This window comes from Phoenix dactylifera, chromosome 2 (genome assembly GCF_051530095.1).
Source record: "Phoenix dactylifera cultivar Ajwa chromosome 2, Ajwa_hap1_PhDact_Kaust_v1.1, whole genome shotgun sequence".
Lineage (NCBI taxonomy): Eukaryota > Viridiplantae > Streptophyta > Magnoliopsida > Arecales > Arecaceae > Phoenix > Phoenix dactylifera.
Window position 1 is genome coordinate 52,423,372 of NC_143191.1, and position 122,934 is coordinate 52,546,305.

Below are 122,934 nucleotides of genomic sequence, written 5' to 3' on the forward strand. Positions count from 1 at the left end.
AGAGTTCATAAATAATGCTCCGTATAAGTAGTACCTCATAGATGCTACGGCGAATTCATTAATGGTCACTGGCGGGGCCTGCTCAGTTATTAGTCGGCCACTGGCGGGGCTGGCTCAGTCATTATCGGCCACTGGCAAGGCCGGCTCAGTTGCATTCGGCCCGTAGCATTAGTAGTTCTTAGGTACCCCCTTACAAGCAATATGCAGCTAGAGCAAATCATCATCATTCTTTACACTCATGCTAAGAAAAATCATAACATGGAACTCCATTCATTTTGCATGTATCACAAGAGCTATGAAAACATAATATGTGCACAACTATGAATTATGTGACTGACATGTACCACTCATGTTCATATTTCATAACTCATATCTTAGCATGTAACGTAATCCCAGTATTTTGTAGGCATAACGGAATATAAAACATATATCATCATATCTTGTGTAACTAGAGCATGTCGGATACACATATCATTCTTAGCCTATAGTACATGCATAACATGTTAAATTTCATGTATGATCCATAAAAATTAGGGCAGGCTACTTACATACATGATTCACAACAAGATTAAAACAAGTTACTTACATTCTTCACTAATCATGCATACAATTCAAATTGTATAAAAAATACTGGTTCATCTTATAAAACGTAATACAAGATCTACGATAGGATTAAGACAGATTACTTACCTCAATTCGCTTTCCAAATTGCTCAAGTCCAGGTGACAAATCCTTAATCACCTAAAACAACATCATAGGGTTTACATTATTCTCCATTTATTTATTATAAAATCTCTTAGTTCATCATACTATGAACTTACTTGCTTGGATCCCATCCAAGGATCTAGCCAAGTCCAATTTAAAGCCTTTGGAGTTCGATTTAACACCAGATTGGGCCTCGTTTATAATTGGGTCCAACCTTTTCTAGCCAATTGGGTCCTCTGTCAATTTACTGGGCCTAATTTAGTATTAATTAGGCCTGCTGGGATTAACTCCACTCAACTGGGTTCGGACCCAAATCAATTTGGGCCTAATTTGGTTCGGATTTGACCCAATTTGTAGTTTGGGCTCGTCCAGACTTAGCACAATCTGATTGAGCTCGGATTTAGACTTGCCCAGTCTAATTGGGCTTAGGTTAGTCAGATTTGGCTAAACCCCCCTTTTTATATATATATATTTTTTTTTCTTTCTTTCTTTTTCTTTTTCTTTCCCTTTTTCTTCTCTTCTCCTTCTTCTTTTCTTCTCCTTCCCGAAGCTTCCTCTCCTCCCTTCTCTTTCATCCCGATCTCCCCCTTCCTCTCTTCTCCGACGATGGGAGCACGACGAGCGGAAAGGGAGGACGGCGAGCGGAAGAAGGCCGGGCCACAACCGGCGGCGTCCACGGCTAGGCCCCGCGGCGTCCTCGGCCGAGCCTGTGATGACGGTGCTCGCGGCCGAAGCCGGCGGCCGCCGCACACGACGAGGAGGATGAGTCCCCTCTTCCTCTCTTCTTTTCCCTCTTCCTTTCTTTCTTTCATTCTTCTTCTTTTCTTCAACCTCCCTTCACCAACCCCATATTCTCTCTCTCGCTCCCAAACCCTCTCTCTTCCTCTCTCTATCCTTCTCCTGTGAAGGAAGAAGGGGAGTTTGGGAGGGCCGGATTGAGGTCGACCGGCGGCTCCTGTAGCACCTGCAGCAGCCGCGGCCCGTGGTCGCCGACCCTCTCTCCTTCCCGTGGAGAAGAGAGATCTCGAGGGAGGAACAGCCCGTGGCGGGGACCAACGGCGCCGACGACGCTCGCGGCCGCACACGGGAGTCCCCTCTTCCCTCTCTCATCTTTCTTCTTCTTTTCTTTCCTCCCTTCTTTTCTTCACCGAGACTCCCTATCCCACTGAAGAAGAAGAAGGGAATGGGGCTCCGGCCGACTGCAACCCCCCCCGGCCGAGAGCCGGCAGAGGATGCAGTCGAGAACCGTGTACGGAGTCCCTCCTCTATTTTATTTTGGAAACATGAGCTTACCATTTCCGGGGATGACCTGCGGTGCCTCCTCTCCAACACCTCTTTTGCTAGTTACCGTTGGGCAGTTCTTCCCCCTGGTAGTCCCTCCTTCCTCTTGGAGCTTTAGGGCTCCTTCGCCTTCGGCTCCAGGGCTTCGGCTCTCTCTCTCGTTCAGTGTTCTTGGGGGTATGTGACTTGGGGTTGCCGGCAGAGGCTTAATAATTGTTTAGAGGATGAGACCCCCCTCTGAGAGGTCCCATCCGCTCCATTCCTCCCCTCTCCGGGACTGGCCGCCGCCGCCCCCCTGTCTCCGGTGCGCCGGCATCGGCTGCCAGCAGGGGTGAGGGTCACCCTTCCCTGTCGGTCTTATCCCTTCGTTTTTTTTTTTTCTGATAATTATTATAATTATACTGGCTACAGTGAAATTTGGGCCCAAACCCTTAACTGGGCCCATTTCTTATTGGGCCTAGTAGGTTGTGGGCCCGGACATTACATCCTACCCCCCTTAAAATAAATTTCGTCCTCGAAATTAGTCATACCTTAAGGTTCAGGCTTTAAAAGTATTCAACCATTGAGTCATCCTCGAGATCTCAGTTAGTCTCTCTCTCGGAGTACCTACTGATAAGATTTTGACATACAAAGTCATGGCATCTCAAAACTTGAACCTTTCCATCTATGACACATAGGAGTTCTTTGATCTCTTTCAAAAGAGGACTAATCTTCCAACCTTAGATTTTAAATGCTATGATTCTTGGCCCAAGAAATTAATTGCTCTCGATTAAGTCCACACAACGGTCGTAATCGGGTTAATAGAAATAGGTGAGAGCATTAGCATCAAATACTTTTCATAATCTATAATCCTCTTTCTTCTCTTAACTTTGCCTACAATTTAATGATCAACCTTTATCCTAGCAAAACCTCAAACCCCTTTCGAAGAGAAAGATTGAAAATGTTATAGCTAGGTGTAGGGGCCATTCCAGGTCTAAGCCCTAAGGAACCATCAATCCGTTAATACTAAATTTAAGATGCTCAAAATCTTTCAGGAATTGCCACAATAGAAAAACTCACTGGTGAAATTATATAGCTGTCTCCAGATTATTCAGAGAATCAACAACACTTTTCTCCATTAGAATTCTAATTCAAATTTTTCAATAATTCTATTCATCAATACAGTTTCATTATTAGATCTTAACAAAAGAATAAGGTCTAACATTTTCAGATTTGATTCTTTTGGTAGGTGATCTAAATCAAACTTTTCTCTTATACACAAAAATCTACATCTCAATTCTGAATAAGAACTTCGAGTTTCTTTGTCAAAGTATCAACTGCTCTCGATTACCCGATCTATCACAAGATTAGATCATAAACAACTTCAATCCACCCTTGATAGATATTCATCAAAGTCAATTGACAACCTTAATTTCTTTCAATCGAATAAAGGATGGATATTAATTAAAAAAAATTCAAGCTTCAAATTTAGGAGGACGGAGGTTTATATCAGCATATTCTAGATCCAAGATCAAAATCGATGATCTATTAATTCATGTCAAAAGATGCTAAGAAGTTTCTTAGCATGACATAAAACTGGAGAATCTAGGATAGCACAGTGCTATCCAGAAATCAGAACATTCTCCTTTTATTTATCCAGAAAAATCTTACTACACAAGAAAACAGATCAAATCTTTTGTTATTAAAACTTTCCGTGACACATGCCAGGTAAGCCGTACACCCCTTTCTGAGTGCTCTAATGGCTTGCAAGGAAGAAATGAAATGCAGTGTCGGCTTACATTGAGGGGGCGTATCGTCATTCTGAAAGAAGAATTCTGGTTCTCCTGGCATTCGGAATACCACTTTCTTATGGTAACAATCAATGTGGGCATAATACTGGGACATCTAGTCCATCCCCAAGATGATGTCAAAATCATGCATGTCCAGCTGTAGAAGATTTGCTTCTAATTCTTTTCCTCCCAACTGAATTATGCAGTTCTTGTATTTAGTGTCAACTATCACTGTCTCTTGAAGAGGTGTGGCAACATGCAATGGTTCTATTTTCTCAGATGTGCAGTGCAACTGTTTGGAAAAACTAACTGACACAAAGGAATGTGTGGAACCAGAATCGAATAGAATAGAGGCATCAATCAAATTAACTGGCAGTGTACCTGTCACCACTTGGTCGCTCGCACTAGCATCCTGGCGAGTCAGTGCGAATACTCGGGGGGTGTTCGTTGGCTTCTGGCCCTCAGTTGCAGGAGGTCTGGGTGCCCTCTTTGGGCAGTCACGTGCCATATGTCCGAGCTGCCCGCATGTAAAACAAGCCCCAATTTTCTTCAGACAAGGCCCACTGTGATGCTTGCCGCAGCTAGGGCAACCTCGGTTCTGCCTCTTCTTAATCATAGACCCCTTGATGCCCTTGGGCCTACTGCTCTGTCCTCCTGCTGACCTGGCCTTCGTCAGATCACTTCTTTCTAAGTCCGGCCTCATCAAGTCGGCCTCAACCTTCAAGGCCCGGTCCAGCACGTCTCTGTAGCAGGTGAATAGGTGAGAAGATATCCGAGATCTGATCCTGTACCTCAGCCCCCGCTCAAACCGGCTTGCCTTACTCCTTTCATTTTCCATGAACTGGGGGCAGAACTGGCCCAGTTCGTTGAATTTGCTGGCATACTGCAGGACAGACATATGCTCGGACTGCGTCAGTGTCAAAAATTCATCTTGTTTCATCTGGTTCACCGAGTCCGGGAAATACTCTGCATAGAACAGCCTCGTGAAGTCCCTCCAAGTAATCCTGCTGGCGGGGTATGCGGTCTCCATGGTCGTCCACCAAAACTCGGCGCTCCCCTTCAGCTGGGGGATGGCTAATCGGACCTTCGTTTCTTCGGGGAACTGGAGTGCTTGGAACATCTTCTCCATATCCCGAATCCATGTCTCGGCCGCTATCGGGTCCGGTCCGCCATCAAATACTGGTGGGTTCAGTCGTCGGAACCTCTCATAATAAGAGCTGGTTGGTTGTAGGGTAGCTAACTGTATCTGCTGCTGCTGCTGGAGGAGCTGCACTATCAGCTGGTACACTCCAGCTAGATCCGCGCTACCTGCCCCAGAGCGTGGTGTATCCGGGGACTCGGAGCGGTAGCTAGGATCTGGGGACGGTGGCCTCCTATCATCCTCCATATCTTATAGTGTTTACTGCAACCAAAATTCAAAGTAAGGTCAATATACCCTAATAAGTCTCAACTCCCTTAACTACCCGTTAACCCCAAATTTTATTGTTATGTTCTTGTTAGTCCTAAAGCTCTGATACCATGAAATGTCACGCCCCGGACCCGGATCCGTGACACGGCCGTGCTATTGCCGACTACCGCCCATAATAGCACGCAGCCTCATACCTGGGTAACAGGGTAGTCAAACCAACCGAATCTTTTCATGTGAAAGCATTCTTAGTACAACCTGCTGGTCAGTACCCAAATACAGAGCTTCTATGTAGTTTATGTACATAATAGTATACTTGCTTTACCCCAAAAGAAAGAAGCCCTGATACCAAATTAACGTGTCTCTGGCAGCTATCAGTGGTAAGGATCTGAAAGAAAAAGTAAATGAACGGATATGAGCTACACGGCTCAATAAGTAATCATACATAATCTTACCGGATCGAACATAACGGTAACCATATTTATGCAGGGTTTGAGAAGCTGACATGCATATTTATCTAATCATCATCATGGCATAATATGTATGCAATTTAAAGGAGATAGCTGTTATAGCAAAATACAACATTGCATAAGGATATATTCAAAAAACCCGTTGTAAAACAATGTATGCTTTGGCCATGCACGTTCATAGATGTCACGGCCCGCCTGCGCAGGGCACGTGACTATCGGGCCCACATGAGGGGGAAACACGGGGCTCCCCTGCCAGATGTTGGCCGGTTCCGGGGCTTCACGCAAGCGTCCTTCACCCCTCACCGATTATGCTTCTCCCCAAAAACACATCTGCAGGATTTGGAAGCACCCGCCTCATATACCCAGGCTCTGAAATGAGCCTCATGATCATGCTTCAAATATCATTTTCATAAAGTATGCATATGAAACCGTGCCCCCGGCATGCCGTGGTCGTGCTCTCAAATGCTACTGCGAAGTCATTCTTGGCCACTGGCGGGACCGGCTCAGTTATTAGGCGGCCACTGGCGGGGCTGGCTCAGTCATTCTCGGCCACTGGCAAGGCCGGCTCAGTTACATTGGGTCAGTAGCTCTTAAGAGTTCATAAATAATGCTCCGTATAGGTAGTACCTCATAGATGCTACGGCGAATTCATTAATGGTCACTGGCGGGGCCTGCTCAGTTATTAGTCGGCCACTGGCGGGGCTGGCTCAGTCATTATCGGCCACTGGCAAGGCCGGCTCAGTTGCATTCGGCCCGTAGCATTAGTAGTTCTTAGGTACCCCCTTACAAGCAATATGCAGCTAGAGCAAATCATCATCATTCTTTACACTCATGCTAAGAAAAATCATAACATGGAACTCCATTCATTTTGCATGTATCACAAGAGCTATGAAAACATAATATGTGCACAACTATGAATTATGTGACTGACATGTACCACTCATGTTCATATTTCATAACTCATATCTTAGCATGTAACGTAATCCCAGTATTTTGTAGGCATAACGGAATATAAAACATATATCATCATATCTTGTGTAACTAGAGCATGTCGGATACACATATCATTCTTAGCCTATAGTACATGCATAACATGTTAAATTTCATGTATGATCCATAAAAATTAGGGCAGGCTACTTACATACATGATTCACAACAAGATTAAAACAAGTTACTTACATTCTTCACTAATCATGCATACAATTCAAATTGTATAAAAAACACTGGTTCATCTTATAAAACGTAATACAAGATCTACGATAGGATTAAGACAGATTACTTACCTCAATTCGCTTTCCAAATTGCTCAAGTCCAGGTGACAAATCCTTAATCACCTAAAACAACATCATAGGGTTTACATTATTCTCCATTTATTTATTATAAAATCTCTTAGTTCATCATACTATGAACTTACTTGCTTGGATCCCATCCAAGGATCTAGCCAAGTCCAATTTAAAGCCTTTGGAGTTCGATTTAACACCAGATTGGGCCTCGTTTATAATTGGCTCCAACCTTTTCTAGCCAATTGGGTCCTCTGTCAATTTACTGGGCCTAATTTAGTATTAATTGGGCCTGCTGGGATTAACTCCACTCAACTGGGTTCGGACCCAAATCAATTTGGGCCTAATTTGGTTCGGATTTGACCCAATTTGCAGTTTGGGCTCGTCCAGACTTAACACAATCTGATTGAGCTCGGATTTAGACTTGCCCAGTCTAATTGGGCTTAGGTTAGTCAGATTTGGCTAAACCCCCCTTTTTATATATATATATATTTTTTTTTCTTTCTTTCTTTTTCTTTTTCTTTCCCTTTTTCTTCTCTTCTCCTTCTTCTTTTCTTCTCCTTCCCGAAGCTTCCTCTCCTCCCTTCTCTTTCATCCCGATCTCCCCCTTCCTCTCTTCTCCGACGATGGGAGCACGACGAGCGGAAAGGGAGGACGGCGAGCGGAAGAAGGCCGGGCCACAACCGGCGGCGTCCACGGCTAGGCCCCGCGGCGTCCTCGGCCGAGCCTGTGACGACGGTGCTCGCGGCCGAAGCCGGCGGCCGCCGCACACGACGAGGAGGATGAGTCCCCTCTTCCTCTCTTCTTTTCCCTCTTCCTTTCTTTCTTTCATTCTTCTTCTTTTCTTCAACCTCCCTTCACCAACCCCATATTCTCTCTCTCGCTCCCAAACCCTCTCTCTTCCTCTCTCTATCCTTCTCCTGTGAAGGAAGAAGGGGAGTTTGGGAGGGCCGGATTGAGGTCGACCGGCGGCTCCCGTAGCACCTGCAGCAGCCGCGGCCCGTGGTCGCCGACCCTCTCTCCTTCCCGTGGAGAAGAGAGATCTCGAGGGAGGAACAGCCCGCGGCGGGGACCAACGGCGCCGACGACGCTCGCGGCCGCACACGGGAGTCCCCTCTTCCCTCTCTCATCTTTCTTCTTCTTTTCTTTCCTCCCTTCTTTTCTTCACCGAGACTCCCTATCCCACTGAAGAAGAAGAAGGGAATGGGGCTCCGGCCGACTGCAACCCCCTCCGGCCGAGAGCCGGCAGAGGCTGCAGTCGAGAACCGTGTACGGAGTCCCTCCTCTATTTTATTTTGGAAACAGGAGCTTACCATTTCCGGGGATGACCTGCGGTGCCTCCTCTCCAACACCTCTTTTGCTAGTTACCGTTGGGCAGTTCTTCCCCCTGGTAGTCCCTCCTTCCTCTTGGAGCTTCAGGGCTCCTTCGCCTTCGGCTCCAGGGCTTCGGCTCTCTCTCTCGTTCAGTGTTCTTGGGGGTCTGTGACTTGGGGTTGCCGGCAGAGGCTTAATAATTGTTTAGAGGATGAGACCCCCCTCTGAGAGGTCCCATCCGCTCCATTCCTCCCCTCTCCGGGACTGGCCGCCGCCGCCCCCCTGTCTCCGGTGCACCGGCATCGGCTGCCAGCAGGGGTGAGGGTCACCCTTCCCTGTCGGTCTTATCCCTTCGTTTTTTTTTTTTCCTGATAATTATTATAATTATACTGGCTACAGTGAAATTTGGGCCCAAACCCTTAACTGGGCCCATTTCTTATTGGGCCTAGTAGGTTGTGGGCCCGGACATTACAATATCTAGATGCGTCATTAAAGAAAGTGTATTTTTTTAATATGTGAGAGGGATTGATAAGGTAAGAAAACTGTGTAATCTTAATACGGATTTATACAGAGCAAAGAATCTCACAACTCAGCACCAACCGGCATGCATAAGAAAGTCTAGCTCCTAGCCATCAAAAAATTTCTTTTCTTAAAAAATCAATCCTTTAGCAAACTATATCTAGACCAGAGAAACAAAGGATGAAATAGTCCAATTGGTCCTATAATTTGATTCCTTTTTCATTTAGTAAACTTTAATTTATTTATATATCATGATCTTTATATTTTATATTGTCAACAGAAGGTAAAAATCCATTACATAATAAATGAGAAATAATATGAATGTCTCAAAGTAACAATCAAAACCAATTCCCTTCGAAATACAATTTAAAATTGTGGTCATAGCACAAGATGTTTTATCGAATAAATATCTTTAACGGCCAAAAACATCTATTTGCATATGAAGAACTACGAATATCTTAAATATTCGTTGCGTGTAATGTGAAAATTTTCTCAAAATGCCACCACAAGGACACCAAAGAAAGGTAAAAAAGAAGGCAGGCAATGAGGCCATGCATTATTTGATTCTAGTTAGAGTTGGCCTTCGAGAGGTGGGATAAATATAAGATAAAAGATAAAGACTAACCGCTACTAATATGTAAGAGAAAGAGAGCCAAATCCTTTAAAATCTGGTATAGGAAAAATTATAATATATAGTACTTCCTTGAATATTGGATTATTGTCATACATTAGCCATCCATTCACTATTCCATTCATCAGTCTGATGTGGCAATTTGAAGCCACTGTAATTCATGAAAGGTAAGTGGTGTGAGTTATGGCCTGATTACCATTTTGCTAATCAACAACTTCCCCATAGAATCAGTGAATTGTGTGATGATACAATAGATGAGTTTTAGCATTATCTTAATTAATCATCGACACAAAATTTGACACTACAAAAGTAGAAATGAAATATGAGATAGTCATCTTAACTAGACTCAAGCCATGAGATTCCACATATTGATCAATGTGACATCTAGGATCAAGCAAGCATGATCCATGGTGTGTTTAGAAAAACATGGAGTATATTGTTGGGTCCATCGATCCTTTCCATACATCCATATAAGAAGTAAAGCATGGAGTATATTGAACGAATATAATATTTTAAGTTTTGGGAATTACTAAATTCATGGCTGGCCACCATTTTGGCCAGGGCGCCTGCCCTTATATAGAAGAGGCTTAACTTCATAATCTACGATTAAGCTAAAATAATATATTTGGGACTCTCAGTTAAAGCCTCTTGCAGAAATTACAAGATAGTTAATATATAAAAAATATTGAATATTATGAAAAGGAAAAGCTATAAGAGCCGTCCATCAGGTAGAGTTTTGCTTGGGTTGATAAAGACAAGCTAATGTCCTCTGCAAGACTTCATGGTATCATTTCCCTTAATTGTATGATCCCCTTAACCATTTTGATGCAAGGGACTTGCCCTAAGCAAGGTTTAATTAACATTGTAATCCTTTTATAACAACCTCAAACTCTTTGTGACCATTATGGAATAGAATAATAGTGTTATAAAAGCCATTATTTGTGGTTACAATGAAGAACAGGGAGTGAACAAAAAGCAAATAAACTCTTTTTTCAGAGTGCAATATTCTCTATTGGGTTAATGCATTGAGGGATTTTTTATTACAAAGCATAATTTTTTTAAATTAAGAGATCAAACTATGTCCTTTTTTTTTTAGTAAAGGATCAAATAATGTCCATTACCCTTAATGTAATGTTCGCGATAGCAGAATAATGATATTGTACCAAAAAAAAAAAAGCAGAATAATGACAAAATAGTGGCTATTAATCCAATTCCAATTATACAAATCTGTAACATAATGGGAGGTGATATAAGAGTCATTAATTAAACCAGGCTGATCCTCCTATCACCTCCAAGTGGACCCATAGAGATGGGCAGGATTGATTTCCAAAGGATGGGGCCATTTACCAAATCCTTTTATTGCGGGCTTAGATCCTATGATTCCTTGGGGAACACTTCCTCTCCATCAAACAGGTTCCTTGGGCTTAGATCCTATGATTCTTTGGTGGAAAGCATGTAGGTTGAGACTCCATTATATGCTTTGGGAGTCCAATCAAAGCTTCCTCAATAGAAGGAGGTTGCAGATCCCTGTTAGCTCTTGTCCTTTCACCATAATATGATCCCAAATGATAGAGTAATAAACCTTTATTCACTGGAAACTTATTAGTCTTACCGCACCTTCATTATTATTTTCCACTCGAATCATTCTTTTTGTTCTGTCTTATGGATTCAATGAGCTGCTGTAGTCTCTCCCAGATAAAAATGTAATGTAGAACATTTCAGAATAGTTCCTTCTTGTAGTCTTCTATGACTCACATTTCATGATCTGTTCCCATCTTTTTCTCAAAAAGAAGAAGAAGAAGAAGAAGAAGAAGTATGCATGAAATAAAAGCTGTGGACAGCAAAGCATTCATTTCATTAAATTTAGAAGGGCTAGTAATGGTTTAAGTACATGCCATACCACCATCTTTGCAGAACCTGTCTCTTGGGTGTTTCTATTTACTCAAAAGAACTGTTTCTGGTAGCCTTTGATCTCATTCATCAACACCTTTATTGATCACTTATTAATCTTTATGTGATAGAGATTCTAGGGAGGATTTTCAGCTATCATAAGATCAAATATATGAAAAATTTTCCTTCCTCTCCTAATTCCTTTTAGGTTTTATTCTCTTTCAGGAATGGCCTAATGATCAATTAACTTTGTGATAGAGGCTGCAGGGAAGATTTTGGATCATCATATGATCAAAATATTTTTTCTTATTATAATAGTTTTTATTTAAGAAGGGGAGACTTTGAATGAGGAAATGTCTCTAATTGAGAACTCTTAGATTTTAATTTGTTCAAATCTTTTTTTCTTTTTAATTTAAGGAATCCTTTTTTTTCCTTCTCATTTTACTTAAGTTTTAAAAAAGAGGGGGAACAAGACCCAACAAGCCACACAAAATTCATTATGTTTTAGTTTCCTAAAAGGTGAACACAATAATCCTGACATTTTTTTTATATAATTCTTCTCAGAAAAACAAATTTTCACAATTTTATCCCAAAAAATGGGGATTCATGGATTGGATAGCAAAGTTTACACCAAGATCCAGGCATGCATCTGTCCTGTTGGGCAGTTTAGTTCAAAGAAAATTTTGGACTCCAGTTCATTTCCAAGAGATCTTAATCATAGATTAGTTGGTGAGGCACGCCAATAGAACCACTAACACACATCAATCAAGTACTTAGTGCAGAAAGGTTTCAACAATAAATTATCAGGCTAGTGAGTCACAGTTTGAATGCAAAGCATGAAAACCAATGTAAATGATGTTCAGTAATAGATCAAGTTGGGGGCAAGTTATATAGCATGATAGTTTGCAAATTGGCAACAAAGAATGATTGTTTAAAATATTATGACCACCTGTTCATTGTTTATGAATGATTCAATGAAAGAGTATCTAACGCAAACCTGAAATGAATGCGAAACATACCAAAATACACCACAACAAAGAGATTGTTTCCATTTCCAGTTCAGAGAAGCAATTTGGAGTTTACAAATATGCAATTTGCAACCTCTATAAAGAAGAAGGATTGGCATATTTCGCACCTCTGAAAGAACTTCAAATACTCATGGAATCATGGGATGCCACCTGGTAATTATGCAATTCAATATGACAATTCCTTCATTCACAGCAAAGTGCATAGCATGACATGTCACAACATACAGAAGAGCAAGAGCTCAAGTAGAATGAAATACAAACATCGAGCTGACTTCCACTCAGACTCCCATGAATGCCCGGCACTGGGACTCCCAATGCTCCTTGGCCTGCCGAACGCGCTCCACTCTTTCAGTTTGAAGCCTCTGCGCCCAGTAGCCGGGGCAGCTGTGAAAAAACCAAATTAGCAGCAGTTCTTCTAACTAAGAAAATCTAATGCAATGCAGAGTAAATAGAAATATACCTACGGCTTAACAAAATTTTCAGCTCATCCAAGTGCACTGCACCCTCATATACTCCTTCCTGGAATGACATGTCAAGATTACATTGCGTCTTAAAGGAAAAATATCATTTTGTTACAGCAACTGTAAAATGATATTATGGGAAGTGAACATAGATAAGCACAACAGGAGGTTGTGGGGTTGAGAGAGAGTACCCTCCGACACAATGGGCATTTTGCTTTTGAATCTGCACTCTTTAGCCCATCGACTATGGTAACAGATGCAGCAGAGCAGCAACACATATAGCAGAAGATGTGGCCACATGTAAGAGAAACAGGATCAAACACAGTTTCCTAGAGCATGCCAATTGAAACAGCAATTAGAAGGAGAACTGACTTCCAAAACATCTGATATATTCACTTCCCAAGAATAACTTTAGAAGCAAGTCGAGAAGTTTTAGCTCTACCTAAAATTCTAGGCCGAGTAGTGTTACTAAAAAGCAACCAAGCTTGCAACCATACTCTAGATACCAATTACAATATACTTGGACAAAAAACCATGAGTGAGCCAAGGGGGCTTGGCAGCAATTTTCAATAAAATTACTTTGTGTTTGGAGCACTGGATATGAAATTCTAGGAATTGAAAACTCTTTTTTTTGCTTGCAACTAGAATTGAAAATTCTGTAACCAAAAAAAAAAAGAACTAGAAATGTAAACTCACCAAGCAAATAGAACAAGTCAGGTCAATGTCAAGATTCACTGAATCGAAAAGGCCACAAGAAAGCATGGGTTTGCCATTTTCAAATGTGAGAGAGAAATCACCAAACAGCCCTGGCATCACGTTCTCGTCAGGCTTATTTTCTTTCAAGTTAATGTAAAATGCCATTAGCTCGCAGAGCCATGGAGACTGAAGGATATCAATATGCATACTTCGAGCATTTGATCTAAAAGTCCGACCTTGCTTAGAGTCATGGATCTGTACCAGAAAATTCCATGATATCAGATGTTAGACGTTATTGCATCAAGCCATAATTGTTGACCATTTGAGATTGAACCCATTAAACATTAGCCAAGAAGTGAGATCATAGAGTCAAGTTGTATACCTTATCATATTTCTTCAAAATTTTTCTCATGGCGATGGAGTTAATGATAGCATAGGAAACAAGATCTTTGCCCTCTTGTATTAATGCTTCATGATTACTACTCACCTTGCTTCCAAGCCATATAACAAACTTCCGAAAGCCTGATGCTAAATGCAACTCAAGCAATTGCTGAGCTCGTTGATTAAAACAACCAACAACTTCTGACATCTCCTCAAGAAGGGAGGGGAAGAAAGTCCCATCGCATACTACAATTGACTCATCAAAAGAAGTCAACAAAAACACTAGAAATAGGGCATTATTTTATGAACCAATGTATTGACTAAAATCAATTTGTATATAGATAACAGAACTAAGCAAATTATATTAGAGAAAAAGAACTCAAGATAAGATGAAGAAGAAGAATTCGAGATTTTTACTCTAATTAAGAAAAGGGGAAAGGAAGAATAAAGAGGTCACTTTCCATTCCAAAGGCTCATAAAAAGACCTAGAACACAACAAACCATCCCAGTAACTTACAAAGAAATGCATAATTTTCCAACGGTTTTCGTGTTTAATTCCCAGATGCAGCATACCTGGGCATGTGAATGTATCATAAGAAAAACAAGAAAAAAAGGAGGCAACTTTCTGTATCAAAAAAAAAAAAAAAAAAAAAAAAGCATACCTGGGTGATCAATGGTAAGAATATCATGCACACTTTATAGCACAAACTGTTAAAATTTACACTTGTAATCCCAAAAAAGGTGAAAAATAAGCCAAATGAGGCAACTTTCTTAATTCCAGCAGGAAAAGCTAAAAAGCCTAGAAGAAAACTCAAAGCAAAGCAAACAATCCATGCGCCGAGAAACGGATAAAAAGAGTTTTTAGCTGGTGGTGTGAAGTTCCAAAAGGAAAAAAAAAAGGGAACAATATAAAGAAAGGAGACAGCTTTTTCTTCATCCATTCACCTATAAACAGATAATTTTTTTTTTTTCAGGTAGTGGCATGCGATTCGATTCCCACTTGCATACCTGTGCAATGGTCAGGGCATTGATGAAGCGAAGAATTCTCACCCCCGAACCAAACTGGCTTCTCATTCTCTTCTTCTCCTCCTTCCTTCTTTTGGTGCTGGTATTGAGAACAGAATTCCCTTGGGCACCTCTTCAGTATCTGCTTAAACCCCTTCAATCCAACTTTTTTCAGCCCATTCTTCTCCCTCCCCCTCATATACTCCTCATACTCCTTAGTAAACTTCATCTCCAACTCTACACCCACAAGAGAAGATCAAATCCAGACAAGCACAAAAAGAAATCTAACCAAACCGAAGAATTTATAACAAACATGAAGGTAATTTCGAGAAGAGGAGGAAGAGAGCTTTGTTGATACCGCCGGCAACATAGAAACGAAATCTATGAGAGAATATACTCCTAATCCTGCTTTTTAGCAGACGAATCTCTCCAAATTCGAATTTTTCTTGAATATTCCATTTGGTTGACAGTGATTCTAACACCCTCAGGGGAAGAAAGAGGATGGGAGCCGGGAGATGAATCCGAGATCCCGGAGCAGAGCCTCACAGGGCATATCACCATTAATTTATTTGAGAGCTCGAGTGGAAACCAATGGAGGGCAGGCCCATTTGCCACCTCAAAAAGCATTAATTTCCGCACCCAGTCATCATTCTGATATAGGTCCCACCTTCGCTTACCATGCAATCTGATTAATGATGTGGTAAATATAGTGCTAGTTTGAGTTCTTTTTTTTTTCCCCTAGGCTCTGCTTAGTTATTTAGAAAGCTTGAAAAAGTATCTTTATTTCTAATAAAAGCAGAAAAGAAGGATAACAGAGAAAATGAGGATTCTTACTGTTTGATTGTATCAAAAAAGTGGAGGAAGAGATCTCAGAGAGAATTTTATTGTTTTTTTTAATTTTTTCAGATCTTCATAGAAAAATGTTATCATTATTCTTCTTTTAATGCTGCTTTTTAGCAAGGAAAATCTTAGATCGGTAGGTATGTATATACATACTTATATACACACTTTATTTTGGTAAACCGGATTCATCAAATCATTCTAGAATAGATATACATGCATATGTATATATATACATAGATATAGACACATCATTCTTCTCTTTAATTTTTTTCATTTTTAGACAATCTGAAACTTTTTTCATTTCAAAACATTGAAAAAGGGTGATTATATAACAAACTTTTTTCTTTCTTAACTTTCTTAAGTATAACTATCTTACAAATGTATTAGGAGTAGAGATGTGCAGAGTTCAGACTGGTTAAATTTCTGGGCCAACGAGTTTGCGTTGCCAAAGAACAAACAAAATATACCTTCTACTCATTATTTCGATTAAGTTTATAATGCAAGTCATCCATCTTTTATTCACTCTATATAAAGGTCTATACTCTAAGTGGATGAGGAAAAACTGAATGGTAAATAGGTGGCTCTAAATAGGAGCCAGGTTAAAGAAGAAACCTCTCTTTAACTTAGAGGGTCAGTTTGTCCCATGCTCAGCAATATTCTGAAAATTATGGAAAGCTATGCTAGTCTCAGAATCCATTGTATATTATAGAGATCTTTATCAGATTCTTGAACAGGATTATTATCCCAGCCAAGACATCAACTTATATCAGCATCAAGCCACCCCAACACAATATATATAAATCTTGATCTTATTATCTTGACTGATATAAACTGATAAAATGTGAGATAGCAGCTGCTACAACATATTCATATTGATTAATATTTATTCACTTATTTAAATAAACATTTATAACTAAGTAATATTAAAAACAATGTTTAAAAATAATTTTTAGTTCATCTCATCTGTTGAGATTTCAATATTGCAATCCGGTAGAGATCTTGGAAGATCTCAGTTCATTCCAAATTTTTCCAACATGCCATCGAGATAAACCAAGATGTTGGTTTATCTTAGTCTTAGTCTTTCAACCCTAAAGTTTCGCTTCGCAGTAGATCAAAACTACATTTGCCTGATGAGAACATGTTCGAAGGCTTCAACAAATTTGAGAATGGGGGAATATGAACTGAAAAGGTCCCTTACAAACATAACATACAACCTAGAGTGGCTTGTTTTGTATCATCATCAACGTCTCGAGGCTCATATGTCAGTGAAATTAGGTGACAATGAATGTTCTCAGAGATCAATGGGTTATCTTTCTTGGAACAAGGGACTGGTGCATCAGCTAAGCTGGTTAATAAGACAACATATACAGGTGTGCCCTTTCTTTTACCAACAGAGGTTGGCACCACAACTCTCATGTATCAAGAAGGTTGGGAATTGAAATCCTTACAGATATAAGTGGATAAGCTTTGCTCAAAACCAGGGTCCTCAAATCCCCCATGGTTTAAGTACCAACCAGAGTTCTTAAACAATGATGTACTTGTACAAAAGCCTACCTTTTAGATAAGTAGGATAGCCTAATTGCAAATCATCATTTGTATATCTGTCAAAGGGCACAGCCACATTGTTTATTAATGGATGTGGACTCATTCAATTGTTTTCTCTTCCACCGCAGGTTAAATGTCAAGAAGGGCCCTGTTCTTTCTTTCTGAATCTGTAATGCACACAACCATACGAAGGAATCTTTCTTTAATCAACATGTACAGATTGATTGCTGCTATCCAACAAATAGTTCAAGAAAAATGCTTTGGTGTGCTCATCATGTGCACATGAAAAATTCTCTAGAACTAATAAAACCACAATGGCAACATACTACGCAACTATATCCCATTTATTGCACCAGTTTATAGAGTTAAACAAATGGCATCCTACCACTTGTTAGAGAAAACTTCTCGACTGCACATAATGAGAGCAGCATGACATTAGCCATGGTATGTTCTATTGTCTATGATTCAAATCCATACCTATTTTAACTACAAAAGATAACCCTACTGATGAGAAAAGGAAAGAAAGAAAGAAAAGGAAGACAAGAATGACACCTCAGAACACTTGTTATTGACTTGGTCCTTGTAGGCTTTGTCTGGGCATTCATAAATTGATAATTACAAACAAGAACTTCCACAAAATGGCTAATATACAATATTATACTAGTGGAGAAATAGCCCCTTCATTATTTTAAAAGTCCTATCTAACTGTACTCTTAGGATTTAACCTCTTCATTATTTGTAGACAGACCTACCTTATGGTCCTTTTCATGCTGTCAATGACAAGCCATTTGACATTTTGATGGGAGGAATTTTTCCTGTTGAAACAATTTTCTATGTGCCCAAAATTTGGTGGGTAGTTCCTGATGGCTTCTTTCTTCTTCCTTTTTTTTTTTTTTTTGCTTTCCTCATGATGGGAGAGGTAAAATCTTTAACTCTCCACTCTTGTTTGCCTGCCAACTCCCATCATGTCATCAATTACCAATCCACAACATTTGCCGGCTCTGCGACCTATTGTAAGAATGAGGAGAGAATTAAACTATGCTTCAGTATTTAGCCTGCTTATAATAGTGTAATGATGTACTCTTGTTTTGTGCTACATGCTGTGGAATTTGAGGCCACTGTAAAAACTAGACCTACTCAAATTTCAAAACCAGGAGGCAAACTGAGTCACATCCAATGGCATTGTGCTTTCACTTTCCAATGCAGTTCCTGTTGTGCATGCACCCAAATAGAAATGCGGATGAGGAAAGTTTTTCCCTTTTGACAATTGTTAGACATTTCTCAAGTTCAATGAATCACATGGAAAAACTGCTAGTGCTAGACAAAAGTCATCACAATTATCATCTTTCAAATGAGGCCACCATATGATGTCAGGCTTTCTTGCTCTGTTGGGATCCTAGTAAGGAAATTTCTTGATTTAATTTCAAAGAAATTTATCTTTTTTTTTAAAAAAAAGAAGCATTCATCTGGCAAAATTACTCGAATCGGAATTAGATATTAACTATTTTTCATTAAATATGTTTTCTGAGAGAATGAGCTGAGATCTGAAAGGGTTGATAAGAAAAAGAAAGATATATCATGCATCCTCTCAAAAGAGAGATCTCGTAGGATTTGTTTAAATATAAGTAAAAATATGATTTTTCCAAAAAATGTTATCATTCTATCTGTTCCTATTATAATTTGAAATCGACATGATTGAAGGTGTTTGCACCGTAGTTTTAAGCAATATTACACGTTCAAGTCGTTGTGGCATCAATATTCTGCAAGTATATATATTCAGAAAGTGACTTGGTATCTTCCACCATCTTAATAAAATGGAGTTCGTTTATGTTTTTAATGAGTCTGTAGGAGTCAAGCCATGCACATTATACTCCTGAAAGGGTGGTCTTTGGGATAAAGACTTAAAAACGAAAAGGCATATGATAGCAAGAACAAGGACATGCTCAATGAGAGCTATCCTACCAGCTTTGTAAAGCTGGCCAGCTACTGGGTTGAGCTTGGAGATGGTTCAGCATGGCCTTGTTGAAATCTATCGACTTGCCTAAGTAATAGTTCGGTCTTTCCTTTCTTTCAACTCTCCAAGAAATCATCTTCAGAAGTTTTTCTTAAAAACATCAGTGCTGATTTAAAAGTTCAATTCGATGGTTTTATGCCTGATGTAAACAAATATTGATAGCATCCAAGCTACTGGGTTGAGCTTGGAGATGGTTCAGCATGGCCTTGTTGAAATCTATCGACTTGCCTAAGTAATAGTTCGGTCTTTCCTTTCTTTCAACTCTCCAAGAAATCATCTTCAGAAGTTTTTCTTAAAAACATCGCTGCTGATTTAAAAGTTCAATTCGATGGTTTTATGCCTGATGTAAACAAATATTGATAGCATCCAAGTGGAACAAGCACGAAGCATGGCTTATGGTACACCACACTGCAATCATCTACAAGTTAGGTAAAAGAATCCCCAGGTTAAGAAGGTGATCTTTGAGCATGGAGACATGCTACTAAAAGTGACTAAAAGTATACCTTACAAGAATGAGGTGACGAAAGGTGAGAGGAGTGTTGATCTAGCAAGATGCTTTGTTAAATATCTAAATAACATTAAAAGAAAATCTAACAATTATAATAAAATAGTGATAAGAAAATATTTGGCCTGTGAGGTGTGAGAGGCACGCCAAGAGACGCACTGTCCTAAAGCCATTGTTGCCTCCCCACGTGCAGGTATTGGCGGTCAGCGACGGCTCCAAGATACAACCTAAACGGCTCACAGCGGGCCTAATCTACAGTGCACGTCTGTAGTAGGCAGATTACCTAGTCTATATCGGTTGCCCAAAATATAAAATAAAATAGAAAATTGTAAAAGAGAGAATGGTGGTAGAGAGAAACAATGAGAGCAAGAAGAAGACTCTTGTATATATTTTTGTTAGATGCAAGGAATGGCTTCTTTATAGGCCTTGTGTAATCCAACCATAACGGTTGAATACTTATGGCCTCATTAAGGCCATAATGAAAGATAATGGGAAGTTTTGAAACTTCCAAATGGAATTTGAAATACTTAAAAGGTTATAACAACTCTTTTAAAAAATTTGGGGGTTACAAATCTTTTTATTTACACCACTTTAAAACTTTTCAAAATTCATTCAAGTTCCAACAAGGAGAACACATTGTCTCAACCCACGGATTATGGTAAACCATAGACCTTGTTGCAGAGTCTGAAGGGAGTGACACACTTCATGTAGTCCAACAGATCTCAACTCTATACCTTCTCTTTTAACACATTGATTTTCCCAATTTTACCAATTCTAAGGGTTAATTCTTGTGGAATGTTCTACAGAACTAAAGAAGTTTTTCTTAGTTCTTAAGCCATATGGCATTGCCATGTCCTCTGCTATTGGTTGTGCTGGCTTTCCTTGAATTGCATTTCAGTAGTGATGATGCCATGTGTATGACTCTAATATATCAGGACCAAATGATGCACTTTTGTTACTAAAACCTAATTGAACCTTGCTATGTGACTGTATGAAGAAATATTATTCTTTTGGCAGAATTCTTAAAGAATGAAAATGCCCTCCAAATTTGTGCATGATTCCTTTTCTGTTGCTAATATGAACTGCACATTAATCTATTTCTTGATCTTTCTTTCAGAAAATGCTGTTGCCCTGTGAACTTCCTACGGAGAGAGAAGAAGTTTGGAGTACTTTCAAAGCAAACACTGCAGCAAATTCTCTTCTTTTTGAAAGAAGGGGAGAAAGCATTATTCTATCCGTATTGAACACCATGACTTTGTCTTTCTATGCGGACCCTGGATTTAGATGAGGGATTTGGACTTTAGACAGCCTGTACTTGTCAAGGCTGCATTTTTTTGGTTTTGCCTCTGTTAAGATTGGTGTTGAACCTGTTTTACTGAGATAGTTCAATTTCTTTTGCTCTAAATGTTAAATCTAATTTACACGCTGCAATGTAAAAATTTTTGACTTTTTGTTGTGCGATACATGTTTGGATTTGCATTTGTTGGACCAGTTCCCCACTACTGGTAAGTTTCCTTAGATGGTGATATTTGCATAGATTTTTTACATTCCAAAGTGGTTTATATTGTATCTTTGTGGCTTGAATGGGGAATTTTTCTGATAGAAGTTGTCACTGAAATTCCTAAGCTGAATGCAGCTTTGATTTTTTTTTTTTTCACAATTTCTCAGCCTATTAATTTTTCAGGATCTGTTTTCTGGTTTCTGCATAATTTTTTTGGAATAATAATAATAATAAATAACATTTTTTGGAATATACTAGATATGCCCCGACCTATTCTTTCCAATTCTTCAATGTTTTTTTATGTATCGGTAAGAATAAATATAAGCAAATTCTCCTAATTACCAAATGCCTGCTACCAACAAGCAAATTATAATGTGAACTCCTTGATAGAAGCCTTCAGCCTCCAATTTTCAATTAATTAATCCAATAATTTGATGATGTTTCCATGCAAGTCAAGAAACAAATGTATATTACAAAACTGAGTATGCATCAGTTCATGCTGGTCGGAAAGCATGAAGCTAAGGTTTGTCGTTTTGATATTGGTGTACCGGTACCACTCTATTACTATATCGGTACACTTAGTATGGGCACCAAAATGTTGGTACACTATATATTGTGTAGCGGTACCGTATAAGTATGGCATAATATGGCGTACTATAAGTGAAGCGAGGTTAAGAAGCACACCCTTTACCACGCACCTCTGATCCCATCGTAAAAATAAAAATAAAAAGTTTGTTAACTGAATATGAGCTATATTTTCTTGTAAGGTTCTTTCTTAAGTTTCCTTCTTTGAACATAAGTTTTATACGGCTAAAACTAGTTCTAATAAAAATAATCTACTTAATATATGTGAAGTCACAACATATATACACATCCCCATGAAAAAGAATTAAAAAATATTTACACCTCTATGCCTGATTTATTATTTTTTTTCGAAAAAAATATACAGACAATGAGTGGATAAAGAGATTCTTCTCTCTTTTTATTGAAAGTTTTAAGAAGATTGAGAATAGAGAAGATGTTCACTAGGAATTTAATGTTTATATAAAACTATAAAAAATTTTGTAGTTCTTATAACATTTTCTATTACTCACATTGTATAATTTTTTATCAACCTCTTTGAATTTTGAAGTAAAGCCTACCCCCTTTCCTTGCACCATGAAAATCCATCATCTCTGGAAAGCCAGATTTTAAGCAACATCTAACAAACGTAGCACCTGTATTGATCTTACATTGCAAAGAGAACTGCAAACTTATCCAAACTCCTTCAGTCTTCTTTTAAATATCTCCATATATTTTAGGTAGCATTTACCATGATAGCTAGTTTTCATTTTTTTTTTTAAAAAAAAATTGAAACTACCAAAAACTTATTGTTTGATGGTGAAAATGATGATTGTTTGATGGCTAAGCGGTGGCCAACAATGGTGGCGGGCGGCGATGATGGCCAGCAGCAGGTGCTTGCCAGTGGCAATGGCTGCCAGCGACAGTTTATTCCTCAATAACCCAGTACTTAATATCTCATTACAAACTCATTAAAACACACTTAAGCAAAGCTCGAACAAGTATTTACTTAACTGGTTAAATTAAAAGACAAAAAAGAACAATTAACCCAGCGTAACATAATAGGACTTCTAGCAGAAAGATAAAGGCAGTACTATTTGACTGAACTACAGCATCCCCTTTGCGAGCGGCATCATCATCCTTAGCACTTGACCTCCTTCAATCCATAAGCAAAGTACAGAAATGTTGGATCAGTGGCACCCTCCTTGTAGTATGCAAAGACCATGCTGCTATCATCATGCATGCTCTCGCCCACGAAACTGCCAAAGAACATCAGATTGTTTGAGTCTCAAAAGTTTGACAACGAATAAATCTTGCATCCGACAGTTTGGCAGGATAAAATCCTAGAAGAGAAATGGTTTTGCCTTTCACAACTGAAAAGATCAAAGTTAACAAAAGCATGAGACATGCCTTCAGGCTGGTCCTTCATTTACCAGGAGGTCAGTACCTCGCCCTTAAAAAGGCTAGCATGTTTAATGATTTAGATGACTGTTTATAGCATACTCATTACAGAAATATGCATGCATAAATTTCTAATTGCAGCAAACATAGCTCGTTCCATACATCTGATAAAAATTCACATGCTCATGGCTTTGAAGATTCAAAGTGTGCTAGGGACTTGGCCGTGAGATGTACAAGAGGGGTCTAGGCAATTGATAAATCTTATGGAAATATATAAAAAGAGGCACAAAGTTTTGGGTTTGTAATTACTGTTCTCTATTTTGTCCATTTAAGCCAGAAAAGTAGTTGTCTTCACCATAGGATTTGGCAACATTGTCATCCATACAAGAGATGATATAAAATTACAAACTACATCAAACATAGATAAATGGAAACTTGAGACTTACAATTGTAGGTCACTGAGCTTCGAGATTAAGTACTTGGTAGCTCCCTCAATGTGCTTCTTGAAGAGCTCTTGCTTCTCGGCATCCAGCTTGGGTGTCAATTGCTTGATATAACGCTTCATAAAGGTCACAAATTGCTTCTTGTCGAAGGCAGGTTGTTCCTGTTAATAATTGATATTACAAAGGTAAACCAAAAACCCTTCTTTAGAGCTTTGACCTATAGATTCCAGAATAAAGCTAAATGAATGATATTGACCAAAGGCAATAACCTGAAGGCGGAAGGTGTCGACAATATCAACCACCTTCTCAGCCTGATCATCAAGCCCTTCATCTTCTTCACCACCTTCAGCAGAAGGGTTTGCGCCAATGTCTACATTTACAGCTCCTTTAACAACCCACTGTTCATCAATCAACAATACTATATATTTAAGCTTGTAGGGATATTTCATATCCCACCAATAACAGTATCGAAGTTCAGAATTTCATCTAGCTATCGAATACCAAAAGTTCATAATCAAACAATCTAGGCATGACATGCTTATCCAAATGTATCACAAAAGTGCAAAAAAACCTACAGAAGAAGAACAGAGGCTATTCCACAAACAAACAAGAATGTGTATAAATGGACATACAGACACTTAAAAGGGGTAATTGAGAGGAGCTGGAAAAATTGACCTTCCCCTCAACTTCCCACAGCATTCCATTTTCGATTTCTTTGTAGGGGAATGAGTCTGAGAGGAGCTCGTCACCTAAAAAAAAAACATTAAATTGATCAATTATTTGTTGGCATCAAATCATTAAAAATATCAGTTCAGGAAAGCATATGTTAAGTGCTAATATCATGGACATGGTAAAGAATAAAAGCCATGTAATTGATAAATGCAATGTTTAAAGGACTGCATCAATAAAGAATCAACAGAGAGAGTCAAAATTTGGACCTACTATCATAATTTTTTTTAAATAATAACATAGTTGACAGCATACATGGACCTCAACATCAGTACCAATGCCAATTGCAAGCCCAGATGAAAAAAGTAGAAAGGTCGACATTTGGTTGACAGGCAGTCATAAAAAGCATGTCAAACTATGAAATTGATCCAAATTGGATATATTCATAAATGCTAGGTTGCAATGAACAACTTATTGATATCCCAAAATAGTTGGTAGAAGGCTTAATAAATATGGTTATGGGACAGCAAATCAAGAACTTGTTCATCCTTTAAACATGCTGAAGAGCCAAATGGGCAGATCTGAACTCCAAGTCAAGTTTTCTTACTCATATAATCGAAACCAAACTTACACTAAGAACTTGTGCAGAAAAGGTGTGTCATGGACATTGAATACTGACAAAAAAGAAATAGATTTCTACCGTCTGCATTCTTTATACAGATTACTAGTTCAAGAGAGAAGAACATATAAACAAACAAGGTTCACACGACTGATACACGAGACAATGTTCAACCACTACACCATTCTGACACATCTTCTCCTTCAAAGACAAAGAAAATGCAATAAATGTATACCAGGAAGTCCTAATGGTTTCTTTAGAACAAAGTAAACTTATAGCTGACAAGGGAAACAATTGCAGAGTGACTAAATTAAACTGGATCATATATATAAAGATAAAATATCCTCATGACTCATTAGAGCATTTACATCCACCTGTAATCCTGTACAAAAAACAGAGATGAATTTTTGCATTTTAAATTCCAGTTAATCGCATGGTTGTTAAAAGCATCACATTATAATGCAAAATGGATCAGGTTCAAGATAGCTTATCCCACCTACTTAAAGGCCTAAGTAGTGCTACATCAGAGCCAAGACAGCCAAAATATAAAATATCTACCTTCATTCATATTTCTGGTTTTCTCTGCTAACATGCTATCCTTTAATAGGCATTTACATCCACCTGTAATCCTGTCCAAGTCGACTCACTAACAAACCCTGTAACGCTGACTAGAAACACAAGCTCAACCATTTTTGTCACCTTCTCTAACATAATGTTCAGCCATCTCATCGATGCCTGCTTCTCCAAAACACACAATGGCTTTATCTTAGATGACCTTCATGTTTCAAACCTATACTGACTATAGTCAAAGATTGCTTGCAATGCCATATAATTGACTAGATTTTCTTTGCTAGGGATATTATCAGTCACCACCAAAGATTGTAAATTCTTTTAATCACTTTACAGGCAAAACTTGCCCACATATGATGCCATCTGCACTTCCATGCTAATATTCTGATTAAATATAAAATCTAAAATTATTTTACATGTTGAGGCTCGCTTTTACGTACTCAAGTCCTTGAATTTCAGATTTATATATAACACATAATTTGGGTGATTGAACACATAGAAAAACAATTTATGGCCTTGACGTAATCCAATTTTCAACCACTCTAGAAGCCCAAGTTTGCATGAGGCCACCTGATCAGGTTTTGTTACCGTCTATTTTAAGTATAAAGCATCAGGTTGTGGCACAATTTTATATTTTCCTAACACCATTTTCCAGCCCAAAACACATGAAGGTGTCTAAGCGCAGCAGTGGATACAAGGGCTCATAATCATTCAGATATCAGGCACAAGAATGCCATGCATGCTTCAAGAGCAAGGCAAGGAGGGAAAAAGGAATAATAACATATCCGCTTTAGACCCCAAGAATTCTTACTCTATTTTGAGAATCACAACTGTGAACAAACACGATCTCACATAGTTCACTTCCTAAGAATTAGCCAAGTGATGGTGCAGCACTAACCCTACGCAGTCTAGTCTAATTCAGACCTGTCTTAATCATTTTAATAATATATTTTTCTGTGGACCTGTATCTTATACATGCTGACACCCGTCCCTAGTTCTGTGCACCGACCAATAATTCTTTGGGTAATTGACTTTCCCATCCCTCTAAAGACTCCACTATAACAAAAAGTCCTTGTTAATTAAATCTAAAACAACCGGTCCAGAAACTTTCCAAACTGTAATTCCCGGTCCCTGAGCCCCTTTTATTTTGAAATAAGATACCGAAAATGCCCCTTCCCTCATGATCTCCCATCCTTCCGAAGAAGAAGAATTTCAGAGACTTTCCAAACTGTAATCTCCCAGCCGCGGCTGCTGCCGACCGCGGCCTGCCCCCTCCTGCGGCCGCCGCCGGCCCGGCTCGCCTCCTCCCGAGCCCCCTCCCGCGGCCGCGCCGCCGGGAATGCCTCCGCCCCTGCCCCCATGGTGGGAAGGTGCCGAAGAAGAGGAAGAAGGGCGCCGTCCCACGTCCTGCGGCTGTCGCCGGCCACGGCCCGCCCTCCTCCAGCGTCCGCCGTGGCCCAGCCCCTTTCCGGCGCCGCCGGCCTCGCGGGAAGAGAAGAAAGAAGAAGAAGGGAAGAAGAGAAGAAAAAAAAGAAAAAGAAAAGAAAAAGTTTGAACTGGGGTCGACTCCTGCTCTGCTGGGGTCGACTTGTGAAAATCTTGGGTCGACTCGCTCACTTCTACAACAATTTTCTAAGAACACTTAACTGTGTGCACAGTCCTGTTAACTGTGTTCGCAGACAACTTAACTGTGTGCCGCCAGCTCGCGGAAGGAGAAAAAAGAAGAAAGAAGAAGAAGGGAAGAAGAGAAGAAAAAAAAAAGAAAAAAAAAAGAAAAAAAGGAAAAAATAAAAATAAAGTTAAATAAGCTTGGAACAATTAAATAAGTTTGGAACACACTTAATCTAACATGACACACGGTTAAATAAGCTTGGAACATATTTAAATCATCCCGGAACACACTTATTCTACCCCAGAACACAGTTATTTCGACTGTGCACACAGTTAAGTGTTATTAGAAAATTATTGTAGACTTATGCTGAGCTGGGGTCGACCCCTGGGGTCGACCCCTAAAGAGCTGGAGTCGACCCCTGAAATCAGGCAAAAAACAGCTCTCTGAAAAGCCTGAGAGAGTCGACTCCAGGTGAGCAGGGGTCGACCCCAGGTCTGTGAACACAGTTAAGTTGTCTGTGAACACAGTTAACTTGTCTAGGAATACAGTTAAGTTGTCTGTGAACACAGTTAAGTTGTCTAGGAACACAGTTGTTTAGGAACACAGTTAAGTTGTTTGGGAATACAGTTAACTTGTTTGGGAACACAGTTAAGTTATCTAGGAACACAGTTAATTTGTCTAGGAACACAGTTAACTTGTCTAGGAACACAGTTGTTTAGGAACACAGTTAAATTGTTTAGGAACACAGTTAACTTGTCTAGGAACACAGTTAAGTTGTCTGTGAACACAGTTAACTTGTTTAGGAACACAGTTATCTAAGAATACAGTTAAGTTGTTTGGGAACACAGTTAACTTGTCTAGGAACACAGTTAATTTGTCTAGGAACACAGTTGTCTAGGAACACAGTTAAGTTGTTTGGAAACACAGTTAACTTGTCTGGGAACACAGTTGTCTAGGAACACAGTTAAGTTGTCTGTGAACACAGTTAAGTTGTTTAGGAACACAGTTATCTAAGAATACAGTTAAGTTGTTTGGGAACACAGTTAACTTGTCTAGGAACACAGTTAATTTGTCTAGGAACACAGTTGTCTAGGAACACAGTTAAGTTGTTTGGGAACACAATTAACTTGTCTGGGAACACAGTTAAGTTGTCTAGGAACACAGTTAACTTGTCTGGAAACACAGTTAAGTTGTCTAGGAACACAGTTAACTTGTCTAGGAACACAGTTGTTTAGGAATACAGTTAAATTGTTTGGGAACACAGTTAACTTGTCTAGGAACACAGTTGTCTAGGAACACAGTTAAGTTGTCTGTGAACACAGTTAAGTTGTTTAGGAACACAGTTATCTAAGAATACAGTTAAGTTGTTTGGGAACACAGTTAACTTGTCTAGGAACACAGTTAATTTGTCTAGGAACACAGTTGTCTAGGAACACAGTTAAGTTGTTTGGGAACACAGTTAACTTGTCTGGGAACACAGTTAAGTTGTCTAGGAAAGCCTGAGAGTCGACTCCAGGTGAGCAGGGGTCGACTCGTGCTGTTAAGGGGTCGACTCCAGGTCTGTGAACACAGTTAAGTTGTCTGTGAACACAGTTAACTTGTCTAGGAACACAGTTAATTTTATTTTTATTTTTATTTTATTTTATTTTCTTCTTTTTCTTTCATTTTCTTTTTTTTCTTTTCTTTTTCTTTTTTTTTTTCTTCTCTTCTTCCCTTCTCCTTCTTTCTTCTTCCTTCTCCTCTCGCGAGGCCGGCAGCTACGGAAGGGGGTCGGACGGTGGCGGCCGCAGGATGGGGCCACCGGGGGGGGCAGCGGCTCCTCTTCTTTGGCACCTCCCCACCGTGGGGGCGGAGGTAATTCCGGCGGCGCGGAAGGGGGCAGCGGGTGCGGGAGGGGGCGGGCTGTGGCCGGCGGCAGGCGCGGGAGGGGGTGGGCCGTGGCCGGCGGCAGGCGCGGGAGGGGGTGGGCCATGGCCGGCGGCTGCCTTTTTCTTCTCCTTCTTCGGTGGGAATGGGAGAGGCGGGGGCATTTTTGTCCCATAAAGCAATGTTAAAATATATATGGACCGGTTGTTAAACAACCGGTCAACAGGGATTTAATGTTAAAGTTCGGTCAATAAATGGACCGCTGAGCAAGTTCCCCTAATTCTTTTTCAAGGGCTTAATGCCTTTTATCTATTTAATTATTATCATATTCAATTGAAAACAATGATGTTATGAATCATGCAAATGCACAATAATGATTTTATGCACACAAACCCGTTCTCAACAACAAAAGATGAAAACAAATTAAATAACAAACTAAAATTATCAATCCCAAGAAAGCAAGACACGGGAAACATCGCACCAATAACAAGCAACATAAAGTCACGAACTATCTCACCAGGTTATTTTCAGGAATAAATCAAATAAATATAATCATAAAATCATAATCTTCAACTCTCCATTAACTCCAATATTTCATCTCAGAAGGTGAATTCCATGACAATTACCACCAACCAAACAAAAAAAAGTAAAAAATTCCAACAATCGAAGCTTAAAAACCACAGAAATTAATCAAACGAGACAACTAAACAGCAGAATTGCACATCACCCGACCAATAACTACAAAAAAAAGGGAAAAAAACTAACTCTCGTGCTCTGCCTCCAAGATCCGAACTTTCCTAAGCAATCCAAAACCAAAATTTGAGCGGAAAGACAATATAAGAAGATGGCTGCTATACCTGTGAGCAGATCCTGGTAGACGATCATGGTTCCTTCCTCCCCAAAAAGATTCGAGCGACAAATCCTAACCCCGGAGCAGCGAACGAGAAGCGGAGACAGAGGCGAGAGCGACACGGGCTATTTATAGGCGAGGATCGGGCATCCTTGGCGGTGTAGGATTTCCCCGGCTAATGATAGCCGGAATTGAATTAGATTCCGTTTCGAACTAATATTGAATATTCACCGTCCGATTGGTGTTTTTACGGTTATTCACCAGATGGACGGCTGTCCGTGGTTTCCGTGGAGACGAGGTCTTCTGGGTCCAGGAGTAATAGCGGACCGGTATGATAACTCGGGGCGGAGTTTTAGCGGAGGCGAGCAGGTATTACGTGAAAGATCCGACGGTTGCAATGTCTAAATGTTTCAAACAAGAATCTTCGGATTTTAGATCTCGTGTTCCGCGTGAACAAATTTATAATCTTGTATTGTTGGATCTTGGAGGGTAGACTTGGATTTGGAGCAAGACTAGACTATAGTACAATCTTACTTGATGTGTTGGTTACTGCAGTTTGAGTCCGAGTTTGGGTTAGACCAGGTTTAGTTGAATTGGAATGAGTTTTTCATAATTCTAGCCAAGTTAGCATTGTGATCTTATGGTTTTGGATTTCCACTGATCCAATAAATCCAAGGCTTGATCAAGAGATTTGTTCAAATCAATCTTGCTATTAGGTTGTCTCAAAGTATATGTCAAGGCTTGATTGGTAAATGAACCAAGCTTGAATAATGATTGGGCTGATAAATAAATTGAAACTTAGGTTAAACTTGTTGATATCTTCATTTAAGCGGCTCATGAGTGGAGCACGATCAAAGTTTGGACATGTTGGACCGGAACGGTCCAAAATAATATAGGATATTGTCTTACAATTTTATGCTAGAATCGGCTAAACTTGGGATTGGACATATGTAGTTTAATATTCAAAGTAAATTAATATTAGGAATAAATTACATTCACATCTAATAATTTAAAAAATCTATAATTACTCTTCTCGAGGTTTATTTTTATTCATCATTTTCACCCATAACTTAACATGATATCGGTCAAAGCACTAACCTAAAATAGGACTCAAACACCATATCAAAAAAAAATAAAAATAAAAATAAACAAAATAACCTTAAGTAACATAACAACCATCCAAGGATAAAAAAAAAATGTATGCATCCTTCTCTCCATCCAAAGACAATTTTGACTTTTCACATGAGGTAAACAATTTCACTAATATTATTAATTTAATTGGATGTAAGTATGGATTTTACGAATTATTGGATGTAAGTATAATAAATATAAAACTTAAAAAAAAAAATATAATTTACTCTAATATTTAATTAAACCAAGATTAATCTTCGAATGGAAAGTAAAGTAGCCTATGGTTGATATTATATATTTGGGTGGAACGGAGAGAAGCGGTCAAAGAGGTGCATGCCACGGCCTGAAAGAAAATTATCTCCCCTCTTCAAAAGTTGTATGGGTGGAGAAGAACAAACTTGAGGCTATGGGCAAAATCAAAACATTGTGTGGCGGAAGTTCACTACTTGATCTGCATGGTTTTTTAGAGACGGATAAAAAATGGCTGTAAGTGGACTTCAATGTCTCTGTGATCCTGGATTGTAGAGGAATCAAGCTAGATCTGAATGTTTAGTATCTCAAACCTAGTGTGCAACTATCTTCATGTCTAGGATGTTGATTCAACCCAATTTGTGTGCACAATATATTGTTAGCAATATAATATCTAAATAAACAAATGACTCTAAAATTACAATTAATGGAAAATCTTTATAGGGAATAATATATATATATATATATTATTCGACATCAAAATAATTCTATTTTAACACAAAAGAAATCTATTCTAGCACAAAATAAATCTATTCTAGCACAAAATAAATCTATTCATTTAATAAAATTAAATCACAAAATTGCAAATTCTACATATCTACTAATATTAAATTAAAAATATAAGTTAGAGGAAATAGCCTAATGAAGGCAGGTCGAAGCACGTGACGCTGTCCCAAAGAAATGTTTGCCCCTATGTACGGGTCTTTTGACAATCCTCCTTTAAGATACGATGACCCTACAACTTTTTCTTCGATACGTCTCGAAAGAAGTCAAAACGAACCTGATCGGACTTGCAGATCCAGCGAAGAACAAAATAAATAAAATAAAATATAATGTAAAAGAGCAAAAATAAAAATCATAAGTGGCTAAGAAAGGAAGAACTTTTCTGTAAAATTTTTTCAGTATTTTTTTCTATTTTTTTCGTGTCCCGAATAGGATGAAATCAAGGGATATTTATAGGAGTTTTAAGTAGAGTCAATTTGGTCTTTAGCGGATCCGTCCGCGCCTTCCGTGGATTTCGCAAACGCCCCCTTTTATTCCCAAAGCGAACGTCCCAACGGACGTTTCGCGATTAGCCCACATCATTCCCAGCAAAATGCCCAACGGGTTTTCCAATTTCAAACGCGCACGCGGCCAAGTCTCGGGTCGCGTGCACATTTAAATTTTTCCATCAATCCTCTGCAAAAATTTAAATAATTTTAAAATCAAAATAAAATACTGAATATCTTATATTATGTAATAGGTGTAGGTACCTTTCGATTTAAACCTTCACTTAGTAACAATTGACTGCATCTGTGGAGCCAAGGTGGTCTTAACCTTTAACCTCGGTCCATGGCTTAGAATAAATCAACATTACACATAATATAGACCAATTTGCATTCTAAACGGGTTGCGCTAATATGGCCATACGCAGGTATCTATCATGTGCTTTTTAGGGAATCGCTCATTTTTCATAATTGCGGCCTCACGACTGCACATATAGGTGAGTCCTAATAAGAAAATTAGAAAGGAAGCTCCTGCCTCTTGAGTCTCTAACTCATTAAGAGTTATAAAAACAAACTCATCCTACCACTTGCTTTTATAAGCACTACTGCCATAGGAATGAGGAAAGCATAAAACAGTGCTCCTTTTAGTCACACTCCGATTTGGTTCTACCCATTGAACCTTTTAAGGTTGGGTTCCCACAATGGTGATCTATCTTTATGGGCTAAGCCCAATCCCCTCGACGACTCTAAAACTACTATTCTAGATAAACCTTTTGTAAGCTGATCAGCCAAATAATTTTTTAGATTTTACAAAATTCAAAGCAATAACATTATTTTTCAATTTATATCTTAATTTATGACGCACTTTTAAGTACCTGTTCATTTTTACATTTACACTTATGTATTGCAGATTTACAATCATAATGTAAGGAGATAGGTGGTAAAGGTGACTCATCTATAGGAAGGTCTATAAGTAGATCTTTAAGCCACTCAGCCTCAGTGCTAGTGGTGCTAAAGCTATCAGTTCAGACTCCATGGTACTCCTAGATATCAAGGTTTGTTTGATGGATTTCCAAGACACAACAGTACCTCCTAGGATAAAGACATATCCTGTGGTAGATTTAACATCTAAGGTATCACTGATCTAGTTGGCATCACTATAGCAGGAAACCCACTAAAGTGCAAGCAATAGGACTTGGTACCCTTAAGATACCTAAGGATCCTCTCTAATACTGTCCAGTGATCTTTATTTGGATTAACAGTATATCTACTAAGTCTATTTACAGCATATAATATATCTGACCTGGTGTAGTTTGCTAGGAATCCTAGTGAGCCTATAATTTGAGCATATAGGCTTTGAAAGATAGGAATTCCTAAGTTCTTCTTAAAGTGTGTAGAAGGATCAAAGGGAGTAAAGACAGGCTGACAATCAGAATAATTAAATTTATTGAGTATCTTGTCAACATAATGACTTTGGGATAACTCAATTCTATTTGCACTTCTAATTATTTTGGTATTTAAAATTAAGTCAGCTTGTCCCAAGTCTTTCATATCAAACTTATGACTTAAGAATTGTTTTACTTCATCAACTATCTGAAGATCTGTCCCAAAGATCAGTATATCATCTACATAGAGGCACAAGATCACAAATTTGTATCCAACTCTCTTATGATATATACATTCGTCTGTGCTATTGATTTCAAATTCAAATGTCATTATGGTTTCATTAAATTTTAAGTGTCATTGCTTGGGTGCTTGTTTAAGACCATAAAGAGATCTACTAGTCTGCAAACTTTATTTTCTTGGCTTGGGATTACAAATTTCTCTGACTGATCCATATAGATTTCTTCATTTAAGTCTCCATTTAGAAAAGATGTCTTGATATCCATCTGATGAATCCTTATAAATAGATTTAAAAGGCTTCTTAGGGAGTTTGGCTTTTATACAAATTTGACATTTCTAATGGTTCTTAAGATCACTTTTTGGTATTAGATTTAGGTTCATAAGTTGCTTAATTGAATTATAATTTACATGACCTAATCTATCATGCCAAATAGAAGGAGGTTCTATATTCATAATTAAAGGATTTTCATTCATTGAATGAGCTATTACATTCAACTTAAACAATTCTTCACCTAGAAACCCTTTTTCTACAAATATTACACCATAAGAAATTACAACTTTATTGTACTCAAAAATAAGGCGATAGCCTTGCTGGATAAGCAAGGAACGACTATTGAGGTTTCTCCTAACAATTGGAACATATTGGACGCCGTGTAGGGACAGGACTTTTTCAGAGGCGAGCTTTAAGTCCACTCGTCCCACTCATAGCATACGCACCTCCGAGCTGTTTGCCATGATCACAGCTCCTCCACTTAAGACCTGATAAGAAGAAAATCAGGAGCGATCCGAACAAATATGAGTACCAGCTCCGGTATCAATCCACCAATCAAGTGCTTGCAAAGTCATGTTAACTTCAGGAGTGAAGGAAACAAACTTGAAAGCTGTCTCAAAAGAGCCAGTGCCAGAAGTCACCATGTTGACTTGAGCACTGATTGTGTGTGGACAATTTTTCTTGGATTGAAGAGGTGCAGTCTTCTTATAGAAGCACCGGAGAGATAAATGGTTGGTCCGACCACACACATAACAGAAACGGACACGATCATTCTCTTTCTTCTTCTTCTGCTCCTGTGATTGGATAGGTTTTCCATTATGGTGGTTAGGGTTTCTAGGGTTGTAAGGTTTCTTTTTGTAATGCTTATTTTTGAAGGGTCGGTTTTGATTTTTTCTAGGTGGGACCTCTATATTATAAGCATTATTCTTGTGGCTAGTAGAGGTTTTACTCTTGAGCCTATGCTGCTCTTCTATTCAAATGGAGTTCAAAACTTGGGTTAGGTGAGACCTCCTTGGGTATGGCTCAGAGTCTTAGCAAAATCAGACCAGAAATTAGGTAGTTTATCTATCAGACAGGCTACCTGAAATGATTCATCCAAATTGGTTCCATTAGCACTAAGCTGGCAGATCAGGATTTCAAAATCATAGATTTGGTCATTCATAAGCTTTGAGTCCACCATCCTAAAGTTATTGAAATCGGAGGCCTTGAACCTCTTCACCCCAGCATCATCAAGACCATATTTGCTTGCTAGGATTTTTCGGAGTTCTTTGGCACTCTTGGCTGTGTAATAGATATCATACAGCCTCTCAGAAAGGACACCTAGAATTTTATGGATGCAATAATAGTCTATCTCATCAGGTGTCCTAGAGGGTGTGCTGGTGGAGGCAGAAGGTTCAGTGTTGGAGGAGGTTGAGTTCCTGTTTGAGTTTTGGCGAGTAGCATATCGTGAAGTAGTTGGGTTGGACCCATTATCAACTTCAATGGTGCTCTCACCTATGGCTGAGATTAACCCTAATGTGGTAAGCCAGAACCGCATTTGGTTCTGCCATCTCCTAAAGTTATGGCCAACAAATTTTTCAGATTTGGCACTAAGGTGGTCACTAGTATTTGAGGCCATAGGTTCAACATTATAGAAAAATGACAGAAACCTGAATAAAGGCAAAAAGTCTATGTCAAAAGATTGCATTAAATTTGTATTGAATTTTGAATGTCTAGTTGATATATCCAAAAAATAATAGCCAAATCAGCTCCAGATCGGTGGTAGAGCACTAGACTCACTTAAGTACCAGCCTTTCTTAGGCACGTATGCCTTTTTGACAAGCTTTTCTTTGACACTATTAGTTAGTGGATATAATCACTAGAAATCACACAAATTTAATTTTTACAAAAGTCTAAGTGCAAACTTAAATTTGTTGTTACGAATTAACCAATTTTCAAAATTTTCATTTGAATTTTTCGAATTAGTAATAATTGATTACTAATTTTGTGCCAGCAAATCAAATATTATAATTGAGATCTAAAATGTCAATTCAATAAATTATAAGATTTATTATCTTATTAGAATAATTGATTACTAAATTTATCCTAGCAAATCATTATTGTAATTGAGATCTAAAATGTCAATTCAATGAATTATAAGATTTATTACCTTATTAGAAGAATTGATTCTAATTTTGTGCTAGCAAATCAATTATTGTAATTGAGATTTAAAATGTCAATTCAATGAATTATAAGATTTATTACCTTATTAGAATAATCGATTAAGATCTAATAAGTCAATTCAATAAATTAATTATTATGTATTAAATAATTTTCAAATTTTTTGTTTGAATAGGATATGGAAATTACTCCTTGAGGAGTCCAAATGGAGATATGATAAATCTCCTGGAGGTTAAACAAATTATTACCTTTTTAAAATGATTTACTGGATTATATATTACTAACATAAAAATAAACAAACACTTCTTTGGATTGTTAGCAATATAATATCTAAATAAATAAATGAATCTAAAATTACAATTAATGGAAAGTCTTTATAGGGAATAATATATATATATATATATTATATTCGACATCAAAATAATTCTATTTTAATACAAAAGAAATATATTCTAGCACAAAATAGATCTATTCATTTAATAAAATTAAATCACAAAATTGCAAATCCTATAGATCTACTAATATTAAATTAAAAATATAAGTTAGAGAAAATAGCCTAATTGAAGGCATGTCGAAGTGCGTAGACGCTGTCCCAAATAAGTATTTACCCCCACGTACGGATCTTCCAACAATCCTCTTCTGAGATACGACAATTCTACAACTTCTTCTTCGGTACGTCTCGGAAGAAGTCAAAACGAACCCGATCGGACTTGCAGATCCAGCGAAGAACAAAATAAAAGAAATAAAATAAAATATAAAAGAGCAAAAATAAAAATCATAAGTGACTAAGAGGAGGAAAAATTTTTCTCCATAATTTTTTTCAGTATTTTTCTCTATTTTTTTCGTAGGATGAAATCAAGGGGCATTTATAGGAGTTTTGAGCAGGAGCAATTTGGTCTTTTAGTGGATGCGTCCGCGCCATCCACGGATGTACCCACGATGATTTCGCAAACGCTTGCTTTTATTCCCAAAGCGAACATCCCAGCGGATATTTCGCGATTGACCCACGTCATTCCCAGCAAAAACGCCCAACGGGCATTTCCAATTTCAAATGCGCACCGACCAAGTCTCGGGCCACGTGTGCATTTAAATTTTTCCATCATATATTTGACTTGAAGTTTTGATTGATGTCTAAATTTTATGGCCTTGTGATTGTAAGCTACTACTCTTGTTGAAATTAATTTTGCTAAACTCTTTAGGTATTGAGTCCCTTTTTGAGATGGTCAACATTTGCGGGTAGGGATTTAATACTACAAAATAGATTAAGCAAGGAATTTCTCATATTTGGATGCATTTTCTTTTCTTTTGTTTTTTTGACAACACCAATTGCATAAACAATTACTATTGCTTATATCTAAATGGTAGTTTCTATTCGCATATTAGTGCAATTTGAAACTCGAAGTCTGTCTCATAATATTATAGTTGTGATCATGTAATATAAACAACACTACAGCCAAAGTCCACATGCTTGCTGCTTTTCTCTCTATCCATAAATTTGAGATGTTTGCAGTCATCTCATTGGGTAGCTATATCTTTATCTTCCATATCAGTCTCCTAAAAATGTGCATATTGCACTTACTCTTCGACCGACAAATTGAGCCAAGTGTTATATCCTTGGAAGATAAAACCTCAGCACACAAAATAGATATTATGATTTTAATGCTGAATATTGATATGCAATTTTATTTGAACCTCATGTTGCTTAACCTTGCCGATAGTTTTTTTTTATGTGCCTTCTATCATCTATTATTGCACTAGGTTTCTAGATGATTTTGTCTTATTAAACTATTGGCCTCTAAAGACTCATTTGGTTCGTGGCTGAAATCGAGATCGGAATGAGAATCAGGATGGTCATATCCTCATTGTGGGTTCGTCATCAGAATCAAAATCAGAATTGGAATGGAATTTGAATACTATAAGAGAATAGGGATTGGATCTTAGAGAATTGAGGCATTCCATCCCTCCTTAGAATTAGAATGGGAATGGGACTCCCCCATCTAAATAGCTGGAATGGGAGCCACTCATTTTCATTCCAGAGTCTAACACTCTCCAACCTAGCATACTCTAAAGTTAATGGGTTTACAGTTTTTTCAGCCGTGGCCTTCTACAGAGATAATAAATAAGTCGGGGATTAGAAAATATGGCCACTTTAAAACAAGCAAACCATCTACTTGATGACAAATATACCCCTCTTTTTTTACTCTGATGGACACCCCTCTCCCTTCATTCTATGTTTGAAAATTGAAAGTTTTGCGTACATTCTATATAAAATGCCAAATTATGTGTTTACCCCTATGAAGTTGCAATTTGCATATTAACTTTTGGATTGAGTTGTTTTACATCTTGGCCCCTACCACCCCTCTACATTAGATGACACCATTAAAATGCCATAAAAATATTATTAAATTTATAAAATAATATTTTATCCTCATAGAAACAGATCTAAAAATAGAACTAAAATATTATTTGAAAGCTAAATTAAATCCTAACCATCAAATAAAACAGAAACATCTCAACCACTAAGTCAATATTTGAAGATGGCTTAGAATGATGATTTATTTTACTTATATTCATTGAATCGAGTTATTGCAACTAACTTATAATATTTGAAATATTTTTTCCCCTTTGAAACAAATGATATATATATATATATATATTCTATTTATTCTTTTGCATATTTTCAAATTTTACAATCTAGAGTAATTAAAAGACATTTAATTCTGTTAGTTCTATATATTTCTCTACATTATACATTAATTTTTCATTAAAAATTGACAAGCAATGTAGAATGTAGATTCATGTGATTTAATGACAATAATTAGAATAAAAACTTATCAATTGCTATGCATATTCCTTTTTATTTGATAAAAAATAAATATACTTCATTTTATTTTTTGATACTGTTAAAATTTAATACTTAGAAAAACTAAATGATATAAATTTTATTTCAAAATAAATAAAATATATCAATTTAACTTTTAAATAATAAATTTCAAATTTTTAAAAGAATGAAATACAATATACTTTATTTTTGTCTTTCCATCAAAGAAAAAAGATTATGCATAGCTATCGACAAATTTTTATTTTAGATCACATGGATCAACGTTCTACCTTACTTTTTAGTAGTAGAATAAATACAGAATGATCATAAATCATATAATCTTCTAGAAAATGTTTAATAAAAAAATAATATATGATGCATAAAATATGTGCCCCCCCCCCCCCCCCCCCCAAAAAAAAAAAAAAAAAAAAAAAGAGACCATTTCAATGTTGTAAACTAGTAGAAATAATTCAATTCAATTAGATATGCAGTCCCTTGGTAGCTAGTTGATATAGACGCACAGAAGGATCACATTACAACAAAAAATGTAATATCAAAAATTTAATGGTGAATGTAAGAAGGGGTAAAATTGAAAAGTCTACGTATATAGGTACATACATACCTATATATATACACATATTTTTTGAGAAAGAACTTTTTTTCCTTTAAGAATCATAAAAGTAAATTCTTTTTTTTTTTAAAGCAACACCAAGCACACACAAAGTCATTTCTATATCTTAATTAGACTAGTCAATTCATCATCCTCCTATGCCATGTTGCCATGGTAAGATCCCAAATGCATTACATTAATCAAGCACTCAGCAGTGCTCTCCCCTAATCAAAATTTTTTTTTCAGCACGCAGCTCCACACAGCAAACTTCTTACTCCACGAATCACAACAGTCCATCTCCAGGCAGGCGCGTCCTCCTCTCTCTCGACCGGGGCCCACTGCGGGAGCCAAAAGTTTAATCCCCGATCTCACCTCACCAACCTCGGTCTCTCGGGCTTGCACTCTCTCTGCCCCCCAACCTCCGAGGCGTCCGCCCCCTCGCCGCCGATCACCGGAGCTTCGCCGAGATCGAAGCCCCCCGCCGAGATATCCGACCGACCAGCTCGATCTCCGCCCCGATCCGCCGTCGCCTCCCCCACAGACCATGGACGAGTTCCCTGGCCTCCTGGCCCGGGACTTCGGCTTCCGGCCCCAGGGCAAGAACGCCCCCATGGCCGCCTCCAAGGCCGCTTCCGTCGGAGGCGTCAATCTTGGGACTGGATCCGCCCGATCCTCCCCCGCCTCCACCTCCTGGAACAAGTCAAGATCCGGCTGGAATTCCACCGGCGATTCCCTCCTTGGGGATCACGGCGTCGAAATCTCGGAGAACCGGAGCCCTCCGGCCTACGACGACGTCTTCGGTGGCCCCCCCAGTCAGTCGAACTCCACCTCCCATGGCCGCTCGGGCTCCGCTACCTCCCCTCCTTCTTTTGACTCCATTTTCGAGGGTTTCAAGGATTCCGGGGCGAAGCCGGTGACGTCGTCGTCCTTGCCCGTATATGATAAGCCCGTCTATGATGATGATATTTTTGATGGGGTTCCGGGCATAAAGAGCTCGTCGATCAAGTATGATGATGTCTTCACCTCGATGTCGGCCGGATCCAATCACGTCTCCTCACCTCCGTATGATGATCTTCTTGAGAATCTCGGGAAGGCAATGCCGGAGTCAAAGGGTGCGGGTGATAAGAGACCCGGGGAGCAGAAGGACCAGGACTTCTCTGGATTTGAGGAGCTGATACCTGGATTCGGTGGGAGCAGTCCTCCGCATAAAAGGTACAATCTTGGCTCCATCAATGATCTCTCTTGGTGATCTTATTCTGCTGTAAATGTTGAAATTCTTGGTGCTCTTGTCTTAGTATCTTTTGCCTTCCCTTCAATGTTGCACCCCTGGACCAATGTTGGATGCTAATTATCCTTATTGAACTTACATTCTTCTAATGAAAATTTGATATTAGAATTTTTGTCTCGTGAGCATTATCTCAATCGAATCTCAGAGAATCTGTTTAAATATGGTTCCAATTAGTCTTTATAGTCGCTTGTTTTTCTCCTTAAATATTTGTTCCTAAATACTGGTTCGAAGTAATAGATGTGAGGATTTAGGCTTGTTGTTATTAATTTTCTGTTTTTTCTTTCATTCCCTTATTTTCTGAGTGTTTTTTAGGAACTAAAAAGTTGCATCAGAGAAACGGTGTTTTCTTAAAGAAAGAAAGTCAAGCCGATGACATATTGAAAACATGACCCACTAATTCATATTGTCAAGCCCGTTGCTAGCTGCAAGTTCACTCTGTTTTTCTTAAAGAAGGAAGGAGAAGCTGATGGCATATTGAAGAGTGAAAACATAATCCATTAATTCATGTTGTCAAGCCCATTGCTAGCTGCAAGTTCACTCTGTTTCCTTCTTTCATTCTGTGGGCTATTTTGAGCTAAGAGCAGCAGTAAATGTATTAGTTGTCAATCAAATGCCATCCCAATTTTGCTAACTTACTATCTCTTTGCTTCTAAAGGTATTGGAATGTTTAAAAGTTAGAGAAAAGTTTTCAGGTTAGCTCTACCTTTTCAAATCTTCTACATTATTGCTTTTCTTTTATTTTGTTCTTTTTAAAGACACGGTACAAATATACTGATATGTGAAATGTATCATACACCATGTATCATTTCGAGTCCTAACAAACATTATATGCATCCTTTTGGATCTTAAGGTGTATGCATCAACATACCATGTAAATCAATATTGGTATACCCATGAATCTAGCAACCAGTATGCTGTATAACAAAGTGACAAAGAGTAAAGTGTGTATATAACCAATGCTTACACACACACACACACATATATTCAATTTTCCGTTGGCGTTTATTTTTGTTGGAGTTATTAAAAAGTGCAGTTTCCATATTTGTGTAGTTTTTGGAGTCTTTAATGTGATTGTTAGTATCAAATATTTATTCTACAGGTTGAGGATATGTCTATGTATTTTGTAAGGCTACTCAGAAACTGTAATTAAAAGGTGTTTATGTTCACGTATATATAGAATATACATCAGGGCGGCTCCTGTATTTTTCCTGTGTCATTGCAGGCAAAGTTCGAGCATTGTAAGTTGTAGTACACATACTATGTCAAATCTTGAACCATACCACCAAGAAAAGAAGACCTGAAAAATTCTGTTTATCTTTTTCTCAGTCTGTTACACTATCTCCTGGTTGCACAAAATTGACACTGTTGGATCCAATGTTTCTGTCATATGTATTTTTTTTAGAGTCACACTGCCAACTCTTAAAGTTTCTACAAAACTCCAAACATTCATGTTTGATCTTGGTGAACTAGGTAGTGCCCCCTCCTCTCCTTCGAGAATGTTCTGTGTTCAATCCTTGTGTGGTCGCCAAATACATGGACTTTGTAATTTTTCTTGGGTGGGTATTCCCTCCCATTCTTCCCTCACCCCTCAAAACGAAAAAAAAGAAACAAAAGAAAACAAAAAACATTACTACATTCGATGATAATTAGCGACCTTTATTTTCAAAAAATGGATAAAAAAATGGCATAAATTGCCAATATGAACGGAGACCCTGAAATGATGCTAAAACATCAGTATAATGAACAAAAAGATCGTTCATAACCAATTTCAGTCTATTTTGGTAGAAACTAGACAAAACCACTGAACAATGGACTCAATCCAGTTAGTTTCAAAACTGGCCATGGCTCTGGTTTTAGCCAAAACTGATCCATTTTATTCAAAACTTCAAACCTTAGTTTACATGTGAAAGGTTCTCAAGATTGTTTCTTGGCTACAATTTATGATTTGTGTTGTCATTGCCATCTTTCTTTGAACTACGCATTTTTATTCTACTTTCATTATTTCTTATATGTGTTGGGATAATCTACAAATCATCTTATATGTATCATGATTGGTGATACCACTTTCTTTGAATGAAGAAAGACGGTTCCAAGGTATTGTCCCTAGATAGCTGTTATTAGGCTTTGTTGATTATATTTTGGTCATGACTCATCTATATCAAATAACCGGGCTTATACATTTAGTTGGCTTATGGATTATGGCTCATTATTAGAGGGTTCAACTGCTTTTTTTTCTCCACTTGTTTTAAATATTACTTGTAAAAAGGATTAAGGATTAAATCAATAATTGGGAGAGTCTTTTATGAATTATCTATTATTATTATTTTCAACCATACATGAAATACTGCATCAATTCGATGAAAAAAGTTCACCATGTCAAAGTCTTGTCAACTTCTCTCTTTGTCTATAATTTTTATAATTTGATGAGGATATTAGAGGTCTGCTTCTAAGTAACATGAGTTTAAACTACAATCATAATTTTAGTTCTTTCAACAGCCAATTGCCAACTGGCTTTATAGCTTCCATGGTTTTTCTCTCCCAACCAGGACTTGACACCAGTACTTAGACGATCGATGGCGAGTTGTGAGTTGCTAGTAAGGATTTGCTTATTCCTTCAGTGGAGTCTTGTTGACTTTGAGTTGCACTCTGTAGCTGACTGGATTCAGAGCTATGCTCTGTAACTGACCCATTTTGAGGAAAAAAGGCGTGGATGATGATGATCATTTATTTACCTGTCCTTATATTTCATTGCTTTTCTCTAGCCATCTTATATAATCCACAATCGATATTTTTTAATTAGTGTTTACTCTCAACTTTTCAGAGCACTTCCAAGTTAATTTATCCTCAACTAGGAAAGCATCATTGTTTGTTGGCACAGGCTAGTGGTCAACTATGTTGCCTAACTTGTTGCACTTATACTGACAGCGGCATGGATATTGATATGTTGTACAACATGGGTGCTTAACAGAATTTGTTTTAATAGTTAAGATCCTTATTCTAAGTAACCATTTTTCCTTTTTTATATCCCGATATATCTTCATCTATTTGTGACTGTATGAAGATGTCATATACTTTATCTTTACATTTCACATTTTCATCTGATTTGCATGAATTGTCTTGGTTCTGTGTTAGTTCTTTCCCTCCTCCCAAGCTTGTTGGCCAGCCATGTGGAAAATATACTCCGAAAATGCTGTTTATTTGGTAGAACTCGTCATTTAATGCATCCTCAGTTTTTTTTTTAATTTTTTATTTTTGTGAGTGTGTTTAGGTGGGGGTGCAGTGTTCTAGTTATTTAAACGATTCATATTGGCCATTCATATTCTTGCCTTAAATGTTACTATTTGTTTGCAGGGAGATTCCAGTGACTAACCAACAAAAAGCTAAACCAACTGCCAGTACTTCAGAAGATCCTTTTGTTGTTTTGGAAACGACATCAACCTCACCATATTCATCATCTGGGTTGTTCAATGACCCTTTGGAACATATTAGTAGGACTACCAATTCTGGAAGCACAAAAACTGGATCTTCTTCTGTTAGAGGGTCGATATTCGATGATGCTAATGTGTTTAATGGCTTCTCAAATTCAGTGCCTTCATATACAAGTGAGATGAATGACAACCAGGATGAGAACCCCCAAAATAATGTCCAGGGTACGAGCCCTGGGCATCATTTTGGAAAAGAACCACCTCAACGATCTTCAATGGAGGCTTCTGAAAATATCACTCCTAAAATGCAACCAAGTAAATCAGATACATATGGAAGAAATGCCATGGCAGATCAATCTCCAAAATCTCATGACCATTTGGAGAGAACAGGTGACCAATGGCTTACTGTTAATGAAATTCCTCTCTCTACACAACCTACAACTGCTCCGCCACCTTTGAGACCTCCTCCTCCACTTGTCATCAAACAAGCGCCCTTTGAAGCAAATACCAAAAGAAGGGAAAATGAACCTTTTTCACAGCCTAGTCAAAACTATTCTTATCCTAAAGATTCAGTGAAGAAATCTAGTGTATCTCCAATAGATGAATTAGAAGATTTTGCCATGGGAAAGCCTCAAACATATGCTTATGATCATGAAGAAGTATTCACCAATGAAGGAGAAATTGAGACGAATTCAGCTGCAGCAGCATCTGCAGCTGCTATGAAGGAGGCTATGGATAGAGCTGAGGCGAAGATTAAACATGCTAGGGAGGTAAGGGGGAGAGAACGAGCACAGCAAGAAAGAGATGGAAAAGCCAAGTCAGATGCTCAGGATATAGAAGATAAAGAGAAACAAGAAAGACTAGATCGTGAAAGGGAACAGAAGGAAAGGGACGAGAAGGAGAAGGAGCAAAAGAGACTTGAAAGGGAGAGAGAACTAGAACTTGAGAGGGAAAGGGAAAGAGCAAGGCAAGCTGTGGGAAGGGCTACAAGAGAAGCACGGGAAAGAGCAGCTGCTGAAGCCCGTGCGAAAGCTGAGAGGGCCGCTTATGAGAAGGCAGCAGCTGAAGCACGTCAGCGTGCTGAGAGAGCTGCAGTACAGAGGGCAGCGGCTGAAGCACGTGAAAGAGCTGCAGCAGAGGCAAGGCAAAGAGCTGAGAGGGCAGCTGCAGAAGCCAGGGAAAAGGCTGCTACAGCAAAGGAGAGGGGTGCTGCAGAATCTAGAGAGAAGGCTGCAGCTGAAAGGGCTGCTGTGGAGAGAGCTGCAGCAGAAGCACGGATGAGAGCTGAAAGAGTAGCAGTAGATAGAGCTAATGCTGAAGCTCGTGAAAGGGCTGCTGCTGCTGCCAGAGGAAAGCAGAACAAGACCGAAAATGATCTTGAGTCATTCTTTAGTATGGGTGCTCGAGCAAATAGTGCACCAAAACAAAGGGCTACTTCCGCGGTGAGAACCCATGTTCAATTTGTCAGCATATCCATTGTGATTTAAGCAGGTTATCACTTGCTGCGTGGATGTTTCAGGAGACTATGTTTGACACTCAAGCTCAAGGCAGGGGCAGTTCTGATGCATCTTGGAGGACATCTTCTGGTTCTTCATCCACCATGAAAAAGGCATCATCTACAACAAATATTGCGGATGACTTGAGTTCCATTTTTGGAGGTAGTATTCTTTGGGTGCAACTAGCATTAATTTATGCCATCATGTGAGTTCTTTTTTACTTAATAATTGCTATTCGACTAACATATTATTATTGCTAATTTTTTTGAAGCTCCTTCATCATCTGGAGAATTTCAAGATATTGAGGGAGAGAGCGAAGAAAGAAGAAAAGCTAGATTTGAAAGACATCAAAGAACACTTGAGCGTGCGGTAATGGCGTTTTTGTCTATATTGTACTGCTTCAAACTGAGGATAGGCACTTGCACTCATCACTGATGGTTAAACAAGAAACTCTATACTCTTTAGATGTTATAATTCTGGCTTGACTAAGTATGTTTGTCCAGGCAAAAGCTCTGGCCGAGAAGAACGAGCGTGATTTGCAAACTCAGAGGGATCAGGCAGAGAGACATGTAAGCCCTCTATACCTGAATGAAGCAGTTAATATTCACATTTATTTACATTCAAACTATACATACAAAAGGATCACTTCAGTTACAATTACATTTGATATAGGTTCTTGTTCTGAAGACCTTCCATGTAAGTTGCTATTTCCTCTAATGCTGCTCTATGCTGTTTTCAGAGGATCGCTGAAACACTGGATGCTGAGATAAAACGGTGGGCAGCAGGGAAAGAAGCCAACTTACGTGCCTTACTATCCACATTGCAATATGTGAGCCTGTTTTCTTTCTTTTTATAAACTTGGTTGACTTTGTTGCTGATGTTTCTTGATTGTCATTTTGTGTTGCTAAACTTACCCACCCCCTACTCCCCCCACCCCCAAAAAAAATGTTTTTTGGCATCCCCAGATTCTGATGCGTGCACTCTTAATTGGCTGTGACCTGTTCTTTTCTGTTTGGTGTTTTACAACCTAGATATTGACTTTGTTTGGATGGAATTGCATGCTAGACTGTAATAGCAGTGCTTACCATCTTTGGTGAAGTCATGAGGATGATCTTTTGACGATGGCATGTGACTATTGCAGTTACTGCTGATTCACTAATTTCAGAATTTTAGTTACTTTTTCAAACTTCTGCAATCTGAAATTCACTTATATAGGATGATACCTTCAGCAGAAAGGTTACCATGATTCTACAAACTGCTACCAGTAATTTGGGATGCCTAATTGACTAGTTTGTTTGATGCACTCTTTCTTTTTGTCTCATGTTCATTATTTACTGCTTAAATGGTCTCTGAATGTCCTCTGATTTTCGTTTGCCTTTGAAGTTGTTCCTGTTTATGGTATTCATGCTTTGCATTTGTAGTCCATGAACTGCAGACTATTAATTTCAAAAAATTGAGTTTGTAATGTCAAAACCAAAATAGAGCAGCAAGACCTTTATATATAACAATTGTACAAAAATAACAAGCCTTAATCCGTCCGTCTTTTTATGTGCCCTACTTCCCTGGTGCTTCTTTCATAAGGTCGAGTTACGTAAAAAAAAACCATCTTCTGGTCAATTTTCAATGGTTCATCCAATTTGTCGTGACTCTACACCTTTTTTTTCAAATCACCAAGATTAGAGGCCTACCTCATCCTTGCGCATGCTGCAGATAGACATGTTATTTCAGATTGTTACTCCAGTGGGCGCAACTCCTAAATGTCCTTTATGTTCTCATTGCAGCTCTGTCTATCAAGTTCTCACACATTGACCTCAACATCCTTTAAAATCTTAGAGCCTAGAAATGAGCTAAATATGCCATGAAGTCTCATTGTAAAGGCCCATTACTGTTATTGGTTCAACTTTGGGAGTCCCAACACTCAGCATACTGCACATTTCCACACCATTAAATATATATTGATGCACGCTTCAAAGGTTTTCCCCCTTCCTCATCACCCACGAATTTATCTTTCTGTAACTCGCAGATGCCTTTCTGAATCAATAAAAGCCACATGTCAATTATTCCTCATTTATTTCTTTTTTTAATCATTACTTGAACGTTAATTACTTCTGAAAAATTGGTCTTCCATGTATCACATGAAGCCCTTCTTAATTGCCTAGATTAAGAATTTGCCAACATTTGTATAGGAATGTTATTAGGTTGAGAATTGGTAGCATAATTGTAATTTTTTAAAAAGATCAAACTTTGCCTTATCAAAATAACACCAATCTAAACGGATAAGGTGTAGTTTAAGGTGAAAGATAAGATACATTTGTATAGGAATGTTATTAGGTTGAGAATTGCTGCTAAATATTAATAATGATAGGTTCAACCGGTAAGGCGCTGCTGAATATTAAATTTTTAATAATAGGGGATGCATTTAACCTACGCTGCAATGTTCAAATGTATTCCGGCGCACACCCAAAACATCCATAAATGTACATATGTGTATTTGCCTTCATCCTTAATGACCTCATATTGTCTATTCCTTGCACCACCCCCCCCCCCCCAAAAAAAAAAAAAACAAAAAAAAACATTTTTAATAAATTAATGAATATATTATTTTTGGGCTACCTGCCAAGCACGTAGATGCTAGTTGGTCCCCTAGCTGCAGTTTTTCTATTCTAGACCTTTCACTCCGATGGCCAACCTTTCATATTGCATTCATATTTTCTTGTTAGCCACCTTTGATGTCAGTTCAAGCTTTTCCCTATCCTGTCTTATTCCATCCATGTAACCTTGTGCCTTTTTCTACATCAAAGTTCTTACTGAAGCCCCTCAATTTCTTTGTTGCACATGCCTATACCATTTCAATCATTTCTGCATCACTATGTCCTTGATTCATGCAATTACTACATCCCTTCTAATATTGTCATTCTCACTCTATGCTTGTTTACTACACATGCACCTCAACATTCTTGGCTCAGCAACTCTAAACTTATTTTTTCTTTGGTCCTACTTTTGGGGGCATACAACATTGCGAGATCTATTTTCATTCTAGAAAAATTTCCTTTAGTTCACCCAGATATTTCATCACGTGCCGTAGAAGCACGTTAGCTAGCTCTAATTCTATCACACACACCCATATATTCATTGGTCTCTTCATTATTTGTATATTGGATCCTATATAATAAAAACAGTCACTTTGTGGTATCTTATAATCAATCAACCTTAATAGGAGCCTTATCTTTGTTTGTATTCTCACTAACATTGCATTTCGTACATTTCTATTTTTGTTTTGTGGACTTTTAATCTCTTTCAAGCTTTCTTCTATAAATACAGTAGTTTTTAGTCTTCTCTCTCTCCCCCTCATTTTGCTCCCCAAGCAATGCAATATCACCTGCAGAAGACACACCATGGTACATCTACCTAACTACTAGCAGTTAGTAGTGACTATCTATAATTAAGATACTGAATATTGGTTAAGACTACCATGGGTCATTAAGCTCAAAGGTTTTTTTTAAAACTAGTTTAAACCAAATCCCCACTCCTATAACCTTGAGATGGCTAAAACAACATTCTTCCTGTTATTATTTTGGATAAGTTCCCAAATTGAAATTGAAGTTCATAAACTTTAACCATCAAGAAACAACTTTGTGAGGAGGGTGATCTCAAGAAAACTTCCCTCAAAAAGAGTATTTCAGTCTTTGCGAGATTCTAACACAATACTATGGAGAAATTACTGAACTAGAGAAGTTCGGCATTTCAGAAATGCAATTTTGGAAGAAGAAAAGAACTCGACATCTATCAATATAATTCTAAATATGCTGACTACAAGAAGAATGGTCAATATAAATTCTAAATATGCTGCTTACAAGAAGAATGGTCATCCTTTTATAGGTTAAGCTTCATTGATACTCTTGGTTTAGTTTGAAAATAAATCTAGTAGCACTTTGCAAGCTAGTCTCTTAAAATATTGCAAACTATAGCTGAACAAAGGGAAGATAAAAGTAATTCTTCATTACTTATAATGATGGGAGTGTGTATTTACTATGGTGTCTATTGGGGCACTAATGACAGGTGCCCCTTTATTTTCATCCCTTCTTATGCAAGCTGAATGAAAAAAACCCTATAAGGGTCTCACTGTGAAGGAAGACTTATCCTTCCACAGAAGTGTGCTAGAGCTCTTTCACTTATCTCTTTCTTGAACAATGGAAAGGTATTTCTTTCACACTTTCGTTTAAATAATAAAAAGAGAATTCTTTTGGAGTTTTTTTTTTTTGTGCTAAAAACGGGCATTTCATACTACACGGGTACGAATACACCCAGCGGAATCTGCAAACAAAAGGTCCCGGAATGCACCGGGCAAGTCATCCTTACCAACCCATAGGGTGCCTCTTGAGTGGCTCGCAACATACTCCACCACCCAGTCCGCCGCCCCGTTTGCCTTGCAATAACATGCATAGCCTGAAAAGTAAGCCCCTCCCTCACCATCAACCATATATCACGGAGCAAAGAATGAATTCCTCCATCCCTGTGAGAGCCCTTCCGGACCCAGCTGATCACTGTGGCCGAATCATCCTCTAGGAGGATGGAACTCGCCTGAAGTACATGTCGTGCATACCGTAATCCCATCCAAGCCGTCCGTAGCTCTGCTCCTAGGACCGAGGTATCGAAGATTTGACAACCCCCTGTTGCCACCATGCTGGAGCTCGGACCCCTGATAACAAAACCTGCTCCTTTCCTCCTGTCTCCGTCCAGGACTGAGCCATCAAAATTGACCTTGAGGAAGCTTAGGGGTGGGGGCTTTCAGGTGAAAAACACCGTATGAGAAGCTGCTGAAGCAGTATGGGAGCCCCAGGTGTCCCGAGCTGTCAAAGGTTTATGATCCAGACCTGCATGAAGGAACTCTGCTGCCTGTGCCCGAGCCCGCTCCATCACGAACCGTGGGGACAGGCTAGGCTCGCCAAAAACTCGGCATTCCTGGCCATCCATACCTGGTAAGCTATGCAGGACGCCCTAATAGCCACAGAACTCATCTGGGGGGAACTGGACCAATGCCGGACCTCCTCCAGAAAATAATCCCTCCGGCTCCAAGCTACCACCAGAATCCCGGACAACCTCCAAGCCCCCCCGCCCAAACACACTGGAATAGTGCATGATCCACTGACTCGTCTACCTCACAATACTGGCATAAAGGAGGAATGCTAACACCACGTCGGCTCAGCGCCAAGCTTGTCGGCAGACAGTCCCAGGCTATCTTCTAGAGGAATAATGCAACCCTCTGGTGTAGCCTAAACCTCCATATCCAGCCACAGTCCCTACCTAGCTCCGACTCCTGCTGAAGAATCCGAGAAACATCACCAACCCTGAGTCTGGCCCTACAAGTGGTGCTCCATACCCTAACATCTGGACCTGCTGATCCCGGGATGGGGAGAGCCTGTACCCGCTCTGCTAAGTGCTCTCCGAATAACTGGCCCAACCTGTCATCATCCCACTCTGCCTCCCTAGGCATGAGGTCTTGCACTCGGAGCCCCGCAGTCCCCTTACCGCTGATCATCGTCCGCCATAGCCTCAACGGAAGTGCATCCACCTAAGGGTCCTCCATCACGTCAATGCTCCGTTTGTCGCCAATCAACCACCTAGTATGTGCTAGAGCCATAGGCATATACCTCCCAACCTCCCGCCACATGAAAGATGTCCTCCGGCCGCCCACCACCTGGCCAGCTGAGCTTGCATGACCATATCTCGCTATCATGACCTGACTCCAAAGTCCATGTGGCTCCAGAACAATTTGCACTGCTCGTCGCGCCAGGAGTGCCTCATGTCTCGCCTCGCCAGTAGTAAAATTTACGTGTTTGGATTCCAATAACAGCCAACTTCCCCTTTAAATCCCTCCTTGGTGCATGTATGGAAGAGAAACCATCTAGAGGTTTTACCCCCTTACTTTTTGAGTAGTGATAGACAACTTCCACACATCCTTCCCACCTTAATCATGCTTGTGAGAGAATGCTCCCCGGAAGCCAAACTTGTGAGAAGGATTAACATCAGTTACCAAGGCCACCTCTCCTCATCCTTTTAAATTTTACTAGTTAAGGAGCCTGACATATGGCTGGTCACCAGTATGATTTTGAATATAGATCCATCTATAGGAGCATTTGCTAGCTCTCCTTTTCTACTGCCTGATATATGTCTAGATCGATAAACAACTACCACACATCCTTCATGCCTTGACAATGCATTTAGAAAAGGCTATTAGGAAGCCAAACTTGTGTGTGACATTAACAGCAGATACCTAGGCCACCTCTCCTCATCTTTCCTTTATAAATTTTTTGTTTACTTCTTTATAAATTTTTTAAGGAGCTTGATATATGGCTTGTCACCAGTATGGTTTTTAAGAAATATCCATCTATAGGAACATTTTGCTACCTTCTCCTTTTACTGCTTGGCCATCATGTCTAGGAGGAAATGATTATGGAGCTTGCCTGATGGGCGGAAAATGATTTGGCTGCTATTGCTGTTGATTTTTCATTTGGAGTTTTTTTCTTTTCTTTTCTTTTTTTTTGGGGGGGGGGTGGGGGGTGGGGGTGGGATGGATGGATCAGGAGCAATGCTTGACAAGCAAGGGGATGATCGTGGATGCATTAAAAAGATGACATTGAAGTTTCCTCTTTTGACTATTCTCCTTCTCCATCCTTTAAGCCGCTGTGACCTGCTGAGCAATGGAACATTGAAGAGGAAAAGGAGCCAAAAAATGTTGACTGTCATAATTCTACCATATGCAAGACAAACAATTTAGTCGTTCCCCCTGATTCTTTCTGGTTTTCAATATGGAACATATGAGAAAGATGCTTTAGGCATGTATCTGGCAATATGGACATGATTATCTGAGTTAGACTTTAAGTGTATCTCTGATTGGAGTCTCAGAAATGAAAATACATTTAAGCATATTTCTATCATTGTTCAAATTTGATGAAATGTATGGCTTGTTATTTGTGCCACTCTGCAAATGTACCGCATTTACTAGGTGCCTGCAAGATATATTGCTTAAATTGATAAAAATTTGGAACAGAGGAGGTATCATGCAATATATGTCATTCCATATAGGAAGGGATTAAGTTTTTTCTAACACTAAAGGACTAGGTAGTTTATGAATTGAAATTTATAAGGATTCATTTCAAGTTCCTTCTGTTTTCTCCTATTGGAAATTGTTTTTACAAAAGGAGAAAGCTAGACTTTAATTTTGCTTGAGCATGAGAAGTTAAACTGTTTCCCTGTCAGTTATCATTCACTACGTTTTCTTGTTTGTGTTGCAAACTGCGAGCAGGTGCTTTGGCCTGAATGTGGCTGGCAGCCTGTATCTCTGACTGATTTAATTACTGCTGCTGCGGTGAAAAAGGTTTATAGGAAAGCAACCTTATGCATACATCCTGATAAGGTGCAGCAAAAGGGTGCAAATCTTCAACAAAAGTATATTGCTGAGAAGGTTTTTGATCTCCTAAAGGTATCTATTCAATTATGGTTTGATTTTCCTACAGGTTAGATGATTTATATTTTTTCTTGGCAGTCATCAAGAAACTATGTTGTTCGAGTTGTTATTGTTTTTAATACTGCTTACTACTTAATGAATATGCAAATTATGGGGTGTTGAAGGAATCCATGAGAACCTATCATTGTTGTTACATACATGGTGTGTAATGCCAGACTATAGTAGTCCATACCAGGCATACTTGTAGTAAACTGATACTCAGTATGCCCCTCATACTGAGTATCGACACCAAGAACTGATTTGTACCAACATTGTACCGGTTGGGTACCAGTAATGGTACTAAAATCAATACTGTGTACATTGTTTACATTATCAGAAAAGAGTAATTTTATTTCTAATTCATTGTGATGGACCTATACATATAGTAAATTGATACTCGGTTACGAAGTGTAGATTGCAAGATGGGAGCATACTAAGACTATACCAGTACTGGGTACCTTTCTAATATATATATATATATCAGAAAAGAGTAATTGTGTCTCTAATTCATTGTGATGGACCTATACATGGAAATGAACTAACCTTGAATGGGCCTCTGTGATTGAAGTAAATCAAGTGTACAGCATATTATCTAGAAGAATTTTCCTAACACTATACATGCATATTCAAGCAGGCTGTGTGTCTGTGGCATCGTCTGAGTCAAAATCTGAAACTTGTTTTATATGGCCGATGAGGCAGAAATCTTAATGACTGAAAAGACTTTTGTTCCTAGTAACACGACAAGTAGAGGTTAGGTCCCAGTCCCAAGGAAGTTTTCCCTTTAAAAGAAGTTTCGGTACTCTTTGAGTGAAACAATTTGCCTGATGTTCTTGAAAAAAATCTTGGAAAGCTGATTGGGCTTGGAAACTCATTAATCCTTTTTTGTCAAACATTACTTCCATATTATCTGAATAAACTAAATTAAATATCATGTTCAGATCATCTGTAAATGTATTTTGGTGCATGGGATAGCCACATGAGGTACATCCAAATTCTTGTTCCAGACTTGTCTCCATGAAGGCCCCCCTCTGTCTCATTAGAACCTTTCCAAGAACGGACTTCAACATAATTATCATGTTTCTACTTGTATCTGTCAACATGCTTAAATGAAAAAAACCTGGGTTTCTACCACTATATTTCAAGTTTTCAATCACTTGGAACCCTGGTTTTGGCTCCACTAAATTTCCTCTTATTGAAGAATCCATGCCATTTTCTTTGTACCAGCAAAGCTCAACTTACACTGGGACAACAAATTGATTTTCTTCCGTAAATCTTAAACTCAACTGGTATCCAGATTTCTCCATGAAGACAAAAACAATTTCTTGATCCATTTTAAGTATGTTGTTTTGAGCTTTTTTCTAAAGAGAGTCCCTTATAATTACCCTAATAATGCTTCCTTGCAATCTGTTTCTTTCACCCAATACTTTGCTAGATTTCCCAAATCTTGCAATGATAGTGAATTGATCTGATTACTGTTTATACAAGTTGGACCAATAAAATTCTATTGGAACCGGCTTCAGCTGGAGCAGCATGTATTCAAATTACATAAATGGGTGACATCATGTCTAGCTCATGTCCCATGGAGGTCAGTTCTAACTCATGCCAGACAAAGACCCCTCTTGACCTATCCACACTTATTTTTCTATCTAGTATGTTTGTCACACCATCTATCTATTGGTGCTTCTATGGAGTTCTCTTGCAACATATGTTTACCATTAAGTGAAACATGAGAAGTGCTTCTGTTGGAGGAACTTTTGTGCAAGTTTCTATAATGTGCTTTCAGAAAAGCAGAAGGCAGTGCTGGACATTTCCCAAGTATTTACTCCTAACTTGAGTGTGAGTTTAATTTCCAGAACTGCTTGCTAAAAGATGACAGCCATCATATTTTTGCAGGTGTACGTGCATCACTGAGTTAAATGCATGTCTACTAATTCAGTAGACTGGATATAGAAGTTAATGTATTTTCACCTAAATAAGACCTTTGGTTTTCTCAAACAATCCACTAATTTCATTTTACCGTGACACCGAATTGCAACCTGAAGAGATGAAAAATGTAGTCTCAGTGCTTTGGCCAAATGAAGGCACTACCATGGAGTTTCTGTCATGAATACTCGACTTATTTTTATGAAGCCACGGGTTATAATTTTGGTTAAAACATTTTGGCTTTTTAATAGTCTGAAAAAGAGTTGCAGCGACACATTTTATTGCGCTTCTAAAATGCCTTATTTATTTCATCGTCAGCATAATAATTAGGCTGTGATCTGAAATAGGAAGTGTTTCAGCTAAATCTAGTTGAACTGAAACTGAAATGATACTGCTGGAACTACTAAAATGAACCAACTGATCAGCTACATATTTGAATGAGATTAGACCAAAACATCTTGTTTCTGGGTAAATGCTTCAGGGTATAAGCTAGCAAAATGGTTATGGGACCTGGGAAATAAACTTTGATAAAACAATGAGCTGGCTGACTGCAATCCAGCTGAAAACTTTTGCTGCTGCAGCAATCATGCTGTAGCCATGTAATCTTTGTAACTTGGTCCATGTGCTTGAGTATAGTTTGTCTCATTTTGGCCTTTATTTTTTGTGATTGTTACACCATTTAATGATTCTGAAAGTGGGCAAGTGAGCAAAGGTAATCTTAACGGTTGTGATGAACTTGAGAAAGTGTTCATTTGTGCTGAATATTATACAAGCTCTTCATTTCTGATGTATATCATCATCATGGTATTAAACAGGAAGCTTGGAACAAATTCAACTCTGAAGAGCTCTTTTAAGATTCTTATGGGACGGCTTTGTTTTCTTGCACGAGCTATCGGGGAGGGTCTGCGAGTACTCAGCTTCAGAAAAGCTTTGTTATGTCTATTATTTTTTATTTTTTTTGTTTCCATATGTGTTGATCATTCAATGTTGCTTCTTGACTACATGCTGCCTTTAGAAAAGGGATTGTTTCTTTATGACTGCTGGAAATATATCTTGCTTTGATCCAGTGTCATGAGTATCTGAGGCGACTTCTTTGTGCTTTTTTACCTTCTCTGTAATTATAGACTTGTTGAGCACCCCGGCACTCTCTATCTGTTATCTGATGTCATGGATTTGCAATTGAGGTACTCTGCAAGATTGAATACAGACTAATTATTCCTTCGTAGTTAGATCAGGATTAAACACGTCAAAATGATGAACCAAGTGCACGCCTTGTTTAGCACATTCCTTGGTATGCGGGATATATGTTCTTTTGCACCTCTGTCTTCTTGGCTTGATTGGCCACCATTTATCTTACTAGCATCAGTTCTTGCAATGCATCCCTTAATTTTCCATAGTTATTTTTCAATTCTGCATGAACAGAGCTTTACGCCGACATCAACGGACATTTTACATAGATAAGGAAATGAACAATGACATAAAAATTCTAGAAGGGAAGCTAGGCAAGGGGGATTTCAGACGAAAATTACTTGTCGTTATCCATGAAGAAGCTTCCATCAGACATGTATGGCTTTCTTGACTTGATAAATGACCTAAAGCTGGGGCCAGCATCAAAGAGAGAGAGAAGGGCAAACCCTAATTACCTACATTCCAAGGTGGTTGTTTACAAGTCCTCTCGTAGGCTGGACTATAAAGATCTGCATGCTGTTCTCCATTCATCATGAGGCATATAATATTCCAATGGATATAATCATAATGGGAGGGGTCTCACCTTCTGGTCTCTCCCATGAGTGTTTGTTGCTCGTTATACAGCTTGCTGGATGCGAGATTATGTTACTTTTCGAGGTTTTGATAATGCTGTGTTCATCAAAAAATGATCTCATACCAGAACTTTTATGTACAAGGGCTCTACTAACCATCAAGCCAAGCTATTGATTGGTGTTTTTTATTTTCTTTCTTAAGAAAGCAAAACACCCATTGCAACAGCAATTATTAGCAATTTTACAAATAATAATTGCTTTGTTAAATAAACTATTGTTTTTAAGCAGACATGGAGATTTTGATCCAAAAATTGTATAATACTTGGGTGAATGGTGGAAAGATCAAATCAACAAGAATTTTGTTAATATATTTCATAAGTTAACTCCAAATATAACATCATAATGATTATTAGTTTGAATCAACCTGTGGATTCGGGTCAAAACAAATGAGCTCTAGTTTGGAGGTGGTCGCCAACCAAAACCATTTAATAACGGGAAAACGCCGTCCACCGCATCCGTCTCATCTTTTACTGCATCCGACTCGGTCTCACTCGCCGGCCCGTCCACGATCCCCACCAATTTAACCACCCCATCCAAGTGCCCCCACAATTTATTCATTGCGAACGTGAAGATCCACCGTCCATATTGTAATGATCGAGCATCTTCTACCGTCTGTAGGGTTCTTGATAGCGATGTTCAGTCGGTGATGAAGTCGGTGGGAAAATGAACGACAGATTTTATTTCTCATATAAAATGTTATGCGGACAATTGGATGGGATGACACCTCCGGAGCCCCATATTCGAAAACACGCGATAGAAGGCCGAAGCTTCGGAGGCCCCGAGTAAGAGCGAGAGAGAGATTTTGCGCAAAGCAAGGTGGAGACGAGGCACAGATTCTCTGGTCAGAGTTCTAGGGTTTGTAAAGGCGTTGGATTGGATCGAATCGAGGGAGGAATTCTCTACGTTCGCGGTCGGATTTGGGGGTTTCTGAGGGCTAGGGCATGAGAGGATGGGCCTCGGGGAATCGGAAAAAGGGGACGGGGGCAAGGAAGGAGCGATAATGGTCGCCTGCTCGATCTGCCTCGAGACCGTGATGAGTGAGGGTGATCGGTCCACTGCCAGACTGCAATGCGGACACCAATTCCACCTAGGTCCGTACCAGAGAACAATTGCCCTTATTTTATTTCTTGTTTCTCATTGAATATTTGGTTTTTTAGCCGGCAGGTTCTATATTTGGTAAAAATTTGTCATTTTTCTAGAATATGTTATATAAAGATTAGATTTTTGCCTGATTGCACTCCTTATAACTCTGGTCGAGAGCTGATAAATTTATACTAGTAGAAGTCTTTTGCAATATTTATCTCCCATTAGGGCAACGTAAAATATCATGGATTTAAGGACTTTACGGACACATGAGTTGCCATGCATTAGCTCATGTTTCTGCACCTCTTTCTGTAATGGGAAGTCATGCTTCTTATTTTGATGAAGCTTTGAGTGGGAAACCTTTTGTGAGGTTTCAGGAATTTATTGAGGGTGTTTGCAGTGAAATCGTTGATAGTTGTCAAAGCATGTGCCTATTTTTTTTTTGGAAGATGCTGACAATGATCAGACTGCTATAGGCTATATGATCAGGATCCGCAAATAAGATGCTTGCAGCAGTTGTCAAATCATGCTTCCTCTGCTACTGTTGTTTCTATAAAGCACCAACAAGGGTCAGATAATTATAGTCTCTATTTTTGAGACTGATATATTAGCAAATTTGTTAGCTGTTGTGGCTATGCGGCTGCATTTAAATTTTAATCCGAAATTGTAGAACCAAAACTTTAATGCCAGTGGGTGAAAAATACACAAGAAACATCCGATGTACATTAATTATTATGGATTGACCAATAAATTTCTAGCATTTGAATTTTTTTAATTCTAATTGTAATATATGATAAGAAAAGCATACTGTCAGAAAAGGCTAGATCATACTCCAATATAATATCTGTACCAGTAAATTTCTAACAGATTTGGAAATTGCCTTTCTTTTTACACATCAAAGAGGTCTGCTTCTGATGGTTTTGCTATACTATCTATTAGATACTGGCATGTGCAATGTGCATTGCTTTATTTAATTAGGAACATTTGATGGATGGTGGAAATCTCATAATTACTACTTTCATTTATATCATTTCTTAGAAAATAGTATATGTGGTGGTATTTTTGCTAGAAGAAGAATGACTTAAAAGGGATTTGAGGAAATAACAAGCCTTGCTGTGGGATTCAAGAAGATCTTAGGCCTTACGGTGATTGTATGTGTTTTTCTTTTTAAAATTAGCTTCTCTGTTTAAATATAGATCCTGGCTAACCTTGCAAGGTTCCTCTCGCATGCAGTTATGTGTCGTACATTGAATTCCCAGTATGGACTATGGTAGACAATGCCCATAGATTTTTCTCTATATGATGGTATAGCCCATTCTCTGAGAATAATACCAGGAAGATATTGGCAAAGGAGCTTTTTTTTTAATTTTTTAGGGGATGAAGCACAAAGGAGCAAGAATTTTGTAATGAAATTAGCATTGCATGAGAAAGCACAACTTTGTGAAGGGAAAGTTGCTGATTTAGAGAAAGCAGGTTTGGATAAGTTTGTAGACTTCAATCTTCTTCTTACTTCGGTTTCAGTACTCAGGTCCAACAAAATATGAAAAGAGTGCCTTTATTGGAATTTGTGCGAAAGGTGCTTAGTTGCCAAAATCATGAAGGTGTGAAAGTATGGGCATGTAGCTATTTTAGAAGCACTTTTAACAAGGAAATGCTTAGGAAGTCATGTTCAAGATTCCAAGGAGATTCTTAAGTGGATGTGTTACTCTGGGTAGAAGATTCTGACTACCAAGGAATGGTGAGAGGCTAAAGTTGGAAGGTGTTCCCGGATTGCAAGGTCAAAAATACTTTTTTAAATGTGCATGCTTGTGACCTAATATTAGAATGTTTGACCAAAAACTTGTGGAGCAAAGCTTTGGATGAGAAAGTTGCCCAACGTTGTCTCTTGTCAAATGCATAGCAACCTATCTTTTTGTTTATTTCATCTCTTTTTAAAGCCTTTTTATTGTGGCTAAGCTCAACACTTGAGTAGACAAAGCAAGTTATTCTAGCTGGAAGAGGTGTGGGGCGTTAAGTATTGAGATCCACCCTGTCAAATCAGCCAAAGTTCCCCTCAAGCTTATTATGAGGGGTATGGATTGGTTAAATCAGGTATGCTTTGCACAAGTAATTTGGTAGATGGAATGCCTTGAATGGAAGTATATAAGGAAAAAGAAACATAGTAGAAGTCAGAGTCTATCTGTGAAAGATTAGAACCAAACTGATATTGTGGACTTATAAAATAGTCTTGGAGGGTGTATTTCAAAATGGGGTTCAATCATATTTCTAGAGGGCACAGAAATGTTTGATGGGGTAGTATTTTTGCTGTCCAGATCGTGAACTTTTGGCTATCCAACCTAACGTTTGTTATAGTAGCTGAATCTACCTACTGCTTACAATAATTTTCTTATAATACACCATGTTAATATTGAAGAGAGCTTACTCTCACTGACACTTAAGTATAAGAATGAACATCCAAAAAATCCAGAGCCATTTTGGAGTCCCCACTGCTCACTGGTAGTGTTGCAAATTGGTTGGCTAGACCGTTGACCCATACTGCCCCCAACCTGGTCATGCTCAGTTTGATTACTTGTTTTGAACCTGTGGGCTGGGCTTGGGTCTAAAATATGACTGATCTGAATAACCAGGTCCTTCCTAATTCTAAGACACAGACTAACCGCATTTAAAATTGGTCAAATATTATTTAGCGAAAACTGGCCTGGCTCAGCAAGATGTAATGACAATAATAGATCTTGCATAGAAAAGAATAACTAATTTGATCATGGGAGGGTAATATCTTTATGTGTGCTTTAAGTTATGTTTTTGCATACAAACTCACCAATTCTTTAATCTATTTTACTTCCATCTTGAGAAAAGAAAAAAGTTTGACCACAATAAAAAAAGGTCACCTAGAATAGGATGTCAAAATTTTCTCCTGAGGTTGAGTATTAAGTGTTTCTTGCCTACATAGGTTGCTTTGGTATACCATCTAACGGAGTTGGTTTGCAGGCTTTGAAAAGAATTGAAATGAAAGTAGAGTACTTGATCTGTGGAGGTGACTTTGTGTGGAGATGTACCCATTTTAGTTTTGTCATCGATTTGCGTTACATGGGGTGGATGTTATTCCTTCTTATTAAAAGTCTGATGAGCTGATAAATCTTGTTCACAATTATTATATTCACAACTTATTTGGAACATGGTGGATTACCTTCTTTTCTTCTCGACCTTATTCTTTTTATCCCTAGGCAACCACCTCTTTTTTAATTTTGCCTTTCTTTAGCCATCCATTTCTACATATACAATGGGAGCTTTTGGGGGCAATTCCATGCATTGGGCCATTCATTCCTATATAATCATTATAATGTCATCCAACAATTAGCGCATTTGTCCCTGATAAAGAGGGAGACAAGGAACCAAAGTCTAAGTCATTTCCTCCCCTAAGTCAAAAAACTGCCTTCGAGATCATTCTATCCCTTTCTCTATTATATAGATATCTCACTTTAATAAGTGCATCTATCTTGGTTCTAGTGCTGCTCTCTCTCTATGTTATCCAGCAAAGGCGGAATATTATTTACCATTCTACATTAATGAGGAAAAAAAAATCAAATCGGGCCACAACCATCCATCTCAAAGATTGATGAGTTTACAATCATTTATCTAATAATCCTTTAATCCTGCCTCTCAGATGAATCGTGTGCTCATACATGCTGAATGCTAATAAGCGTAGCTACAAAAGAATAAGTTCCTATTATCCAAGGCTTGTCTTGATGATACCTTTCTATAAGGTGCTATGTTGGCTATCAATACAAACTTTTCCAAATTCTTATTCACAAATTCCTTTTTGTATATATAGGACTTCTCTTCATTTCATTGTCTTGAACACATGTATAAGCCCTTGTCCTAGTAGGGCTTCTTAATTCTTTGTTATGCCATCTCTTTATAACTTCATCTTTATTTGGTGGGATGTTTCTTATTCCTTGATCTAACCTTAAGCCTACGGCCCATTCACTTCGTCATTGTCATCCTGGGTTCTTAGATTCTCTTTATCCTAGCATTATGGAGCCACTCAAGTCTCAGAAAACATGCCTTGACTATGCCTCACCCCAGATGTACCTCCTGACTTCATACATTTGGCTCCACGTCTTTGAGATATATCTCCGCCCATCTCTATTTTTGCTAGATAAAAAAGAGAAGTAATTTGAACATTGTTTTTGGATGAAAAGCACATGAGTAATCATATCCAAAGTTGATTAGGTATGTTATAAATTGATTTTTTGATTGACTATGATGGGAGTGCATGGCCTGGTAGTTGACTTGTTAATTCTGCAAGTTGAGTTTGGTCACTTTGGTGTGGTTTTACCTATGGGGGGACCTTTACTCGACATAATGTATTGTTGGTTGTTCACTCCAAATTGAGGTGGAATCAATTATGATTTTTATTATTCATGAATATGAAGAAATTATGGTCATGTATATAGGCTTGGTTATTTAGCTGTTGAGATGAGACATTGGGAGTGGTATATTGCTTCTAGATGTTTCATAATAAGGAAAAAGTTGGTATCCATGGATTCTTATATAATTAAAGTTCAGTATATTGTGGAGATGCTTTAAGGAGTGAGCTATCATGAATCCATGACAATGATAACTATTTAACACCATAGGAACTGAAGTTTTGTGTTTTTTATTTGTGTGGGTAACTGGAGCTTAGCTGAGATCATGAAGAGATTAGCTTGTGATAATGCTCCAAGAAGGTCTGATGGGGACATCAGAGCTGATCATCCGTCCATCTAGTCCACCATTTTTATTTTGATTCTATTTTTTTGTTTTATTTTTGGACTTGTTTGCATTTTCATTGTTGTAGGGCTTTATTTGTGTTATTTGCGCTTTATTGGAATTATTTTTGTGTAAGGGGTTCTGTGTTTATTTTTTTGTTTGGGCCCTATATATAGGGGACCCTTATTGTGATTAGGATTTAATGAAACTGAATTAAGATTTCTTCCCCCACGTTCCTCTCTCCTCTCTCTTCCCTCTCCTTCTCTTCTCCTTTCTTCTTCCTGCGTCTCTATAACCTCTACTTCCTTCCCCTTCCCTTCTTCTTCCTCCTCCTCTTCCCCTGCAGTTGTCCGTCATCAGCTTGGTATCAGAGTAGGCCGCCTTTGCCCCTGCTGCCAAAGCCACGATCCAGATTCTCTTCTCTTCCTCGGTTCCCACCAACAACCAGAACAGCCCCCCTTCTCTCTATCAGTTCTGTTCATCAGAAGAAAGAAAGGGTCCCACTTTTTCTCTCTCGGTTCTCACTAGGAGAAGGCGACAAAACCCCCTTTGCTGGTTCCTCCCGGTTCCCGTGGTCACTCGTCACTGCGCTCGCAGCCTCGCTCGCCTCCACCTTGCAGCGCCGCCTCGCCGTCGGCCCGCCAACCGAAGATGCTGCAACCCCACGAGAGCCCGCCGCCCTGGTGTCAACTGCACGACACTCGGTATGACGGGAAAGCCATCGGCCGCACCTCTATGACCATTGCCGGTGGCTGGATCCGAAGGAGCAACGCCACCGCTCCTTCCCATCGCCGCCCCGCCACCTCTTCAACTGCTGCAGCCCTCTCGTGCAGCCGTCGGCCCCGGTCCTAGATCCCTGGCCGCTGTCAGCGTCATGAAGTTCGGAGCGCTCTTCCGAAACTATCGGGGGGTTGGAGAAAACCAGCCTAACGGGTAAGCCCCAGACCCGTTAACCCGAGTCCCTCAGCCCGGATCCGTTTCAAAAAAAAAGGCGCACGTGATTTACACGTGACATACCCATAACGGGTATCGGGTCGGGTCAAATCCGATAATCCGGATCCTAACAGATCCGAGTTAAAAAAAGAGAAAAAAAAAAGAAAAAAAAGAAAAGAAAAAAAAGAGAGAAAAAACAAAGTACCTGTCATCGTCTTCTCCAGTCGCCGTAGCGCCCTCGCCCCGCCGTCCTCGCCGTGCCGCCGTGCTCACCGTCTTCCTCGAGATCTCCACCACCTCCGCGTTTTCGCCTCGCCGCTTCACCGCCTCCACCGTTCGCAAATCCGTTCCGCCCCTCTACGATCACCCGCCGTCGCCGCTTTTCACCTTCCCCTCGCTCGCCGCCCGAAATCTTTCGCCGCACCCCGCCCATCCCCCAGTCTACCGCACCGCGCTGCCTTTGTCGCCGCTTCCGCCTTCCCCAGCGCCGCATCCTCCCTTCCTCCTCTGTCTTCTCCGGTCCCCCACCCCCCCAAAAATCCCTTCCCTCCCATTTGACCACCCCAAGGGTTTCGGTTTCGGTTGAAACATTTGGCTCCAGATCCCGGCCCTACAACTCCCTCCTTTCTTTCACGGACCGCCTCTGTCATCAGGGCCAAGCCCACTTTCAGCCCCTCTCCTCTTCAAAGGCCCAATCATCCGATTCCACACCACACCAGGCCGCCCTATATTCTCATCCGTGGGCCCATCAGGCCCAGACCGCCACTTTCCTACCCTTCGGCTCATTGGCCCAAGTCACTCATCCCTTCTTCAGGCCTACAGCCCACTGCCCCTCTTTTTTCTGCAAACAGGCCACTGTCATCAGGCTCGTCACATCTTTTCAGAGTTACAGAGATCAGACCTGCCGAGTTGCTGTGTTGAGAACCAATTGGAGCCATTTCGAGAGTTCATCTACCGCAGCCGTGCCCTTGATCGTCGCCCCAGCCTCCGAGTAATTCTGGTCGTCCGCTTCACGACAAGTGATAGGTTTTCACTTGTCTTGGGCTTGTTCATTTAATTATGTTCTAGTTCTCTTGCATGATAGCCATATTCTTGAAACTTACTTTTGCTATCAAAATTCAGAACATAGAACCCCTACTCTCAAACCCATCTTATTCGCCATTTTAAAATCTAGACATTAAATTAGCACACCCTAGCAACTGAATGTTCCTCAATATTCTTCGATCATATTGATTTAGGATCAGAGCAACTGTACTACTTGATTGCAATCTACTTGATTGCAGCCCAACCTATCGGTTTGGCCGCACCACCTATAGTCCTTCCCCATTCTCCTAGGAACCAAATCCAATACTCTAGGTGTCAATAATTCGGCCATATAGCATCTCAATATTCCATTAAGACCTACCTGATTACTGAACCAGAAGCTGAAAACCAAGAGGCCGAATATGTCGAAGAAGTCTGTGAACCAAATATAGAAGATTATGTAGAAGACTTTGGAGACGAACACACCGGATTGGAATTTGTCCAGAATGATCCTCAAAAGAAAACTGTTGACCTAAGTACAAACATACTTCACATTACTACTTCGAAAGAGGTAGTAAAAGATATTGAGGGTCAGTCTCCTGTGTTGGCACATGTGGCTAAAGCTATCAATGAGGAACCCAACCTTGACCATTCTCCTATGATAGCTCCCCTTCTAGAGGAGTTTCATTCTGTAATTCCTGATGATCTTTCGGATGCACTTCCTCCGATGTGTTATATCCATCACGCAATTGAGTTAGTCCTTCGAGCACCTCTGCCTACCCTTCCTTATTATGGGCTCAATCCAAATGCATGCGCTGAGTTGAAACATCAAGTTGACGAACTATTCACAAGAGGGTATGATTGTGAGAGCCTAAGCCCCTATACTGTGTCTACACTCCTCAACCCCACAAAAGATAGTTTTTGAAGGATGTGCGTTGATAGCTGTGCCATCAACAAACTCACGGTTAAGTAGCGCTTTTCCATTCCTAGGCTAAACGACCTTTTAGATTCTGTCTGGTGCCACGATCTTTTCTAAGATTTATTTGAAGATTTGGTACCACAAGATTTGGATTCGTCCCGAATGCCCATGGCCAGATGTCATTATGGATTTCGTGTTTGGACTTCCATATACTTCTACGAATCACGATTTCATTTTTGTGGTTGTGAACTGATTTTCAAAGATGGCTCACTTTTTTTCTGTTCTAAGACTTCTGATGCTTCTAGAATTGCCAAACTTTCGATGAAGTCGTTAGATTCCCTGTGCCTCCAAAATCTATTATGTCTGAAGGGATGCTGATAGGTACCAAATTATAATTTTCTTTTGCCTATCATCCTCAAACCGGCAGCCAGATTGAAGTTGTCAACCGTAGCCTTAGAAGCCTGTTAAAATGTCTGGTAAGTGAACATGCTAGGATCTGGGATTTAGTGTTACCGACCATTGAGTTTGCATATAATAGTTCGGTCAGTAAGTCCATAAGCATGAGTCCATTTGATGTGGTGCATGGTTGCAAACCTAGGCTGCCCATAGACCTGATCCCCATGTCTCATCAGTATAGTGTCTGAGTCTGCACAGTTATACGCATTGCACCGACATTCATTGCATCAAGAAATCAGCAAATGCATTCACTTCAATATCTTAAAATATAAATTTCTTGCTGATTTACACGAATATTATAAAGAGCTAAGTGAAAGAGGTTACGTCATGATAAGAATTAGGCTTGAACGACTTTTTTCGAAAATGTTCAAGAAATTGCAAGCTTGTAGTGCGGAACCGTTCAAAGTCCTATGGAAAATTAATTCGATTACATATGCTGTGGATCTTCCTGATGACTATGGAATTAGTGCGACATTTAATATTAAAATTTTAATCCCTTATAAAAAGACAACAATTATTCATTTTGACCCCTTTGTTGACACACTTGCCCTTGTTGATCACCCTGACCCATTACCTGCTGTTGAGCCACCACCTTACAAATTTCATGCACGCAGAGAATAAATAGAACATATATTAGATGAGCAGGTTATGTCAACCAGGAACGGTGGTTACCAACGTTATCTTGTTCGGTGGAAGGGCCGACCAAAGTCTGATGTGACGTAGATCTCCAGAGCTGAGTTGCAGCACCTTGATCCCGATCTTCTGGAGCAGTACAACAGCCGACCCAATCTGCACTCGACGAGGTCGAGTTTTTTTCCATTCGGAAGGAGTTGATGGGGACATCAGAGCTGATCATCCGTCCGTCAGTCCATTTTTATTTTGATTCTATTTTTTTGTTTTATTTTTGGGCTTGTTTACATTTTTATTGTTGTAGGGCTTTATTTGTGTTATTTTGGGCTTTATTGAGGATTATTTTTATGTAAGGGGTTCTATGTTAATTTTCTTGTTTGGGCCCTATATATAGGAGACCATCATTGTGATTAGGGTTTAATGAAAGTGAACTAAGATTTCTTCCCCCACGTTCTTTCTCTCCTCAAACCTCCCTCTTCTCTTCTCCTCTCTTCTTTTTGCGTCTCTATAACCTCTTCTTCCTCCTCTTTCCCTCCAGTTGTCCGTCATCAACTTGGTATCAGAGTAGGCCGACTTTGCCCCTGCTGCCAAAGCCACGATCCAGATTCTCTTCTCTCCCTCGGCTCCCACCAACAACCAGAACCGCCCCCCTCTCTCTGTCAATTCTGTTGATCAGAAGAAAGAAAGGGTCCCACTTTTTCTCTCTCGGTTCTCACCAGGAGAAGGGGACAAAACCCCCTTTGCTGGTTCCTTCCGGTTCCCATGGTCACCCGTCACTGTGCCCGTAGCCTCGCTCGCCTCCACCTCGCAGCGCCGCCTCGTCGTCGGCCCACCAACTGAAGACGTTGCAACCCCACGAGAGCCCGCCGCCCTGGTGTCAACTACACGACACTCAGTCTCACGGGAAAGCCACCGGCCGCACCTCTGTGACCACCGCCCGTGGTCAGATCCGAAGGAGCAACGCCATCGCTCCTTCCCGTCGCTGCCTCGCCACCTCTTCAGCCGCTGCAACCCTCTCGTGCAGCCGTCGCCCCCAGTCCTAGATCCCCGGCTGCCGTCAGCGTCATGAAGTTCGGAGCGCTCTTCCGAAACTATCAGGGGGTTGGAGAAAACCAGCCTAACGGGTAAGCCCCAGACTCGTTAACCCGAGTCCCTCGGCTCGGATCCGTTTCAAAAAAAAAGCGCAGGTGATTTACACGTGACAAACCTGTAACGGGTATCGGGTCGTGTCAAACCCGATACTCCGGATCCTAACGGATCCGAGTTAAAAAAAATAGAAAAAAAAAGAAAAGAAAAAAAAAGAGAAAAAACAAAGTACCTGTCATCGTCTTCTCCAGTCGCCGCAGCGCCCTCGCCCCGCCGTCCTCGCCGTGTCGCCTTGCTCACCGTCTTCCTCGAGATCTCCACCACCTCCGCATTTTCGCCTCACCGCTTCACCGCCTTCGTCGTTCGCAGCGCCATTCCGCCCCTCTGCAACCACCCGCCGTCGCCGCTTCCCACCTTCCCCTCGCTTGCCGCCCCAAATCTTTCGCCGCACCCCGCCCGTCCCTCACTCTGCCGCACCACGCCGCCTCTATCACCGCTTCTGCCTTCCCCAGCGCCGCATCCCCCCTTCCTCCTTCATCTTCTCCGGTCACCCCCCCCCTCAAGTCCCTTCCCTCCCATTTGACCACCCCAAGGGTTTCGGTTGAAACCCTTGGCTCCAGATCCCGACCCCACAACTCCCCCCCTCTTTCTTTCACGGACCGCCTCTGTCATCAGGGTCGAGCCCGCTTTCACCCCCACTCCTCTTCAAAGGCCCAATCGTCCGATTCCACACCACACCAGGCCACCCCATATTCTCATCCGTGGGCCCATCAGGCCCACACCGCCAGTTCCTACCCTTCGGCCCACTGGCCCAAGTCACCCATCCTTTCATCAGGCCCACAGCCCGCTGCCCCTTTTTTTTCTGCAAACGGGCCACTGTCATCAAGCCCGTCACATCTTTTCAGAGTTACCGAGATCAGACCTGCCGAGTTGCTGTGTTAAGAACCAATTGGAGCCATTTTGAGAGTTCATCAGCCGCAACTGTGTCCCTGATCGTCGCCCCAGCCTCCGAGTAATTCTGGTCGTCCGCTTCACAACAAGTGATAGGTTTCCACTTTTCTTGGGCTTGTTCATTTAATTATGTTCTAGTTCTCTTGCATGATAGCCATATTCTTGAAACTTACTTTTGCTATCAAAATTCAGAACATAGAACCCCTACTCTCAAACCCATCCTATTCGCCATTTTAAAATCTAGATATTAAATTAGCACACCCTAGCAACTGAATGTTCCTCAACATTCTTCGATCATATTGATTTAGGATCAGAGCAACTGTACTACTTGATTGCAATCTAATTTCGTAAATTGAATAATCTTAATCCTTAATTCCGAATAACCGAGGTAAAAATCAGCAACATTTAAAGTTTAAGTTATTCTAATGAAAACTTGCTGATCTCTAAAATCATAGTAGATTGTATTAGTAGGTTGTCCTATATCAAATTTGGTTCTGCATCATATTTTTTAGGGTTTCATTAGTAACATTGCATTTTACATCATCATACATAGTGTTATCATTACATATCAACACATGGTGATAAGGAGTACCAAGCCGACCAACCTAAAGTCTCCTTAGCTACCATGGATTTTGAAGTCCTGAAATTTCTCATGGACCAGTTCGCTGCCATACAAGCTCAAAGGAAAGAAATCAAACAAGAGGTCTGTGAGCTCATGCGAAATGTTAGGACCCTTAAACCACCAACCCTCGTTGCAGCCCAACCTAAAATCAGTTTGGCCGCTCCACCTATAGTTCGTCCTCATTCCTCTAGGAACCAAACCCAATGCTCTAGGTGTCAATAATTCGGCCGCATAGCGTCTCAATGTTCCATTAAGACCTACCTGTTTACTGAACCAGAAGCTGGAAACCAAGAGACCGAATATGTCGAAAAAGTCTATGAACCAGACATAGAAGATTATGTAGAAGACTTTGAAGACGAATCCACCGGATTTGAATTTGTCCAGAATGATCTTCAAAAGAAAACTGTTGACCTAAGTACAAACATACCATTTCACATTACTACTTCGAAAGAGGTAGTAAAAGATTTCGAGGGTCAGTCTCCTGTGTTGGCACATGTGGCTAAAGCTATCAATGAGGAATCCAACCTTGACCATTCTCATGTGATGGCTCCCATTCTAGAGGGGTTTCATTCTGTAATCTCTGATGATTTCCCGGATGCACTTCCTTCGATGTGTTATATCCGTCACGCAATTGAGTTAGTCCTCTGAGCACCTTTGCCTACCCTTCCTTATCATAGGCTCAACCTAAATGCATGCGCTGAGTTGAAACATCAACTTGACGAACTCTTCGCAAGAGGGTATGATTGTGAGAGCCTAAGCCCCTATACTGTGTTTGCACTCCTCAACCCCACAAAAGATAGTTCTTGAAGGATGTGCATTGATAGCCATGCCATCAACAAACTCACAGTTAAGTATCGCTTTTCCATTTCTAGGCTAAACAACCTTGTAGATTCTGTTTGGTGCCACGATCTTTTCTAAGATTGATTTGAAGAGTTGGTACCACCACAAAAGATAGTTCTTTAAGGATGTGCGTTGATAGCCGTGCCATCAACAAACTCACGGTTAAGTATCGCTTTTCCATTCCTAGGCTAAACGACCTTTTAGATTCTATTTGGTGCCACGATCTTTTCTAAGATTGATTTGAAGAGTTGGTACCACCACAAAAGATAGTTCTTGAAGAATGTGCATTGATAGCCGTGCCATCAACAAACTCATGGTTAAGTATCGCTTTCCATTCCTAGGCTAAACGATCTTTTAGATTCTGTCGGGTGCCACGATCTTTTCTAAGATTGATTTGAAGAGTTGGTGCTATTAGATTCGGATTTGTTCCGAATGCCCATGGCTAGATGTCATTATGGATTTCGTGTTAGGGCTTCCACATACTTCTACTAAGCACGATTTTATTTTTGTGGTTGTGAACCGATTTTTAAAGATGGCTCATTTTGTTTCTTGTTCTAAGACTTCTGATGTTTCTAGAATTGCCAAACTTTATTTCAATGAAGTCGTTAGACCCCCTGACCCTCCAAAATCTATTGTCTAATAGGGATGCTGATAGGCACCAAACTAAAATTTTCTTCTGCTTATCATCCTCAAACCGGCAGCCAGACTGAAGTTATCAACCGTAGCCTTAGAAACCTGTTAAAATGTCTGTTAGGTGAACATGCTAGGACCTGGAATTTAGTGTTACCGACCACTGAGTTTGCATATAATAGTTCGCTCAATAAGTCCATAGGCATGAGTCCAATCGATGTGGTGCATGGTTGCAAACCTAGGCAGTCCATAGACCTGATTTCCATGTCTCATTAGTATAGAGTGTCTGAGTCTGCACAGTTATTCGCATTGCGCCCACATTCATTGCATCAAGAAATCAGCAAATGCATTCACTTTAATAACTTAAAATATAAATTTTTTGTTGATTTACGCGAACGTTATAAAGAGCTAAGTGAAAGAGGTTACGTTATGATAAAAATTAGGCTTGAACAACTTTCTTCGGAAACGTTCAAGAAATTGCAAGCTTGTAGCGCGGAACCGTTCAAAGTCCTATGGAAAATTAATTCGAATACATATGCTGTGGATCTTCCTGATGACTATGGAATTAGTGTGATATTTAATATTAAAGATTTAATCTCCTACAAAAAGACAACAATTATTCATTCTGACCCCTTTGTTGACACATCTGCCCTTTTTGATCACCCTGACCCATTACCTACTCTTGAGCCACCACTTTCCAAATTTTATGCACTCAAAGAATAAATATAATATATATTAGATGAGCAGGTTATGTTAACCAGGAACGGTGGTTACCAACGTTACCTTGTTCGGTGGAAAGGCCGACCAAAGTCTGACGTGACGTCGATCTCCAGAGCTGAGTTGCAGCGTCTTGATCCCGATCTCTTGGAGCAATACGACAACCAGCCCGATTTGTACTCGACGAGGTCGAGTTTTTTCCATCCGGAAGGAGTTGATGGGGACATCAGAGCTGATCATCCGCCCATCTAGTCCAACATTTTTATTTTGATTATATTTTTTTGTTTTATTTTTGGGCTTGTTTACATTTTTATTGTTGTAGGGCTTTATTTGTGTTATTTTGGGCTTTATTGGAAATTATTTTTGTGTAAGGGGTTCTGTGTTAATTTTCTTGTTTGGGCCCTATATATATGGGACCCTCATTGTGATTAGGGTTTAATGAAAGTGAATTAAGATTTCTTCCCCCACGTTCCTTCTATCCTCTCTCTTCCCTCTCCTCTTCTCCTCTCCTCCTCTCTTCTTTCTGCGTCTCTATAACCTCTTCTTTCTTCCCTTTCCCTTCTTCTTCCTCCTCCTCTTCCCCTGCAGTTGTCCGTCATCAAGGTCTAGAGCAAAACTTAGACTTTGTGGTTAATGTATAACATGCTTAAAGCATGCTCCATGAAACATGTTAAAGGATGATCTTAGATGAATTGATGAAGATTGTGAAGGATCGATGACAGTGATAGGTGGAATTTGGATATGACTATCAGCACTAAAAATATATCTTTGATGAATTATGAATGTCGAGACAGGCATGAAACCAACCCCAAGTTCCTAGTTACATTGCTATTTTTTCCCTTGAATTTGATTAAGTCCTCGCAAGCAGAGAAAACAGAAGAAATTTTATTAAAGGTTCCAATTTAGATTTGACTTAATGTCTCAAAGATATCAACTATATCCCAAATGTTTTTTATGGAATAATTATAATTTTGTTCTGGTCCAATGTGTATTCACCTAATGTAAAATTTTCTGTACACATTATTTTTCAATAATAAAGTAGTTCAGTACACAATATCAATCACAAGGTTTGAAAGTTTACATTATGTTCGAATAGTACAATAAGTTGGACTCCTTTGACTTGTCATTTGTCATGGGTTTTAAAACTGGCTATCATGTTCACCTGTTGGCTGCTATTCCTCTTTCATGTATATATTGCATGAACTTGTGTGCAGTTAATGTAATGTTAAAAAATATTTACATAATTTAGAAACACTTCCAACAATGTACAATTATCTGATTACTCATTGCTGTTTCTTTAACAAATTGTTCAGATTGTATTGGCTCTGCATTTAATGCCAAAGGGGTTATGCAATGCCCAAATTGTCGAAAAGTCGAGAATGGCAATTGGCTATATGCAAGCAGTTCACGCCCATTGCCAGAGCTGAGCATGGATGACTGGGCACATGATGAAGACCTCTATGAACTTAGTTATTCAGAAATGGTACAGTGACGGATCGATTTATTTGTTTTCTATGATTATATAGTGTAGTCATGTACTTATTTATATATGTTGCTTTTCTTTCCATAGCATTAAAGATGTTTCTTTTTTCTGTTCTGTTCTTTGACCGTCACAGAGTTTTCTTATTCATTAGATTTGGTGCCCATTAATTGCTTACTTGTTCTATTTATTTATTTTTATTGTTTGCCCATTGGTGCACAGTCTGTGAAAACTTCAGAGATTTCAACTAAATGCAATAACTAACTTTTAAGATACTTATAGTTGTCCAAACACTCATCATTAAAAGTATTAGGTTTTATTTTTCCATTTCTCTTTCCTGTCGTTCTGCTATAACTGTGTTTTGATAGTATCAAAATTTTCTTCCTGCTTTAATTATTCTCATTTTGACGATTTCCTAATGATTAAGGGAAAATGTTGTTTGGTCTGCTCGGACATGTCTGATGATTTCCTAATGATAAATGAGGTTGATTTTGAGTAGAAGGGTATACAGAGGGCTAAGTCAAAGAAACCTTGCTTAGGAGTTGCAAGATTGGCAACCAGATTTTTCAGCTCAATTTGCTGCTTCATCCCAAATTCACACTCTCATTCCTGCACCCACTTCATGACACTTCCCTTCTTTCTTAAATTATCTTCTGTTACTTCATCTGTTCTATTAGATCAGCCTTTTTTGATGATAAACTTTTGTCTGACCAATTCTTTTTGATTGCCTGAGTCATGTGTTTCTTTAAAATGTGAAAATGAGTAGATTCTTTTAGTTTATTGCAATTAATATTATTATGCTTTCTGGACACTTAATTTTTTATGTGAGGTTCTCTTCCTCATGTTGCTTTCTCACCCTCTCCCTAATCTACTAACTAAAGTCATGAGTTTTGATTTGATAAGGACTCATGACACTCAAATCAGATGGACTACAGCTATATTCTTACCCTCTTCTGGGTGCTTTATGATTTGAACAGCATGTTATATGCTGCTTAAAGCTTTCTCAATAGTTTTGTTTCTTTCAGGATACACCATGCTGTGCATGTACTGTTAGTATTGTCTGCTGCTGTTTACTTTCTTTAGGACTGCAGTTTGATTCTCTATTTTCATCTTTGCTTTGTTGTTTAAATGCAATGTTTGAGCATGACTCTCTAGACAACGTTTTGCAGATGGCTCTTTCTGTGTTATTGTCATTGATATAAATATCATAACATAAATTGATGTCCCTGGTGCATATTTGAAGTGCTTCTAACTAGCAATTCCTTCCACGTATATGTATTCCCAACATTGCAGTATTCCCATTATATCTTGCATTCATTACTTGGCCTGCGAGTATGCTGACAAGCATGCTGTCTGTTGCTTTCTTTTTATCTTTGTAGGACAGTTGTATGTTACTCAAATTAAAGGTCTCTATTATCATATAGTTGAAGAAACAATGCTGTTTTAGTCATCTTTCATGTTAGTAACTATATCAGGAAAAGTGCATGCAGCTAAGCTTCAATTTTTCCAACTAATTTGTTAAGTATCATGTTCGGGCTTTTTTCTAAAAATCTCTTCCATTCTTGGAAAAATGTTCTTAAGTGTTTATAAGGGTTCTTACTGACAGTTGTATCCTTGGGATAATCCCCAAATATAGCAGAATCTTGTAACATTTGATTTCTTAATTTGATTTCTTCTTTTAATCTGTTTATGCAGCCATTTGGAGTTCATTGGTGCCCATTTAGCAGATTAGCGCAGGCTGCATCATCATTTGAGTAAGTGTAATATATTTCTGTACAAGGATTAGTTCAGTTCCTTCCCCTTACCTTTCTGGAAACATAAATTTTTTTTGATGGAATCACTTCTCTGCTTTTATGGAGGCATTGCTGCTAGCTGAAAACATATGAAATATAGTTGGATCTGGTATGTATAAATATCTGAAAGATTATGAAATGTAAGCATGCTTCTGTTGAAGCTTTAAGATATGCTTCTCTGGCAATTATTCTTAAGGACGACATGGTTATCTATTGTAAAGGTTGCCCCTAGGAAACTTCTTGTTAGCTATGTACATATATCAACTCGAGGAACTAGATTTTGCTTTGCTGGTGTATCAATTGTTTTCAATCTTGTGTTAATGCATTCTTTCCTTCCCGTGTCTTCTTGAATACTCCTGGCAAAGCAGACTTTTTATGTCCAGTGAAGATGATGCTACTTTTTGTTTGTTTTCCGGTTACTAAATCAATGGTTTTGTTGTTTATGCACCTGGTGATGTCGATTAAAATAATTATGTTACTTGATGTCTTAATTTGAAAATTAATTGTGACAAAGGATAATTGGTCTTGAGACTTCAGAATGTTCCTTAAACATCAATTTCCATGCATGCATAATTAAGAACTCTGTTTGTTTTTCATTATTACATTGTGACATCTAACGCCTTGCTAATAACTTTTAATCAACTATATATCTTCTGCTAGTACATACACTGAAAAACCTCCTCTCTGACTTGAACAATTAATGCATCTAAAACCAATATAGAGAGAATGGCTCAAAGCTGTGGTGCCAGCCTATTGCCATTGAGATATGTCCTGATGATGCTTAGATGCTAGCTAAAAGAATAAGACTCAATTGTACAACTAATCGATATTCGATTAATATAGAATCAAAAAATCCAGGATATCAAAAATATGTCTTTTGGTAGTTGGTTAGTGCTAAGATTCTCTTTCTTGGTCCAATCTTCCCATTTGTTGGTTGGTGCTAAGATTTTGGTAGTTGGTTAGTTCCAGTCCTTCTCAAATCCCTATTTATTCTATTTACTTGCATGCGTAGATGGTACAGTAGCTAGACCTTTATTGTCATAATAGCTAAGCATCAAGATGTCCTGAAATGCCTGACACTAGTTTTTTTTTTTAAAAAAAAAAAGAGCATGAGAATGTGTTTGTATAGAGCAAGGAAATCCATAAGTACATACACACACATTGATATGAAGTAAAATTTCAGGCAGGATAACACCAAGTAAATATTTTGGCACTTCACTTGGAGTGTGTTGATGCATTAAAACAATCATGTGTGGCACCTCCAAATGTGGAGAACTAAAATGCCTTCCAGTAGGGAGTTACATCTCAATACATTATGTCAAGCTTCAACACCTCAGGTTGCCTTAAGTAGAACAATGCATTTAAAAAATGGCAAGGGGATGTCTTGCTATGCTGTGTCCAAAAGTATTGGCACTCCTAAATCTCTAAACAATAAGTTTTCCTGGTTGTGTAGCGCATGCCAACACGTACAAGTCAAATACTTACCATGTCAATAAACAAAATGAGAGAGCCTTGCTTCTTTTACTGGATCTTCATTTTCAAATAAATTTGTAACGCTTCATGACAATTCTGAGATATGAATATAATTTAATTGGTATTTATGGTGCTGAGGTTTATAGGTGTTGTGAGATTGAAATCTTTCACCTTGATATACGTGTTCTTGCTTGGTCTTAATAATTGATATTGACTATAGGATGATATGTTTTTTCTTGGCATTGTTTCCCACTCCATTGACTTTTTTCTTTTCAGGGAAGGGGAATCTTCTCCACATATTTCTTGTAAGTTTATACTTTTTCTGAAAATGATTAATTGTGTATGATTGTGGAGTATAGGAGTAAGTATCATATCAAAATATTCTGCTTTGCAGTCCAGGATCTTTTGGGACATCAAGCCATCTTTACAGAGCATCCAGCTGCTTCATCAGCAGCTCATCCATGCCCATATGTGGCTTACTTGCAGCCACTCCAACCTTCATCTTCCTCAAGTTCCCATGTTTCATCTGAAAGTCCTATTGATGGTCCTGGATATCACCATCACTGGAGTCACATTCCCAGGCCGACAGATGTCCAGATTGTTCACACACTACCTCCCATTGATCTCCAGTATCATAGTTGGGAACAGCATTCTCAGTCATATTCCCCACCTAACAGCCATATCAGTGGTGCTGATCAGGCTTCAGCTTCTTCTCCAACAATGAGAGCTGCAAGGCTTGATTCTGATGGTCTACCGAGGGCAGGGCCTTTTGTCCATCCCTTTATTCTTGGCCACGGGTAAGTGATCTCGAGTTCAAATAATGGAATATTATCCTAATTATATTTTGTTTTCTATTACAGCAATGTCCATAGATTTTTGTAATCTCCAGTGATGCACAATAATAACGTTAGTTCTCAAAATGCAATTCCTTGACAAAGGTTTTAAGCCATCCCACTTTCTGTTCTATTTGCAGCTTATGTTGGCCAATCATTCTGCTTTTTGATCACCTTCTTTTCCTGTATCCATCACATTTATGTTTGAGAATTGGCTCCTAAGGTTTCGCATCCATCGATTTTCCTCTGAGCATTCTAAATTCAGTGAACTTATCAGCTCTGTATAATTTCATACCTCTTAAAGAGCAGCATCCCACCAATGCTGATTCTGCTTGTAGTCTCTTAGTACTAGAATGTCACTTGCTTTGCATCGCTATCTAATGTCTTGGTTGGCATTATCCCTGCTTCTATGAGATTCAGCAACATAACATGAAAACAGAAGTGTCCTTTTTTTGTGTGTAAGATATCCTGGTCTCTGATGATGCTGACTGATATTTGCCTCAATTTTTACCCCAGATCTGGTTCTAGGGGTAGATCCCCCAGTTCTTTTGTTCCCTCGCCAGTTCCACCATATCTCAGAGCTCGTGGCGCTGTTCATGATCATCAAAATTCCCAAAGCATACATGGAACCATCTTCACAGGCATACAGCGATCGGGAGGTTCGAGGGGTTTGGCTACCTTAGCTCCAACACCGGTCTCTCTGACGGATCAGGCTGGCTTTTACCTGCTCCCTTCTGCAGGTCAATCAGGTCACAATCTAATAGATGCTGAGAACACTGCAGGGCACCACTTATATACTTCGTGGGAAAGGGACCGATTTGTTCCATATCAATTATTTCCTGTGGACAGGGAATCAGGATGGTGGGGACCTTATATGCAATCTACTGGTGCATCAGATTCCAGTCACAGGGCAGGTCTGTGGCCCCGGGTAGGCTCTGAGAGGTCATCATCCCGAGGCTGGTCGTAGAGCTCGTCTTATCAGCCTATGCATGTCACTTGAATGCAGTCCTTCATATGATGGCGAAGTTCATGACATGCTGCAGAAGCAGTGCTTTAAACTGAAAATGACTTTTTTATAAGGCTGGGTTGCCTCTTAGAACTGAGACTCCAAACGATCTTTTGGAAGTAATTCAGCTGAAAACCTGTTTATAACTCTGTAGGGGCTATGACATTATTTATGCTTGGAGATTGCTGGGATGATTTTGGGAGAGGTGGGCAGGTTTTAATTACTTCTGTTGAATCTGTCCCAGTGATAAAAATCAGGAATGTCATCCTAAAATCCCTTGTCTAAAAAAAAGAAGGGAATCATACTGCTCTTTGAAATCTTTTTAAAAAACGCTTAGCTCCTGTCAGTTCATATTTGGCTGAGTTTTTGCCTTATTCAAAGGATGGACTGATTGATTGTTTTAGTTTCAATCTGTAGCTACTTTTTTGAATTGGTATTGTCTCCCAATGAGGTTACCTACTTCAAGCTGGAAAGTCTTTTATTAGAGAGATCTGACCAATACCTTCTGGCAACCTATAGGTTGACAGGGATGCCTCATGTTTGCTTAGGCTGCTCAGAAATTAAAAGTCTGCAATTGCATAAATACTTCTTCAGCATGCTTGACAAGAGTTCGATGGACAATGGGGTTCGAATATCTCTAATCCTCCAAACTTTGATGATTGCAAGATTTGAACATATACGTCGTATATAACCATCACATTACTAATGCAGTATGCAACATTTCACGCCATACTCATAAAAAGAACCACTTCGGTTTGGTATTCATTGCAAAGACTTGGTGAAAATCCGGCAAGCCACACTTCTGATAACCGAGCAGGTCAATACTATAGCTGATGGAAACTTGATTGCTTAGGTTGGGTTATTGAAACACTATATATAATTACTTAGGTTGCACCTGACCATGTAGAATAGAATTGTCCAGCATCCAACTTGTTCTCTATACATGATATCAAAATTTTATGTTCTACAGAAGACCGATTAGCTCTCTTATGTCAACCCTACAAAGTTGATGCTCAACTTGTGAATTTATTGGTAAACAATAAAAAATCTCAGATCAGAGGTTATCTCTACTGTTGCAACAAGGACTTTTGCAACTTTTGTCATACTATTGCTTTGTAACTGAACTTTTTAATGACTAAATCATCCTTTATAAAGTTTTTCTACAATCAAAAAGTCTTTGATAAGCATACAAAGTGTGATGGAATTAAATGCCACATTCGTCAATATTTAAGAACCATTCTGACCTTTAAAAAAAAATGGAAAATATCTTAAACTGCATTTGGTTACTGGTTCAATAGTAGATAACTTGAATTTTTTTGATTAACCAACTGAATACCACCCAAACAGTAGTGGACAAATGCATTTGTTCAACGAGGGTGAAATAATATCAGCAATTAAGAGCACTAACAAAAGGAGAATAGAAAACAACTAGTTTGCTTCGACGAAAGCTTTGAGAATCGTGCGTGATTGGCGATGGCATAGAAGGCCAAGGCGAGCAAGACGGTGGGCAGCGCTGCAGCAGGTGGGAGCCGGGATCCACCGATGAGGGGGGAGGAGATGAGTGGTAGGGCGAGGCCTGACGGCTGGGTCACGCACCCCATTTTGGAGGCAGAGGTGGAGAAGCTCTGGTGTATCTTCTTGGCAATCCTCGAGCAACCAGAGGAGCCGATCAAGGCTTTGCAAAGAGAGTGGGAGGATCGGGCGGTGGTGGTCTACAACTTGGGATGCCGAGTGCCGGAGAAGTGGGTGGCCTGGGATGTTGCCCTCTTGGGGAAGACGAAGGCCGAGGAGAAAGCAATTTTCCTCGCCAACGGCTTCCTTGTCCTCTGCTTTAAATCGACGGCTGACCGAGACGAGTTTTGACCGGCGGGCCATGGGTGGTGGCGGGCCAATTGCCGGTCATGGAGTCGTGTGCTCCTAATTCCATGCCGGGACTGGACGCCATGAAAAGACGGTGGTCTAGATCCACTTGTCTCGGCTCCCAGTGCAGTATTGGTCTAGCAAGATGATCCTTCGAATCGTGACGGTGGTGGGTCAACCGCTCATCGTTGACAGGATCACGGACCAGCAGAAAGTCATGAGATTTGCCATGGTGAAGGTGGCCATCGACACCACCGTGTCGTTGCTTCCCGGCATCCAAATTAGAGGGAAGGCGAGAATGCTCTGGTAGCCCTTCGTCTACGAAAACATGCCTGATTTCTGCTACCGTTGCGGGTGGATAGGGCATGCGGAGGCGTCCTGCAGGCTTCCGACACAGCGTTGGAGGGGCTGGAGCAGATACCTATGGTGGTGGAGATCGGCAATGACCTATGGAAGCCGGACTCCAGCTCAGGCGAGGAGACCCGACGACTGATCTTCGGCCCGTGGTTAGCATCCATGCGGATCCGACCGCCACGAGCTACGAAGGGTCCGCCGCAACCGAGGAAGACAACTAAGTTTATGCCTGAGTCGTCTTCTTTGAGGCTACAGTCTCCGCCCATCCGCCTGAGCTCCCTTAGCTTGTCGCCGAACTCAGACGATTGGCAGAAATCGATGAAGGTGGCTCGACGTCGTTCCCCACCCAAGGACCAGTCGACAGGCGAGGGTGGTGACTTAGGCTCCGATTTCGGATCGACACTAGGTGGTGGCCGAGTCGGGTCAGGCTTTGATCCATTGTCGGACCTGGGAGACTTGGCAAGCGATGCAGATGGCAGTGGTCGGTTGGGGTGCGGCCGGCCTAGAGGTCCACATGTCGGAAGTGGCCAAGGTTCGTCTAACAGACGACCCAAAGCTCGACGTCCGATTCCATCAGGTGGAGGAGAGCACGATCAGACGAGTTATGGTTGACTTGTTCAGGTCTAGGTTGACAGAGGACAATGACTCAAATGTGACTGCCTATCTTCTGCGGCTGGATTTCGAAGTTGGGGCAGCAGAGAATGCAGCCTTAATTAGAGCTATGTCGGAGTTGAAGGTGTGAAAGGCTGTTTGGGCTCGGGCGGAGGACAAAACCCTAGGGTCGGACGGTTTTCCCCTCTTCTTTTTGAGGAGGTACTGGTGCATTATTGAGAGGGTAGTGGTGGAGGCAGTTTAGTTGTTTTTTAATTGGCATTAATGGCTGGCGACTGGATGACAACCTTCGTCACCCGGATCCCGAAGCACCTAGATGAGGCGGAGCCCAGCCACTATAAGCCCATCAGTCTTTGCACTACCCTTTACAAGGTGGTGATCAAGATTCTAGTGGACAGGATGAAGCCCTTGCTATACAGTCTCATCTATCAGGAGCAAAGGCTTAAGGCTTTTGTGAGAGGGCAGAGCATCACCGACAATGTCCTGATTGCCCAGAAAATGATATGGGACCTACAGCGGGCCCCAAGGCAGCAGTGCTATATGGCGGTGAAGCTAGATATGAAAAGGGCCTACGATAGGGTCTGCTGATGCTTTCTTGATGAGAGCACAAAAGTGCGATCTAACTACCAATTAACTTAGCCTAATACTAGCAAAATAATGATAAATAATATGTGTTAACATTTGCATGATTAAATATTTTATCCTTAGCATTTATTATAATTTTTATCATTATTTTATATAAATTCATCCAAAAAGAATGCATCTTCCCAGCTGCAGAACAGAGTCCATGACTCTTCTTCCGCTTCCCAGCCTGCCAGTCACCTAGCTCCATAGGTGTCCGGATCAGCTTCTCTTCCGCATCCAACCCAGCTTCTTCCCAGCCATCACTGCATCCCAATCGTCTGCGAATCGTCCGCCACCAACATCTCCCAGCCGTGTCCACCTCTTCCCCTGTTTCTTCCCAAAACAGAGCATCTGAGTTGCAGCGCCCCCCCCCCCCCCCCCCCCCCCCCCCCCCCCCCCATCCGTGGATCAGATCAAGCGCCTTCCGCGTGTGGATTAGCTTCCGAGCTTTTCTCCCATTGATTTAGCAGCCGTCAGTGATTTAGCAGCCGTCAGTTTCCTCCGAGAGTCCTCCCAACGTCCTCCAGAGTCCGTTGCATTTCAGCTTCAACTACCATCTTCCGGCAATCCAGCAGTTCGGGTCCACATTCCGCATCCAAGCATCCATTGGCGATCGAGAGAGTCCAAGTTCACCGTGTGCATCCTCCGCTTAATCTTCCCAGCGTCCACGTCATCCTGTGATTTGTTAGGAAATTTGTTAGATAAAGTTGGAGGGGATAGAGTCGAGAAACAACCAGGGCTGTCGAGTCGAATGGAAATAGGGTGCCGAACAGCCTATTGCTCTCATTCGAGAGGAGCTCTCTTTTTTGGTAATTTCTTCTACCGGGAAAAAAAAAAAAGTGAGAAAGAGAGAGGAAGATGATCGGCTAAAGTCCTAGGTGATGCATGAAGGAAGATCCTTTGATGTACCGAGTTCATGATGTAAATTCTACTCCTTTGCTTTATACGATTTATCTTTTTGATTATGCCATGATTTTTATATGTTGAAAATTCTTTTATGATTTATGCTTATTGATACATGTCTTCCTCGATTATTTGATTCATCGTTGACGTTATAAGGTACGTTGAATACTTAGAAAGAGAATTCGTGTTATCAAGAACATACTCCATAATTAAATTTTATCTGCTTATAATTTTAAAAAAAACAAAAAATCATAGAATTTATCACATGAATTTGATATTATCAAAAGAGATTCTAGATCCCTACACCATCTTAATCTATCCAAACTTCAATTCTCTATTTACTGATTTATTTTATGCTTGCAAAAACATCATCTTAATCCACAAATTTATTGAATTAATTAATCTAAAATTATACTAAATAATCTCATATATATTTCGTTCCACGAGGATTCGACCTCGGACTCCCGAGAATTTACTACTTGTACGATTCTCCTATACTTGGGAGATTAGTTTCGCGAAAGCATTTTTGCGAACGCGTCATTCCTCACGCGTGCATTAGAGAGTTTTGGCTTCCATGAGACCTAAATTGCCTGAGTTCTAGGCTGTATGGAGGAGCCGTCCTCCATCCAGGTCAATAGGACGTTGTCACCTTTCTTTCGTTCCACTATCGAGCTTTACCAGGGTTGTTCTTTGTCTCCTTATTTATTCATTATCTATGCTGATGTGCTTTCTCGCGCCCTGCGAACTGCTTGTCGGGTGCAGGAGTTGGACGCTTATGTTCCAACCCCAATGCCCAACCGATCTCTCACCTTCTTTTTGCAAACGAGTGCCTCCTCCTGGTCAGGACGAGAACGATGGATGCATTGGCCCTCAGAGGGGTATTGGAGGACTACTATGAGGCATCAAGATATAGAGTGAATATTCACAAGTCTACTATTGTGTTAGTCCGAAGATGGAGTTGTGGGTGAGGCAGAAGATCAGAGGGTTTCTTGGCATAAAGAAGCACGATGGACCTTGGAGCTACTTGGGCGCCCCCAACACAGGGAGAAGGCTACGGGTGACAAAATGCTTCAGCTTGTTACAGCATATCCAAAAGCGGTCGGAGGGTTAGAGAGGCGGCCTCGTTATCCATGATAAGCAGATTGACACCGATCAGGTCAATCCTGAACTCCATGTCTGCATACCTCATATCCAACACTAAAGTTCCAAAGACTATGCCGATAAGAATTGAGCGGCTTCTTCGAAATTTTCTCTGAGGATCCTATAGTGGCAGTCACGATATGCATCTGCTAGCTTGGAAAACAACCTGTCAACTAACCTGCGAGAAAAGTCTAAAGGTAGAGAGTCCTCTAGTGAGGTAAGAGGTGTGATTGCTCGACATGCAGTAAAATTTGTTCGAGCTACAGTGTTTTTAGAGTCAGGTGATGACAACCCGATACGGCCCGGCACAAATTGATGGGGCATTTCAGAGTAGCCAGAGGTGTTCTTATCTTTGACAAGAGATCTGCATATATGTGCCCACTGCCTTCGCTAACTCCAAGTGACTGATCGGTAAGGAAGAACCCTTAGGTGGACTCACTCTCGATGAGCCTCATATCGACTATGAACAATGACAAAGCCATGGACGGCCTTTGGGTTTATGATCTTCTCTTCCCGAAGGGAGAAAGGTTAGACACCAACCGAATCAGTCAGCTGTTTGAGGGAGCATCTTGTAGAGGGTTTTGAATTCTACTCAAACCAGAAATCTTCTAGTAAAGGTAGAATCTTGAAGTTCATGCCAAAATCTCCTGATATTCTCTCTCTCCCCATCCATGGGGATTGGAGAACCTAAAAAATCTGGATTGGCTTCGAGATTTTAGGCAAAGCTTACGGCAGACCAATGCCATCGCGCCTCAGGAAGTTGCCGGCCATCCATACGCCAAAGGCAGTCTGAGGTTCCGCGCCCCTCGGAGTCTCGCGCAATTTGTAAAGGAAGTCAAATTTCCTTTTCCTGAATTCAAACCTCATTTACACAAACTTCAGGATTATACACGTGGATTCTAAGTTGCAAGCATGTCAAACAATATGCATTAGTTACCCACCTTACTAATTAATAAAAGGCAGCTTCAAGAGTAAACTTACTGCAATGTATAAGGATGATAAGATCCTACCAACTACAGCATCAATACCCGGAATATCAACCGGTAAACAGAAAAGATGCATTTTTAGCACACAAACAGCATCATGTCCTGCAATTCAACTCTACAAATAGTTTACAACATTTAAGATCATTTCTAACAGCAATAACCAAATGTCTTTTGAGTATTTCAGAGTATCAACCGGTAAACAGAAAAGATGTATTTTTGGCGCACAAACAGCATCATGTCCTGCAATCAACTCTACAAATAGTTTACAACATTTAAGATCATTTCTAACAGCAATAACCAAATGTCTTGAGTATTTTGAGTATCAACCGATAAACAGATAAACAGAAAATATGCATTTTTAGCACACAAACAGCATCATGTCCTGCAATCAACTGCACAAATAGTTTACAACATTTAAGATCATTTCTAACAGCAATAACCAAATGTCTTGAGTATTTTGAGTATCAACCGGTAAACAGAAAAGAAGCATTTTTAGCACACAAACAGCATCATGTCCTGCAATCAACTCCACAAATAATTTACAACATTTAAGATCATTTCTAACAGCAATAACCAAATGTCTTATGAGTATTTCGAGTATTCTGTAAATTTTTGCACCTATTCAGCTCAGGCAGTTACTTTTCCTCCTTAAAGGTCTCGAGAATCAACAGACCAGCTACGATCAGACATCTGCTCCCCGAAAAAAACAAAACAAAACAAAACAAATCAAGATCACAATGTTGTATATGACCAAGGAACAAATGAGCAGGTGAGTAGGCTCATACAGCAGGAGATATAGAACGCGATAAGCTCCAGCTCGGGCTCTGCCTCCTTGGCCTTTTGCTCACTCGTTTGTCCCGCGGGGGCTGCACATTACATTCCAGTGGATCAACAAGGAGGAAGAGGAGGAAACAATGGAATGCTAATGTAGGATAAAACTTACTGAAGCAATTGGTGATCTGGATCTTGATTGTGATCTGCAAAAGTTCCAGAAACAACTGAATTCAAAATCCACAATATCCATTAAGTTGCTTTTTCAACTTGATCCAAAAGCCTCAACACCTCTTCCACGTCACAGTACCATATTGACAGAAGAGATACTCAAATAACTTTAGCAGCACAGGAAAATAGACCATTCTCTTCATTCTTCAAATCATTGTAAATGGAGAAACTACACTGGATGGATGTCGAAGACAGCAGCCGTAATCAAGGAAGACTATAACTGCCAGCTACCAGGCAGCAAAAACCTATGGAGAATAAAAGAATCTACTATAACATACAAGAAGTGAAGAAATACTTTTCTATCCGTACCACCAAAATCCATATCCAGGCTCCTGAGCGCAACTCCTACAAGTGAGGTGAACTTGGAGAAGAAATGATGAATCTTTCTACCACTGTTTGGCAAGTCCCATTTCCACTTAGTTCTGAGTAATCCAGCACTAAATTGCAACCCATCCATTCAGTCCCACTCAACTCCAATGGGTACTAGCCAAATGCCATATAACATGTGGTATTAAAAAAAGTCAGGTTTCCAAGACTTTTCTCAATTTATGGAACAGCATACATCACCAAAAGACTAGGCACTTGCAGTATCCCATCAAGTCCCTACTATGCAATCCCCAGATCGCCGCATAAGCCCGTATCTAGAAAACAAACAAGGGAGCTTTCAAAAACGGTAATTAGGAAGCTTGGAATGTTCTTTATCATGGATAGACACTCTAACCCGGGGGTGGGGGGTGGGGGGTGCAAACTCAACCAGAAACATATAGTTAAGAATGCAGAGTGAAAACGCAGAGAGAACAGAGGATGTGCATAAGTCTAAAAGCAAGAAATTTAGAAAAAATTAGACGCAAACAATTCATGAGTGCAAAGCTAGAATCTTGCCTAAAATAGTTGCGAGAATTATATTTTCCTGTAAAATTTGAAGCATGGGGGCGCACAACAGTTACATGATACTCATAAATAACCATCAAAAATACATTCCACCAAAAAAATATTGAAATAGTTGACCCTGTACACCAAAGTATCAATGACAATTCATGCATAATTTCAATGCAAAATGTTACGGCATTATACATTTGAAGAAAATAAGGAAAGAAGGCAAGAAAAGTGTAGAAAATCAGGGATCAAGCTACCAAAACCCTTTCATATTTATTGATAAATGAGACACAAATAGTGGCTGCATGTGGGTTATGCAAAAATCATCCATATCCTTAATAGCACTGCTCAATGAAGCAAACCAAAATTTTCATGCATCATTTGAGTAACATAGAGCCAACGTGGTCGAAAGCAAAAGGTGCCAATAAGACTAGAGAAAACATATATCACCCAAGGTATTGGGCAACAAAAAGGCACTTGCCTCATAAAAACAAGGCACTAATTCAAAAAAGTTCAAAAAATGTATTAGAAATAAATATTATATGTATCTGAAAATAATTCAAGCATCAAGTTTCAATATCAAAAATTAAACTGTCTTGTACATTAGATATCGTGTTTCGCATCTTTTAAAAATCACATCTAAATGTCACTTCCCATATCATCTTTTCAAATAATTAAAGTTGGCAAAAATAAACCACTAGACAGCCTTTAATAACTTCAAAATTCAAATATGATAGCAAATACCACTTTCCCAAACATGGTTGATGTTTCTAAAACATATATCAAAAAGTAAATAACTGAATTTCTTAGATATTGGAGAGGCGCTTGCCAACCTCCTCACTTTGTCTGGGGGGGCTTGCTAGGCATCGTCTTGGCAAACTCACCTCGCCTGGGGACTATTGAGGTGCTCAGGGGCTTCCTTGCCACAGAGCAAGCCCCTGAGCACTTCAATATTGCACATAATCAAGCACATAAACAAGCACACAGAGCGGCCTTTACAACATTGGACAGAGACATGACAAGTAGTGCGGACTTTTGACGTATAACAATCCAAATTCACAAGTATATCATCATTCATTTGTCTTGATATCTCAATATGATTACCAGCTGATGTGCCAAAGCGAACAACTGCTAAACTACTACTTGGACCAACATCAAAAAGAAAATCCCAAAAACTAGGCAATATGTCATTTTTCGACTAGCTATCCTTGCAAATAAGATACATGAAATTCGGAGGTTATTTCCACCATCTGTTGTTTGATGTATTAAGTAGAGAGTGGGTGGCATCATGTAGAGTGTGCAGCTCTACATGCATGAAAGCCTCAAGAGGTAAATGTCTCAAGTCATTTTGAATCAACAACACGGTCATCGTCCAAGTGCAGAAAAGCAAGCCCCTAGAGCAGTATCCAGCCAAATTAACGAGTTCAGTCACATTATGAAGTGTGGAACTGATAATTTGGGTCAGATCCCACTAATATTGCCCAAGATTATAAGGTCTAGCCTGCATCAATGTTGACATAAACTAACAGTAGCCAGTCAGTCTTACTCATTTTCCCTGATTGTCCTTCTCAATTCCTCTTTCTAGGGCTAGAAAGAAACCTTCTTTTCCCTCTCCAAAGGCACAACGTATTGGAAGGTAGAAGGAAGCTACCAGCAAAAGGGATACAAAAGCAGCAAGCAATAGCAGCAGTAGCATGGCCAAAGGTGTGGGCAAAGTTGGTAGAGAGCTACGGTGGCTGCAGAAGGACATCTCTCTCCATATTCAGAGGCTGAACAGTGCCAACCAACTTGAACTCCGGATTAATCCAAAGGCGCTCAAGCAGGCCTTTCGCCAGCTTGACTTGATTAGTGTCAACTTGGTTCATCTAAGGTTTACAACACTATTCGTAGGGTATTTTTTTCTAACCATCCACATGCTCCCCTCTTAAATAAGAATAGGCATCCTGATGTATATAACATCTATACAACCCCATACATAAATAATTGCATTAGAAAAATACCAACAATTAATCTTGCTAGTTGTTCGCTTACTCTACCCCTCTTAAATAAGAATAGGCATCCTGATGTATATAACATCTATACAACCCCATACATAAATAATTGCATTAGAAAAATACCAACAATTAATCTTGCTAGTTGTTCGCTTACTCTACCGACCCCAACCACAACAATCCCTCAAAATACATTCGATCAGGTTCAGCCAAACCAGGCCTCAACAAACAGGGAAGATAGGATGCCAAAGCCACCTCCAAACAGGCTGCATCTAAAGAACAAACTGAAGAACATCCTTCAAAAATGTGGAACGTTTATCATATGCTCTCATCAGTCAAATTGAGTTGCCCATCTCCATGTATTCTAGCATCAAAATCAACAACACCTTTCACATCACATTTTTTACTACCCCACATCATGATCCCATGTCTTCATCTGTGTCTTGTGCATCAATTTATCTTCTTCCCCCTCCAAACAAAGGCATTGATAGCACTTGGAACAGTAATTTGGTCTCATCTTCTTTCCCCTCCATAACCAGAGTTGCAAAATGAATGTTTCAAAATATTGTTTGGTCAAGAAAAGGTAATAATAGGCTAAGCAAGTAGCATTTCCCGAACTAATAATAGAAACAGAAGCCAAGTGCTAATACAATATCCCTATAAACTCTCCTTGCAAGAGATAGCTTGATATTTGTCCGTCTTGGGTTGATGTGGACAAATCATAAGTACATTTCAAGGGGTTCTTATTATTCCCCTTTACAGCATACTAAAATAAATAAATAACCTACCACTCCATTTTATATTGTAAGATATCAGCATTATGAATTGCTGAAAAAAATGACACCAACATTGTTCCTCAAAACTTAACTCAGTGAACTGTAGCTTTGTACTTATCTTGGCAAACCATTGAAGAGGAGATTCAAAAATTCTACGAAGTCAGAACTATCCAATATTTATTTAATGAATCCTTTCCAAGCATAATATACAATTTATTATCAACTTGAGGTTCATTCAAAATACTTCAGAGTTACACACAATACAACAGGGCTATCAACTATCTTATGCCATCTCATCTTCTGTCAGCCCATAAAAGAACAACCTCCAGAGCATCCTCACATCTCACTGAAAATGTCGCATTCAATAGAAAAGACAGTCATCTCACTAAACTTATTTAAACAAGAAGAAGGAAAATCTAGCTTTGTTAGGTTCTAGCCAGTGACTAAGCTCCTTCTTAGCAAGGCATGGAAAAATAAAAGGGAAGGACTACTGTAAAATTATGTTCTGCTGCGAAGATTTCATAAGACATAAATTATATGAAAGTGTCAAAGGTTCAAAATTGGGGCAACCATTTGATATTGTAAGAACAAAACACTCGATCAAGCTTTGACAAGTGCTTATCCATTACCTTTCTGCAGGTTCTGTTCTGAAGAAAGTTATCATCCTTTCCCAAAGGAATGAAGCATGTAACTCCTATACAGTTAACACAAAACCTAATATCTAAGTCAAATGTAAGTTCTAGGGAAGAAGTAATGTAGAACTCCTCATCCTTCACAAATCACACGTGCAGGACATGAATCAGAATCAAGGTAATAACTTAAGGTTCTCCATCTGCACAATAAATACTTTTAAAGTTATCCTATGATTGGCTAACTAACTAGCTTAAAGCATTGCAAACTTGATCAACGCATAACAATAACCATTGAGGACTCCTCCAACCATTTGGGCTCAGCATTATGAACCCTTACTTGCCATAAATATTCCTTCTAATAGCCACCTTCAATGTTCTTGCACCGAGCTTTCATCCCAACAAATATTTTAATTGTTCTCCCGAAATGCACTCTGAACAATGCTTAGAAACAAGATAACAGAGACATGAGAATAGCAGTACACCAACATTTTGGACCATAACTTCTGATAACTCACTGTTTATCATTAAGGAAAGAATGAAATAACATTTAAGATGAAAAAAAAAAGAAGATAAACTATAAGGTCTGAAAACTCATTGTTTGTAATCAAGGAAAGCCTAAAATAGCAATCAAGACAAAATAGATAAATTTGCATATCTACAAGGTAAAATAACAAGCATAGAGAAAGGGATGGCCGATCCAGAATTTAGAGATTCCGTGCTTCACTAACCAATTTTTTAAAATGTCTCAAACCCACATCCACAGAGGCATGAATAGATAGTACGGACTAAACAAAGGCATACCCTGACAGAGAGCGCCCCCTCGATCCCGAATCAGAGCGAGATGAAACAGATCTTGATTGAGATCTAGAAAACGAGCGATATGCTGACCTTCCTCTCGAAGTCTTGCTGCACAATAAATTCACTCGAACTTAAGGATTGTCCATTTACAAACAGTATCTATGACAAGAAAATCTGCACCATACCTTCGGCTGTGGCTCCAGCTTTGGCTATAATTGCGACTCCAGCTAGGGCTTCTGCTTCTGGAGTAGGAACGGCTGCGGCTCCTAGATAGGCTTCGCCTCCGATCATATTCCCTGACCTATATCACCAGAACAGTATTGCATGAGAAAAGGCCATCTGATGAGAAGGAAAAAGGGCTACAAAAGGTATGTGTATGTGTGATACCCTTATATATGCCCGAGAAAATGCATTCCGGAATTCAGAGTCATCAAGTTTCCTGATCTGCATGGAGGTTAAAGACAAACAAAATTTTAGATGTTCAGGTTCATATGTTACCTAACAAACAATATAAATTTAAATGAAATTTTCAAGATATAACTGATTAGAAACATACTGCATATTTCATATCATCATAGTTTGTATAGTCTACAATGCCTGTAGTGCCTGCAAACACACATTGGAGCAATTACTATATATTCATTTCAACACAATTGTTAGTTCCGAAGGTAAAGACCTCAGTCGTTTCCCTTACAGCAGGTAAAATAAGAGAGGAGAAGGGAAAGGGGAAAGGGATAGTAAGGATTCTTCGGTCATTTGGTCTATAGCAGCATATCAATTTGATTTACAATTAAAGAATCAATAAATTTAAATTTGAATCCAGACAGATTAGCATAAGACAAGCACATTTATGTCCACAGAACTCAAATCATAGCAAAGTTTGCACGTGTAGTTAAAACTCAAATTTTAATTTTGCAACTCAATTTGAATTTTCATTATTCAAGAACATAAGGAATCCTTAATTAATTGCCAAACAGAATCCACATCTTGATGAGGCTATGGCTTACTCTGTGCCACATAGTACACTAATACATATTGAAGCAGAAAAAAGGGCCATTACACATTTATGATTCCAATAATCTAAGGTCCTGCAAGGTAGGGGTGTGTAAAAACCAGCCGAACCGCGAACCCAACCCGAACCGGTCTCTTCGGTTTAGTTTATATCATTTCTTTTTAAAATTCAGTTTGGTTTCAGTTTTAAAGTCTTGAACCTACAAAATTCAGCTCAGTTTCAGTTTGAGTTTTTAAAAAACCAATTTAAACCGATCTGACTTGACCCGACCCATATGTGTCTATATATATATATATATATATATATATATATATATATATATATATATATATATATATATATATATATCAATTTTTATTTTTTAGAATTTTTATGTTTAGACTAAGCCCAGCCCATTTAGTCCAGTCCGTTGCATAACCACCCTATATAAAAAAAATTTATGTTTAGACTTAGCCCAGCCCAGTGAATATCAACCCAATAAACTAAACAGAACCGAATTTTTTGGGTCAATTTCAGATGGTTGGTTCGGGTTCGATTTCAGTTTTAGGAGAACAGTTTAAATCTGTTAGTTTCGGGTTTAGCTCCAAACCGACCCGACCTAACTCGTGCACATCCCTACTACGAGGGGCAAGCCAAGAACAAACCTAATCTTTGACATTTTTCTTGCACAATATTGTTGCCTTGGGATTAGAACCCATGCAATTGTGCTTGTAAGCCCAAGCCATTTACCATTGCAACAAGCAATGATCATATTGCAGCGAAACAATAAAAAAAAATATAAATAAGTCACTTAATAGTAAAAGATGGAAAACAATGCATGACACTAATTGTTGAATAGAAATAAAGGAAATCTCAAAAACTAGAAGTGCCAATAATTTCTTTCTATTTGGACACAAAAATAAGCTTAGATTCTTTCCTTCTCTCTCTTGCAAGTCATGGTTTAATAATAGATGTATTAAGGGAATTCTTTAAGATTTGTACTGAAGGATATATAAAATAACCAAGGTATGAAAATCAGTTTTGGTTTCAGCTGGCCAAATGAATTCAAATTTTTACAGTTCCAATGGTTGCACATTTAGTTTTGATAATCTTCATTTGCAACTACATAACAGTAAATTATCCTCAACTGAATTTTAAAAAATGGAAAATAAACTAAGTCCAGAGAAGAAATTACATGACCTTTCGAAGGAAATTCATTCTTCCGAACCTTTAGATGTATTGCTTCACTAGTTTCATATTACGACAGTTAGAATTTTAAATACACACACACACACACACACAAACATATATATGTGATGTTAAATATATAATATATCATTTTATTGCTTAATGACAATCTAACAAAAGACAATAAAAATGCCCCTGATGTTCAAGTCTTAAAATAGGTAAGCCTACACCAGAAACTTTGTTCTCCTTTATTTTTTGTGAGGAAGGTATTGCTGCAAAGAGAATAAAACAAAATGAATGATAAAATGAGAAAAAAGGCTAGCATAGGTAGCTAAGAAATATATTGAGTGAGCCCCACATCTTAGTCTTCATTGAAATTAGCCTCAAACTCATTGGGTCAAAAACAAATCATTTAGGCTGTGTATGGATGCCAAATGGCGAATCACCCCGTAGTAGATTTAACCATATGTATTCACCCACTAACTAGCAAATAAAGTTATTCACTGTTTGGTTGACGCCCCTATTGTTTATAGGATAAAGTTACCCTGGTTAAGTACCCTTTTGAGCCTTTGACTACCATTTTTTGAGTATTGTTGGGTGTTGTTGGCTGGTTAAACAGATAATTTCCTATTTACCCAAAAAAATAGATAACTTCCTAGTACCCACCACTTGACCAACATCTAGACATAGCCTTTAGGTTTCAGTTTCCAAATTTAACGTGAAACTTCAAAGCACATATAGTCTGAATGCAACATTCAGTTATGAATGCAACATCCACTTTGACTAGTACATTAAAATCAGACTTCTTTCAATTATGAATACAGCATTCAGTTTTTTTGACTTCTTTCATTCACATATCAAATATCTCTATGGGGTAAGTCTCCTCTTAAGAGGAGAGCGTATCTAATCCACTGAGGTCCAATATCAGTAATCAAGCAAACAAATCAAAAGTCTGCACCATTGAGCGTGATCTATATGACTAAAATGCCTAGAAACAAAAAATCATGTGTTTTGCGGTCCCTAACCTACATATTAAGCAGACACAAAATTGATGGTTTTCGTTGTCATAGCATGCTGAAAAACAAGATACAGCATTTATATTGAGAATCCACCTTATTCATATGCTAAAACATGTATATATTAAAAAATATTAGAGTTTGATGTTTCGATCATAGCAACACATCGTCTAATATCATTTTAACCATACATTTTTGCACCCACTTGATGCATAGGTTAGAGGCTGTCAGAACACGTGATTTTTGGTTTCTAGGCATTTCTATGAGTATAGATAATGATCAATGGAGTGGATCTTCGATTTAAATTCTTGATTATTGATTTTCAACCTGAAAGGTGTACACACCCTCTCCTCTTCGGAGAAGCCTAATCCATCCCTATAAATGAACATATATGGATACATGAATAACATATAGTTAGATAGATTGATAGATAGATAGATAGAGAGAGAGAGAGAGAGAGAGAGAGATACCACAGATATATGTATATATATGTATACGTAGATACACATGCTATGTATATACGCATAATATAAATATTATATTATAACACATAAATGTATATATATACATATATGTCACATATATCTATATATAAATATATTTTATATGTAACATATATTTATATATGTGTAGATCATATATATGTAAAAGACAGTGTCAACTGGGCAAGTTAGTGAAATATAGACACACTAGATGCACACACACTATGTATATATACACAAAATATAAATATTTATATTATAATGCATAAACGTATATAACATGTCTATATATAAATATATATAGATATAACATATATTTATATATGCATGTAACATATATATGTAAAAGATGGTGCCAACTGGACAGGTTAGTGAAATATCTTGTGCTGATACAAGAAACCTGGTTCAAGTTCCAACCAAATATGGGGATTTTGCGCCTCCTCTCAAGAAAAAGCATAATTGTTAGCTTTTATAGAATATTTAAATTATTTATTAGGATGTCTCTCATCATCCTCAACCAAAAAAAAAAAATTATAGTTCTCCACTACACCATATTCAGGTTTTTAAGTGCCAAAGTACCCAGTAAATTGCACACAATGCCAACCTAGTATAGTATGTGGGACTTAGTATGCCCCCACTCCAACAGATGGAATAGGTGTTTGTATCGACTCCAACAGCTTACCATGTATTGGTACAAGGATAACTGTACTGCACCGACCATTATTGATAAAGTACCCATCTACGACTAAAAAAAACATTGACCTCATCCAGATTCAGGTGGCTAAGGCGCACTGCATAAAGTCTTACTGTAAGCAAATAGGCTTCTAAGACAAGTCTGAAGTCTAGTCATGACTGGTAGACAATGCCAACACCAATCAATATACTGTAAATCAGTTGATAACATAAATGCAATTTATAAAATCAAACAAATATTAGTAAAGACAGCAAAACAAAATAAATAAAATTGCATGGAATGTACACAACCTTATTGCAGTGATTACTTTGAGATACTTATGGACTAGCAAATTGAGCTCATCAAGATATCAGGCAACAATTAGTATAGCATTGGTATTTTCTGCATGCACATTATCTATATATTTATTTCTTTCCTTGTTTAAAGACCTTCCTTCATCTGTTCTCCTCTCCCTCATATCATCTCCCCCCCTCTTCTCTCTTCTTATTAGGATGTTAAAATGATAGAAAAACTTTACATGCTGATGTAGATGTCAATATAGCAAGCCAAAAATATATCTCATGACTCAAATGAGGCACTCAAATGATATCTCTGATTAGTTTGTATTTGCTCAAACCGACCTATATAAGTACCAACAGTTAAAAAGGCCAAATCAGCCAGATAGATCAATCATCTTCATGAAATGGGAAATATAGGATCACTAAAAGGTAGTCAGTATGATTATGGTCACTATGCAGACATACTGATAAAAACCACTGTCTGATGACATTCATTCAAGTCATCTAAACAAGCCAAAAAAAAAAATGTTGACAGATGTAACATCATTAATTTGTAACATAATATTAACCAGCAAGCTAATATATGAGGTTCATTGTGTTCTAAATCCAGTAACTTCACGCAACCATCCAACAAGAAACATTGAATTCCAGAGGATTAATTTCAATGTTAAAGTTTGCATATTTAAGCTAGTAAGCTACTCGCATACATGAAAATGCCTTCCAGCTATAGACAAGGGAAAAAGTCAAGTATTGCAAGACTGCACTCATATGGCTTGATATTTTTTTCTGAAAAAGTAGCTGGCAGAAATATAAAGATGCAAAACTAGCAAGCACCAAATTTGAGTAAAATTCAGAAGAAATGATAAAAAAATCCATAGGAACATAAAAGTTCATTTGAGTTTTATCAGTTACTCTCATGTTAATTAATTTCATACCTTAAAAACTAATCAAATGATTATCAAGACTGCAAAGTGAATTTTTCTGGATTTTATTAAATGTTCCAGGTTGTAAACAAGAATCCAATAATGCTACAAGGCAAGTCCTTAAAAAATATCACACATTTCACTAACTTCCTTTAGAAACAAAATATCGAAAAATATAATATTATGATCACAATGTGAGCTGACTGTCCTGCCTGGAAATTAGACCACATTCCCTAGATCATAAGTCATCCCACTCTGGTGTCAGCTATCATATATCAAGAAGAAAGGAAGCCAATAATTTTATAGTATATCTATATTTAGTGAAAGATGACTGCATGCATGTATCAGTATTCAAATGTAAATAGCAAGCATCATATGCAGTCAGAGAACCTAATACTATGCCAATTCAGAAAACATCACCCTAACAAATGTAGCATGTAACAATTAGAATAAGAAACAGACCCAGGGCAAAAGTAAAGGAGAATCAGCAGCTTACCTCCACCATCACGAAACACTTCGGAGAAACAGACATCACCAGCACGACGCATGTGGTCCTAGTCAATGGGTAAAAACTTAAAGTAAGCATATTCAAGATGAGAAATGAAAAATAAGGTGAAATTGCACATGCCATTTGAAATCTACCTTCAGGTCTTGCCATGAGGCAGAAGAAGGTAAACCAGTAACCAGCACTGCATGGTTATATATATTTTAGAAAGTTTAAAAAATGCATGTATCATCCAAGAAATGCCAAAAAAGGAGCAAATAACACTACATATTTAACCACATACCACAGTATGTGGACCGCCTCGAGACTCCGCCACGACTATAACTGCTGTAACGGTCCACAGAAGAAGAATAGCCTCTTCCACCGTGTGGAAATTCCACCTGCATTAAAAACGAAACAAGGTGAAGGAAATCTTAGCCACAGAAAAGTCTGTTAATAACATATCAGTATTTGCCAAATATGATACCCGTAATCTGTGACCATCAAAATTGTAACCATCACGACCACGAATAGCATGTTCAGCATCACGAGCATCTTCAAACTGCAAGAAATGAAAGCGTCATGTAGTATAAGCCTTGAAACATACTAAGTTCCCATGACAAAAACCAACTTATACATAGTAAATACATCATTCTGACAACAGCCCAATTATTTTTTGTTATCTGGATGTGCGAACAGAAAAGGCTGCAATTACACAACACAACATGCCCATATTCTTAACATTGCACATTTCAACAATGTATTTCAAAATGAGATAGCATTACCTCAATGAATGCATAACCCGGAGGCCTTGGAGGATTCTTCAGATCAATATCAACAATGGGTCCATACTGCAACAACAGAGCATATCAAATAATCAACAAATCTGAAACCATAATGAAATAACAGTTAAAAGAAATTATTCACCTATTTACTTTGGTATCCATTTCTAAATGAACATCTTTGATTGTTAGGTCAGCTTTTTAAATCCCTTCATTAATGGCAATAACAAGTCACCAACAGATTCTGCAAAGAGATTTTCAAAGCTATGTACACTTAAACCTAAGAAAATCGAAGTTCATCGAGACTCTAATCTGAGGATCTATGTTAGCACTCCTGAATAATGACATCATTTATCAGAGCAAGTAAATACTTAATACATTCAATCATTTCTAATTTATTTAATAATTAGATAAAAGGTCGGTGCAAATATATGAATATAACGTGAAAGCTTCTGAGTCTAGCTTCATGTGGCATCCGACTTTGTCTCATTTTACTTCTGGCAACATAAGAATCTCATCTTTGAGTGATGGAAGACCACACATTCCCAGCTCCCCAGCTCAAAGCTACTCACACCTTTGATAAGTGCACTCAATGGATATGGGAAAAGAAACACAACAGCCAGTAATCCTTTTGTGGAGATGATAGAGACCCAGGCATAATGAAGAACAGATTGGACAATGAGAAGCAAATCTGAGAACATGTCACAATGAATAAAAGGTTGTGGTAGGCTATGGTCCTGTCCATAACAGTTACTTCTTTTGGAGTCTTATCTCTTAAGTCGCTTCAACTCTTCCCAGTACTAAGACCTTCCTAGAAAAGGCTTGTCTTTAGGCACCAAATGGTTCCTTCAAAAAGGCAAGAAGGAATCGCCCATCAATCTACTCAAGCAGTCACCCTTTCAAGCATTTTCTTATTCATTAAATTGCATATTCACTACTATATGTGACTTATAATTAGATTTTAACCACCAATTACTACTATATTCACATAAGAACAAAAGGTGGAAGAAATGCATGCAACTAATCTTTGATTTTAAGAATTTAACAAAAAAAAAATAACAGCACAAACTAAGGTCTTACCCACACAGATCATAAAATACTCGAACTTCAAGAAGTTCTAAAACTATATGATTCTGGGGACTAATAAAGTAATTGATTATGTCCTCTGTTATTTTGTTTATTTTCCCATCGAAGTGGTCAATCTGGCATGGCATAAGAAGACTCTGCATCAATGGTTGTTTTAAGTTTAACAAAGAGCAAGGAGGCTTTTAAAATTTAAAAGGACCAAAAATCAAGTTCGATGTCTTTCTCCATGCTGGTTCCTAGACACCCTCAAGAAATATTTTCATTTGGAGAATGTTGAAGCTTTGAATAAAAATTGGACCATTTTCACACTAGATGTAATTCATCCTTGTGATAGAACTTTACTCCCCAATTTTACAGCTCTACTTTTCATCCGATTATTCCATCCAAACTCTATCCATTTTTTTAAGGAAAACTCACATGGGATCACATTGAATTTGAGGTGAACCAGAGGATTTAGATTAACATACTATCTCATGTCTAATAGCTCGTTGTTTTGAAATTTATTCTCAACTGAGATTTTCTCTTGCAGCAGTAGTTATATAACTAGAGATGTTTCACCAAAAATACAAGCTCTAGGTGTTTATACAACTTTCCATGCATTCAACTTTTCTCTCTCCTTTTTTGAGAGAGAGAGAGAGAGATAAAACTTCATCACGTAATTTTAGATGTAAAATACTCTGGATATTTTTTAACTTAAATAATTATCATTCATCAAGTTATCACACAATAAACATGTGCACATGTGTATGCATCAATAACTTATATTGTACTTTCCAAGACATCAATGAAAACAATAATTTGAAACCCTGTCAAACCTTGATGATCTTACCCAAACTTTCTTTTTGACAAAATTGTAATCAACTTTAGCAGAATTGCCTTTATCACATATAACCACAGACATAATCCTTGCAGGAATTACAGTAAATTGCAAACTCGATACATAATGTGTCTGGTATAAATGTAATCATCTTAACTTGGTAATGGCATATAATAATGCACAAAAATCATTACCCAATAGCTACTTTTTAAGAATGCAATTTACATCTCAAAGCTAATTATATATGGGTTTACTGGCGTCTCTTCACTGTCCTATAATGCATTGATAAGGGTACAGATACGGGGGGTTTGGACGCTTTGAAATACATTTTAGCAGAACAATCCAAAAGGCCATGGCAAAGTGCTGACACTTCTTGATGAGGAAATCATGACATCACACAGTCCAAGTGACCCAGAATATTATTGTGTGGTGCCTAGGTATCCAAAAGTCTTAAGTCCCAAGCATCAAAGATCAAGCACTGATGCAATATCGAAATGAATTTTCGGTAGTGAAGGTAGCATCAGGTTAATCTTAAAAATCTTGATCCTGTCTGAAGTGGAGGTTAATAAGGTGATTTCAGACTAAAATAAAAATTTCAAACTTATGCTACTCATTTAGTGGCATTAATTGACATTCTTAATCTATGTTTATGAATGTATTTTCATGAGAAATCCTAAATATTATAACAGTGTGTAAAGATAACTGGTTTTCCAAGACCTGGACTTTAAATTGCCTCCTTTTTTCAAAGATTCCCAGCATTCAAACAGAATGCAAATGTATCAGATCCCAAAAATGGTTTATCACATAAATCCATGGAAAGTGAATGAGAAAAACGGCATGGATAACATAGATCATTTTCAAAAAAGATAATTTCAACTAGTCAAACCCAACAAATGAATCTCATGAAATCATTATATTTTACAGAACAAATTGCCTAATTTAAAGACATTATTTATCAAATTCTCCTAATTCATCTCTAATTGCACCTTACAGGGTCTATCAGATAACTCTATGGAGAGCAGTGAGAAAAATGGTGTGAATAACATAGATCCCTCTTCAGAAAACCTATTCTCAGCCTTGCAAACCTAATTTATGGATCTCATAACGTTATCAGATTTTACAGAACAAGTAACCATGAGCAGTGAAAATCTCAGACCTTGTAAAACAGATCCTCAACCTCTCTCTCTCGAATATCTCCTGGCAGGTTTCCCACATAGATGGTTCGGCTGGCTCGTCTGCTCATATTTCCTGCAACCAGAAAAATTAAAAGAAAATAAGAAAACAAAGATAGGAGGAAACAATACAGAAAACTCAAAGGATATCTTGACAAGAAAACCTCAGGTTATCTACTCATCTCAACATAGGATTCGTCAAGATAACAGCATGTCATCGTAGCATGCAAAACTCATACTCTAAAACCCTAGATGCCCATGAAAGAACAAATTACTCGAAAATAGAGAACATAAATGACAGAATATTAGGTTCTTTGCTCGTAAAACCTGAGAAGATCTTGAGAAAGCGTTTAAATTGGAAGCATAATAAAGACAGCAAACACAGAAGGAAAAATAACACATCAAGAACGCCAAGACGAAAATCCTCAAATCAAATCTCATCTTTACATTGTATTCGAAAAAACAAGAACCTACCAAGCATTAGTCTAAAACCCTACCCTAAAATCAGGAAAAAAAACAAAGAATAAAACGAATATTTACGGGAAAACCCCAAGAAGATAGGGAAAGAGAGTCAAAATAAGGACTGAACATCACAAAACCACGTAAAAAAATCGAAGCCTAAGGCACCCTAAAAATCGAGCGCAAAACCCAGGAAGATCAAAAAAGGAAGCCAATCTCTGCCGGAAACGGAGAAAGATTATAGAGAAAAAGGAAACGGTACCCTAGGGCTTCGGTCTGAAGTGATCGAAGGGGCTTAGGGTAAAAGCTCACGTCGGCGTCGGAGACGAAGGAGAGAGCGGAAGGCCTGCCAGGGATCGAGCGCGGAGGTCGAAGGTGAGCGAGCGTCTGGTTTATAGGAGGTGGTCTTGTGGCGGTGGACCCTTTTCCCGAGCGCGGACGCGTGGCGCCGCCTATGGAGTTATCCTGATCGTCGATCAGCCTGGAGATGTGCATCACTTCCATTCCGACCGTTTGATTTGGACGGGAGCTTATATTAAAGAATACTCACTAAATTTGTCGCAGGTTGCCCGGAAATCTTTCTTATTCAGGCTTGGATGGTAGCGATCCTGCCAAGCATACCCACGTATCACGTTGGCTGCCGGAAGGATTTTTCTTGACTCAAATATTTTTCTATCTAAATATATGATTGCTAAAAAAAATATTATATATATATTTAATTAATCATAAAAATAGTATATTTTAGAAAAACTTATATTTGATTGAGCATTTATTTTTAAAATATATATAATATACTCTTAATAAAATAAAGAAATTTTATTTTTGTGAAAATGTTAGTTTTTTATTTCCCTTCTTTGAAAACTCATTTATGTCATAAAATAGCATGCTTGATTGTCGGTTATTTGTATTGGGTAGATCGTCAATGTAATCTTGTTATGGAACACAAAATAGAATGATTGAAATGTATTAGTGGCTTATATCCTGGCTTTATGATTATGTAGTATTTAATTTTATTTCTATTTGGTGAAGATGGTTTTAGAAATGATATTAAATATAAAAGTTATTCACATAGATGTTCAACCATAAGGCAGTATGTTATCATGAGAAAACCTTATGCTTACGGACTGCAGCAAAGAGTAAATGGAGAAAAAACATTGATAAAAGGAGGAAGATTGTTCCAATTATATAAGTTGATGCTTTTTCATGCATTCGAGGGTTTTTTTTTTCTGAAGAGGAAGAAGATTGTTGACGGGCTTGATTGTAAGAACATATAGAAGTATTTTTTTTTTCCATGATATGTTTTATTGTGAACTTGAAATTATCCTCACTAAAGCATTCTTCTTATTTTATATATATAGAAAAACCTTGCTTATCAGCATCTTCTGGGTCAAAATATTACATAAATGTACAAATCTCGAAAATTGAAGTGTACTAAAGCAAATAATGACACTGAACTTTATGATCCTATATCTGATACATATCAGTTATTATACATTACGGTCTAAATATGCTCATAAATTCATTTACAAGATCAAAATAACAATTCCTCCAATTATGTTTATAGGACTGACATAAAAAACTTTGTTAACCCATGGCAAGAAGTGTTTGCCAGCTGAAAAACAATCAAAGAATTACTAGAATTAGATCCGCATAACTCTCAAGTATAATATGAAAATTAAGTATGCTCAATCATGTATTTATACAAATTTTTTAAATTATTTTATTTCTATCCTTTTGGAGGGTAAAATTTATATATAAAGCGAATCTAAGATCGATTGACACGTTCTATGGCTGGTGGTACAGATCATGTTACAATTGCAGATCCGTGGTAAAGATTTTTAGCGACACTTATTAGTACAATTAATGTGGTAATGATCAATCTTTAGTGCCATCATAAAATCATGATTTATTTTTATTATATCATTTGATTTACTGAAAACAAATAAAGTCATTTTTATTAAATAATAGTATTTGTTATATTTTCAACGTTGGAAGATGTAAATTAAATGCAACTTGAAGATGAAACTGGCATTTACAAAATTTTTCATATTTGAAAAGTTGGCTCGGCAGTTAGTTAGTGTTCAAATACTTAATCTTGCAATGGACGCAAAATTCAACAAATTTGCTCTTCTATCTATTATTGGAAAGATACTCAATGGCACCTACACTTTCCAAATATATTTGTTTCACAAAACTTCAATAATAATATTTACAATTTCAAAGTAACCAACATCTTTCAGGAAGGTAGAACTCAACCGAAAAATTTATATCAAAGTTCCAGTGCTAAATCTTCATCCCAAATTTGAGAAAAAGCCGTAATTTCGACTCTCGAAAACAAACTCATGCAGAACTTTTTCGGAAAACACTCCTACAAAACTCTCACCAAGCACAGCTTGGTAATGTATTTTTACTATTAACTTTTTTCCAATTATTTGCTGCAAGAAAAAAACTGATATAATTCTACCTAACAATGACAGAGAGTTGCTAACAATATTGCTTGCATAAAAACCAACAATAACGGTTGCCTCTCCTTCTATTCCATTTATTATCTCTATTTTATTACCAGATAGTAATAATAGTATAATACTCTAATCCAACATTTGCTTCTTTTTTTTATCTTTTTTTTTTTTTTTTTGCTTAAAGCGGGTGCTTCATACAGTGCGTGTATGAATACACCCAATAAGGTTAAAATACAACAACTCGCGGAGTGTCAATGGCAGCTCCCCTTCCCCCGACCAAAAGGAGTACTCTGAGTGGTGGGCCGCGTAGGCAGCCACCCAATCGGCCGCCCTCATTGGCCTTCTTAAATACATGCTTGGCCTGGATGGCCCCTCCATCTCTCATCATCATCACTATGTCGTGGATCAAGGGGTGGTCTGTGCTCTCACCCCTCAACCCCCTCTGAATCCACCCGAGGATCGTGGCCGAGTCGCCCTCCAGAATAATCGAGCTGGCTTTCCGCACCACCCGCGCATGTCGAAGATCCGCCCAGGCTGCTCGCAGCTCTACTCCCGGAACCGATGTGTCAAACAACTGGCAGCCACCGGCGGCCACTACCCTAGAGTGCGGGCCCCGTATGACAAAGCCTGCACCGCCCCACGTACCGCCATCCAGCACCGACCCATCGAAATTGACCTTGAGGAAGCTCGGGGGTGGGGGCTCCCAGGTGAAAAACACTGTCTGAGGAGTTGCCGGAACAGGGGGAACCCCAGGTGTTACACCCCTGGCTATGGCGCGCGCGGGGCGTGCACGGGCTCTGCCATGCGCAGGCCGTGGCACTGGGCGCACGGCCGGGCAGAGCGAGGAAGTGTGCGGCGGAGCACACGCGAGTGGCCAAAGGCCGGCGCTGGCCTGTGCACGGGCTGTGCGAAGGAGGAGCACAGCCGGGCCAGGCGCCGGGGCGTGCGCGGGTGTACGCACGCATGATGGCCACGGGCGCGCAGGAGGCGTGCCGAGCACTTGGCCGTGGCCAGGCCTTTTCAAGGGTGTGACAGTTGGTATCAGAGCCGCGTCGGGAGCGGTTCTTGGAGGATTCTTGGCGGCAGCTCATGGCACAGTGCGCAGGAGGCGCACACCAGCCTTGATGGCAGGGCGGCGGCACCACAAGCCTTGGCGGGTGGCCAAGGCAGGGCAAAACCTGGGTGCAGCCCTTGGCAGGCGGCCAAGGCAGTGCCCAGGCCACTGTGCAGCCAGGCCGTGCGCAGGTGCGCGTACGGCGCGCCCAGGCCAGACCGGGGACGGTGCGTGGGGCGCGCGCACGGGTTCTTGGCCACAGCAGCAGGCTGAGGCGCGCAGGGGGCTGCCGGGCGTGGTGCAAGCCCGTCGACCAGCAGGCTGGCCAGGCCCAACGTGCGTCCAGGGCGTGCGAGCGGGCAGGCTGCGCGTGTGTCGCGCAGCAGAGCGGAGGGGCCGGCCATGAGGAGTCCTTGACGGTGGACTTGGACGATCTTCCGGGTATGGGACCGGGAGAAGGGTCCAAGGCCGCGGGCTTGACCCCACTTTCGGGTATGGGACCGAAGGTGTGGGCAAAGGCCGCGGACAGGCGAGACAACGTGAGGCGGAGGTCCACCATCCGGGTTGCCTTGAGGGGAGCCGTCGACGAGGGCGTCGACTTCTTCCGCTGGGGGAGGATTGTTACACCCCTGGCTATGGCGCGTGCGGGGCATGCGCGGGCTCTGCCATGCACAGGCCGTGGCACTGGGCGCACGGCCGGGCAGAGCGAGGAAGTGTGCGGCGGAGCACACGCGAGTGGCCAAAGGCCGGCGCTGGCCTGTGCACGGGCTGTGCGAAGGAGGAGCACAGCCGGGCCAGGCGCCGGGGCGTGCGCGGGTGTACGCACGCATGATCGCCACGGGCGCGCAGGAGGCGTGCCGAGCACTTGGCCATGGCCAGGCCTTGTGCGCACTGCACAGTGCGCAGGTTGCAGCGCAAACGGCAGTGGCCCTGTGCAGCGGAGACAGGCCGGATCCAGCCTGTGCACAGGGGTGCACGCAGCGGAGTCGTGCGCGGACGCTGGCCCATGCGCAAAGGCGCGCGTGGATGGGTCAAGCGTGGAGGCCAAGAGAGCGCGCGGGGCGCGTAGGCGTCGGCCCACCTGCAGGCCGTGCGTGGGGCACGGAAGGGCGGACGCTGCGGCGTGCGAAGGAGACGCACGCACCAGGCCTCGGGACGGCATGTGCAGTAGACGCGTGCCCAGACTTGGCCGTGAGCAGGCCGGGCGCAGGAGCGCGCGCGGCCAGGCCGAGCGGAGATGCGCGGGCGCGGCGCGCGCACACAGCTGGCGGACCGTGCGCGGGTGTGCACACGGCAGAGCGGCGCTGGTGCGTGCTGGGCGCGGCTCACCTGCGCGCGCGGCCAGGTGAGCCAGGGCTGGGCCTTGCGCTAGGGTAGTGCACGGGGCGCATGGCAGGAAGGACGCGAGGGCCGCGCGAGGGGCGCATGGCCGAAGCCAGACCCTGATCAGCGTGCGCGCGGGGCGGGCACGCGCAGAGACGGCGGACCAGCAGGGCCGCGCACAAGTGCGCGCGCGGCTGAGTGGCAGCAGCGCGAAGGGCGCACGGGGCGCGCCCAAGTCCAGCAAGGCCGCGCGCAGGTGCGCACGCGGCCGAGCGACAAGGCCAGAGCAGTGGCCGGGCGGGCCACTGCTGCGCGTAGGCAGGCAGGCGCGCGCGCGCGCAAGAGGCTGCGGGCGCAGGTGCGCGCCCGCCCAGTTTGGCGCAGTGCGCTGGCCGCGCGCAGGCGCGCGCGGGCGGACCAGGGCGTCGGGCGGCCCTGGGCGGCTGGGCAGACAGCCGCACATGGGCTGTTCCCTCAGCAGGCTGCAAGCGGGCAGTCACATGGGCTGTCCATGGACACTTGGCAGGCTGCGGTGCATTGGGCGGTGGCTGGGCAGCTGGGCAGGAGGAAGCACATTCCTCAACCGCCAAGGAAGCACAAATCTGGGTGAAAGGCCTATTGACCAATGGGAGGTCGTGGAGGGCTTGCACACGGATTGGTTCAGCTTGGGGGAGGCTGCAACCAGATGGCTAAGGGTAGACTATAAAAGGGCCCTAGCCGGATGCGTGAGGAGGATTTTGGCTGAGGACTTGTGGTAGGATTCTAGCTAAGGCATTGAGGCATTCTGAAGGTCCTTGGCCGGGCACTTGCGGAGGCATCCAGGAGGCTGCTGTGGGCACTTCGGGCTGAGGCTTTTGGCCACTTGGGAGGGTTCCAAGTGCTGGCCGAAAGGAGCAAACAGAGGTGAGTGCAGTCCTTGTGGGGATTTCCTTTGGGTGGCTTGGTGAGGATTTCGTATGCCAAAAGAGGGAGGGCATTCGGTCCTAGGAGGAGGCGGGTGCATCCCACGGCCAAAGAGGGTCTTTGGCCGGGCTAAGTGTTAGCCGAAAGGGGGTTTTCAGGGCAAAGAAAGGCTGAATACATGAGTTTTGTATTGAGCTAGCCCCTCGGCTTGTGAGGGCACATTCTTGTATTCTTGGGAAGAAATACACATCCCTTTCCCCTTATCCTCGTGTGCAACATGTTGTGTGTTCATGGGAAACAAAGGTAGCCTAGCCATGCGTTTGGAGTCCACCAGGAGCCTTGTTGGGAGCATCTCAGGCTGAAGGGTTTGGGGCATTTGGGAAGGTCCTAAGTGTAGCCAAAAGAGGCCGAAAAGAGGTGAGATAAGAGGTCTTGGGAGAAGGGCTGAGGTGAGCAAAATCAGCGAGGGGCCTTCTAACCTAGTTATCTACCTAGTCTTGGGGGAGTTGTCTAAGGTGTGGGACTTAGGCAAGACCTTGAGAAGTGGGGGACTTGGTGGCTGTTTTAGAGCCAAACCAAGGGTGCTTAGGGGGTCGATCCTACCCCGGTTTGCACAAGGAGGCTGACCAAGGGCTTGGGCAAGGCCAAGACTTGGTGCCGCACACCGAAAAGAGGGAGAACTCAAGAAAAATTTGGTTACTCCATTCCGACCTTTTCAAGGGTGTGACACCAGGTGTCCCGAGCTGTCAAATGTCTATCTGAAGAAGGGATGGGTTTGATCTCCATGGCCTATGCTCGAGCAAGCTCTGCAACAAACCTCGGTGACACCCTGCGCTCGTCAAGAGTACGAGCATTCCTTACCAGCTAGATCTGATGTGCTGTATAAGTCACTCTGATGCCTTCCTCACAAGTCCACGAACTAGCTAGCCACAGTCGTATCACCCTAAGGAACTGTAGCCGCGCACTCCAAGCCCCCTACGGGATCCCTGTCCATTGCCAGATCGACCTCACCCATGTACACTGGAAAAGCACGTGGTCCACCGACTCCTCAGCTCCACACGTCCCGCACTTTGCGAGGATCCCCCAGCCACGCCTGCTCAGCACTGATCTCTTCGGAAGGCGGTCTCAGAACACCTTCCATAAGAAGAGGGCTACCCTCGAGTGGAGTTCGTACCTCCAGATTCAAGTGCAATCCGGCCCCGGCTCGTGCTCCGGCTGAATAACATGGGAGAGATCTCCCAGTCTAACAGTGGCCCGACTCGAGGTGCCCCACATCCTGACATCTGGCCCCCCACATCCTAGTAACGCAAGGGACCGAATCCTCACAGCTAGGTGTACCCCAAACAAAAGCCGAAGTCTATCCTCGTCCCACTTTGCCTCTCCTGATGCTAGGAGGTCGCACACTCGTAGCTCCTCCACTGTCTTTGTATCAACCATGGTCGGCCAGCACCTCAGGAGAAGGGTATCCACCCATAGATCGTTGGTCACGTCAATACTTCGGCCATCGCCAATCAAACACATGGTGTGTGCTGGCACTGTCGGCAGGTACCTCCCGATCTCGTGCCACATGAAAGAGACTTGACGACCCCTCCGTGCCACCTCTGAAACCCCTCGACCATATCTGGCTGCCATCACCTGACTCCAGAGGCCATGTGGCTTTAACATAAACCGAGCCACGTGTCGAGCAATGAATGCCTCGCGCCTCTCTATGAGGAATTGCACCCCTAGACCACCCTCACTAGTAGGAAGGCAAATCTGCTCCCAAGCCATCAGATGCACTCCATGTCCCAAAAAGAGGCATCTATTCCTAAGAATATGTTTGATTGGTGTAAAAAAAAATCCACTGAAAAAGGAAACCTTTTATTTTCAAAGCTATTTTAAATAATTTTTTGCTGTTACAATTAAACCTGCCACGCAACAGGAGTCCCATAATAGTTTATACGTGGTGGGACCAATAACCGTATACAATTTTTTTTTAAAAGGACACCTATTCTTATGAATTTGTTTGGTTCGTGTTAAAAACAAAAAATCAACGAAAAAAAAATGCAGTAGGCTTTGCTGTCACAATCAAACCTGCCACGCAACACGAGTCCCATAATAGTTTATCCGCGGTGGGACCAATAACCGCATACAAAATTTAAAAAAAGCGACACCTGTTTTTATGAATTTGTTTGGTTCGTGTTAAAAAAAAAATCAAAAAAAAATACAGTAAACTTTTTATTTGGTTAGAGTTTTTTTTTTAAAAAAAATTCCATTGGAAAAAAAACAGCTATGAAAAAACTATTTTTCTACCTTTGAAAATTGAATTTTTTTTAAAATTATCCTTACTTTATAAAAAATTATGAATTATTTTTTTTTTATTTTATTTAAAATATAATAAATATTTTACATAATCTTTTTTGAATTAGATGGTTAACCAAATATAAGCTAATTTGAAATATAATATTTTTTTCATAATAAATTAAATATGCCAAAATTATTTATTTTCGGACACTATATTCTCAAAGACCAATTTCTTAAAAAATATTTCAATATTTTTTCTTCCAAACCAAACGAGTTTTAAGTAATTTTCCAAAATTAAGCAGCCGCAATAAGGAAAAAAAAAAGATAGCAACAAAAAGGACTACTATTTTTCAGTTAAAAATAAAGAGCAGCGAGGGATTCTACCTGGGGTACTATTTATTCAACGGTCGAGATTCAAAGCTGTGGTCGCCGCATCACGTAAGTCGTAAGAAGCGAGGTCTTCGTAACGACTACGACCCTGTTTGGGGGAGCTGTTGGAAGTAGAGCTATTGGAAGTAAAGCTGTCGGAAGTAGAGCTATTATAAAAAGCTGTTTGCTGTTTGGTAACTACATTCGTAAAGTGCTGTGGTACTTTGTTTTGTATTTGATAAACAAACTGGGAAAGTACTTTTGTATGGCAAAATTACCATAAAGGACATTGCATAGTATTATACAACATAATATAATAAAACATATCATATATTAATACATAATTATGCGATATAGTATAATATTTTTGTAATATAAAATAATATTATTATAATATAGCATAATAGTAATTATTAGAGTAAATTAATATTTGGTAATATAACATAATATTAAATTATTTAACATAACATATTAATGTATTATGATATAATATAATATATATTATATTTATAGTATAATACAATAATAAAGGTATAAAATATTATAATTATTAGTATAAATTAATTTCTCATAATATAACATAATACTAAATTATTTAAAATAACATATTAATGTATTATAATGTAATGTAATATAATATAATATTTATAGTATAATACAATAATAAAGATATAAAATATTATAATTATTAGTGTAAATAATTAATAATGTTGAAATATATTTATTTATTATCTTATTTATTTATTCATTCATTTATATAAATATTTATTTATTTATTTTATTTTTTTATTTTTTAAAATTTCTTTTCTTCTCTTTTTTTTCTTTTCTTTTTCTTTTCTTTTTTTTTCTTCTCTTCTTCTCCATCCTTCCTTTCTCTCCGTAAAAGCTGAAACAATTTTTTAGAAAATTTATTAAACACTATTTTTTAGCTAAAAGTACTTTTTGAGTGCTAGAAAGTGCTTTTTGGCCCTCCAAAATTTTTCCCAAAGTGGACCATGATGGGACTCCGTATAAGAGCAGCAGCGCGAAGCTCCCTTACGGTTCTTCGAGTTCGGTCCGGTTCGTTGGCAAACGAAGGCCTCCTTCCTGCTTTTCTATGTTTCTCCTCCTCCTCAAACAAACCCCCATCTTTACTCTGGAAGGTCTGTTGTTGAACAACCCTTCTGCAGCCATTGTTAGACGAAGACGTCGCCGGAGGAGAACTCGAGGGGTTCGGGGATCTTACTACGCTAAGGATTTCTTTTAATCATCTGGTGCCTTTCTCCTTCTTTCTTTCCTTGTTCTTGTTCCTCTTCTTCCAGGTGGGTAATTCGGTGTTCTTCTTCTCTTTCTTCTCTCTCGATTTTATTCTTTTTCCTTTCGAAGTGGGAAGGAGCGTTGCTTTAAGGTTTATATGAAGAGGCTGGGATGATTCTTGGACCAGGGTTTGCTGCATTGTGAAGCAAAGATTGGCTATTTCTGACGGCCACCTGATCTTGGACGGTCTGCTTCCGTTCTGCAGGCAACCGATTGCAGCCCTTTGATTTGGCTGCAGAGAATCAGTAGGCTGGAAGCACAATGCTTGCTGTATTAAATGGTGAATCTGAGCCGCCTCATCCTCTTCCCTTCTTCACTTTTCTAATTTCTTTGTTCCAGATTTTATCTTCAAGGTTCCTTTAATTTCTTTTCTGATCAGTTCTTGCCATGGCTCCGTGAATTATTCATAGAATTATCAATAGCAGCTAGGTAGGGTTTTAGGAACCCTAATTCTCAATTTTTTTAGTTTGTTGTTGAAAATTAGGGATTGTTTGCTTCTTTTTTTTTTGGCTAGAGTGGGCACATCATACTACACGAGTACGAATACACCCAATAAAATATGAAAATAAGACATCATGGAGTGCCTTAGGCAGCTCTTCCTCTTGGGTTCATAGAGTATCCCCCGAATAGCAAATCACATAAGCTGACACCAAATCCGCGGCTCATACCGAGGTATCAGCTGTCTGACAACCATCTGCTGCCACCACTCTCGAACTCGGGTCCTTGATGACAAATTTCGTGCCTCCTCGATGCTCTTCATCCACTACTAACCCATCGAAATTGACCTTAAGAAAACTCGAGAATGGAGGTTACCTTAGCTGAAAATGAGCCTCAAATGTTCCGAACTATCAAAGGCCCACCTGAATAGGTACCATCACTAAACTTCGTTGCCTGTACTCGTGCCCGCGCCACTACAAACCTCGGACATAGGCTGCATTCACTAAAGGTCCGAGCGTTTCTAGCCAGCCAGATCTGGTAAGCAATACAGGTAGCTCCAATGGCCACAGGGCGCTGCTGGAGGCTACTCGACCAGTGCCGGATAACCTGTAAAAACTGGTCCCGCATACTCTAGGCCTCCTGTGGAAATCCTGAAAGACGCTAGGACCTCCTCGCCTACGCATACTGAAACAGCAAATGATCAACCGTCTCGTCGTCCCCACACAACGTACACTGGGAGGTATCCTCGCCCCATGTTTGCTCAGCAACGATCTCGTAGGAAGGCGGTCCCAGACTACCTTTCATAGAAACAGCGTCAGTCTCGAGTGTAGACCTAACCGCCAGACCCAAGCACAATCAGGGCCTGCCTCGTGATCCTGCTGTAGGGCCTAAGCGACATCCTCCACCCTGACTCTAGTCCTACAGGATGATCGCCACACCCGGACATCCGGTCCCCCACACCCTGCACTAGGAGAAACTACACGCGCTCGGCAAGGGGGTCTCCGAATACCTGCCATAGCTTGTCCCCATCCCACTCCTCTCCTCCTGGGACGAGAAGGTCACATACCTGCAGTCCGTCATCCGCCTCTATGTTAACCATAGTCGGCTATAAACTCAGGGGTAGGGGCATCTACCGACGGGTCCCCCACCACATCGATACTCCTCCTATCACCATTTACCCATCTGGTATTTGCCCAAATAGTTGGCAGATACCTCCCAATCTCACGCCACATAAAGGAGATAGTCCGTCTGCGGTGGGTCATTTCCGCCGACCCCACACGACCATATCTCGCTGTCATGACCTGACTTCACAACCCCTGAGGTTCCATGACGAACCGCACAGCGCATTGGGCAAGGATCGCCTCTTGCTTCACCCGGAGAGACTGCACCCCAAGGCCACCCTCCCAAAGAGGCCGGCAAACGCTCTCCCAGGCCACCAAATGCACCCCACGACCCCTCCATACGAACCTCACAGAAAACTCTAGAGAAGCCTCTCGATCCTGGTCAACACTGTCTGCGGTACCACCGTATTGGCCATAAGGTATACAAGCATCGAGCTCAGCACTGACCCGACCAATGTTAATCTGCCCATCATGGAAAGAGACGACGCCCGCCAGCCCTCCAGCCTGCCCTGAACCCGATGCATCAAGCCGGAGCACTCCGAGACCCGCAACCTCCTGCTAGGGATTGTTTGCTTAGGATTAGGGTTTATAACATTTTTTTTAAAGGTTTGAATTTATTTCCTTCTAACATGTTCTCTGTTTCTTTGATTCGTCTTGCTTATTTTCTTTTTACTTCATTTTTTTCCCGAAGGTGTTGGTCTTGCATGGATTCCTCTTTTCTTCATTATTCTTTATTGTTTCACTTCTTTTTCCAAAAGAGCATGATCGGCTACAGCTTGAAAAATCCCCAGTGTTACTCTGCAAATGGAAGTCCTTCTTCTTGCTACAACCTGGTTCTGGAAGCTGGTTTCTGTAATGCTGTTCCCCCTTGCTTAGAGGCTGATCAGTGTTTATGTTTTGTTATCATTATTTATCTAAGTCTCCTTTTTTTCAGGAGTTGTAGGAGCTTCCCTAGAAATTTCTCTGGTGCTCGTGCTAAACAAGGTTAGCCACTTCGACTTTCCCTTGACGATGTCCTTTATCCTGTCTATAGCTAATATGACCCTTTGATTAAGATGTTGCTGCCTGTTGCATTTATTTTTCTTAATCTTCGTAGTTATCTCAGTAGATGTAGCGGTAATTTGCTCCATTTTGTGCTTTTATGCTTCAAGCATGTTGATCGTATTATCGATTGCTATCAAGTGGTGGTGTCAAGGGCTACTGCATAAATTTCCACACAATCTGTTTGAATTTGATTTGCCCTCTGTCCACTATACCCATCCATGAATTAATCATTTTTTTTAACATACCAGTATCATTTGTGTACAGGAATTAATTTTTTGACCACATATTCTTCATAGCAATTCCAAACAAAAGTCCAAACTTTTTCTATTCTTGTAAAATTAAATTTGGAAATTTTGTAGCTATCCTCTTCTATCATAAAAACTTAATTGATGATTAGATGGAAGCGGAAATAAAATGTTAATGTTGCCCAAGGTGACAAGCCAAGAGGGGGGGTGAATTGGTTTCTCTTAATTTTTACTATCTTACTTCTGTCAATTGATGAGTGAGTGAAATTAGAACAATGCACAATACAAACACACAAGAAGTATAGTGGTTCGGTGTTCTCCTAAGCACCTACGTCCACTCCCCAAGCGACCCCTTGGGAATTCACTATAATCTCGCGGATTACAGTTGGATTGTTTTCCGGGCTCACAATCCAAAAACCTTTACACTTTGGTTTTCCGGGATCACCAAGAACCTATGTTGGTTTTACGGGCTCACCAACGAACCTTCACAATTGGTTTTACGGGTTCACCAATAAACCTACACCGTTGGTTTTGCGGGCTCACCAACAAACCTTTACAAGGTGATTAATAAAAAGAAAGAAGAAAGTTAAAGCTCCTAGATGAGCAAATATAACATATAAGCTACAAAGAAGAGTTTAGAGAATAGTTATCGCTTGATGAAACTTCTCTCTTCTTTGTCAAGAATGCTTCACTCTTCAAGGGTGGATGGAGCTCTTAATATCTCTTGGAATCTGCTCAACCACTTTCTTTTGACTCTTGAATGAAGCACTTGGATGAAGAAGATTAGGGCACTTGTCTTTCTTGTGTAAGCTTTGATATTTTTGCAAAAGGATGTTTCCTCTGATGAATAGTGTCACTTTAAATAGTTTCCTTCATCCATTGGACAAGCCCCAATGGTTAGAATTCAAAAACTAGCCGTTACTCACTGTTGGGAGGTCTGAAAGTACTTCTGCAGAACTAGCCGTTATGCTTCTGTCTGTGCTTGGGTCGACTCAACTTTTACTGGGGTCGACCCAACTTTCACTTGGGTCGACTCAAGCATCATTGGGGTCGACCCTCTCAGAAACCACAGAACCTTATTTCAGCCTTCCTTCACTTGGGTCGACTCAACACTTTTTGGGTCGACTCAAGGTTCAGTTGGGTCGACTCAACTTCCACTTGGGTCGACCCTCTCAGGGTTTCCAGAGAACCTATTTTTGAATGTCATTGCCTTTGGGTCGACTCATGTTAACTTGGGGTCGACTCAAGTTTGGGTCGACTCAAGTTTCATTTGGGTCGACCCTCTCAGGGTTTCCAGAGAACTGTTTTCTTGAGGCTTGAAGATTGGGTCGACTCATCCTTTGCTTGGGTCGACCCAAGTACTGTTCATCCGTGCCATTTTTGCAGAAGTATGCCAGATGGTTTCTTGATGTGCCGGGGTCGACTTAATCAATCTTGGGGTCGACTCAATCCACACTTTGCTGCAACTTAAGGTTAGATTCATCCATATAATCAATGAAATAATCTTTAAACAATTTTGAATATATGTCATGGTAGTGCTACATACTCCAAACAATGAAAATTACTATTGTCCACTTAAGAGTATGTTTCACTTGAAACTTTGCCGAATTAGAATTTAGAATTCACTATCCCTTTCCTATCATAAATTTTATCTCATTAATAATCATTGAAATACATCTTAATCTCATTATACTAATGTATCGGGAGTGACAGACTTGTTAATGATGTATCGAATTAACTTGTAACATACTCTTAATCATTGTATTAATCATCAAAATACCACTATCATCCTCAATCTCTCCCTTTTTGATGATTACAAAATATTGAGTATGAGCCTATTGATACTTATCTTAAAATTAGTTTTAGAAGGGCTCAAGTTGCTGAATTTCAGCTTTTCAAATTTGAGAGTGAAGTGTCCCCCTACTTCATCCAAATATTTCCAATTTGACCTTTTGAATTACTCCACCTTTCTTTTATATTTTATTAAAGATGAAACTTCAAAAATTTGAGATAAAGCATGAGTTCAGATTATGTATCAAGGTGTGAAAGGTATGTGCCAAATTCTGAAATTCTATGTGCCAAATTCTGAAATTCGATTTAAATCTTAGACTTTAACATTTTCATTGTTACAAATTGCTCCCCGTTAAATGTATACCCTTTCCTATTATAATTTTCAACTTGTTTGTCAACTTATTTCTCTTTCCTTGCTTCTCCCCCTTTTTGTTATCATCAAATAGGTGCATGGGAATAGATAAGTAGACACAATAATTAACAAACATTTCAGTTTCATTGATCAAAATGGAACATTGTAGTACAATAATGCCAAAACAAAACAAATACAATGTTCCTCAATCAAAGTACAAAGTACATGATCAACACAAAATACATATGAGAACTAGATACATATCCTAGGCTCTAATCATAATGCTAATATCAGCCTAGGGGGTATCTAATGGCTGTGATCTAGTCCTCATCCTCCTAGCATAAGTGGCGAGGGAAGGTCGAGCCTGATGGGACTGATTCTGGCGTGGAGCTCGGTGAGCTGGATGACTCTGTGCCGAAATCTCTGACTCAGCTGCCTGGGGCACAGATGGTCCATTAACCTCTCTCTCTCTCCGTAGAGCTCCTATTTGCTCTCTAAGATCGCTAATCTCAGCAGTCATAATATCCAATCTGCTCGTCAGTCCATCAGTGATAGTTCTCGTCTGAGCTGACATAAGCTCAGTCATCCTACTCCAAAACTCATCTGTGTATCCCGCAGGAACAGATGATGAAGGTCCAGCCTCTGAAGGTGCTGTAGGATGATCCGTAGGCTCCTCATCCTCAGGGATGGGGTCTCCAATCTCTGGTGCATCACCCTCTGGTGCATCACCCTGAATCCCAGCTCCTGCACGTACCCACTGCCCGTTCACCTTCTCATAACCCATGCGAATAAGGGATCGTGCAGTGTATGTGTCAGTGAATAGTAGATGCCTGGAGATCTCTCCCTCTACTGATATATCATGCTGTCGGAAGATCAGGGTGAGTATCATACCATAAGGCAGGGAGACTCTGGAATTGCATATGACCTTTCTCATCTGCCTGAGTATCATAGCTGGGAGGTTCAGGGGAATGCCCTGAATAATGTGCTCCATGACGACCAGGTCTCGCTCAGAAATGAGATCAAATCTCCTGCTTTTCGGAAACAAAATCCGACCTATGAAGTTGTGCAACAACCTCATTTCAGCTGAAAGAGAGCTTGCTATTACATTTTCTGAATAATCAAAGTCTTCATTCTCAAGAATCATCTGCAAGACTGCAAGGCTCTCAACTTATTTTCGGGCTTTTCTGGAGTTGCTCCTTCGCAGGGGAGATGAAGCAACTCACTCAAACTCTCTTCTGAAACCCTAACCCTTACCCCTCGGACTTCAGATATAAGCCCTCCCATTCCAGTTTTCAGGAAGGCATAGAACTCACGAACCAATCCTGGGTAGATCACCACATCTAGGGAGCAAAGATACTCCCATCCTTGCCTTCGGATCCATTCCCCCAAACGGAACCCTTCTTGATCCAAAAACTCGGAGTGGATCCTTCTTTCCGTGGTAACCGGTCTTCCCGCAAATTTCGCAAATTGGACTAAAGGGGAGGGAGGAGGAGGAGGCTCTACACGTGTCTCACCTTGTGGAGGCACTGTAAAAGCCTCTGTAGCAGCTCTATCCGCACGGGTGGTCCGTGAAACCCTCCCGGATCGCTTGGCTACGGCTCTCTTGGGTCCTATTTCTTTAAGATCTTGATCTAATCTACTGTTTGGAGATGATTGGAAGAGATTTGAGAGTGGGGAATAAGATTTTCGGAAGAGGACAAAGAGAATATAGTGCCCTAGATAGCTTACGGGTCCCTCTTTTAACAGTGGGGTCCCGTCGTTGGGTCGACCCTAGATTTTTCTTGGGTCGACTCAACGTTGGGTCGACCCTATTCTGGGTTGGGTCGACCCAAGTTCAGAAATTTTTCTTTCTCTTCCTTTTTCCTTTTTAAAAATTTTTCTTTCTTCCAATCCTTGCAAATTCTTACTGGGACAATGATATATGAGTTAGAAATCTATAGATGACTAGTTTGACTAATGTTTCATGGGTTTTTAGAAATGGGAGGAGAGTATCATGATACAGTTTTCTCCTTTTTATATCTCATCAATCAAAAGGATCACATATGCCTAATTCCCTCCTTAGCATGCAAAATCTATCTTCGCTCAAAGGTTTTGTGAATATGTCAGCTAATTATTTCTCAGTACATATATGCTCAATACAAATATTTTCATTTTGCACATGATCTCTAATAAAATGATATCTTATTTCAATGTGTTTGGCTTTAGAGTGCTGAACCGAATTTTTAGTAAGGTTGATGGCACTAGTATTATCACACTTTATAGGAATGTTATATAGTTTAATTCCATAGTCCTCTAGTTGTTGCTTAAGCCATAATACTTGAGCACAGCAACTGCCGGCGGCTATATATTCGGCTTCAGCCGTTGACAGTGCTACTGAATTCTGCTTTTTGCTAAACCATGATACCAAATTATTTCCTAAAAATTGACATGTTCCACTAGTTCTCTTCCTATCTAATTTGCATCCAGCAAAATCTGCATCAGAGTAGGCAAGCAATTCTAGACAGGAGTCTCTTGAGTACCATAATCCTATGTTTGTAGTCCCTCTCAAATATCTAAGGATTCTTTTAACAGCACTTAAATGTGACTCCTTAGGATCTGATTGGTATCTAGCACATATTCCCACACTAAACACTATGTCTGGTCTACTAGCAGTAAGGTAGAGCAAGGATCCAATTAATCCTTTATAAAGCTTCATATCAATACCTTTTCCTTTCTCATCTTTGTCTAGCTTACTAGTGGGATTCATTGGGGTGCCTACTCCCTTGTGATTTTCATTCCCAAACTTCTTTAATATTTCCTTTGTATACTTAGTTTGATGAATGAAGATACCTTCTTTAATTTGTTTGATTTGTAACCCGAGAAAGAAATTTAGTTCTCCCATTAAACTCATCTCGAATTCTCCTTGCATTAAATTAGCAAACTCTTTGCAAAGATTGTCATCTGTGGCACCAAAAATTATGTCATCTACATATATTTGTACCACTAGCAGATTTTTGTCTTCTCTTTTAAGAAAAAATGTTTTGTCTACATTTCCTCTACTGAAATCATTATTCAGTAGAAATTTGCTTAGTCAATCATACCAAGCCCTAGGTGCTTGTTTTAGTCCATATAATGCCTTATGTAGTCTAAACACATGATTTGGCAATTCATGATTTTCAAAACCAGGAGGTTGCTTTACATATACCTCTTCCTCTATAAAACCGTTTAAGAAGGCACTTTTTACATCCATTTGATACAACTTGAAATCAATGAAACATGCAAAAGCTAGAAGTAACCTAATAGCCTCTAATCTAGCCACGGGAGCAAATGTTTCCTCAAAGTCTATCCCTTCTTCTTGATTGTATTCCTTAGCTACAAGTCTAGCTTTATTTTTTATAACTACCCCATTTTCATCTAATTTATTTCTAAAGACCCATTTTGTTCCAATTACAGAGTTATGCTTTGGTCTCTCAGTTAATGTCCATACATTACTTCTTTTGAATTGATTTAATTCTTCTTGCATAGCATTTATCCAATTGGTGTCTTTTTCAACTTCTTCATAAGTCTTAGGTTCTAACTGTGAAACAAAAGCAAGATAATCATTTAAATTTCTGAGAGAGGATCGAGTTCTTACCCCTTGAGATGGATCACCAATGATTAAGTCTTTAGGATGTCCATATGCATACCTCCATTCCTTTGGCAAGTCTTGAGATTGTGGTGGCACGCGATCATTTTCCTTATCTTGATTTGGCACGTCATCAAGATTCAATTTTTCAAAGTTAATAATTCCTGCATCATCATCAAGGATATTTTCTTTCCTAGCAGACTCACTATCAGACTCATCAAATATGATATTAACTGACTCTTCGACTACAAGAGTTCTTTTATTAAACACTCTGTATGCCCTGCTAGATGTGGAGTATCCTAAGAAGATACCTTCATCTGACTTGGCATCAAATTTACTTAGATCCTCCTTGCCATTGTTTAAAATGAAACATCTACATCCAAATACTCTAAGATATTTAGCGGTTGGTTTCTTATTCTTCCAAAGTTCATAAGGAGTTTTCTTAGTTATAGGTTGTATTAAAACCCGATTTAGAATATGGCAAGCAGTGCTTATAGCTTCAGCCCAAAAGTACTTTGGAAGATTTGACTCGCACAACATCGTGCGTGCCATTTCTGCCAAGGTCCTATTTTTCCGTTCAACAACCCCATTTTGTTGAGGCGTTCTAGGTGCTGAAAATTGATGTGAGATACCATTTTCATTACAAAATTCTTCAAAGTGTTGATTTTCAAATTCAGTTCCATGATCACTTCGAATTGCTATTAAAGTGAGCTTCTTTTCATTTATGATATTATTATAATATTTCAAGAATGCTGCAAATGCTTCATTCTTATGTGCCAAAAATGAAACCCATGTATATCTTGAAAAATCATCTACTATAACTAGTCCATACTTCTTCCCTCCTAGACTCGCAGTTCTAGTGGGTCCAAATAGATCAATGTGTATGAGTTCAAAAGGCCTAGTGGTTGATACTACATTCTTTGATTTGAAGGATGATTTTGTTTGCTTACCTAATGAGCATGGTCCACAGATTTTGTCCTTTTCAAAGATCAATTTTGGCACATCTTTTATTAATTCCTTCTTGACTAGTTTTGATATTAAGTCCATACTAGCATGTCCTAGTCTACGATGCCAAAGCCAACTTGTTTCATTTTTCTTTTCTTCATTAGTAATTAAACATAATCCATTTTTTTTGCCTAATTCATGAATATCTACCATGTAAATATTTTTTTGCCTTTGCCCTACAAGTACGATGTTGTTATCTTTAGGATTTGTGATTATGCATACTGAGGCTTCAAATATGACTTTAAAATCTTTATCACAAAATTGACTTATGTTAAGTAGGTTATGTTTTAAACCATTAACTAATAAGACATTTTCTATAAAGGTAGATGGAGTAATAAAAATTTTACCCTTTCCAATGATAAATCCTTTTCCATTGTCTCCATAGGTTACTACTCCACCCTTCTTAGACTCCAAGGTGACAAATTGGTCTACGTCACCGGTCATGTGTCTTGAACAGCCGCTATCTAGATACCATCGTTTATCCACCTTATTAGCTGCAAGACACCCCTGCAATCAAGATCAAGAATGAGCTTTAGGTACCCAAACTATGTTGGGTCCTTTGGGGTTAGTACTTGATGTTCCTTTTGGAACCCAAACTTTCTTGGATTTAAGCTTATAATTGTTACTCAATTTGTTGTAGCTAGACTTTCTATAGTTACATTCATATGCTTTATGTCCTAATTTATTGCAACAATGACAAGTTATATTTTCATTTTTAGCTTTTACAACTATGTTCTTTAAGTATTTTTGTTTTCTATTTGTTTTATATCCTAATCCAGCTTTATCATATACAGCTTTTTGACTATCAAGAATCATATTTAATTTGGTTGAGCTAAGTGTAAACTTGTCTACTAAGGATTTATATTTTTCAGCATCTTCTTTTAACTTGACATTTTCAGCAATTAGATTCTTGGTTTCATTTGTGAGTCTCCTACTTAATGTTTCATAATTATTAGATAGTTTCAGCTTATCTTTGATAAGAGATTGATTTTCTTCTTTTAGAACTTTATTTTTATTGATCAGTTTTTTGTGTTCTTCCATGAGTTCTAAAAATGCATCATGTAATTCATCAACAGTAAAATCACATTCAAGTTCAGAATCTACCTCATCGTCATTGGCCATATGGCAGATTTGGGCCGTCTCTTGATGATCTTCCTCTTCCGAACTTGACTCCTCACTTTCACTCCATTCAGCCATGAAGTTCTTCTTCTTAAGTTTTCTTGCCATTCACTTTAATTCCGGGCAATCTATCTTAAAATGCCCGGGCTTGTTACACTCATAACAAATTGGTGTTTCCTTTTCTTTCTCTTTGTCCTTACCCTTTTCTTTGCTTGAGCTACCTTTCAAGAAGGGTTTCTTTTTATGAAATCTCTTCTTACCTCTCATAAATTTTCTGAATTTTCTTCCAAGCATAGCCATTCATTCTTCATCAAGTTCATCATCATCATCAGATTCTTCCGATTCAGTTTCTTGTTTTGGAATGGTAGACTTTAGGGCAATGGTCTTTCTTCTCTTGACCTCATTCTGAATTTTGCCTCATGGTCAACTCATGGGTCATGAGTGATCCTAGAAGTTCCTCCAATTGCAGTGTATTGAGGTCCTTTGCTTCCTGAATTGCGGTTACCTTGGCCTCCGAAACTCTTGGTAGAGACCTGAGAATTTTTCGCACCAATTCAGAGTTAGTATAAGACTTTCCTAGACTCTTTAGCCCATTTATGATTTTCGTGAAACGAGTAAACATTTCAGTTATGGACTCAGTGGATTCCATTTTAAACAACTCATACTTATGTACTAATATGTTTATCTTTGACTCCTTAACTTAATTAGTTCCTTCATGTGTGACCTCAAGTTTATCCCAAATTTCTTTTGCGGAGATGCATATAGATATTATATTGAATTCACTTACATCTAGTGAGCAGTAAAGTACATTTATTGCTTTAGCATTTAATTGTGCTAGTCTTCTATCATTCTCATTCCAATCCATTTCTGGTTTGGGAATGATAGTGCCCTCTATACTAATTGTGGGTGTATGAGGTCCTCTAATTATAATATACCACAATTCATAGTCTAGAGCTTGAATGAATATCCTCATCCTAGCTTCCCAGTATGTGTAATTAGTGCCATTAAATAGAGGAGGTCTATTTGTGGATTGCCCCTCACTCATAGAACATCTCACTTGGGTTGTCATGATCTTTGTCTCTTGATTGTGAGATCAACAAATACTATATGAGCACCTTGCTCTGATACCACTTGTTGCCCAAGGTGACAAGCCAAGAGGGGGGGTGAATTGGTTTCTCTTAATTTTTACTATCTTACTTCTGTCAATTGATGAGTGAGTGAAATTAGAACA

General features: G+C 39.8%; 6 protein-coding genes and 1 long non-coding RNA gene across 13 annotated transcripts; 3 read left to right on the plus strand and 4 right to left on the minus strand.

Moving 5' to 3' along the window:
- Window positions 1-3,870: 3,870 nt before the first annotated feature.
- LOC120106008 (uncharacterized) lies at window positions 3,871-5,142 on the minus strand. The gene has a single exon (XM_039118835.3). It carries the CDS (start codon window positions 5,140-5,142, stop codon window positions 3,871-3,873), a length of 1,272 nt encoding a protein of 423 aa, XP_038974763.3.
- Window positions 5,143-12,288: 7,146 nt separating this feature from the next.
- LOC120105562 (putative E3 ubiquitin-protein ligase BAH1-like 1) lies at window positions 12,289-15,435 on the minus strand. Its single transcript, XM_039118131.3, has 6 exons — window positions 14,839-15,435; window positions 13,832-14,076; window positions 13,450-13,704; window positions 12,945-13,082; window positions 12,753-12,811; window positions 12,289-12,676 (listed from the first exon to the last, which is right to left on the minus strand). Exons 1-6 carry the CDS (start codon window positions 15,062-15,064, stop codon window positions 12,571-12,573), a joined length of 1,029 nt encoding a protein of 342 aa, XP_038974059.3. The 5' UTR covers window positions 15,065-15,435; the 3' UTR covers window positions 12,289-12,570.
- A 7,263-nt stretch (window positions 15,436-22,698) lies between these two features.
- On the minus strand, window positions 22,699-29,998 carry LOC120103743 (translationally-controlled tumor protein homolog). Of its 4 annotated transcripts, none has more exons than XM_039118136.3 (5): window positions 29,842-29,998; window positions 24,324-24,397; window positions 23,951-24,046; window positions 23,652-23,809; window positions 22,699-23,063 (listed from the first exon to the last, which is right to left on the minus strand). In XM_039118136.3, the coding sequence occupies exons 1-5, from the start codon at window positions 29,867-29,869 to the stop codon at window positions 22,946-22,948; spliced, it is 474 nt and encodes a 157-aa protein (XP_038974064.2). In that variant the 5' UTR covers window positions 29,870-29,998; the 3' UTR covers window positions 22,699-22,945. The 4 variants fall into 4 exon arrangements, with proteins under 4 accessions (XP_038974064.2, XP_038974063.2, XP_038974062.2 ...); XM_039118135.3 differs by having other exon boundaries at window positions 23,918-24,046; XM_039118134.3 differs by having other exon boundaries at window positions 23,951-24,066; window positions 24,281-24,397.
- A 9,966-nt stretch (window positions 29,999-39,964) lies between these two features.
- On the plus strand, window positions 39,965-56,503 carry LOC103719725 (auxilin-related protein 2-like). Its single transcript, XM_008809102.5, has 8 exons — window positions 39,965-40,897; window positions 44,325-45,840; window positions 45,918-46,056; window positions 46,166-46,263; window positions 46,398-46,463; window positions 46,634-46,723; window positions 53,201-53,377; window positions 56,140-56,503. Exons 1-8 carry the CDS (start codon window positions 40,230-40,232, stop codon window positions 56,176-56,178), a joined length of 2,793 nt encoding a protein of 930 aa, XP_008807324.4. The 5' UTR covers window positions 39,965-40,229; the 3' UTR covers window positions 56,179-56,503.
- A 1,094-nt stretch (window positions 56,504-57,597) lies between these two features.
- Window positions 57,598-78,781, plus strand: LOC120105563 (E3 ubiquitin-protein ligase IPI1). Of its 2 annotated transcripts, XM_039118139.3 has the most exons (7): window positions 57,859-58,235; window positions 73,100-73,269; window positions 74,962-75,020; window positions 76,809-76,837; window positions 76,927-77,329; window positions 77,882-78,114; window positions 78,215-78,781. In XM_039118139.3, the coding sequence occupies exons 1-7, from the start codon at window positions 58,094-58,096 to the stop codon at window positions 78,295-78,297; spliced, it is 1,119 nt and encodes a 372-aa protein (XP_038974067.1). In that variant the 5' UTR covers window positions 57,859-58,093; the 3' UTR covers window positions 78,298-78,781. The 2 variants fall into 2 exon arrangements, with proteins under 2 accessions (XP_038974066.1, XP_038974067.1); XM_039118138.3 differs by having other exon boundaries at window positions 57,598-58,235; window positions 77,882-78,781.
- Window positions 78,782-84,994: 6,213 nt separating this feature from the next.
- Window positions 84,995-101,715, minus strand: LOC103719722 (serine/arginine-rich splicing factor SR30-like). 3 transcript variants are annotated; one of them, XR_015975817.2, is made up of 16 exons: window positions 101,560-101,715; window positions 100,823-100,914; window positions 97,767-97,832; window positions 97,469-97,543; window positions 97,286-97,382; window positions 97,140-97,186; window positions 96,994-97,051; window positions 91,482-91,531; window positions 91,313-91,369; window positions 91,111-91,226; window positions 90,929-91,033; window positions 86,162-86,493; window positions 85,794-85,827; window positions 85,636-85,716; window positions 85,469-85,540; window positions 84,995-85,366 (listed from the first exon to the last, which is right to left on the minus strand). XR_015975817.2 is itself a non-coding variant. In XM_008809096.5 (15 exons), exons 2-14 carry the CDS (start codon window positions 100,907-100,909, stop codon window positions 85,499-85,501), a joined length of 915 nt encoding a protein of 304 aa, XP_008807318.2. In that variant the 5' UTR covers window positions 100,910-100,914; window positions 101,560-101,715; the 3' UTR covers window positions 84,995-85,366; window positions 85,469-85,498. The 3 variants fall into 3 exon arrangements, 1 of the variants encoding a protein (XP_008807318.2); XR_015975816.2 differs by having other exon boundaries at window positions 85,794-86,493; XM_008809096.5 differs by lacking the exon at window positions 86,162-86,493.
- Window positions 101,716-110,733: 9,018 nt separating this feature from the next.
- On the plus strand, window positions 110,734-114,417 carry LOC149768397 (uncharacterized). The gene is made up of 2 exons (XR_016399563.1): window positions 110,734-110,989; window positions 111,112-114,417. It is a non-coding gene; the product is annotated as an uncharacterized LOC149768397 (long non-coding RNA).
- Window positions 114,418-122,934: the final 8,517 nt, after the last annotated feature.

Bases quoted from the DNA above. Each gene is read 5' to 3' on its own strand.
- LOC120105562 (XM_039118131.3), bottom strand. From the start codon at position 15,064: ATGAAGTTTACTAAGGAGTATGAGGAGTATATGAGGGGGAGGGAGAAG. The intron at 13,083-13,449 runs GTGAGTTTACAT...GGCATGCTCTAG, and splicing joins TGACTTGTTCTATTTGCTTG to GAAACTGTGTTTGATCCTGT. The intron at 12,677-12,752 runs GTATATTTCTAT...GTTTTTTCACAG, and splicing joins AAAATTTTGTTAAGCCGTAG to CTGCCCCGGCTACTGGGCGC.
- LOC120106008 (XM_039118835.3), bottom strand. From the start codon at position 5,142: ATGGAGGATGATAGGAGGCCACCGTCCCCAGATCCTAGCTACCGCTCC.
- LOC120103743 (XM_039118133.3), bottom strand. From the start codon at position 29,869: ATGATCGTCTACCAGGATCTGCTCACAG. The intron at 24,398-29,841 runs GTATAGCAGCCA...TTTTTTTTTTAG, and splicing joins CTACCAGGATCTGCTCACAG to GTGACGAGCTCCTCTCAGAC. The intron at 23,064-23,651 runs GTAAGTCTCAAG...GTTCTTTGGCAG, and splicing joins AAGCTCAGTGACCTACAATT to TTTCGTGGGCGAGAGCATGC.
- LOC103719725 (XM_008809102.5), top strand. From the start codon at position 40,230: ATGGACGAGTTCCCTGGCCTCCTGGCCCGGGACTTCGGCTTCCGGCCC. The intron at 40,898-44,324 runs GTACAATCTTGG...ATTTGTTTGCAG, and splicing joins AGCAGTCCTCCGCATAAAAG to GGAGATTCCAGTGACTAACC. The intron at 46,464-46,633 runs GTAAGCCCTCTA...TGCTGTTTTCAG, and splicing joins GGGATCAGGCAGAGAGACAT to AGGATCGCTGAAACACTGGA.
- LOC120105563 (XM_039118138.3), top strand. From the start codon at position 58,094: ATGGGCCTCGGGGAATCGGAAAAAGGGGACGGGGGCAAGGAAGGAGCG. The intron at 76,838-76,926 runs GTAAGTTTATAC...TCTGCTTTGCAG, and splicing joins ATCTTCTCCACATATTTCTT to TCCAGGATCTTTTGGGACAT. The intron at 77,330-77,881 runs GTAAGTGATCTC...TTTTTACCCCAG, and splicing joins CCCTTTATTCTTGGCCACGG to ATCTGGTTCTAGGGGTAGAT.
- LOC103719722 (XM_008809096.5), bottom strand. From the start codon at position 100,909: ATGAGCAGACGAGCCAGCCGAACCATCTATGTGGGAAACCTGCCAGGA. The intron at 97,383-97,468 runs GTATCATATTTG...TTTTTAATGCAG, and splicing joins TTGATGGTCACAGATTACGG to GTGGAATTTCCACACGGTGG. The intron at 85,541-85,635 runs GTATGAGCCTAC...TTCGGGGAGCAG, and splicing joins CGCGTTCTATATCTCCTGCT to ATGTCTGATCGTAGCTGGTC.